Raw genomic sequence first — 144,179 nt, 5'->3', positions numbered from 1 at the left:
GTCCTTCTCCCAACCAACAGTCCGCAACCCAAACATATTCCGTTTACTGTTAGAGGAAAAAACAGAAAATATTCACATTTGAGAAGCTAGAATCAGAAATGATTTAGATGGAAAAAAAAGACTCAAAATGAATAATCAATTATCAAAATAGTTGATTTAATAGTTGGCAACTAATCGATTCATTGATTGATCGATTAATCGTTGCAGCTCCAGATAGAAGTGAGGAAGCTGATGTTAAAAATTGCTGTCAGTAACCAATATTTTGTTTTGATATTTGTACTATTAGAGCTGCAGCTAACGATTATTCTCATCATCATCATCATCATCAAAATGCCCCCCACACACACCAGAACTCAAAGTGATGTCTCCAAATTTCTTGTTTTGTCCGACCAATTGTCCAAAACCCCAAAATATTTAATTTGCAGTGATATAAAACTGAGACTAGCAGCAGAAATGATTATTTTGATAATCAAAACTGTTGCTGATTGACATTTCTGACTTATCTTGACTAATTGACTGTTCATTCAATTTTGAGTAAATTTAATGATTCTCATACCAAAATTATTTACTTTTGTCACAGTGAAGCCACTGAAATAACATTTAGAGCAGCTCGGAGCACTGAGACTCACTACTGAGATTCTTATTAGTTGGTCAGTTGCTGCTTTAAGGCAGGCTGAGGCAGGTTTTACAGAATGTTGCATAAAATTCTTTAACACCAAACCGCTGTAGGCGTCAGACCCGACATCTGATTTACAATATTTGTTATCATAATCAACATGTTGACTGACTGCAGCCGGTAAACATCCACCTACTGGCCCTGGAATGCGGAGTGTGTCTGTAAACAGAGCAATGTTCAGTCAGTAAAACAAACGTCCGCAGCAGGCTGAGTGTCTGTGGAATGAGCGGTATGTTCTCACCACAGTTACCTATAAAGGGCAGCTGAACCTGCCTCGGCCCCCAGGGGTCTTTGCAGGAGTTGTGGCGTTATTATGAAGTGCAGCAAAGCCGGGCACGTGACGAAAGACAGAATTCCTTCTGAACAAAACCATCTGTGGCAGCTGTGCTGGGAGAGGACTCACCCTGCTGGATTGAATGATAACATCGCAGATGATGAGATACATTCAGTGCTGCACGTAGCATCAATATATCATCAGTTTAATAGTGATACCCTGGTTTAATTACCGAAAACAATTGTTTTATTCCATCTGATATCACTGTTATCATTAGTGCTCCATGTCTCTTTTGTGTTTTTTTAAGTTAAAAGAAGAGACGTTTATATTTTTCTGCCATTAACAACACATGGTGGTGTAAGTGCAGCACCGTCTTGCTGTTAGGTTGTTTAAAGCTGCTCTAGCAGATCATACTTCTCTTCCAACACACGCACAATTTAAAGTATAACATTAATGTCAGTGCAGTAATATTAATGCTAGTCTTCTCAACAAAGAAGAGAAGTTTTGGGAATTTATCAAAAGGTATTTATGTTAAAATATTACATTTAGCACCTTTAAACAACAAACTTTCTCATTTGTGAAATTCACTTGAGCAGACGCCAGTGGGATAGAATATCTCCCACATTTGTTGCTTTGTTGTTTCTAAACCTATATGAAAAGAAGATCATAAATATTCTGATTTTCAAAAGTAAATCCTTACTGTTAGTGTCTTACCTGTGCCTTTGTATTTGTAACTTTTTTTTTTTTTTTTGCAAATGTCAAAGGAGAAATAATGTTCAAATAGCTGTGGCTTTCTATTAAAGACAAGCCTTGAAATGTTGGCAGGGATACACACATTCTGTGATAAATAATGTAAAAAACTTGCAGAGCGAGTTTGCCACATGCTGTCATGTACACTCTGAAATGCCCATCATACAAAGATATGAAAAGGGAAAATAAAATGTTTTTCATTTTAAAGTGATTGCTCAGATTTGTATGTGATGGTTTGTATGTGTAGGCTTGTGAATAGCTGAGGAGACAGCACATGCATGTGGAATGTTTTGTTAGGTGTGCTCACCCTGGGTGGGTCCCTGCTCCAGTCTGTGTGGAGATAAATGCAGTCTGGATCATCTTAAATTCTAACTCCACCTACCTCAACAACATAACAGCATCTCATTCTGCCATAGATACACTCTTGTTTTTACAAATCCACTGCAAAATGTCAGTGGGAGATGCACAAAATCAACACTTGTTATATATATTGGTGTATCTTGTTCCCACTGGATGAAACCTTTGTGAACAAACCCTGTGAGAGAGTTTCTAAATGTGGAGTCTGGAAAGTGTTGGTCAATTACTGAGGCATGCAGCAGTTTAATCTGAGTCTGACTAATCAGATTACTGTAACAGCAGTCGCCTCACATCCATTTACCAGGACTGGAGTGCAAGAAAAATAGAGGAGTTGGTTGGAGGGTCAGTTTATCCTCCTGGCACAAAATAGTCATCGTTATAGGTTGTGTAAACTCGCATAACTTAAAAATCACGACATCTCAACAGATTTTTGTTCATGTTGATGGTTATTTTACCCAGTGAGTACAGACTGGAAGTCATAGTTGATGCAACGTGTCATCTACTGTATCAGTCCTCTATTATCTACACCCAAATACAAGAGCTGATAGGACATGAAGTGCAAACAGCACAAACTGTGCAGAGCTGTGAAATAGTTTCACTTGTATATTCAAGTAATTAAGCTTTGTGTTGGATTTGCTGTGTGACTGACAGGAACAATGACAGTGCTTTTGTTTTATTGGGGTTTTTGTATGAATAAAAAATGTTAAAACCTCCAAGGCAAAGTTAGATTGTTCCTTTTATTTCTTCATCAAACTTCAGCACAGTGTGTAAAAAAATGCACCAATGTTTTAGCTATGCCTTCTTCAGTGTGCAACTCTCCTCTCCTTCTGTTTTGTGGTTGGATCCTTTAAACTTTACACCAACAATGAGTGTCAATCAACTTATTACCATCAGGTGCACCAAGTGGCTGCCTGTAATCATAGACCTCACAGGGCCACTTCCCAACATTAAACTCCCCCAAATGAATGCATCTAGAGAACTATACACAGATATACAATCAAACAGATACTAATGTGGGTCATATGGGCAACACCAAAACAACTTCCTACCACCATAGACCACAAAATAACCACATACTGAAAAAACACATTTGTGGTGCACTACAATGAAAGTATCAGGGCATCTGTCATGAATCATTGTAGTCTGAGATAAAACACAGTTTAAGAACATATTCTACAAGTCATACAGGAAAGGAGACAGGTCAGATTTCTCTTTTAGATTAACAGGAGACTTGGCTTCATGTTGAACAGTATTTCTAGATTACTACCTCTATGTGGTACAGAGGAACACAGTATAATAGAAATTGAACCTTGGAGATGTTTCACAGAGAAAAAGATGACTCATTTAATATTTATTGACAAAAGATCAGAAATCAGACATGAGTTTTCCATCTAAATCATTGGAAGCACAGCTTTCATGTATGTCTGTGTTATTGTGACAGACGAGCCTTTCCACAAGCCTTCGGATGCGGCAGTCTGTCGCAACCCCTCCCTTCCTGTGGAGAGAGTGATGTGCACCTTGGATTTGCTCTCTCAGTCAAGATTATGTTAATCTGCTCTAATCTCCCAACAGACGCTTAGACAGGCAGCACGAGACCGGAGTGCAGAGCAGAGAGAGAGAGAGAGAAAAGCCACATGGGCTTCAAATGATGCACACTGCACAACTGTCTGTATAGAAAGCCTCCACGCAAATGAAATATCAAAAGCCCCTTTAGAAAGCTTTTAAATGAACACTTGTTTTCTGATATATAGGGCTGGTGTTGTTCTTTCATTCGCTGCTGGCGGTTTGAGTCCGAAGCTTATTGGTTGGTGTTGCAGGGACAGAAATAAGACCAGATTTCATTTGTTTTGACTGACTTAATGTTCCTTTTTTTATACTGCCACATACTATATGTAAGGGTTGCTATGGTGACAGTGGATTACTTAGGCTGCAGTGGTGGGAGAAGTATTCAGATATTCAGATTCTTTACTTAAATAAAAGTTGCACAATATGCAAAAAATACTCTGTTTCAAGTCTTAAAAGGCATTAAACATTTACTTAAGTGAAAGTATGTAAATATTATTAGAAAAATGCACTTTTTTTCATTATGTCAGTATTATACTATTGCCATTACTGACGCATTAATATGTAAGCAGCATTTTAATGTTATAGCTGGTTGGGGTGGAGCTAATTCTACTTATTTTATGTACTATTTATATACTATACAGTAATTCGTACTAAATACTAGTACTAGTAGCACTAAACTGGAGTCAAATTCCTTGTATGTTTAGACATACTTGGCTAATAAAGATGATTCTGATTCTAATTAAGTAGCATAAAATGGAAATACTCAGTAAAGTTCCTTTAAAAATAGAGTAAATATACTTAGTTACATCACTGGTTAATTGCAACAGGATATGTAAATGCTCAGTATACAGTATCCTACTAATCACTGTTAATTAGTTCCTAATTTAACATGACACACCACCTGAAAACCTGCAACACATATGGAGTTGAAATGACCCATTTTCTTCAGTCTCTCAGGGAGGTTTGGTGAGAATTCACAGAGTCTCTGAATATGAAAATATAAACAGTGTTATCATCATCAGTAATTCATCTGAAGCTCGCAGCATGAGAAGCTGCTACATCAAAGCCGTCACATCATGCTGCATCCTAATGATTAATTAAAAGCGGAACTGCACCAGCATGGCAGCTAATTCCAGACCCAAAATGCAGATCGGTGCATTTAAATGCAGGTCAGAGTGAGATGCATTCAGGAAAAAGAAAGAAGAAGTAGGGCAACGCTGCAGAGAGAGGAGGGAGAAGAAGACTGCACTTTGGTCTGTGAGAGTTGTGTCTTGTAGAGTTTTACTGGGGCTGGTTGGGATTTTGGGGAAGATGATGGTTGATATTTTGTCTTATCATTTTTAACCACAGTAGCAGGATGGCAACAATTTTGTAGAGATATTCATGGTTCTCAGAGGATAAACCCTAATAACTTGGTGACCTCCTGCCTTTTTTCTCTAGTGTCACTTTAAGGTTCATATTTGTGGTTTTGAGTGAAATATCTCGACAACTATTGGATGGATTGCCATGAAATTTTACACAAACATTCATCTTCCCGTGAGGTTGAATTGTAATAACTTTGGTGATTGTGTAACTTTTCATCTGGTATAGAGCCATCAGGTCAAAACTTCAATTTGTCCAACACAAAACTAATATACAACATTCCCACCAGACTCAGCTGTGGTTTGTATGAAGTGTTTAGTCAAAAATCTGCAGAGAAAAGGCTCTATTTTGCAAAGTGTGTTTCATGTAGAAGAATGAAAAAAGTTGAGTCCAAACTTGAAACGTAACGGAATCACTTTATTAAATTCATATCAGTATAATAACTATGATAAGAGAGCATTGAGACTATCGTCCAAAGAAACAGTAGTATGGTCATTCACGGGTTAAACAACAGGAGGAATGGTGGACGGTAAAAACAGCTTTCACATGTTCTCTGTGAAAACTCATTTTGTCTATGCAACACAAAACACATTAAAACCTTCTTTTCACTATAATTGTGATTTAATGAATGATTATGATGAACGATATACAGTATAAATATGAAGTTAAGACATTTCACTTTTCCGGTATCTCATTAAATTAGACAGATTCAAACCAATTTAACAGCTAAAGCCAGTAATTAGAAAAGGTGGATTATAATCTGAATGTATATTCAGTAATAACTAATAACTGTCTGTAAAAACAGCTGTTCTTGACTGATTCATGTGCTAAAATCCAACTGACTAAAACGAGGTCTCGACACAGGTCAATATGTTTGTCTTAAAATGACGTTTCTATGTGTTTTTATGTAACTCCAGGCTGTTTTCAGGGAGGCAAAGATAGTTTTAGGTAGCCGAAATATGGTGTCATTTCACAGCCTGTTTCAGCATGTTAAAGGGAAAATTTCCCCACTGACCCTCCCTCATTAATAATAATCAAGTGTTATCATTTGCTATGTTGGTGCACCCATGTCCAAATCTGTCCCATATATCCCTGAATGCTTTTTAACAACCACTTGAGCATGGGCGTGAACGCTGAGGCGTGACTGTGATTGCAGCAATACCCCTCACTTTAGTCAAAACACATCAAGTCTCTGTGGTTGCAATGCAATCTGGTCTATTGAGGCCACTTCAAGTGAAAAATTGGTCTCTCTGCCGTTTCTAATGACAGATTTCTCCATGTGATTGTTCGACATTGGTGCAATGTGGCAGCTCTAGAAAGAAAGGTCTTTCATTTGAGAGACTCGCACCAAACATTTATGATTTACATCAAATTTGAATCCACTGTAGTTGCTGGAAGTATGTGGGTATAACATCATGTTATCAATGAACAAAACCATCAAATTACACATTACAGGTATAATTGTGTTCAAACGTTTTAACATCATTTCTACCCCTCAAGTTGATTATTTCTTATCAGGAGGAACCAACACAGACAACAGTTTGCCACAAGCTTCCCCTGAGGTGACATCATCACATGTCCATTAACCACATGAAAAAAGGGGAATCTTTATGTTGCAGAAATAGGAAAAACACTATGATGGTATGATTTCAGGGGAGCAATTTGCTGGTGTTTGATTTAAAGCTCCCACTTCTATTTCTCTTGTGCTGGATTCAGTTTGTTGTAGTAGGAGTGTCATAAAGACCAACTCAAAGAGGAGCAGGTAGTTGTAGTTTTTTTTTGGGGGGGGTGGGGGGATTTCACACAGAACAGCCTCAAGCAAGTGCAAAATTATAGCTGAACACTTGGAATGTTTGAACAAGTGAGGAGTGCACCATGTTGCTTTTTTTTTTTTTTGCAAATGATATGACCGATTTTAAGGCTGGTACATGTTTGGAAATTAAAGCTGCTACGTGTAGACGTACCTCACTATACTGGTCTCAAATGAATCTTGACAGTTTGTTTTGAAGAAAAACAATGTAATCACTGAGTTTTTATATGTATATTGCGTAGTTAATGTTCAATGTGTACTGTTTCTGGAGGGCATCAACCAAGAGAAAAAACGAAGAGCATGAAAAACTCAAATTCACCACTCCCAACGCCCTCGTCAAACTGCCAAAGGAGCCTTTGATAGAGGAGTAAAAAACATCAAACAAAAAAATGGCAGAACTTGAATAAGATCAGAGTGAATAAAACCATGAGGAGGAATCTTTTTACACATGTATCCAAATCTGTAACCACAGCGTCAACTAATAGGCTCTTCCTGGGACACTTCTGGATGTGTAGTTGCTGCGTTGTGGCATTGATTGAACCACTAAAGGGTTTAGAAGGTTGCTAAAGTCATAAAGTTTCTAGGTCTACTTGTAGCAGCTTTAAAAACCAAATGCATGTCAAGCAAGTCAAATGATCGACAGTTATGAGCAAATTCTCGTCCCCGTCTTGAACAGCACGCCACAGGTTTGCGACTTGAAGGTTTTACAAAAGGCACTAATTGTGAAGACATCCAATGAAAAGTTTTTTACTGGTGTGTTTTTAACGGCATTGATTAAAAATGGTTTAATCAAATGTGCTTTAAGCTTCAGATTGGTGATTGGATGCAGCCATACACCGGACATTTGTATCAAGTGAAATCAGGTCATTTAACTGGAAATACAAATATTACAGATTCAGCTTTACTGTACAGACAAATCAACTGTGGCTCATCAAAAACTGTGAGAAAAAAACCAAACATTCAACATATTTGATGATGGAGCCAATACCATCGTATTTTATCGACGTCTCTAAGTCATTTTCTGGTTCTATTTAGAGACTTGCAAATACATTACGGATATTAACGGGGTAAAGTGAGTAGGTAGTGATGAGTTTTGTTTATGAGACAGGTGTGTGAGAGGTAGAATACCTCTTGCAATTGATGAGAACTTGAATCAGAAGGAAAGGATGAATTGACCTCACATTTTGGATGGAAATGATCAAACTGTTAAAAGGGGTAGTTTGACATTTTGGGAAATATGCTCCTTCAGTTTCTTATAGCCTTGCACACAACCCTCCAAAAAACTATGTGTCGTTTATATAATTTGGTTTTTGTACAGATCACACAAACAAGATAACATTTTTTAGAGGCGATGCTGGGCCAGAAGATAGTCAGTATTTATGCCAAGCTAAGCTAACCAGTTACTGGCTGTAGCTTCATGTTTATCCTACAGACATGAGTGCTGGTTTTCCCATCCAACTCTTGAATAAGCATATTTCCCCAAAAGGTCAAACTATTCCTTTGACATTACACTGCAGAGCTCTTTGCAAACTCGCTGTGTAAATGCAGATGTGTTTTATAATAAATGAAGCATCGTTTAGACTTTCACTTGTCAGTCAGTGACATCACTTTCACAAGAACGTGATACGAAATCAAACACTGTGTGTTTTCCATCTTAAAATAACAGTTTTTTTTCAAGTGTGCTAAAGGCATATCATCAATGCAACCGTGAACTGTTACACCTTAAAAAGGACAGAACAAATATGCTTATAGTAACTGTCCGACTCAATTCATCAGCTGTAAATTGACTTGTAAAGACATTCTTCAAGACATCAGATATCATTGCATGCTGTACCTTTTAAGTAAATCATTCTAGAGAAGTTAGCAAGGACGCCGTCTCGTTCGACGCCTTAAACCAAACACATTTCACTGTTGAGTGCTGTACTTTCTTTGGTTTGTGTTTCACAAGCACAGAAATTACGGACCAAGTCAACAAACAGATGACGTCATATGATCTATACAGTCACAATAAATCAACACAATACTGAAAAAAAATGAACGGTCACCCTCTCAGAGTGACGGTGCGTGTTGGCAGAATAAAGTCTGTTATCTGTAGTTTGAATAACGGAACAGCTGCTGTGTATTCAGCAGTGGAGTTGCATGCTACAGGTTCAGCACAGACCTTTGATGTCGAGTTTAAATATTAAGGAAGACGGAGCAGACCATTCGTATATGTAGTAGGAGTTATAGTATTGCACATCCAAATGTCTTTGCCTGTCGCAGGACAACGGAGACAACCGAGAGTTTGAAGTAAGGCTGCCTTTGTGGAGCGTTTCTGTTCAAAGATTCAACTAAAAAAACACTTTTCAAAAACGGCAAGCAGATATTCATCAGGAGGGCATATTTCAGTGTACAGGAGGAGGGTTTTTTTTCTGTTTTGTTCACAGGCATACAATGAAGGCGAGTTCTCCTGAATTAAAAACGCTACAATCTTGTTAGTGACGAGTACTGACGAGTAATAAAAACTGCTCATCTATTTAGGATGAGACTCGGATAATTAAACAGCCCCTAGAAGGTATGCAGGTATAATAAAACACTGAGAGAATACCTACTACATCTCTCTGACAGGTCTCACATGTTCAGACTGGCCTTTAGCCTGTATATTAGCTACATGCAGCAGAGTATGTGTTGCTAGGAGATCGGTTAAGATCTTAATGTAAAAATACAAAGTATAAAGTACCCTGTACGTAATTAATAATTGCTAACAGGTTCAGAGCTACAGTAGTGTGTTTTCACTGTGTAGAAAAGCCACATTGACCAGACAAGACCTGGCTGATGTGTCGCTGCTCAACAAACTTGTTAAGACCAAAACTTTTTAAACTCAAAGACCGTCGTCAGCTAATCAAATGTATGCAGTTTTGTTTTTTTTAATGCGTCCTTGATAAATGAACAAACATTCGAACTAGCAAGTGCAAAATTACGTGAGTTGATCGTAGTCGATCGCTGTCGCTCAAATGTTTGCAACATTTTAAGAGTAAAAAGTCTCAAAGCTGGTAATATGGTGAATGGCTGACTCCAGCGTTGGGCTTCATAATAAGCTCTTTAGTCATTTTATCCAGTTTATTTCCTGTTTCCTATTGATGCTGGCTAGTTAGCTCTTGCTACCTATATCAAAGGATATTTCTCAGCTCTTAGAACTGCTGTCATTTCCATTGAATATGGTAATATTGCATTCAGCAAAGTAATCGCTGAGATCGACCTGACTGCTCATCTGACTTCTTTTTATCCACATTTCCAGATCTCAAAAACGTACAAGGCATGTACAACGTTATTATCAATGTGATGGCCAAAACAATTCAATTAAGATCCAAGTGTAGTAAACTAGAATGATCTTGAACTTCTCAGTAGATGTATCGTAACTAAAAGGCAGAACTAAAACGGAGACTATTCACAATTTGCAAGATCCAAACTATATAGTTTCACACCATCACATGGATGCAATCTTTCATACCGACAAGTCAGGAAACAGTGACACATCAAAGTTGCCCGTGATGTGCTGTCGCAGTAATGTTCATGGAAGTAAACTATCTGCAGCCTAGTACACCGAGCTTCCAGGTTTAAATTCTATGCAAACAGCTAAAAAACTGTCTCCAGCATTTTGAACATTTCACATTTTCAGAATAAATGTCTGCTCTCTCGAAAAAAGGCAGAAAAGTCCTCGACCTCTGCGTTCAAACATTTTTACACTGTATTCAGGTGTGAGCGCTTCACTTATCTCTCCGTACTTGAGGTCTGAGAACTTCTCTCCAGACCATCTGGATTTATGTAAATGAACGATTTCACCACTTAAAAAGAAACACAAACACCGTCTCCGTCAATATGTCTGTAAAAGTCGATCGTCTCTTTACACCGACGACGGCTCAGAAATCCCGCCCTCTTCTAAATTTCTTGGATTTCTAACCCGTAAATGCTGTACCCTTGTACCTGGGTAGGGCTGCAGTACAAAACATCCACAGAGTAAAAGGAAAGCAAATATCATGTTATTTATATTATATAATAAATAATAAAACTTTGTTCATCATATGTAGAAAAGTTCGGCCAAAAAGGGTGACTGACTAGCAAAACCACTTGATATAGAAGCAGCAGCAGAGCTGTTTATAAAAAGAACTATATATATATATTGCCTAATTTTGAGTATAGGAAGTCTTGGAGTATTTGAATACAATCCATCTTAACTCCAGAGTGTTTCACAGGGTGTTAAGAAGTCAAAACACCCCACTGCTCAGCCCCGCAGTCAAATGAAGCTCCTGATCACGCTGCAAAAAAACACAACAACAAAAAGAAAACATTCTGCAGCACAAGCAGGTATATGTTTCACCTGAGGAGGAGTTGAAGTTAAGCTGGAGCTTTAGATTTATAGTCTACTATGGTAACGAGATACCATAAGCTGCTATCTCTAACCAACCACTCCCTTCTCGGAGGCCAAAAGCTTTCCAGAGCCACTTGATTTTTCCTCCAGCCTAACTCAGTCTTTTACCCCCAAAATATGTATCTGTCTACAGAAGAAATGTTGGGAACGGAGGCCTCAGATGGTGACGTGAAAGGAGTCCCAGCTGTCGTCCTTGCCGCTGCTGCTGCTCCCATTCTTGGCCGCTGCCATTGTTGCCGTCCCGTCTCCAACCTCTCCGTCCGGCTGTTCCCCGGTGGGAGTGGCGCCAGGCTCCGGGTAATACTCATCATCCTCGTCGAAGTAGCCGTTCTCCATCATGCTGAGGCTGGAGGCTGCGCTCAGGTCCTGGCAGCTCCCCTTGTACTCCTGGATGGACTCGTGGAGCGACCACAGCTGGCACAGCAGGGACATGTCCTGCTGGCGCAAACCCACCTGGAGGGGGCGGTAATGAGATCCTGATTAATGCGCGATACATTTCTGAATATAGACTTTTCTGCATTGGTTTTAAAATATACAGTTTGCTGATTCTAAACATCCACAAGGAGAAACACAAGCTTGTCCAGAGCAGAAATCAACTGAAAGCACATCATGCTTGACTAATGACAACCAATAACACCTACGCTGAATGAGAAATCAGCATGTCCTCAATGCTTATAAAAGTGATGCAACATATTTCTTTGTGAACTGTGATTAAAGCCCAAACAACTAGAGTTGCATCTAACAATCAGCTATTTTCATTATCTATAAATCTGCCGATTATTTTCTTAATTAATTGATTGTTTTGTCATTGAAAGGTCAGAAAATATCCATTAAATTTTCAAAAGCCCAAGGAAACATCTTCAAATTGTTTGTTTTGTCTGACAAACAGTCTAAAACCCAAAGAGACTCTCAAATAAGACAAAGAAATGCAGCAAATCCTCACAATTAAGAAGCTGGAACAAGACATTTTGTATTGGCATTTTTACTTGACAATTCATAAATCATCAAAATATTGGCTGTTGAATTTTCTGTCGATCAACAATCAATTTTCGACTGATTTCAGCGTTTCAGTTTTACCGGTAACTACAAAGAAAATGACATTAACAGCCCGACATCAGTGTTCAAACAATTATTTGATTCATCAATTATATGATCAACTGAAAAATGAATGGTTAAAGTGGTTTATCAAGGAAAAACTCAAACATTCTCTAGTTCCATCATCTAAAATATGAAGATTGGCTGCTTTTTCTTTTGTCTATTGAACATCAGTGTTTTTTAAGTGTTGGTTCCACAAAGCAGGCAACACTTGATGAGCAATATTCATATATATTTCATAGACAAAATCATTAATCAATTAATTAAAAAATAACTGACAGACTGAGTCATTAATCAAAATAATTTGTCGCAGCCTTACCTGACACTATGACATCACTAACTCAAGGCCAATAAAAGACTATCAGCAAGGTTGAAAAGTGCATTTTTTGTTGCATACCACTCAGCTGACAATGCAGTGTGTATGAACTCAGGGTCACTGCTTTGTCTTCTAAACAAATCAGTGGACAAACATGCAAGTCAGTGTCAGTTCAAACAGCTGAGACTGAGCACTGTTCTCTGTAAACTGGGATGGGACACACAGCTTCTAAAATATAGGACAAGGACAACTTCTTAGACAATCTGAGCTACAAGTTCATAGTAATACATTAACAACAATAAAGCAATAAGAATCCGCTTGGAGACTTGTTGTAAGTAGAGTAAAGCACATGAAGCAGAAATAGGATTTAGCAAAGCCTGTAACAAAAATACAAACAGCAAAAGGATAGAGTTTCAGCTGCATTCTTCTTCTTAATCACTGGATATGCTTTGCAGAAACTGACTACTGTCCAGGAGCCAGAGAGGAGTGTGACTGATAATAAAAAATCTGGTCTGGTTCTGACATGAAAATCCTTGCTGCTGGCAAAGGAGTGCACTTAAACTGTGTGTAATGAGAGGAATATTCTGTTTACATCTCTATCTGTGTCGTAACTTTCATTTGATCCCTACAGGATTTTATACTAGTTCAAGTTAAAAAAAAAAATCACAATGAAGCTAAAAAGTATTACATCGAGCTGGGAATAAACATAAGCCTAATAGCTTAATTTGTCTCATCCACTGCAAAGCTGTTCCTGATCCCGTTTTTCTCTTATAGATGGTGCTCTTAATGCCAGATTGCGTTGTTAAAAAACGACTTTTATCTTCCAGTGCTGTAAAACGATATTATATTCTGATTAGATAAAGAAGTGACACACATCCTGAATCAATATGTTCTCTTGATAAAAATCGGCGACAATTAAATTCCCCAAATATCTCTGATATCGATGCTCTTTACACTACTTGTCATTTTGGGGTTTGTTCGACTCTTATTCTTCCTTCACTAAAAATATCAAAGCGGGCAGTTGCAAAGAGCGAGAAATATATCTGAAAGCTGTTTTTTTTCTATAAATAATGTGGTGTCTGGTAAATTATATATATGCCGAATTTACCAGAAGACGATAATAATGTGTAAAAGGTTTTAAATTGTGAGCTAAGAGGTGTTTAAGTTTGCCTAAAAGCCAGGCGACATCAAATTACCGGAGTTTGTTGGGGGAGTCTGGCTAAACGCGACTGGACAGAGCAATAAACCAGGGGTGAAAAACTGAGCACTTTCTTATCGATAAAATAAAATAAAGTGTAAATAACCCAATTTATGTCTTAGCTCTAAAGAAAAGATAGCCCTGTTGAACATCATTTTGTTACAATATGTTTTTTATTACATATTTGATCTGTTTCAGGTTTGTAGTGCCTTATTTCTTATTTTGATTAGAAGGGCTTTTATTTTGAAGGCGGCATTCTGGTACTCGCCCAGTTCCTGCTTCACGCAACAGTAAAGATAAACAGAAAAGATAAACAGTAAGATGAAAGAACTAAGAAGGAAAAATGCAATATTTTAGCACCCCCCGAAGAGGCACAAGGTTAGCATTTAGTGTAATATTAATGTGTGGTTAGTTCTTAAAGTAATTTACGTAACGTTATATTACTGTTTGTTTAACTAATTGAGTTAGCTTTAGCTTAATACGAGCTAATGTTAAGCTATGTAAGGTGGCTAATATATTGTTTGTTTTGTGATTTGTACCCAGCTCTTACGTTGGTTTTGGGATTGTCATTAAACCTAAAATCATCAGTTCAAGTGTCAGACCATCTTTCGGTGGGGTATGCTACAGTAAGAGCTTCGCCTGTACCTGCTACACCATGCTGCCTATGTAATCCACGATACGACGGCACGGCACACAGAGCAGCAAGTGGCAGCACTGAACGGTATGGTCAAAGGAGACGTTAAGGAATACAACTACGCTCAAAATGGATGACATAAAGGAACAGATACACAAGCTACAAACGGAAATACAGGAAAGTAGGAGCTTACTACATCAAGAGGAAAATAAAGACGTATCAAGGCAGGAATTAAAGGAGACAATTGAAAGCAGAGAAAAACGACTAGCTGAGCTTCAACACAAAATGGATGACACTGATGGGTTAGCATTACCACGTCGTTCAGAACGTCCTAGTGTGCCCACAGAGAAAATGCTAGCCTACCAAAAGGAGGAATTGAGTAAAAAGGAAAAAAGACTGCTCAGCATGTATGAACAATGGAAAATTCAAATCAGAAAATCCAAAGAAAATTTAAAGAAAGACATATCAGAAACAGAATTGGCTGCAATGGCAGACACCATTGAAAAAGGAAAAGATGGACTCATGAGAGCTTACAATGAAATAAGAGAGCGTGCCACACCATCTACTGAACTAAGACGCAAAATAGATGCATGTGAGGCTGTAACTAAAGACATTATGAAAATAGTCTATGAACGCTTATCAGCAATAGATGGCTATTTTGATGCAGAGCGTGAAAGACACCAGCTCCATCAGCTACTGGCCCATGACTATGCTTACTCCATATATGGTACTGCCTCTCTGTCAGGTGCCAGTCACCACTCTGAATCAACAAGCATAGCTGCAAAAAGGGCTGATGCAGCCGCAGAGCTAGCTGCAAGGGAGGCTCAATACAAAGTAATGCAAGAAGAAAGAAAGCAAAAGGAAAAAATAAGAATAATGGAGGAGCACCATAGGAAGGAATTAGACATGCAGAGGTCTGAATTAGAGCGTCTACAAGCAGAAAGGGACATGGAGGCAGCTCGTGCCAGACTGGATATCTATGACAGAGAAATTAAACAGAGCCCCCCTGTATACCACCAAAACCCTCACACTGTCGCACCAGCACCCCCTACAGACGTGTCCTATCTGGCCCAAGCAATTCAAGACAGCATAGCCATAAACAGACTCCCGATGCCAATGCCCACAGTGTTTAGTGGAGATCCAATCCACTACATTGAATGGAAGGCTTCATTCAAGTCACTTGTAGACAGAAAAGGTATTTCTTCAGCTGATAAACTTTATTACCTGAAGAAGCACATCAGTGGCCCCGCTCTCAAATGTCTTGAAGGCACCTTTTATCGAAACGATGATGAGGCATACAGAGATGCATGGAATAAGCTCAACCAACGCTACGGTCAGCCATTTGTCATCCAACGAGCTTTCAGGGACAAGCTGGCAAAATGGCCAAAAATACAGTCAAAGGATGCAGAAGGATTAAGAACATTCTCAGACTTCCTAAATGCCTGCCTGCAAGCCATGCCTCATGTAAAGGGTCTAGAAATATTAAGTGACTGTGAAGAAAACCAAAGGCTGATACAGAAAGTTCCTGACTGGTTAGCATCCCGTTGGAATCGTCAGGTCACAACAGCCCTCATGGGAGGTAAGGAGTTTCCCACCTTTGAGGATTTCGCTAACTTTGTCTCAGTAGAAGCAGAGATAGCATGCAATCCAGTCACTTCCCTACATGCTCTTCACTCTTCTAACTCATTCCAGGACAAAAGAAACACAAAGGAAGTAAAGGGAAGCAAAGCCAATGTCTTCAACACTCAAACTGCCATAAACAGTGTTAAATCAGTATCAAGCAGTGGAAAATCAAGAATCCCCTGCATGTGGTGCAAAGATGACAAGCATCAACTCCCAAAGTGCGCAGACTTTATGGAAAAGTCTCTGGAGGAGCGGCGAAAACATGTGAAGGACAATAAGCTGTGTTACGGATGTGTGAAACCCGGTCACACTGCCAAGGAATGTCGTCACCGCCACACTTGTGATATATGCAAGGGAAGACATCCTACCTGTCTCCATGATGAGAACTACAGAGGACGTGAAGGTAGAGAAGGACTTGTAGCTAATGTGAACACAGCTTCAAACACAGTAAACGAAACCACAGCAGCCATGGCACTCAACGTCACTAGAGGGGGTCAGTCATGCAGCACTTCCATGATCGTCCCTGTATGGGTGTCCTCTGCTACAAACCCATCTAAGGAACAGCTCGTCTATGCATTATTAGACACTCAAAGTGACAGCACCTTCATCGACAATGGAATAAGTAATGAACTACAAACAGATTCCCACCCGGTGAAACTGAAACTTACCACTATGCTCGGAGAGAGCATGATCATGAAGAGTCAAAGGGTGGCTGGACTCCGTGTGAGAGGTTACAACTCATGCTTTCACATCGACCTTCCTCCTTCATATACAAAAGACTGCATTCCTGGGAACCGTGACCATATACCCACTCATGAAACAGCAAAGAGATGGCCTCACTTAACAGCAATCACTGATAAGGTGCCACCTCTCCTTAGCTGTGATGTAGGACTCCTAATTGGATACAACTGTCCCAGAGCACTAACCCCCAGACAGGTATTAACAGGAAAGGACAACGAGCCCTATGCCATTCTTACAGATTTGGGGTGGAGCATTGTTGGCTGCTCAACACCATGCGTTGATGAAACAGACGCTAGTCTGTGTCACAGAGTCACAGTAAAGGAACTCCCTCCAGTAACACCGATGGATGTGATAAGTGTCCTGGAGTCGGACTTTAAGGACACTAAAAGAAACGACAAGACTGTCTCACAAGAGGATCTTCTTTTCCTGAGCAAACTAAATGAAGGCATAAGGAAAAATGACCAGGGACATTATGAGATGCCTCTGCCCTTTAAGCAACGGCCACACTTACCTGACAACAGGAAACTCGCTGAAATCAGGCTCAGTCATCTACGACGGAAGTTCTACAGGGATGAGAAATATAAAAGAGACTACACAACATACATGAAAGAAATCATTGAGAGAGGTGATGTCGAGGAGGTATGCGAAGATGGAACTCCCGGTGAACGATGGTACATTCCCCATCATGGCATCTACCACCCTAAAAAGCCTGAAAAACTGCGTGTCGTGTTCGACTGTTCTGCAAAGCACGCCGGCACAAGCCTCAACGATCACCTTCTTCCAGGGCCAGACATGATAAACAACCTAACGGGCGTCCTCATACGGTTCAGACAGCATCCCATAGCTCTCATGTGTGACATAGAGAAAATGTTTCACCAGTTCCATGTCCAAGAGGATGACCGCAACTACCTGCGTTTCCTGTGGTGGAAAGATGGAGATACAAACACACAACCTCAGGAATACCGAATGAAGGTACATCTTTTCGGTGCTGTGTCATCCCCTGGCTGTGCGAACTATGGCCTGAAATATCTAGCCAAGGAAAACAGTCTTTCACATCCAATAGGATCCCAGTTCATCACCAGAGACTTTTATGTGGATGATGGAGTCACAAGTACAGACACGGTGGAAAAGGCCATTCGGTTGGCACACGAGGCAAGAGAGATATGTGCCAAAGGTGGTCTCCGCCTTCATAAATTTGTGTCAAACAACCATGCTGTTCTACAGAGTATACCCTCGTCAGAATGTGCGATAGATGCTAAGACAAAGGATTTGACCTTCAACGTTATACCGCTGGAGCGAGCACTAGGGATTCACTGGAGCATAGAGGGGGATAGTTTCAGATTCAACAACACCTTGAAAGACCAACCAGCGACACGTAGAGGCATACTGTCTACTGTTGCCTCCATATATGACCCCCTCGGCTTCCTTGCGCCTTATGTTCTCAAAGGAAAGAGGATCTTACAGGAAATGTGTCACCAAGGTATTGGTTGGGATGACCCCCTACCAGAGATGCTGAAGCCACGGTGGGAGAGCTGGCGTCACGACTTTGCCAACCTGCAGAAAGTAAACATAGCTCGATGTTATGTACCTGCCAATTTTGGAGAGGTCATAGATACAGAGTTGCATCACTTTTCAGATGCGAGCGCCAGTGGATACGGACAATGCTCTTATCTGAGAGTCAGAAACCAAAGAGGAGAGATTCACTGTTCTCTTGTGATAGGAAAGGCCCGTGTTTCTCCCACAAAATTGACTACAATACCAAGGCTTGAATTAACTGCAGCAGTGGTTTCAGTCACCATCAGCAATATGCTCAGAGAGGAACTTGGTTATGCTGATGGGAAAGAGTACTTCTGGACAGACTCAAAGGTAGTCTTAGGCTACATAAATAATGATGCACGGCGCTTTCACACCTTTGTCGCCAACCGGGTCCAGAAGATCCGCCATAGCACAAGTCCCCAGCAATGGCTTTATGTCCCCACAGATAAGAATCCAGCAGATGGCGCATCCCGGGGAAAAACTGTAAATGAACTGCTCACATCCAACTGGTTTACTGGTCCCATGTTCCTCTGGGAAAAGGAAATACCTGCACCTAGGGATGTAATACCGGACCTAAGCGTAGGAGATCCAGAAATCAAAAGGTCACAAACACTGCAAACAAAAACCACAGAACCAGTGAGTCTTGCCGACCGTCTGTCCAAGTTCTCATCATGGTCCCGAGCCACCAAGGCTGTGGCCCGCCTTCTGCGACGGGCTAAGAAAATCAAATCATGTGTTCATTCTACAGTGAGTGAACAGGAAAGTGCTGAACGTGTCATAATCCAAGACCTGCAAAGTCAAGCATATGAGAAGGAAATCCAGCTGTTAAACAAAGGAAGTCAACTACCACATTGCAACAAACTGCACCGCCTTGATGTTTTTCTAGACACGGACGGTATCCTCAAGGTTGGGGGAAGACTCCGCCACTCATCCCTTGCTGACTCATTCAAACACCCGATTGTCATCCCCAAAGAGCATCATGTGACAAAACTAATAATAGCTCACAACCACGAAAAGACAAAACATCAGGGAAAAGGCTTCACCACAAATGAAATCAGATCCAATGGCTATTGGATCCCTGGTATGAGCCGAGCAGTTGCTTCATACATTCGTCAGTGTGTGACTTGCCGTAAGCTCAGGAGACCTCCAGAGGGCCAAAGAATGAGTGACCTACCTACAGAACGTGTAGAGCCCTCCCCACCATTCACATATTGTGGTATGGACTGTTTTGGTCCTTTTGTCACTACAGAGGGAAGAAAACAGCATAAGCGATATGGCCTGCTCTTTACCTGCTTTTGCTCACGGGCCGTCCACATCGAGATGCTAGACGACATGTCCACCGATGCTTTCATCAACGGCCTGCGATGCTTCATTGCTGTTCGAGGTGCAGTCCGTCAAATCCAGTGCGACCAAGGCACTAACTTTGTTGGCGCAAAGAATGAATTCAAGGCAGCTCTACAGGAGCTCGACACACAGAGACTCTGTACATTTCTGTCACAAAAGCAGTGTGACTTTGTCATGAACGCACCCCACTCCAGTCATGCAGGCGGCGTGTGGGAGCGCCAGATAAAGACCGTCAGGATTGTCCTGAACTCTACTCTATCACTTTCTCATGGCAGACTCAACGATGCCTCATTACGGACTCTACTTTATGAAGCCATGGCTATAGTCAACAGCCGACCCCTCACCGTGGATAACTTAAATAGCCCTGACAGCCTGGAGCCACTCACCCCCAATCATCTGATCAATATGAAATCCAGCATAGCACTGCCTCCCCCTGGCACATTCCCCAGAGAGGACTTGTACGGAGCGAAAAGATGGCGGCGTGTACAATATCTGGCAGAGCAGTTTTGGAGCCGCTGGAAACGGGAGTATCTTCACAACATCACCACAAGGCAACGATGGCACATGCCGATGAGAAATATACAAGTGGGTGATGTAGTGATGGACATTGATGAACTGTTACCCAGAAGTGAATGGAGACTCGCAAGAGTCTTAGAGACTGTCAGTGGTAAAGATGGACTTGTAAGGAGAGTGAAAATCTCAGTAGGAGATAAAAGACTGAACAAGAAGGGTGAACGCCTTGGTACACGTTCCATATTAGAGCGACCAGTGCAGAAGTTAGTTCTGTTGTTAGAGGCTTCTTAAGCCCATGACTGTAAGCAAACATTATCATTCCTAATGTGAAAATTATTCATAGTTCATATCATTTATTATGAAACATTCATAATTTTGGTGGGAGTGTAAATAACCCAATTTATGTCTTAGCTCTAAAGAAAAGATAGCCCTGTTGAACATCATTTTGTTACAATATGTTTTTTATTACATATTTGATCTGTTTCAGGTTTGTAGTGCCTTATTTCTTATTTTGATTAGAAGGGCTTTTATTTTGAAGGCGGCATTCTGGTACTCGCCCAGTTCCTGCTTCACGCAACAGTAAAGATAAACAGAAAAGATAAACAGTAAGATGAAAGAACTAAGAAGGAAAAATGCAATATTTTAGCACCCCCCGAAGAGGCACAAGGTTAGCATTTAGTGTAATATTAATGTGTGGTTAGTTCTTAAAGTAATTTACGTAACGTTATATTACTGTTTGTTTAACTAATTGAGTTAGCTTTAGCTTAATACGAGCTAATGTTAAGCTATGTAAGGTGGCTAATATATTGTTTGTTTTGTGATTTGTACCCAGCTCTTACGTTGGTTTTGGGATTGTCATTAAACCTAAAATCATCAGTTCAAGTGTCAGACCATCTTTCGGTGGGGTATGCTACATAAAGACTGTCTAAAATGTTACCATCTCTTTCCGCAGAAGAGCCAGAGCAGCGTCGAGGTTGGCCGGCTTGTTTGCCAGGAGGTTGTCGGCGTTGTTCCTGCCTCTGCTCAGGTCGTCCTGGATCATGGTCTTCTTTACGTACATCCTCTCCATTTCTCTCCAGGAGCCGCCGCTGGAGTTCAGCAAGCCGCTCAGGCTCTTCGGCAGCGGGGGAAGACCCTCGATACAGGCCATTCCTCCCGCCGTACCGTTCGCTGACTTACCATTCATCGCCCTGTGTGCTGCTAAGCGGAATAATGTTAGTATTTACACTGATATCGACTGTTTAGTCCTGAGAGAGTACACAACCGTGTCCCGTACCAAACACAACGCGCAACAGCCGTGCTTTTCTCTGCCGAGGCGGTCAGCGACGCTACGTCAATTGAGCCGGAATGAGGTGATGTGATTTCCGGTACGATAATCAAAATTAAAGCATGATTGATAAACATGGCACATGACGTGGTAAATGTTCAAGGTTCACTAAGTGTTAAATGAGATTATTATATGCACATCACGTGGGTGTGAAGCTATTAGATAACAGCATCAATGAATAAATGTACTTTATTAAATAATTAATTGCTTTGGGATGCTTCTCACCTGTCAGCCTGCTGCATGATGTGCTGTACAGCAAATATTAATTTATCCTAAATTACTTTGTAACTATAATAAAACAAAATGCATGCTATTTCTAGAAAACTGACCAACAGTTCCACTGAAGTCAATATTATTACTCTTAACAGGACAGCAATTGAAAGAGTATCCCCTTATAAATATCTTGGTTTCTGGCTGAAAAATCTGGGAGGTGGACCTTGAGTTGAGATGTTTTGTTAAAAAAAGGATATGAGACCTGATAAACTTTTTATTTTTACCTATTATAATTAATTTGGTGTTTTATAAGTACATGTGGGATGTGCAGCTGAGTGCATTACACTGTAAATAATATAACTAACTAACTAATGAACTCTGCTGGTTGTAGTAGTTGTTGCACTTTGCTGTGATATTAACTCTAGATTGGTAGGAACACCAGTATACCATTCTGTTTAACTGCACTAACTGGATTATTCTGACACTCATATATTTCAACATTGTACAGGGCCAGAAAGATGGTATTTTACAGGCTATCATGTGGAAACAAGATTCATAACAGTACAATCTGTTGTTCCCCACAATATGAATCTTATGAACCTAACCTGGTAAATCAGTTTTATTTTGAAGTTTACCGTCTGGTCTTGTTATGGTTGATTGTTGTGAACTTGACTGCTGGACTGTGGCTGAGTACTAAAATCTGCTTCCTGTCCTTTTAACACAGTGGCTGCTGGGCGTCTCCCTGCTAACACTTTACAGGCAGGAAAACTGTTTCTTTTCTTTTTTTTTTTTTTTTTAAATTTCCAGCATTCAGGTTTATTCATATAATATTAAAGAAATACGATATATATTAGGTGCATATCGACTGTTTTTATTTTTGGTGTCCAAGATATTGATTAATAGATACAGCCTACACCTTGTCTTAAGTAAAAATAATTTATTATTTGAAGAAACGTGACACATAAAATTCTAAGTAAAATAAATAAATAAATAAATATAATATTGTGTTAATGGAAAATAGTCTGTTTTCTATTAACATGAAATATAATACAAATGTCATCAACACAAAGGCAAAAAGTTCTATATATTTAAGTTTGCTGATGAAGTGAGTGAATTTATCATCTTTTCAGTATATTAATATTTGTTGTCTGATACTTGTACTACAATGTTCTGTCTTTGTTACTGGATTATAAGTTCTCATCTTAAATTATCACCTGCTCAAATGCACAGTCAATAACCTACATGTCTGCCAAGTGCTAAATGTCTGCTTGTGTTATTTTGAGTCCCTACAATAAAACAAAATGACAGATTTCCCCTGATGATGGCAGAGTGTAGACAGAGGGTTTGAGAGGTCATGGCAGGAGTGTGTGTGTGTGTGTGTGGTGCGTGTGGTGCGTCTGTGGGACAATAGTGTGACTACAAAGGACAGATGGTGGGCTTCACTTCCCGCCCCCCAGCCTGCAGTGCCGTCACAACAATAACATAACAATAACATAGAAACCAGCACACTAAAGCATCACACACACACGCTCCTCAACAAGAGAGACGCATGTGTTGTACCACACACACACACACACAGACACACACACCACACACCACACACAGAAAGTCGGGCAGATGAATGGAGCCTGCAGCGTGCTATTCCTAATCACTCTGCTGAAATAAATTACATCAACTGACTTTCCTCTTACAGTTGAGACATAAAATTTGATCATTTTTGTCATGTGCTCGTTATACTCAACACTAAACGTGAAAAAGACCCTGCAACAGCCATGTGGGGTCTCAAACATCAAAAAAGACACTTTGCCTTGTTATTTAAAGATGCTATATACATTTTACCAGTTATTTTGTTAATAAGGAAATAATCATATGATGATATATTGCCTTCATAAAAAAATTATTGCTTGAAAAAGATAACACAGAAAGACTTCAGAACAATGTCAAAAATTTTAAATAGTTTATTGAGCTGTAAGATATTATAGATCCTTTAAAGGATTAGTTCAACATGTGGGGAAGGTTGCATAATCGTTTTTACAGAGAATTTGATGAGCAGATTAATGACAATCTCATGTCTGTGGTTTATAAATTTCAGCAAACACAATGGTAATGGTGTCTTTTCACTCTTACATAAATATTTCAAAAATCAGTGATGCTATTTATGGAGCCCTGAAACTGACAAAATGTAGACTAGTAAAAGGTTATCAGATAAGACAAAATGTAACTGAATGCATCAATAGTTAGTTAAATGATTAAAATGGAGTGTAAAAAGAAATATAAAGTGTTCTACATTTCCTTTAACCTCTAATCAGTTAGGGGAAAAACAATCAAAAGCTAGCTAATGCTACTTTGAAACAAATGCTAACAGGGCTAGCTAACTCTTGCTCTTGTTCAGTTTGTTGGATATTATGAAAAAATATATTAAATCACACATATCTGCAAAAGACAAGACAGGCACTTGAAGACTTAGATAATGTTATCTACCAAGTAGTGTTAGCTAGTTAGCCTATTAGCGAAAGTGCTTTAGCTACTGTTACAGTTATCATAGGTTAAAATTTATATTTAAATTCAATACTTAATGAATTAACCACTGAATGCTGAGTGTTGATTTAACATTTAAAGCTTCTGCATTTATAGCTAAATAGTGTTCTGAACCAACAAGATTACCTTTTTATGTCTCAAACTGTTACTTGCTCTTGACTTATCGCCATGCTATCAGTCAACACGGTATCATATATTATATTTGCCCTTGAAAAGCATCACATCTCTTCTGCACAGCCTAATCCTGTGCTTAAAACAATTAGCCATCAGCTGACAATCCACAGATGCACAGTTTAAAGAGCCTGACCAAGGACAATCTGTTTTGTCCGTGGGTTTTATAAGCAGAAAGACCCCTCTATAAGCTTTCATCACCACCACCACAATCACCATCACTGTCCCCTGAGATCAAAGGATTAGGCATATGATGGCACCCCCTGGGGATGCATGTAACCGTAGCAGGCTCGTGTTAATCTGCCTTGATAAAAAGCACAAAGAGTTTGCATCACTTAGTGTATAAATCGGCTAATAGTCTAAAGATATCCGCTTATGTCTCTGCTGGAAAGCACTGTCTCGCTAAAGGCCAAAAAATTACAGTAGAAGGCAAAGACCTTCTCCCATCACACACTTTGATCACTTCTCTTTTATTTTGTCAGTCTCTATATTATTTTACTATTTTCTTTTTTTTCTCCAAATTTCCTTTTTGTCTTTTTTATGTTGTTTTATGCCTTATCTTAAGAACTTTAAATGTCAAATGTGTTTAAAAGATGCAATTAAAAAGTGCTAAAATGATAAACCAATCAACAGATACTTTATTGACAACAATTTTGATTCTAGATTAATCATTTAAGTAATTTATCAAGCAAAAATTGCCAATCCTATATGAGAATTTGTGTTTTTTTTGCTTAGTATCTTTGTAAATTGAATATTTTTGGATGTTGGTCAAACAAAACAAACAATTTACTGAATGTGACAACAATCATTCAGTAGTCTACATCAGTGTTGTATGTTTTATCTAAATTGCTATATTTATAAGAAAGGGGAAAAGGAAAAAACATGTAATGCCATTGAATATTATATATTCTCTCTTGAGAGCCACACACACAATATAAATACATGTTAACAATAACATGGATTTACATTTACACTATGGTAGTGTTATGACTGACACTTTTAACATCACACAAATTAAAGTATATATTAAACAAAACTAAGAGTCTAAACCGTGCTAATGGTTCTGTGAGTCTGTACAGATATAATAAGACTGAGATTCATTGGTCATAAACCAGTGTTGGGCAACTTAAAATTCAGAATTGATGATGTATAGGGGATCAAAGTTTTTACACTTCATCCTTTGGGGACCGGGAATGTCTGTATCAAATTTCATATCAAACCATTCGAAAAATTTTGAGATATCACAATAAAAAACAAAAATGTCAACCTTATGATGGCACTACAGGAAAGGTCCAGAGACCACAGTGAATAGATTTGATCGTCTGGGGAACATGGATGCAATATTTCATGGCTGAATGAGTGAAAACTTTGACCTGCTGGTGGGGTAGGTAAAAAGTTAGACAATCACCGAGTTCATTAGCATTGATCCTCAAGGGAAGTGGAATATCTCAAATATCATGGCAATCCATCCAATAGTTGTTGAGATAGTTCACTCTGGACCACAAATGTCAACCCCATGGTGGTGCAAGTCAGGGGATCATCAAAGTCATTGAATTCATCCTCTGGGGACAATGAATGTCTGCACAAACTTTAATGGAAATCCACTTGACAGCTGTCAAGATATTTCAGTCTGGACCAAAGTGGTGGACCAACCTACTGCCGCTGGACTGGCTAGAAACATATTTGAAGTAGAAAAGGCAACATTTTCTGAAGAAAATTAACATGCTGGCTGCTGTTATAATGTTCAAACTTAAAGATGTCAGATGGTTGGTGTTTGCTGAAATGTAAGATTGAAAGGAGTTGTTTTGTTGTTATTCACAGGTGAAGATCTGAGACCGGGTTTGAAGTGGGTTTGAAGTGCAAGTCCAGTACTGAAAGGAGCTGAAATTTCAGTGGAAGAGAAAGAAATTAATGCAGTTGAAAAGTCAGTTAGCATATAAATGGTGAAAACAGCAAAATATGACTACTATATATATTAAATCACATTTTGATGATCTTAGCAGACAAAGAACTGGAACCTCAACCAGACAGTTTGCTTTCAGTCTCATTTAGCTGCTGCAACAACCAACAGAACAACAGTGCATTGAACTTGGAGCTTTTCTGGGACACATCACTGTCAGAGAGAGACAATAGGTCCTGAAAGGAAGGAGGGAGGGTGTGCATATGTGTGTGTTTGGAGGAGGTCAGCTTCCTAAAACGTGCAGCAGGTCAGGGAAGAGGAATAGTTACTAAGAACAGCTGCTGTAAATGGCATGAGTTTCCTTCTGCTCAGGGGCCTCGGAAGGGGATGAGGATGACGAATTCCTGAGTCAAACATAGGACAGGAATTACACTGAGGTATGTAACTGTAAGGTAACTGAAGACTGAAAATCAATGTGGGTATGTGGAAGCCATTTCTACATTAAAAATACAATAAAAACACATCGATGGTGCTTTCAGGTCCCATGTTGACAGTTTAAGGACCTACATTTACCTTACATTTTCCCTTTTCTGGAGCCAGTGTGTGAGTAAAACAGTTTCTTCTCTGCGACAGGAAACAACAAGTAATTCCTGTGAGACTTCAAGTGTCCCTCATTTCTGAGCTATTTCCGAGCGTATAACCTTCAACTTCAAAACAGTTTTCACACACCATTTAGTCTTACAAACAGGTGTATAAGGTCATAAACTCTTGACTGAGAGAGAAGATCTCGCACTGGCAGTCACTTGTACTCACTTTTTTACCAACTTTTGGGTTGCATCAGGTGAAAATGAACTTCACCTGATGGGTCATTTTAAACAAATTTTACCTGATTTGTGAAGAAGTAGGAAATATGATTTGTTGTGCCTTCTAGTGCTTCTTGTAAACTGTTACTCCCGAATGCAGAAGTCAGAAATACGACTCATTCAAGCAATCAATAACAAAATAACAGAACTGAACCTTCTTTTCTTTTTCTTTAACCATCAAATTTCATTACCTGAAGCATCAGAGAAAATCCATGCTTTCTTTCCCTGATCTATTTTTCACTTCAAAGGGTGATGCGTGTGCAGCTATATGGTAATCAAAGATGTGTGTGACAGCAGCAGCAGCAGCAGCAGCAGCAGACTTCGGTCATTAAAATGAAATGTGTGTATGCTGATATGCTTTATCACTGCCTCTGGCTTTGCTCCAACCTATCCTGCAGCGACAGGAGGGCGTAGTCCTGATCGGCAGCTGGCTTTGCGTTGTATGACCTCTGCCCTCACCCTCGTCGCCCTCCTTCTGCTCCCCCACCAGCTCTGTCACGCCTACTATCAGTCGGCTTTCCCTTCCCTGTCTGCAGTACGTCTCCATTCACTATTAACAGTTGGAACTTTTAGGTCCCTCACAGTGGTCTCGTTTTTTACCTTGTGATGAGAGCAGGTGGTTAAAGCTGCTTGAAGTAACGAACCACCACATTGATGAATGAATACTGCTTTTCATATTAAAAGCCCCCAAGAAATACTGATTCTTACTGATACTGATAATTTGTGTGGAAGTTCTCTTTTGGACTTTATGTTATTACTGGTTATTATTCTCCCTGTGCATTCATTATTTGACAGTTAATCTTTGATGATTTGACTTGTCTATTTATAATTTTTTAATTACCTGCACTATTTGTTATTGGATGTTTAGCTTCTTTATTTGTTGTGGTCATTTATTATTTCAGCAGTTTGAGTTTCTCTCATTAGTTGATGATTAATTGTTAGATACCAACATGAATTACACTCCAAACAAAAAATCCAGGAAAATACAACAGTCCATCTGTTTATTTGTTAATAAAACCTAAACATATTTAGCAATTTCCTTCAGAACAAAAACACATACAAATGGAAGATACACATACAAAGTTCTTTTAGCAGTAAAATCAACATTTCACCCCCTCCACCTCCAGACGTCCTCCATTTTTGTCTTCTGTAGATCTGACTGATGAAATTCATTAGTAGTACCAGCATATTTACTGAATTACTTAGCTTAAAGAACAATCAGATACTCCTGCACTGCCTGACCCTGTATTTGGGTGCAGTGTAAATGTGAAGACGTGCAGAAATAAATAGCTGGCAAGCCTGAAACCTGACTCCCGCAGATCAGCAGAGGTCAGCCAGTGTCTCCTGCTGTCTGAAGGACGGTAAATGCAGATCTGAAGCGGAGGATACATCTGACTGCAGGAACTGCACAACCCATCCGCCCCCCAGCGGAGGCTAAAGTAACTTTTCTACACACATAACACAGCAGCTTCTAAATTTAAACCACAATTGGTGGTAAAACAGTTGAGGAGGTTTTGAACAGAACTGATCTGTTATCTTACATTATCAGTAAAGCCTGGCTGTTCGCTGGTATACTAAGGCACAAACAGGCAAACAGGCACCAGTGACAAAAGAGTCTTCATTATTACAAGAGGACAACCTCCAAGAAAACAAATCAATCTGGCAGTAAAACTTTTCTTTTCAAACCCACAGTGATTGAAAAATTTAAGCGAGAGACTAAAAAGGAGATTTAGTGCAAAGTCAGATCAAAATACTAAAACTCAACACAGCAAACTCCCTGAAACTTGTCCTGACCTTTTGGAAATTGTTTTTTATTGCAACATCCCTTTTATCAACTGTCCTCGCAATCTGCTCCTCCTCATTCAGGAGAGGCAGGAATCAAGATGCTCGTTGATCTTTGACTCCTGCACCTTTGCTTGGCACACAGGACAGCTGACCATCATCACCACAGAGGAGGATGAGGAGGATGAGGAGGAGGAGGAGGTAACACTGTGGAGGGAGGAGGTGGAGGTGGCAGCAGCAGTGGCAGTTCTTTGCTGCATTGCAGGTGATTTTGTCTTAACTGACTCCCTTGAGGCCACTGAATCGCTGCCTAATGTCTTCTGGAAGAAGTCGAAGATGCTGGCTGAGCTGTTGCGCTCGTCCCACGGCCTCTTCCTCGATGCTTGACCCCCACCGGCAGCTCCTGGTGTACTGTCACTGTTAGAATCATGGAAATACTTGGACTGTGTTGGTTTAGCAGGGCTGCCTTTGGTTAGAATGACAGATGGATGTTTGGAATGGTTGGATTTGCTAGGACTAGGCTTGGATGTGCTGGGAGAGGAAGACTGTTTGGGGAAGAAGGAAGAGGTAGAGGTAGCACCCATAGTAGTCTTTGGTGATGTCAGTAAATCTCTTTTAGTCTCTGTGGTTGAGATGGAGGATTGACTTATGGACTTCCTGAGGCCTGCACTGCTGAAAAGGTCATCAATGGACTTCTGTTTGGTTTTATCTGCTCCTTGGCTGCTACTTCTACTGCTGCTGCTGCCGTGGGGTTTTGGGATTTTCACCGGTGAGCCGTTGATGTTGACAAACACCTTCGTGTTACTGACAGACCTCTTTATGGGTGGCTTCTGCCCCATGGAGGCTGCTGGTCTGATGGAGGGAAAGGTGCTGGAGATCCCTTTAGTTGGGTTGTCAGAGCGAACAGGAGAACTGAGACTTTTAGCTGGGGATGAAGGGGTGAAGAGTTTTGTGGGAGAGGAGATGGAGCTGGATGAGGATGTTTTCACAGCAGGCACTGGAGGTTTGTTGGACGTGGAGGACTTTCCTCCTAGTAGGAAGCCTTTGCCACTAAATGGGATAATGTTTCTTATATCCTGTAATCCAGAGCCTGTGAGAGGAAAAGGTAGAAATTAGATTTTCTTTGAGATGTCTGTGCAGAAAAATGACTGTAATAGGCTGTGAAAGGATTTTCCTAAACAGTCTTTAAAGCATGAAGTGAAACTTCATTCAATCTGCTTTAAGTTATAATCCTTAAGATGTTCATGAAATCAAATCCCACTTTTGTTAGTATTTACACTCTACATTTTTTCTTCAATAGCCATTCAATGTGTTTATTTCTAGTGATTCAGATTCACTTGAGATCTTTTTTGTCCCACAAGAGGAAATTATTTTAGCACCAAAAACATAAACACATGATAAGACAAATGAGGACATAAAAGTTCTGGTACTATACACACAATACAGAATATAATACAGTAATCAACCCCCTGTTGTTTTCATTGTTAGTGGCGGGGTCAGCCACTCCCAAACGGGATTCAAATTACCATCACCTGCACGAGGGATTCAGAGGAAATGATACAAGCTTGTAATCCAGCCTTACTATTTTGTCCCACTGTTTACTGTTCATTCTGCAGCAGAATCAGAGCTGTATTAAGTCGCCGCTAATGCGAACATTTCCTTCTGCTGCTAGTTTACATTAAAAGCAGTCTAGCGAAACATGGGGCGGCTTTTATTGTGAAGCATTTACAGGAAACGCAATGTATTTGTCACCAAGGGAAGGAAAAAATTCCTACCAATGTGAGTAGCACATTGCTGACAATATTCGGAAAACAGACAAGCTATTACAACTGAATACACAGAGGAGCTTCAGGTTATTACCTGTAGTTGTACTTGAAGGCTTTCCAGTTGCAGAGGGCTTCTTCTCTGAGGTTTTTCCATCTTTTTTTCCATCCTTCTTTCCTTTTTTTCCATATCCTTCAGGCTCCTTGACCTTGGTGTAGGTCCCACCACACGTCCTCCGGTGGTCCTCCCACCAGGGATCCAGAGAAGACGGCGCCCGATTCATGGCTCTCTTCACATAGCCAAAATAGGGTTTGCGGTTCTGACAGGGCCCATTGCATCGCCACCAGTGCTGTCGGTACACATCGACCTCGTCGTGGAAGCTGTGGTAGACCTGACAAGAGGATAGAGGGAAGACAGAAGGTTGAGAGGGTTGTTTTATTGTTAAGATCGCTGTAAGTTGCTGTGATATTAGCTAAATGCTTAAAACTGTAACAGAAGATACACTTACAGAAATACTAGTACCACTGCTCTTGTTGATCCGATTCATGTGTTTGCAGAACTCGGGTCCATGACCGTCGCGGTCTCGGTTGTTCTGGGTCACAAACAGGAGCGCGTGAATCATTTCATGGAGAAGAGTCTGCAGAAACAAAGAAATGATAATCAATTTCGGAAAATCTTTCTGGGCACGTGTTTGTTTATAGTATTTTCAGATCCAATCTCATATACTGATACACAGCTGGGAGATGAAGGACAAATAAATGTCTCCTGACATGCAGGAATGCTGAAACATTTCTCTGAAATTCAAAGTAAGAATAGCTATTGTGTATAAGTAGAATTTTTAATATATTTTATCTAACCTACAACTTTTCTTTACCAGTACATGTATTATGAAATGCTATGCATTTACACCTCTAATCCCACTATATTTGAACAGCTTGTATAAAATGTAAGCCTTATTATGAGCTGCTTGACCAATGTAGACAGAATCTTGATATAATCATTACTGAGCCTATTTTAAATGTTTTTGTGATCATTCACTTTGATATGTTTGTTGTACACTGTGATTTTGGCACAAGTGATTCACTCATTGTGTTTGGTGCATACTTTTGTACTTGGATAAATAGTTATAAGAGAGTACATTTGATAAAATACTCAGTTCTGAAAAATCAAGATCAGTGTCACAATCAAGCTCACCTCCACCAAGTCTTTTCTAGGTCTGAGCTTCAGCAGAGGCTCACTGAGTCTAATCGAACACAGTCCACCTCGGCCCTCATATGAACACACACCAGCACACCTACAAGATGAGAAATAAGAGACATTAGAGACAGCACATACTACAACCCTTTCTGAAATCTAGGGCTGCAACTAACAATTATTTTCCATTATCGATTAATCTTTACAGCTCCACATGAATCCAAATGGAAAGACAATTTACAGCAGCAGTGATTTACTGGATAGTTCAGACTAACACATTTCACAATACTGAAGGTAGCTTCTGATTCGGGTTTAAGGGGAAAGTTAAGGGAAACATCAATAATGATATTTAGCATATAATTAGCGGCTGATTCTCCAATTTTGCTCCACTTACGCGTGTGAAACATCGTTTAAACCCACTTTCAGATTTGTGAAACCTTTCTTTTCCTTTTAAAAACAGAAAAAAGGGTAATTTCACTGCTTTCCCCCCATCAAGACCACATTATACCACATCCAGGTCAAAAACCACTATACTTAGACTTTTCAAATCTGGACTTAGCAAAGAGACTCATTAAAACAGCTTCATATTAAGTAGTTCATATTGGTAAGGGCATTCCTGTAGACAGAATTCAGTGACATTTTAGACTAACAACAATGACAACAAAAGATATTACAAGAAGTGACTTACAGTGTCATTCTGGGGCTCCACTTCACCTCCACTCCGCTGAGTTTCCCCCAGAAGAACATGTCGTTGAACTCCAGAAACATGGCTCTGACATCGGGGTTGGGGTCCAGCATCTCCCAGGACTCGTCTACGATGGACAGCGGCCTCTCAGGCTGCACAGTCGGCTTCCAGTAGGGAACAACATCGCTGCTGCCTCCAGCTACCTCCACTTTCCGTTTCTTACTGCTTTGCCCGAAGCCGTTATCCTCAGAGCCGACTGATGAAAATATTGACTTCTCGTATTCATCGTCAAACTGCTCCTGTAGCTGAATGGCGAGCAGAAAATCCTCATCCATTACAAAAGAAGATAAAAGGTGACGTGAGCTAACGTTACGTAGCCTTGGTTAACGTTTATGTTAGCTGCTAAAACCAGCTAACAAACTCACTAACGTTAACTAACGTAGCTTGTGCAGGGCTCTAAAACCACAAGTGACAACATCACCAAAGTCAGAACACAGTCTGACAAATAAACTAAATAAAATCTGTAAAAACATTCACATCTTCATGTTGGATGATGGTGTTTGCTAGCTGTCAGTCCAAAGCTAGCGCCAACAGTTCTTATGTTAAGTTTATCACAATGCAGCAAAAGAATTTCCGTTAAGGACTTCAAAATAAAACTACGAAAAAAATAACAGCAGAAATCTGTGTTTAGAAGAGCTAAAGATTATTTAAAACAAACAAACAAACAAACAAAAAAATCAGAGGAGATATTGTTGATATCAGCTGTACATTGTGTTGTAGTTCCCCTGAGACTGCTGTTATTTTGATACTGTCATTTTGTGAGACTCTTTTGGAAAAACATGTTTCTTTATCAACTATTCTGATGAGCATTTTATATTATTTTGGAAACAAAACGATAATAATAATAATAATAATACAGTGCTACAGGCTATATTTTACAAATCTTTTAATTTTATTGGCTAAATTTTATATTTATAAAAGCAAATTATGGGTAAAAAGCCTAAGATCTTGGTTTTCACAAAGGTTAAACAGCACATTGATTCAATTAAACTGTCCTCTAATCCAAAGGCTGTGAAAAATATTGACACCTGTTTTCTGTTTAAAATCTTTGTATGTGCTGTAACTCCCTTTGGCTCAGTTTGTTTGTTTTTGTTTTTTAACTTTTCTTCTGTAAACTGTAAGATTGATATTTTGATCATTTTTGTGGAATTTGTAATTGTTTTTATATGTCAACAAAGGGGGAAAATCAGTGTTCAGAAGAGAACTGTGTGGTTCAGATTATCTGTTGTTCTGTTGCTTCATACTGATGCTTATTAAACCGTTGCAATATTTGGCTCTTGTTGCGACACACTTGAGCGCCTAGTTTCCGCTTTATGTGAGTAACTCACGCAAACTTGATGATACTTGCCCTGGTTCGAAATCATCGGAATGAATTCTGGGATGTGTAGTCGCTTCCCTGCAGGCTGTTGGCCAACCAAAAATGCTCTCGTGGGTTTTTCTCGTTGTAGTTTGGTGATTAAAGCAATGTAAATTAGTAATATTATTACTTATTATAATTATTTTATATACGATTTATATTTCAAGTGCTGTAAAAATTGAAAATCTCGACATAACTCCAATTAATAAACAAATTTAATCTAAAAATGTTTGTTGTTGGCCATCCGTTTTTCCTGCATCCCGTGACGTTTTAGGGTGTCAACTTCCTGTTTGGGTTGCAAGAGACGACTCCTTTATGAAGTCTTCCTCTGTGTATCTACATATTAACGCTAGCGTCTTATTTTCTCTAAACAAGTCAAATAAACACGACAGAAGATGTCGGAAACGGGGAACCGGCTACGCAAACTGCTCGAATCGCCCAATTTCGACCCGCAAAACCACGTCAAGCAGCTGTCACAGCAGTCTGACGGCGACAGAGACCTGCAGGAGCATCGTCAGAAAATCCAAACCTTGGCCGACGAGACGGCTCAAAACCTGAAGAAAAATGTCTACAAGAACTACAGACAGTTTATCGAAACGGCCAAAGAGATTTCCTACCTAGAGAGTGAAATGTACCAGCTGAGTCACATCCTGACGGAACAGAAGAGCATCATGGAGAGCATCACGCAGGCCTTGCTGTCCACGGACAAAGACGAGACCTCCAAGGAGATGCAGGCTGCTTTCCCCAAAGAAACAGAGGAGCTGAAGCAGAGGACGCTGACCTCACTGCTGGAGAAGGTGGAGGGGGGCAAAAACATCATGGACACCCCGGGGAGGCACTTGGTTTATAATGGGGACCTTGTTGAGTTTGATGTAGACAACATGTCCCCCATCCAGAAGGTGCACGCTTTCCTGATGAATGACTGCCTGTTGATTGCCACCTGGCTGCCAAACCGCCGGGGCACTGTGAAGTACAAATACAACGCCCTGTACGACCTGGAGAGCTTTGCCGTGGTCAACGTCAAAGACAACCCTCCCATGAAGGACATGTTCAAGATCCTCATGTTCCCAGACAGCCGCATCTTCCAGGCGGAGAACAGCAAAATCAAAAAGGAGTGGCTGGAGATCTTAGACGAAACCAAGAAGAGCAAAGTCACCAAGGACACTCACAAGAAAGAGGAGGAGGTCCCCACTTCTCCCGTGAGGGCCGAGGTGTCCACCAACCCCTTCGAGATGGATGAGGACGAGCCGGAGGAAGCTGAAGAAAACGTGGATCTCAGCCTGGAGTGGATCCAGGAGCTGCCCGAGGATCTGGACGTGTGCATCGCTCAGAGAGACTTTGAGGGCGCAGTGGACCTGCTGGACAAGCTCAACGAGTATCTCAAAGACCAGCCTGTCACCCAGAGAGTCAAAGAGCTGAGGTCCAAGGTGGATGAGCGTGTGAGGCAGCTGACAGAGGTCCTGGTGTTCGAGTTGTCTCCAGATCGGTCACTCCGCGGTGGACCGAAAGCAACCAGGCGTGCCGTGTCCCAGCTGATCAGACTAGGTCCTTTTTTTTCTCTTTATGATGAATTGCCAAATTTAATGAAATTGCGGAATTTGATAATATGGTTTGGTGGAGACAATAATTACAGCAAAATTGATATTAATACAAATATTTGCAGTGACATCAGACTCAACACACAGTTTCAGTATTGGACCATGTTAGCTGACGTACATGAAAACTTTACAGCATGAAGATGAGATAAAAAAATAACCAAGATGAAAAGATTCAACATAACAGCTTGAAAAGGTCAATTTAGTGCATAACTACTGTGCAAAATCTGCACTGTCTCTCTATATTAGATCATATATTTGCACTGAAGTTGATTTGTTTTACTGTCTGTGTTTCAGGCCAGAGCACCAAGGCCTGTGAGCTGTTTCTGAAGAACCGGGCCGCTGCAGTCCAGACGGCCATACGGCAGCTTCGCATCGAAGGAGCCACGCTACTCTACATCCACAAACTCTGCAACATCTTCTTCACCAGCTTGCTGGAGACGGCTAAGGAGTTCGAGATGGACTTTGCGGGGAACACAGGCTGCTACTCCGCCTTCGTGGTCTGGTCCAGATCAGCCATGAGGATGTTTGTGGATGCCTTCAGCAAGCAGGTAGGCAGAGGATCAGACAGACAAGTCAGAGTCTGTCTACTACTTGATTTTGAAGGTCAGGAAAGATGGTTTAGCTGTGATGAATGTGATGAAACACAAGTTACACAATGAATATATAAAAAAAGAGACAAAGCTTTCAATATTCATTCATCATCATTGTGAAAGTCGAGGTGAAATTCTCACATATGGCAGCATGAGGTGCCAACATGTATTTATTTCTGTGAAATTGCAAATATATCCTAATAAAGTGAGTTTTTATCTTCATCAGGTGTTCGACAGTAAGGAGAGCCTGTCGACAGCAGCAGAGTGTGTGAAAGTGGCTAAAGAGCACTGCCAGCAGCTGACTGAGATCGGCCTGGACCTGACCTTCACCCTGCAGTCCCTGCTGGTCAAAGACATCAAGGCAGGACTGCTGAGCTACAAGGACATTATCATCGAAGCCACCAAGCACAGAAACTCTGAGGAGATGTGGAGGAGGATGAACCTCATGACGCCTGAGGCTCTGACTAAACTCAAGGTTTGTTTATCTGCCCTTTGCCTTCTTTTATTCTGTCTCTGAAGGTTTCTCTTGCTGATTGAATGTAAGTCTAACAGCATTTTCAGCGAGGTGAATGTGCTACCTTCAATTTTCTGTTTTAGTTTATGTACTTAGTGGTTTCTACCCATGTGCAGAGGTTTTTCTACAAACGAACTAGCAGACATTGGGTTTTGTTCAAGCTTTCATTAATAAACTTTAACAGTGTATTTTTGTTTCTCTCTGCAGGACGAGATGCGCAGCTGTGGCATGGGCAGCTTCGAGCAGTACACGGGCGACGACTGCTGGGTGAACCTGAGCTACACCATCGTGGCTTTCACCAAGCAGATGATGAGCTTCTTGGAGGAAGGCCTGAAGCTCTACTTCCCCGAGCTGCACATGGTGCTGCTGGAGAGCTTGAGGGAGATCATCCTGGTGGCCGTGCAGCACGTGGACTACAGCCTTCGCTGCGAGCAGGACCCCGAGAAGAAATCCTTCATCATGCAGAACGCCACCTTCCTCCACGACACCGTGCTGCCCGTGGTGGAGCGGAGGTTTGAGGAGGGCGTTGGGAAGCCGGCCAAACAGCTACAGGACCTGAGGAAAAGCACCAGGCCGGTCCGAATCAACCCAGAGAGCACCACGTCTGTGGTCTGAGACTGATGGGAACTACTTTAAGTCATGCGAGACTGCAAAACGGCCAAACACAAACGTAAACATTGTTTTACTGACTTTTGTGGCAATCTCAACCCCCATTTTAGGAAGAACTGCCAGATATCAGTTGTTTTGAGATTGCAAAACAGGAAATGACACTATGCACGATGGAGTAGAGATGCACTTCATAAATAAACATCATCAGTGGTCTAATATTATTAGTTGTCTGCCTCAGTTTGCTGATTGTGGATTCAGGTCACATATTATAACTGAGAGCAGCAGAATAAGATACCTTAAGATAGGTATATATTAAAAGCACCTGAATTTGTGGGTGAAAAATTAGTATTGCTTTCAAAAATCCATATTACTGCATCAAATATGTATTTTTGAACAATGAACTCCCACATTGGCTATTTAGTCACATTGAACTGTGTTTTTTCATGTCAGGGTGTAGTGATCGCCAAGAAGTGCACTGTTCCTTATGTGTAAGACGTGTGATGAATCCATGTTCCTTCAGGACACATTTCAAACTGGACAAACAGCCTATAAATGTATGTGAAGATTCTAACCAGACTAGTAATATTATGTACAGATTTGCGCACGTTTGACCTTGTTTTCTCTGAAATATCATGACACACTTGATTAGACGTTGGCCAAAATCTGATCTTATTGGAATATGTTTGTATTCTCAATGAAAAGCTGATCTTTATGCTGTTTGGAAGTAATCTACTATGATGTTTGATTCAGACTCACTCAGCTCTTATTGTCAGGCCACAGGACCGTTATTGTACACTAAATATTAGCTAGAGGGACTGATTTAAAAGGGATGACTGAAAAGCTAATGCACTGTCAAATGTTTGTGTTTTAACACATGAAAATGAATAAAGATCATCTTGCACAAGCACAGTCTTTGTTTCTTTATTTGTTGAAAGGTGTAACTGTGGAGCAGATTTCCCCACATGATTCTTATGTCCCAAAGTCTGTGTTGCTACTGTGTAAAAGAATGTGTTTGAAAGAGTAAAATTTCCAAAATAAAAGTTCAGCAGTTCCCAAACTTGTTAGTCACATCCTCCTTTGGAAGAAGAAAACGTTTTACATCCGTTTTTGATGCACATGATGACAGCATTTTTATTAACCTGTAAGTTGAGACTACAGGTAACTTTAGGAGCAAAGTATTTAATTACTGAAAAAAAGTATTAAAGATGACCTGCATGTTTATTTTCAGGCATCAATTATTTCATAATTTATGTTGTTTATGGAGTGAAAATACAAGTTAAACATTGTTCAAACTACCAAAATGAATGATTAGGTGTGAAAAATGTGATGCTTCCTCACTATCACTATCACTATCACTCGCATCACCGAGTTTTCTTCTCTTCCCTTTTAAAATAAATCTTTCTGACCTGCATCAGAACACTTTATTATCATCCCCTAATGAATCAGATTCATTGACCTTTTTCACAGCTGACACACTAACGCACAGGTGCAACTAATTAAATGAACTAATTACATTAACGATGGCTCCCTTCCAGCAATCACTGTAATTAAACACAGCAATTAATGATTATTTGTAGTGAATAGTTATTAGTTACACCTGTGTGACAAGTCAAAATGTTTGCTTTGATTCCTCATTTTTCATGTGCACCTAACAGCTCTGCAACCCCCACAGTAATAGTGAAGAAAGCATACGGCAAGAGACGCTAAATGTCTGTTCTGATGATTAAAAAAAATCCAGTTTGCAGAGGATTTGATGAGTGTAATTTGTCAGACTGATCCTGGGTGAGTTAGTGGATAAACCCAACCCTGCTTAATTGATACACTTAGGTCAAAAAAGAAAAAAGTAGGCTATCAAATTGAAATGATTTTCTTAAAAATCAAACTAAAATCATCTTCAAACCCTTTTATGGATACAGAGAAGGGTTGAAGCATCTGCTGCACCTCTACAACAGTACAGCACATGGTAAAAAAAACATGTTTCCACCTGAAAAAAATGAAATCCTGCAGTCCAGACATCAAATCAATAGTTCACTTCTTGATCCTAGTTTTATGGCAACGTTGCCCTCTTGTGGCGGCTTAGAATCTGAAAATATGGAATAAAAAGCTGCCCAGTCTGCAGATGTTAAGGTTTTACTCTTAAGGCAAATGAAACTATTAAGAAATCTAGTAGATCCTGTGTATACAATTCATTTTGGTTGATTTCTAGTTTTATAATTGTTTTTCATTATTTCTAGTGGTGTGTCATATCCTGGAAAGCATTCATAAAATGTTGTTATTTATCTTCCATAAAGTATGTGTAAAGGAAAACATCCTTTTTCTGAAGGGAACAGCATGATCAAATGTCTAAATTCAATCCAGTCTGCCCTGCAGTTGTTCCTGCAGCAAAACCCAGTTTAAAACCAGTTTGGATTGTATGATTGTGACATGAAAACAGTTGCTCCTCTCTTTGTGTAAACTATTTCCCGGCAGCGTCGGGCCTGACGTGCCACGATGGCAGACGCTGATATTTTTAGACGCTCTTCATGATTCAACACATGATTGTTCTCTCTGCTTCACAGCTCATCTCGTTATAATCACTGATGTGATCGAGGACCGGAGGAAAGCCTTTGGGTGAAGTTATCAGCTTAACCTCAGAGTAGAAGGATCAGGCTGGTGGGATTATTGGAGAGGAATTCATTCAGGAAGCACAGTAAAGATTTCACGTGATGAATAGATGGTAGTTTTCATTCTGCATCAGCAGATGTTGAGACTCTGGTAAAGGTGATGTCCTTAGAAACTTCGTCTCTGAGATTCTTCGTTCACAACAGAACAAAAACAAGTGAAGTGTTATAATATTTCTTAAAAACACATTTCTACCCTCATCTTCACGTTCATACAGCTTCACACAGTTGGGGCCTGCATGGAGAGGAGATATCTATTATTTTAGCAAAAAATGGCACATGTGCACTCTTCAATTAATGGTTTTATGAATGTGAAACTCATTACTGACATTTATTTAACAAGGAAGAAAAATATCATCTCTTTTTAATGTCTTTAATCATCTCATTTTACTTTTTGTTATAAAATTTCCAACCCTTTTTACTGCATCCTTTAAACATATACAGTGTGTAGGTGCAGCAGCATGATATAGTGCAATCACATACATATTTAATATCAACATATATACAGTATGTGTCACCACACTGAACAGTGTGTCCTGCCAAATTTTTCCAGCCCCATTCCTAACATCATCATCATCACCATCACTGCCGCTCTATAAGCTCAAAATAAAATAAAAACCGTATAGAAGATACAGAGAAAGTTGGAAATTACATATAAATAGATGAATATATAAATTAAAGTCACTGTTAACCCATTTCCTTATAGAGATTCATACATACAGAGCGGCTAAATTGAGAAAAGAAAAGTAGAGCAGGGTAGAACATCCACTTACATATACAGTAGCATAGTGAGATAGGATGAAAGGCACAAAAGCTATTTTTAACATGAATGTGGAGCTTGAATGTCTGATGTGAGGGCAGTGTTTCTACATGAAGTTTATCATTCCACAGTCAGGTTGTTAGGTATGAATAATACAGTTTTCAAGTTCAGAATAGACTCTGGAGTCACTGAAGACGTTCCATCGATGATGTGAGAGTGAGTGTGATTTACTTATATACTATAGAGTGCGATTTAAAGGATGCATTAATTTCTATTACTTCTATTTATTTTTCAGATATTAAATAATATGAAACTACTACTCCTGGGTATCACTGCTGACAATTTTACCCAGCAGAGTCAGCCAGTTTGCTATCTCACTTGGACTAGTGGCTGCACTTTAGTTGTGAAATGGAAGAAGAACAGAACATATCACACCAATTTTCTTCAAGAGTAAGTAAGTAACTCTTCTTTTAGAGGCATTTGGAAGAAGATAATTCTGTTGGGCATTTGCAGAACTTAAAGCAACCCACAAAGATGCACTTTCAATGTCATTTATGCATCACCGTCAAAGTGACGATTCCACACAAGCTTTCATCTCCAGCTATGACACTATGCTGCCTTACAGTCATTTTCAGTCCTATCATTAAATATTTTATGAGACAATAATGGAAACTTCTAAAAGAGGTTAGGACAGATAATGAATGTAAAAATCCACATGTGAGTATTTGGTACATTTGCATGTGTATCCATCAGCATTTGCATCTGTGCTTCAGGTGTGTATGTGTTCATACTCATTACACCAAAGAGCTGATATCAGTTGCAGGTAATGGGATGCTAACAGGGCCTATAAATGGAAAGCTGTCCCAGTGGGTGGGATTAATGCTGCTCCCTCAGGGACTTCAGTCACGGCTGCTGTCTGGTCAATTAAATGTTAAGCCAACACAGAGGACTAATGTCAAACAACATAAAGGTTACTGGATCGAACTGACTTCAATTGGTCCCTGTTCCTTAAGAGGAATCCGTCCTTTAGGATCCTCAACATCTGAAACTTTATCACATTTTTATGTGGTGTCGTCTAATTTTGCCACTGTGATCACGTCCCATCTGTCTCAGACTGACAGGCAGAACAAATGCACAGTATTAGGAGGTCATAATGAAGGATCATCATTACCAACATTATCACCACCATTACTGTTGACATCATGATTGACAGTCCTGGCCTTTCTGTTCTCTGTAGCTACAGTCAGGAGGGCTGATGGTAAAAAAGTTTTGCTCTCACATTTAAGAAATTAACAGTTTTCTTCCTTTTTATTTTATTGCTGAACAGCTGGCCAGAAAGTTAGTTAATGATTGTAAGTCTGTAAGATTAGTAAGCAGCCTGATTTAACTGATGGCCAAGATATTGCAATTATTCTATTAAAGTAATTAATTATTTTATTTTTAAGTGGTTAATAGTACATAAATGTACTAAAATAGTGTACTTTAGTACATTTTTGAGATTGTAGGCCTACTTCACTCGAGTATTTCCATTTTATGTTATGTTATACTTCTTCATTTCAGAGGGAAATACTGCATTTTCTATTTCACTACATTTATTACACTACACTGTAGTGTAAGTCCAGCCTTACATACTGTACAATACACATGACCAGCTTACCCATAAAATGTGATACGTTGATATAGGCCTATGTCAATTAAAATTACACAATACATATAGGCTACATATGATATCAAGTTGTTCAAATGAGCTCTTCCTCGACCAGCTTACACATTAAAATGCTGCTTACATGTTAGTGCATCAATGATAATAATCAAATAATATAACACAATGAAAAGGGGGCCTCTTTGCTGCCAGTGCTTCTGTACTTTATATTGTAGTTTTACTACTTTCAGCCTACCTAAAGGATAATAATAATACATTTGATTTATACAGCACTTTTAAAGACACTCAAAGATGTTTTACAAAGATAAACAAATTGGCAAATTGTATTTGTCTTAAAAAGACAAATACATCTGATTGACAAGAGCCGTGACACTGTTTACATAAAAGTTGGTAAACTCTTCAAGCAAAAATATTATATTATATTATATTATATTATATCATATTATATTATATTATATTATGTATTAACAATTATACAGCAGTAGTGTTTTTTGCACCACCCTCTCTGTAAAAATGAACTGTTAAATACCTGCAAATTACTTCCAGGAAATTGGTATGAAATGAAGGGACCTGTAAAATAAAGCATTACTCACTGTTCGACTAGCTTGTATATCCAAGTTTATTTATTTATTTTTATTTATTTATTTATTTGGATCCCCGTTAACTGCTCTTTTTGGGGTCCACACAAGGAAACATTACATCATAATGGAAAACAATAGTGTAATAAAATCAAAGGCAAAAGAGAGCAAACAAACAAACAAACAAACAAACATTTATGACTCATGACAATAAAGGGGGTCCGTGGTATTTCAGAGCCTGTAGCTTAAATTAACCCGATCAATCAACTCGAACCACAAGCCCCACAATCCCCGCCCCCCTTTGCGCCTGCGCAGAGCAGCGTAGGGAGCTGTCCGTGTCAGTCGGTGCTGGATTGTTTTCATTGAAGCTGCTTCTCTCCCCGGTGCACCGAAACCGAAGGGAGCGATGGAGGAAGAGTTAAAATGTCCCGTTTGCGGTTCTCTCTTCAAGGACCCCATCCTGCTGCCGTGCTCCCACAATGTCTGCCTGGCGTGCGCTCGGAACATCACCGTGCAGACCCCGGAGGGGGAGACCCCGGTGCAGAGCCGAGCTTCGGGCAGCTCTGACTACGACTACCTGGACATGGACAAGATGAGCCTGTACAGCGAGACGGACAGCGGATACGGCTCCTACACGCCGTGCCAACTCAAGTCTCCAAACGGGGTGCGGGTGTTTCCTCCGGCCATCGCCCACCGACACTGCTCCCTCACCTGTCCGCTGTGCCACCGGAGCGTCTCCTTGGATGAGCGGGGTCTCCGGGGTTTCCCTCGGAACCGGCTGCTGGAGGCCATCGTGGCGCGGTACCAGCAGAACCGCGCCACCTCCGCCTCCTCCTCTTCATCTTCCTCCACCGCGGTGAAGTGCCAGCTGTGCGACCGCAACCCGGTGGACGCGGCGGTGATGTGCGAGCAGTGCGACGTCTTCTACTGTAACGCCTGCCAGCAGCGGTGCCACCCGTCCCGCGGTCCGCTGGCCAAGCACCGCCTGGTGCCGCCGCCGAACCAAGCGGCAGGAGGGGCGGCTGGCGGAGGAGGGAGCGGCGGCGGTCAGCAGCCGCCCGCTACCGCGCGGAAACCCGCGACCTGCGTGGATCACGAAGCGGAAAACTTCAACATGTACTGCTGCAGCTGCAAGGCTCCGGTATGCATGAAGTGTCTGGAGGAGGGAAAACACGCAAAGCACGATGTCAAACCGCTGGCTGTGATGTGGAAACAACACAAAGTGAGTGATGAAGGGATACAAACACACACACACACGCACGCACGCACGCACACACGCACACACACACACACACACACACACACACACACACACACACACACACACACACACACACACACACACACACAGAGTCACTTAAGTACCTGTCCTGTAAAGCCATACTGATACAATAATAATTAGGCTACTACTACTACTTGTTGAATACTAATGAGCTGTATGGTTTACAGACACTATTGCATACAGTCTCTCTCTCTCTCTCTCTCTCTCTCTCTCTCTCTCTCTCTCTCTCTCTGTCTCTTACACACACACACACACACACACACACACACACACACACACACACACACACACAGGCAGGGATTCATAAATCCCCCCCAAAGGCTCCAATCCATTTATACACTTGCATTTTGTTGTGAGCGGAAATAAACACCCACACAGTTTACTACCTACCAACCACTGTCTTCATGTTTAAGTGTTTTTATGGCATTATATTAATGTGTATTAGTTGTTAGCTATCAGTCTACATGTTTTCAAACCAAATCCTTCACAATCTGCTTGTTGTTGAAAATTTAGCAGACTGCATTGTCAGGATTGCTTCAAGCGAATGTAAAGCGTGAGGATGCAGTAAATGTTAGTCACACAGAAGGGAAACACCTTTGCTCTCCTGTGTTGAGCTTAGGGTTTGTAGGGCAAATTGTAAATTAGAGAACTCACTTGTAAAATAATTACTGTAGGGGTAAAACCCCCAGTGTAATGTGTTTGTGTGTGTGTGTGTGTGCCTGCAACTGTGAGTCATCACGTGAATAGGTCACACAGTGTTGTCCTGGCGTTTTCATATGTTACTGGCCCACATCTGTATGTGTGTGTGATGTGAATAGTGACTGAAGTGTAGGAGGAGGACGTTGGTGGAGTTCCTCAGGCTGGATCAGGATGTAAGCTTAAGTCATTATTACAACCCTTTTCCTGGTGTCTGGTCACAAACTGCGCAGACAATTAACTGTGTAAATGTCTCCTTTTCTGAATCATTAATCCATTAAAAGTAAGCTTTTAAAGAAAAATGGTTTGAAAAAACACGTCACAACCAAAATTTAGGACATATGTATATGCATATTAAACAAGGTTGAGGTTGGCAGATTCAAATATATTCAGGTGGAAAAAAGATTGTTTGTGATTTGGGAGAAATATTTTTGTCCCTTATTACAGGGCTGCAACTGATGATTATTTTCATTAGTGATTAATCTCACGAATATTTTCTTGATTAATTGATCAGTTGTTTTGTCTGAAATTAGTGAATTGCTGTTCTAATTTCTTAGAGCTCATGGTGGCATCTTCAGATGTCTTGTTTTGTCAGGTCAACAGTCCAAAATCAAAATTCAGTTTATTGTCATGTATACCTCTACTTTCTCTATTACTGATCCTACTGTAGCACTGGAAAACCTTTTACAGTCTTTTAATGTGATTACTGACAGACATGCCCCTTAAAAAAAAAAAAAGAATTAAAAACAAATACAGTCCTTGGTTCTCCCTAGAAGTCTCTAATGCCATCCACAACAGAGACAAAGCCTGGTCCAAGACTAGATCCAGTGGCACCCCTGAGGACTGGTTAACCTTCAGGCAACAAAGAAACATCTGCACCAGCACAATTAGGAAGGCTAAATCAAATTATTATCAGTCAGCACTCTCTGCCTGTGATAGTTCAACTAAATTTTGGAACACTATAGCATCTTTTAAGAATTCATCACGGTCACATCTCCCACCACAGAACAAAGAAGTATCTGGTCGTATTTCCCATAGATCATCCTACATTGAAGCTTTTAATCACCATTTCCTGTCCTCTGGTCTTTTATTTAATAATATGTCTGTAGATTCACCTGTAGACAATTATCATATCTGTCCAACCGAGGGAGTCCCCAGTGCCTCAGCTTCCGCTGACTGCAAATTTTCTTTTAGTTTGGTAAGCAGTACAGATGTTCACAAAGCTCTGCTTAGGTTAAAAGCATGCAAAAATACTGGTGCAGATAATCTTGACCAATATCTCCTTCATCCAAGTGCCCCCTTAATCTGTCCACATTTAGCACATATTTTAACCTTTTCCAGCTTTATGGAAAAGCGCCTTAGTGGTACCCTTATACAAAAGTGGTGATGTCCGCAATCTCAACAACTGCCGTCCAATATCTACGTTTCCTTTCTAAGCAAAATACTAGAATCATTGGTCAATTTACATCTACGCACTTTTATTGATTCACTAAACTTATTACAGCCACAACAGTCTGGTTTTCGCCCGGGTCACAGCACAATAACAGATGCAGTTTCAGTCATTGATAACATTGTCTCCCCCCTGGATAAAAAACAATTTTGTGCCGCTCTCTTCTTTGACCTCTCAAAAGCATATGATACTGTCAATCATAAAATCCTACTCCACAAGCCATAGTCTATAGAGTTAGATGAAGGCACGCTTAATTGGTTCCACTCTCACCTTACAGAGAGAACTCAGACTTTTGTTGCTGATGGTGCTCAGTCAAGCCGTCTTACTATCAGAAATGGGGTGCCACAGGGGTCTATCCTTGGTCTGTTAATCTTTACCATTATACATAAATAACATAATTTTTCCTAATCAATACTTCAATGAACATCTTTTTGCAGATGATACCATTTTATTTTCCCCAGACTCCACCCTAGCTCAGGCTTCAGTCTGCCTTCGATGCTTTCCAATTATCACTCCTTAATCACAGACTAGTTTTAAATGTAAAAAAGACCAAGTACATGGTACTCTCCACCTCCACCAGTGACTCTGACTATCATGCCATTAATACTTTAAATTGCAACCATATTACTCTTACTGAGTCATACAAATACTTAGGACTTTGTCTTGACAGCAGACTGTCATTCAACTAGGCTTTCTTGTATAGAATCAAAGGTTGTCTGTCTTCTTCTAACCATAAGACTATTGTGCAGTCAACCTTCATGTCTGTCCTTGACTATGGAGATATTCTGTACTGTCATGCTGCCCCATCAACACTTCAGCAGTTAAAGCCTATATATCATAGTGCATTACGCTTTATCGCAAATGACAAATTTTGTATAAATCTTTGTTCTCTGTATCACAAGGTTAGTTGGACTTCTTTACAGTCAAGAAGAAATAACTACCTCATATTATTCATCTATAAAGCTCTACTGCTGAAGCTTCTAAACTACCTCACATCTCTTATTACATGTAATTCTAGTAACTACAGTAAACAATCCAATAACTACTTAACCTTAGATATCCCTCATGTTCACACTAATGTTGGCTGAAATGGTTTCCCGCAATATGCACCTTTTAAATGGAATGAACTGCAAACTGCCCTCAAACTCGAGTCTTAAATTTCTCTTGGAGATTTTAAAGCTTTATTATCTCATGTTTTTTATGACTCTTGTAACTGTTTTTATTAATTCCTTGTTAATTGTGTAGTTGTGTTGTTTCTGTTTACTGATTTTGTTCTTGTCTTATGAATGTTTCTTGTTCTCAGGTCTCTCTTGGAAAAGAGATCTTAATCTCAATGAGACTGCCTGACTAATTAAAGATTAAAAATATGTATGACAAAAAAAAAAAACATCAAATACTCACATTTGAGAGGCTGAAACCAACAAAACTTTCTGCATTTTTCTAAAAAAAAAAAAAGACTAAAATGATTATTCAATTAAAAATAATTGCTGATTAATTTTCTGTCAGTTGACAAATCATTGCAGCTCTTGAAACATGAGGGTTTAATGGAGGTTTATGATATGTCATGGAGCAAATTTTGGGCATTTTTGCCTACAAAACTTACATTAATAACTTATTCAAATGCATTTTATTCATCCAACAGTCCAAAAGCCAAATATATTTAGTTTACTATCATATATGACAAAGAAAAGCATAAAATCCTCACATGTAAGAAGCCTGAACTGATTAATTTTCTGTTGATCGATTAATCGACTAATCGATAACTAATCGATTAATCAACTAATTGTTGCAGGTCAAGAATTGTTCATAATAGGATAATTTAATAGTACATTTTTCAAGAAGTGGCTGGAAAAAAACCCTGAAATATTCTGGTGTGTGGAAGATCAAAAAATGGGAATGGTTGTCTAGTTTCGACGTGTTTATATTTGCTAACTTTGTCTCAAAAGACATAGTTAGACATTAGTTTTTATTCTGATATTTACTCTGTGTAAGTTTTGTCAGTTGTTAATTTTGTTGCAGAAGGTCTGAAAATCTGATTGTGACAATTTTTAAAAATGGCTTTCCTTATTTCTGGACAAGTAGCCTGGTTTGAAAATGTATATGGAGCACTTTGTATCTGGCTTGGAGTGCATACTGTCATGCATTATATGCATTATATGCATGACAGTAATAAAATTTTAATTCATTCATTTAACACTCAAGTGGAGAACATTTTGAGTAAAACCCAGTGATAGCATCGTGTTTTGCCGTCCAACTTCATCCCTCTGCCACTCTAACTCTACACGCCTAAAATCACCAGCCTATTTCATTAAAGGCTGATTAAAGTGATTTATGATTTAATTCATTTTTTAATAACTGTTTCATTAATTTAAAAGAGGAGTCTGCTCCAGAGTTGGGGTCACTTTGAGTTCACTCTTCTCGGGTTTCAGTATGACCCAACTTTGCTGTTAATATTCAAAAGATAGCGATGAAAATAGAAGATTGTGCTTGTTTTTCTGTCTTCTTTTCTCTCACCTGTCATTTTTACTCTGGATAAACTCCTGATTTGATTGCATAAGTTGTGAAATGTGCAGGATTTTACAATATTTTAACCTTTTCACAGTCATTACCATCTTTATTATGACATTATGGTAAAAAAGGAAGCAAAAGGGTACAGGACCAGTGTCTGATTTTTGACAACCAGACTACTTTCTGTGTTTAATACAGCATTTCATAAGGCCTTCATCATCCTGATCATCACACCCACACTTCCTAAGTGCAAATTAAAAGACATTTTTGTCTATCTCCTGCTAAATGGGTCATTGGGACTAATCTCTCTGTCTCTCTGTTTTTTTGTGTGATTGGAAGCCTCCAGTCATCCATTCATCATTTAGCAGTCACACGTTTTTGTCTCTTTTGCCTTCTTTCTGGCTTTTGCTCATCATTCACCTTCTCTTCAGCCTCTCTCCCTTCACTTCTCCATCTCCATCTCTTATTTACACTGTCCCCTCCCCCTAATTTAACCCCCTTCCTCCTGCCCTTCCTCCATCATTCTTTCTCTCTATCGTCCTGTCCCATAAATGGACCGTGAAAATCCCATCAGAGTACAGGAGTGAGAGGGCGTTGATAAGTAATGAGCAGTGTATGAATAAGAGATGGCCAGCCAACTTAGTTAATATGGTGTCCTTCATGTTGAGGGGGATCGATGATTGGCTGTCTTCTCCTCTCTCAAGCCTGCACTTGAGTCAGGCAGCAAACATCATGTGAATCTTTGTTGCAGAGCAGAAATGGCTGTAGAGTTTTTGAAGTGTCATTCAGTGAGATCAAAACTGCAGGGCTGTATTTTGTTTTGGTGGGTAGCACTCTTTTCCTTTGTTGTCTACTCAGGTTTAGTGGGTGTTGCAGCATTCTGCTATCGTCATTCGACTTCCTATGCTTCTGCTTCTGTGCACCAGAATGATTTTTCTCAGAGTACTGGTTGCTTAAAAAGCTTTCATGACCTAACAACAGGCTGAATCATGATTTGGTTGTAGGCTGATTGATTGATTTATCAGTTTCCTGCACCACATGGTGCCCAGCCCATATGGGATTATACTACCCCACTAAACTGTTCTCCTAAAGGCGTTGTGTTGGCAAAAGTAATCGTTGCCTGGATTATACTCACATGCAATGATTTTTCGAATGAATGAAGTGCTACATTAATATATCACTCTGAAGTAGACCATGATCTTTCCCTAGCCTTAACCAAGTGCTGCCAGTGCCTAAATATAACCATAAAAGTTTAATGATGCTGTCGTTTCTACTAGCAGATAGTGTACTGTAAGATCTCTAATTCTGGACAGAACCTTTGAAGGTTCTTAAGGTTTTGAAGAACTCCAAACCATTAGGGAATTAAGACCCTACTGGGCCACTGTAGCTCAAGGGGAAACTCATGGACTGATTATGTGTTTGCTTAGTATTTGTTTTGTTGGTGAGTTGGCTGCCATGTCTGTAACAAACTGTCATAGACGTAAACAGTATTAAGATATCTGACTTTTGACTGCAGGCTGAACATCTGGTATGCTGTACCTCCGAATCATACTCAAGGATGGTTTGCATGATTCAGTGAAGGATGGCTGTTGTAATGTGTGTATGTGTTACCTGGGGTGGTAGACAGTGAGTAATGGTATGTCTCATGTGGATTAAACAGACCTCCAGTTGTCAATCGAATTCCCTCAGGGAGTGAACATGAAGCAGCTGCATGAGTTTGTTCCTGTGTGTTTATTTGTGTCTTTGCATGCGCGTAAATGTGTGTGTGTTGCCATATTTGATGCCGTTTTGAGGCGTATGTGTGTGTGTTTCATGCTTTACAAATCCTGTATTTGAGAATTCACTAATGTGAGATGTCAAGGAAAGACAGTTGGATCATTATTGTATTTGTTGTAAACCTAGTATATCATGGAGCAGCCTCAGGGGTGACTATTCCACTGCTACACACACTCAAATACACACTCACTCACACACACATTTGGGAGGGCATAAATATGCATAAGTGAAGCGGATGAACTTTCACAGAGGAAATGCAGAGGAAGACACACTGATCCAATTTCCTCTGATCAGTCAAGCAGAAGACACACTGTCTATTTAAAGCATGCACACATACACATACAGTACCAGTCAAAAGTTTGGACACACTTTCTCATTCAAGTGAATGGGAATGCGTGTCCAAACTTTTGACTGGTACTGTATGTGTGCCCACGCATGTATTTATGTGTGTGTGTGTGTGTGTGTGTGTGTGTATGTGTGACCTAGCTCAGTCCAGTAAAGAGCAGCGAGCTCTGGCAGTGCTCTGAGTTAAATATTAAAAACCACAAATGCAAAGCTGCTGATTCTCCTTTGCTGCCGTGTGTGCTTCAGTTTTTTGCAGTGTCATCTTAAAATCATTTTAGATTTTTAATGGCTGAGAAGATCTTTAAGCTTTTGTTGTATGCAGTTAGCATGTGAAAAAATATTTACTCTTTCTTGAAACTGCATTTGGACAAGACACTAAAAGCTCTCTGCTGCCGACTGTTAGGTCTAATCATGAAGTATGCAACACATATTTAAAGGGGACCTATCGTGCTTTTTGTGATCCACTGTTATTTTTATACTGTTATGATGTTAAAATGTTCCCTGCAAGTCAAAAGCCAGGGTTTCAGCCTGAGCTGGAACGCTTCGTTTGCAAAGTTACCTCTACTCTACCTCCTTGTGATAATGTCAAGATTGTTCACAAATGCCCACAAACAGCCGTCTGTTCTGTAGTCTTTGTTGCTAAGGTTGTTGTTGCTAAGGTTGCTCTTTGGGTTTTTTGCACTGTCCACTCGCATATTTAGCTCGAACATGTACATATGTATTTGAAAAGTTTCCATTTTGAGTAAAGACTAAGAAAAATAAGTGAAATTCTACTACAAATGTTTGTTTATGTAGCCTGCTGAGGGGCAGCTTCTGGAAACTGGCCAATCAGAATATAGTGGGCTCATCAGAAGGGGAGCCTTAAAGAGACAGTAGCCAAAACGAGCTGTTTCTGACAAAGGCTGAACTGAGGGACTGCATGAAGAGTTGGTAAGATAAATATGCATGTTATGTCGCCTTTAACAGATACACTTAGAAGCAATAGACAACATTGGCAGGTAGACAACATTTAACAGTTCTGTTGCTAGGTAACCAACCATATCCTGTGAGCTTGCAAATTCAAGCATATGACTGTACCAAAAAATAAATGAAAATCCATCAAAAAATGATTGACTTCTGATCCATGTTGATTTATGCTGCATTCTACAGAAGGTTTAGATATCAATACACATTAATACAAGTTTTTGCAGCCTGCTTACGTACAGCCTGCTGTATGTTTGGGAAACACTGTCATTTTTAAAAGACAGGGTTGGAAAATGTCACCTTCAAACCTCAGATTTAGGTGAGTCATTTTGCATCCTTGGTAACACTTTGAGTTCATTGATCTTCCCCTCCATTAGCTGCAGTATGTACAGGTGTACAGAGACCCTTTATTGCCTTCTTTTGGGAACCACAGATTTTGGTCCCAAATACCCTTAACTCAGCGTTGAAAATGTGTTTTGATGTACCTGCCTCTGCTGTAATCGCTTTCTTTTTGGCAAGTGTACGCTTGTGCCTTTATGTTAGCAGATAAGTCCTGATCAAAATAAATCCCCTTTCCCAAGATGATAACCTATCCTCTCCATTGCCCAGGCAGCTTTTTAGAATTTTTTGCGTGGTACCTCAAAAATGGTACCATTACTGACTTTGAAATGCCATGGGATCTGTATGCAGCACCAAAATTTAATTGCTCCCTCGGTATTTTGAGCTGCTTCGAAAATCGTATCGTCTCTCCTGACTCTTCCTTCTGTCACTTGATTTTATCTTTGTGTTGTTCTGCTGCTTGTTATCAAGCTTCTGAACCTTTTTAAGTCAACTCCTGCTGCTGCTGTTGTTGTTGTTGTTGTTGTTCGCTGTGTTAGATGGTGAAACAGAGCTGCTGTTGATGATGTAGTCAGTTCTCTCTTTTCCAAAATGTGTTTCAGCTTCTCATATGTCCCTCCACATGTTTTAAGTCTGTTTGCACCTGCAGAAAACATGTATTTCATGTCCTGTGAGTGCTACGGATCCTCAGTTGATTACCATCATCCTCCCTCATATTTGGAATCATTGTCCAGCCCAGACTGTAATTTGCCAGTGAGGGTGATATGTCTTCCTTACTGGTCAGTCCACAAGCTGGTGATCTAGAAAGGGTAAAAAAGGGAGTTTTTTTTTTGGGTTAGATGCATCATTGCATGTGTGATAAAGACTCAGAGCTCAAGCGTTCCAACTTTTTGAACAACTCCTGTCTTCTTTCATCTGGATTTTGGCAGCTAGACAGTCGTTGGACAAAATTCAGAGAGATTTTGTTAAGAAAATCATCCTGAAACTAAATCTCACTGTGACAGTTGAGCTCACAAGATTTTGTTTGGCTTTTATTTAGGCTAGTATGCTAATGTTCAAGAATATAATTTCATGCACACTCAAATTGTTTCATAACCTTTTTGTACAGTGAGATGTTAAGTAAAGCGTGTTAGTAGGATTTGTCAATGAAATATCAGCTTATGTGGGTTCAAGACAGATGTCAGTGGCTTTTATTAACAAAGATGGAGAAAAATAAGTGTTAGATTAGCACTAAATCTTAATCAAACTCAAATTTGAATGTGGTATTATCAAGTGTGTGGTAGTGAGAAGGAGAGAAAAACAGATGGTCAGTGGGTGTAAATGGCAAATGGGCTGCAATTATATAGCGCTTTTCTAGTCTACCAACCACTCAAAGTGCTCTACAACACATGCCAACATTCACCCCTTCACACACACATTCATACACTGATGGCAGACGCTGCCATGCAAGGTGCCAACCTGCTCAACAGGAGCAATATAGCGCTTTTTATCCAAAGCTTTACAGTGTTTCTAATGCTCACTCACCCATTCACACACTGATGGCGCAGCCACCAGGAGCAATTTGGAGCTTAGTATCTTACCCAAGGACACTATGACATGCTGCTGACCTACTGATTGGTGGATGACCCGCTCTACATCCTGAGCCGCAGCTATCCCTGTGTGTGTGTATGTGTCTGTGTCTGATGTTAAGATTGCAGATGATGTAGATTTATTCTGGTGTAGACTGCTATCAACACAGTCGGAGTGGCAGGATGGCTGGTTTATACCAACCTTTGTTTATTCTGGGAAACACGCACACTCCTCCTCAGCAACATCTGCAGTAAATTGTATTACATTACAGGCCTGAAGCTTATCTCTGACGGCAGAAAATCAGAACATCCTTCTGAAAATATAATTATTTTGTGTTTATAGTGGTGGTTGTTTGTCATATGATGACAAGGGTGATGTTGTTGGCCTGCTTTTTTATTTACCACGTTACTCCCTGCTGTTTATTGGCAGAAATCAGACTCACTGACTCGAGATTTGTGACACATGAGGACATATGATGAATAATGAAGTCAATTATCATACCGAATCTTTCCACAGTAGCATGTGTCATGTTTTTGGAATATTTCTAGATATACCAAAAAAAAAAAAATCATTTACTGGATGAATCTCGAGCATATAGAATAAAATTAGATCTCTTTCCCTCTCCAGAATTGTCAGTTCCTCTAATATTATGTCATTTAATATTGACAGTAAACATTTTGTCTTGCTTGTTTCTTGTCTGCAGGGATGCTGACAAAACATTTTGACAAGTGTGTTACTATCTGAGCTGCCAGCAGGCTGTTTTTTGTGATCTCTTATATCTCTTCATGCAGCTTTTATGTGGATAGGGAACTCTTTGAATTCACAACAATACTGAAATATTGAACATTTCCCAGATATTAAATATGTCTTGATTGTACCGTATGTATTTGATTTCTTTTTGATCATCCAGAATCTTTTGGTTAGCACAATAGTTGTAAATCATGCTTCCCCTCCCCCCTTTTTAATAAATAGCACAAATAATATTGTTATATAACAGCTGTGTAGCAGCTTTTGATCTCATTTAGACAACAGGAGGTGATAAAGAAAGGTCAGAGAGTATGAAAGCCAACTATATCACCAGATGGTCAAAAAATCATCGAGTTATACAGTAATAAACATCCCTTTCAGCTCATATCTCCCACAGATACAGTAAGGAGCAGTTTTAATGATTACAGGTACATTAGAATAACCAGGCAACTTCATGTCATGTCTTAGTAAGACTACATGACTGGAACACTGTACTGATTTTCTCAGTGTAATATATATCTTCTAATATCTAATATACCTTTTGAAATTGTATTCAGTGCCTCAGGCCACATTACAACAAGTTACTACAGTTTTATCAGCAGACATATGTGCTTTCATCTCTTGGAGATGCTGTTTCTGAGGTAATTTAGAGCGAGTGAAGAACTGTGCCAACTTGCCAGGCCTGACTAACCCCATTTCAGATGGTACTGGCCATGACAGGTCAGCCCTACTCGCCTCTTACCTTCAGGCCCAGCAACACACACACAAACACTCACTAATCTGTAATACTGTGCTTATGAGGACATTCTATTGAGTGACATGAATTCCCGGGAGGCCTACCCTAACCTGAAAGGAGACCTATTATGTTCATTTCCAGCTCTTCAGTATATTTTTATTCTGGGACTCCACCAGATAAGCTTCGCATGAGTCACAGTTCAGTTCAAAAAACGCCTTATTTATCTTGTACTGGCCCTTTATGCAGCCTTCATAATGCACTTTAAGTGCTGTGCTTTTAATGTTCAGTATGAACAGGAGGAATGATTACAACAAGAAAAACCTATGTCAGTGTTCATTTGGGCTCCTGACTGTTGTTTTAAGACAGACTTGAAAAATTGTGAACCTGTCCTTTAATCTCAATGAGACTTTTTACCTGGTCAATAAAGATTTAATAAAATACTAAAAACATAATTTTGTATATGTTTTCTATGCATTTTCTAACTTTGTCTCAAAGGCCTGGAAAAGATGGACAAATTGACTATTTAATCAGTATTTATTCTGATTTCTCCAGTATTATAATTATACACTGCATGTTTTGTCAGTGATTTAAGAATTTTGTTTTTGATATGAAGATCATGACAATTTAAATTGCTTTTCTTTATTGTAGGATATTTTATAGTATTGCTTGAAAATGTATATGTGGCTATGGATCTGGCTGGTGTTAATTTGTGGAGCCTTTTAAGCCCATGCAGGCATGACACCATTCATTCATTCTTTAATTCATTCATTCATTTCAGGAAATGCATGTAGCTTTAAGAAAATGGTCCTAATTCTAAACTTAACCATAAAACCAAGTCTTAACCCTAAAAGAAATGGTTGACTTTATGGGGACTGGATTTCTGTCACCACATGGGAAGTGAGTCCCAAAATGTGACTTTGAGAAAACCTGTCCCCGCAATGTCAGGAGAACATAGCACACACACACACACACACACACACACACACACACACACACACACACACACACACACACACACACACACTCACATCGTGGCACGGTAACTCAAGGCTGTGCTGCCAGACTTGTGTGCTGAATGTAGGTTAATGCACACTTTATTGCACTTCCTCTCCTCTGGCCATAACATAGCGGACATGCTCTGTAGAAAAGACCCAATATAGTACAATGTGTGTTCGTGTGTGTGTGTGTGTGTGTGTTCGTGTGTGTGTGTGTGACAGAGAGAGTATTTGTGATCTATTTTTGGTAACAAAATGATGCCAGACCTCTGAGGAGAGTGTGGACATCCTATAGAGGAACAATGAGCATTGTTACATTTAGTGTAACGGTATAATATGTACCTCGGTTTTGGGGTCACAATTTCAGTACAGCAGACAAAAAGAAAGGTAGAAAATAATATTTTGGTTTCTTATTTTGAAAAATGTAAATATCCAACAATAGGTCATTGGTCAAAACTATTACTGACACAGTTTAGTTGTGCAGCAGTGGGAAAGGAAAACTTGTAAGAGTCAGGACACCTGCTGACACCTGCTGATTTATGGTCTAACTGTATATAAAGTAGTTCAAACCAGCTCCACCTCCAGTAGCTACAACAGCAACATGCTGCTTACACACTGATGCTTCAGTATTAATAAACTAATGATGTCATATATAATGATATATATAATATATGGAAAAATTTAAAGCCATGTTAAAAGTCCATGTAATTGAGAATTGTGTTATTAGAGCTGGATTTAGTTTCTTCCTTGTGTGTTTGATGTATGTATTCCCTATCTGTTGTATTTTTTTCTACTTAACCTGTACCTCTTGTGCTGTCTTGGCAAGGTCTCCCTCAGAAAACAGATTTAAATCTCAAGGGACTTCCTGGTCAAATAAAGGTTAAATAAAAGAATATATCAGAGGAACCAAACCACTACTTTAATACTTTTTAACTACATTTTTCTCTCAGAACTGGTTCTTATGACAAGGTATCTGACTACATCAGAAATCATGTTTGTATCGTTTTTCGGCTGAACGGCTTCACTCAAAGACGACTTTCACAGAGAGGGGAGGGACGGGGAGACGCGTTATCGTTTCACAAGGAGCATATTTTAATAATAGTGTTGCACTTGGTAAGTGTTATGGCTCATTGGTCATTCTGATGGCAGCGACACTACAGGGTAACCAGAGTAACTAGGCTACCTTGGACAAGCTGGCTAGCATACACCCATGAGTATACTAAAGTTAAGTGGTGCACTGCCAGGTGGAATTTGCACTCTAGAATAATTGTTCCGCATGTAGGAGTAAGTGCATTATTAAACTATTTTGACAGCAATTGTTTGGGTCACGGAGCGCATTCTTTGTACGACTGCATGTACTGAACCGTAACGTCTGTACTGTTATGGTTCAGCACGAATACATGTACCGTTAAACCCCTATGGATACAAGCAGCTGATCATTCTATTCTATAAGGAAGTCCAATAAATTAAAAGAGCAGATTACATGCTTATACTGTAGATGAGTTGTATGTGTGTATGCCAGCATGTATGTAAGCTTCTGAAACATTAACAGTGAAGAAACTGGTCACAGTTTGAAATCTCAACACTGAAAAATGTACAGTACGTCCCATGATAGTCCATAATAGATTTATCATCCCCTGCAAACCTAATTTGCACTTGTTTTATGACAACTACGCCCATGGCGATCTACCTACCCTCTGCATTTATTAATATGGAAGATGCCCTGATCAATTATTGATTAGAGAGGCCGTTCTTCTTTGCTCTGCAGCACTTTTGTTGCCTCAGCGCTCTCTGCTTAGAAACAAACCCCCACACAGAAGACTCGTGGTGATAAAACAATGCTTCCTTTTCCCTCCTGGAGCTCCTTCAGGCAGTTCTGGCTGTAACCACTGATCCCTGCTACGGTTTATCTAAGACGACTGGGGAGGAATCCGTTTCTCTGGGGATGATGTGACAGTGTTGTGCTGTGTTGGGTGGCAAACTAAGAAAGGTCTCATCATAGCAAGCAGCAGTGGAGACATCTAAAGAAACTTTTTTTATTTTTTTACTGTGCAGAGACATCTGAGACTTTGTGATTTCTTGATAAAGAAACAAACTTAAAGTTGAACTTGAACTCCACATTTTAATGTAATATATTAGTAATATGGTTAATTAAGGACATGCACGCTCAATTAAGATATTTATGAATATGTAATGTGTGCTGACTCATAGATATAAAGTAGGCTTTGCAAAATAATACCTGCACTAGGAGAAGTGTAAATTAACTCTTCCTTTTTGCACAGCTGCACTGGACATGTGTGAGCACTGAACCTTATGCCATAAATATTGATGTTTTACATATAAATGGCTAAAAGGCTTCGTAGAGCAGGTTTGATGCATCAGTGCCTTTTGCTCTGAAGAATTTCTCCTCTTCATATTGGTTTTCTGGAGTCACAGTAGTGGTGTGGCTCAAGGATGGCCAAGTTGATAGATACTGCTTTGATTCAGACTGAAATATCCCAACAACTATTGGATGGATTGTCCTGACATGTTATACAGACATTCATGGTCCACAGAAGATGAATCTCAATAATTGTGGCTGACTTTTTGTCTAGCGCCACCAGCAGGTCAAATCTTCACTTATTCAGTGAAATATCTCAATCTCTGTATCAACTACATGGATTGGCACATCATTTGTACAAACATTCATAGTTCCTAGAGGATGACTTTTATTTCACCTCTGAGGTTGGCATTGGCATGGTTTGGGTTTTAGTGAATTATTGGATGTATTGCCATGAAATTTGGTACAGACATTCATGTTCATGGTTTTTTATCCAGTACTATCATCAGGTCAAAATTACTACTAGGTATTTATTCATCCTGGTTTATGATAAAATACCTGTCATCAGCCTCAGCTGTACTTTGTGTTTAGTGCTTATTAGCAAATGATAGTTTGATAACAAACTAAACTATGGCAAACACGGTAAACATTATTGGATGCCTGCTAAACATCAGCATGTTAACATTACCATTGTGAATTAGACATTAGCATTAAGCTCAAAGCACTGTTCATAAGTACACCCTCATAGAGCTGCTGGCATTGACTCTTTGTCTTGTTGCTCTTTTGATGGTGCTAGACTAGCAGTTTCTCCCTGCTTCCAGTCTTTGTGCAGATAAAGTAGTTGTGTTGTTTATTTGAGCTGTAGAACAGTTGCAGCATTAGATATTGTGCAGCGTTGTCTTTTGCTCAAAGATACATACTGTAGAAATGAACACATACACCTTCTGTTACTCCCATAAATTAGCCTTGCCTCTGACCATTTACATTATATTATGTACCAGCAAGCACATTTCTTTGCTTTTGTTCAATTATTAAAACAGTGAATAGTGGCTATAACCAAATGTGACCAATACTGATAAATTTTTGATAGAATGTTTTTCTCTGGATTTTTTTTCCTGCTTTTTTATTTACTTAAACTTTGCTGGATAGATTTGTTCCGTTGTGGCTAAAGCTAAATGTAGCATTTATTTATTGGTTCATGCTTGAACTGCTCAGGTACATCTAGTGTAACCACTGTAGTTGCTGTGTAGTAGTTCACTGTGGTGCATTTAGCCTTCAAGTGGCTGTATAGCAGAGCAGCAGAGGATTGGGAGGCTGGGTGCCGGTGGATGAGAGGATGAAGAGGAGGAAGGGGAAAGGAGATTGCTTTTGACCTCAGATGTGAGCCACTAATACTGTAACACAGCTGGCTGACTAGACGGAGGAAGGTAGAGACTGATTGTTATGGTGGAGTACAGCATATCTTGTGACTAAAGTTATATTTTAAAAGCATATATATAAATTTTAATAGAAAAACATACATTTGCAACACAAGCGCATGTGGTTGTGTGGTGAGGAGTAGATCAGAGCATACCACCTGTTTAATGGATAATGATGTTATTTAGATTTTTTACATAGGAAAACATGAAAAAATAAAAAAAAATGTTTACATGTTGATATGGTGTACATGAACTGTGAGTATACCAAGTGATGTACAGAGTGGAGATTGTGGAGGCAGCTGCAGATTCTCTTTGGCTCTTCATATGGTTTCATTAAACATTTTCTTACACTAGACAATGGATCGAACGACCAGGGTAGCATGTAACAATGTAAACCTTAAGATTTCAGCCTTGGTTGATTTTGTGACACTGGTGGTTACCATGGTAACAACAATTGCAGTATAAAGCCATGTTTCCACTACATGGTACCAGCTTGACTCAACTCTACTTGACCTTAATTGCTTTACTTTTCTGGATTTCGTTTCTCACTGCAGACTGTAGCTCCTCAATGGGACGAGGTTTGCAGGGATGACTGCTTGCTGATTGGTCAAACACACACAGTGCAGCTGCTTTGTGTGTCTGTGTGTCTGTGCACCGCTTCATTCATAAAACAAGGAAGTACTCTGGTATTGATTTAAGACCAGTTTAGCACGAGGGGAGGACGTTTCTCTTCGTTTGATAACGTTAAAAGTAAAGTTAGACTTCGTTGTCGGCTTCCCAACTCGTTAGGGAGAGAAAAAGAGAGAGAGTGATGGTTCTCTCTGCAATCAGTGGTCTGCAGTGTTTTCACATCACCTTTTAGTATCGACTCAGCTCAGTTGGAACCTCGACGGAGGTGATACCAAAAGGTACCAGGTACTATCCACAACTTTTGCCCAATGGAAAACCAAAAAAGGTGAGTAGAGTGGAGTTGAGCTGGTACCATCCGGTGGAATAGGGGCTTAATACTACATCTGTTTGTCAGTAATCATCAGAAATAAAAGAGCAACTGGTGTGTCTGTCTGCAGCGCAACCAAACAAACTCATGTTGTTTTCATAAAGAAGTGTCGCAAAAATGATCGCAACAGTAATCTGATTTCATACTGCACATGGCGTGACTAGTTTTCCACATAACACCACTATATAGAGAATATATAGAGATAATTACTGGATGTAAATACATTTAATGACTATTGCAGAAAAAAATCTTGCCATAAATGGTATCAAAAACAGGGTTTGATTTCACCAAAATCTTAAGGATTAAGTGTGATTCTGCACCTGTGCACAAGGAAAAAAGTATCTGTATTGCTTTACCCATCATAAAAGTGCCATTGTGCAGGACTTTTAAAGGATAAAGTAGATCCCTATTTACATATTTAGGAGATTTTTATTTGCCATTAGAATTTAAACATACTCAGAACCAAGTCAAAACCAGTACTGAGAAAGAGAGAGGTAGAAGGGTAGAGGGGTTTAGGGGAAATGAAAAAGATCGAAGAGGACGTAAAGGCTTATAAATGCAAATGAGAAGAAATAAAATTGGAGGCAGGGAGGTAAAGGAATGGGTATGCCCCTCCTCCTTCTCCTTTGGATGTCCCTTGGGCATCATTTTGACAAGGTCAACACCACCATCAACCATCTGTAGGCTGACAGCCAAACACATAAGCTGGCCTTTTGTTCTCCTGTGGTTCACAGTAACCCCCATCTTCTCTCTGTGATTACTCACCACCACTGTCGCTCCACAACACTGACAAAGTTTCCAAAAGGCCAAGAAACTGAAGACTTCTGAACATTTAATTCCTATGTCTTCGTCTTGCAGTTAGTGGCTGATCACCTCCTGAATCTGTTTCCCTGCCTCCTCGCGGGCATTCTGCTATTTGTTGAGCTGAAACGCATCAGTGAACCAACACAGTTTTGCCTCCATGAATGTCACTGGTCTCCCTGAATGTCACAGACTGAATAAATGCTCCTCCATTGCTCCCATAATAAGATAATGAGATAATAGCACTTGTCTCTGAAGGGTGCTGACAGTGGGGAAAAAGAAAAATGACACTCCCGTTTGGAGGAGTAATAAAGAATGAAAAAGGTCAAGGAGAGGAGGACAAAAGAAACAAAGGAGTGAAGAAATTGGATTTCTGAATGTACATTTCTGCTCTGCAGGTGCGTTGAACGTGACTGAGATGTATTGTATTTCTTATCATCTCTTGATTCTTCGCTTTCAGTTGCCTGTTTCTCTTGTTTTTTTCATGTTTCCGTGCTTCTCTGTTGTTCCAAATCTCTTCAGTGGCTCAGTGACCACCGTTCCTTTTCCTTTAGGGCAGACTTGTCACATTTCAACACTGTTACACGCAGTTTTTCTGGGCTCTACTACAGGTTGACACGTTATGACTGTGGCCAAATTTAGGCATGGATATTGTGCTGGCAGTGCATTCAGGCTTGGTATGAATTTTATAAACTGGCATCTTAACTTGAGCATAATTTTGTTTCAATACAAGTAAATAGAAAACCATCCAAAACAAGTTATGTTGAATTTGCTCCATGACTCCTTAACTGGCCTGAACAACAGAAAAACCAATGACTTAAATAAAAATGTAATTTCATAGCACTGCTTTGTCGGTCAAGTGAAAACCTATTGAGCGGCAAATAGATTTTTCTGCAAACAGAAGAGCTGTTACACTTTAAGGTTAACAAATAAACAAATAAAAAGCTTCAGTCTGTTGATGGATGTCTGCAACATACTGATCAGTGCTGTAATCTATTTAAACAGCTGCTCACTTAGAGTTCATTAATTAGACCACAAGACTTAATGAGTTTGGTGCCTTGGTGAAGACACATGGCTGTTTTGGCTACAGGACAGTCTACTCCTATCATGTTTCTCATGCCAAAATACAGCAGTTGTAAAGGAATCTGCCAAACGAATTTTTGTAATATACACATTTAGATCTCCTTGGAGTTAAATCTGTCATTGCAGAAGCAGGATGCAGCTAGAAAGAAGGCAAATGTTGAATATGAAACACTCAACACAACAATATGTTACATGTTTGCAAGTCTGGTATGAAAGCTACCACAGACTACTGCAGTATTGAGGGTCAGAATGAATATATTGCAGTTCAGCAGTATTTGCATGTATAGTACATCCATGTTAAATGGAGTCCCTAAAATGTCCAGAGGTATAAATGTGAGTGTTTGAGTGGCAGCAACAGATGTATTTAGAAAGTTGGATACTGTGATCTAAGTTGGCATCCAATGAATGCCACTGAAAGTTGGTCATTGAGCAAATATGCTGAAAAAAGTTGTTCAGTCTTCTGCAATTATGGGCAATAAGAAAATGTGTTTGAGAGTAATTGTCTGGCAGAGCCGGCTGACTCTCCACACACATGAATGGCACAAAAATAATTGACTGACATGGCTCTTCAAGACTTTAAAGAGTCTAAATGTGTGTGATGTACATACTTATTTTCATTGTTTCTTTTGTAATAATTGTGTATAAGAAAAAGTCCTTCTGGGCCAAAAACTAAAACTACATGACATAATATGACCTTCGCTGTCATGATTTTCTTAAGATGTTGGGTCTTCAAGTAAGGGTGGAGTTGGACAAAAAAAGCTTTTACAGTAAACGCTCTGCTTCCTCCACTTAAATTTATTTACAGAAGGACTTGAAATTGTCAGAGCTGATTAGTCTTTTTGAATTCAAGTCAATTTTAAAGGATTAAAAATAAATAGCACTCTTGTTTCCATTGTGTGGCTTGTTTGTATATTATTTAATGTTGTAACTAAAAGCTAAATGCTTGGCCAAGTCTCTCATGGAGCAGATATTTTAATCTCAATGAGACTTTTCCTTGGTTAAATAAAGGAAAAAGAAAATAACCTGTAATTTTGTTCACTGCACCAAAACCACCACACAGCCTGATGCTGTTCCTGGAAGCTAAGTGGTGACCTCTTCTTTGTGTCTTTGTGCCTTCCGCCCAATGCATGCTGGGACACACTCCAGCCCTACAGCTACTCTGAAAAGGAACTAGTGGGTCAAAACAATCAGTGAGTGAATGAAGGAGGTGTAAATGAAGGAGCAGACAGGCAGGTGGGTGGATGTAGCTCAGAACTTTGACCTGATGAGCAGCGGCAGAGTTAAATGAATCACTAAGTACAATTAAGAGAGGAGGGGATGTGTTAGGACAACCCTCGTATGGCACATCCCTCATCCCCTTGTTAGCATCTTGGCATGAACACACACACACACACACACACACACACACTCACAGACACACACAGGCCAGACAGCTTGCTGGGCCAGATGGCCTCTTGGTGAGGAACAGTGAGAAGCTCCACAGAAGGGTTGGCTTGATTTGTGAACCATGACCTCCACACATCCCTCCTCCTGACTCTGGGCAGCACGTGCACCAAGAGAGGGATGGACAGGGATAAGATCAGTATGTGTGAGTGTGTGTTTGTGTGGAATGGGGAGGGGGGGGGGGGGTTATTGTCGAGAGGATTATCTATACAGTGCAGTGACTGTGTGCAGTGGCAGATTTGATTTAAATACAACCACAGGACTTGAGATGAAGGAAAGAATTTTATAATGATCAAATTGATTAATTGATTGTCACTTCAGGTTTATTGATTATGATTGAATGTAAATTCTCATTTTACTGATTAATACATTTCCTACAATGTATATGCTGTCATTCACAGAATCCTAATTTCTTAATAGTTGTATACTTGGAAACAGAAAAAATGTGTTATTTGTATATGAGATTCTATAAATTATATCAAGTCCCACTAATCAATAAAAGATTTGATGATATTTCATGATTTCTTAGATTTGCTGAGTGCTACTCATCCATTCATTAATCATTGTTATGTGATTACATAATGATATTTGCTCATCTGTTACTCTGTATCTACATGTTCAGCACTTTCTTGTAGACAGAAGACAGAAGCTTGTTGTTGTTGGCTTCTCAGATGTATCCTGCATTGCTTGAGCTGATACTTTTAAGCATCACATTTTAACTTTCAAAAACAGTTTATTATTAGGTTTTAATCAGAATCAGAAACAGGTTTATTGCCAAGTAAGTTTGCACATGCAAGGAATTTGCCTTGGTGTTGTTGTGCATAACAGCAAGACAGAAGAAGGGAAATTCCACAGAAGTCAGGTGATCATAAATAATATAAATGAAATTTTACAATTAAAAAAGTAAAGATATACTCTTTGTGGAAATATCTGTTAGAGTTTAAAAAATATTGTACAAGATATTGAGCGGGAATGTGCAAATGTTCACAGTATAAACAGTCCATGTAATGTACAAATGTAACAATGCAGAGACTTGGAGTTTTCAGACAACAGGATGATCGTGCCATGAGTCTGACCTTTGCTCCATGCAGCAAATACAGCTGTTATTCGTGATTTATAATAACAAAAAAGGAGGCGACACTTTCGCTTGTCCCCCTTCAAACTGCCTTCTGGATCTGTCTGTGTGTGTGTGTGTGTGTGTGTGTGTGTGTGTGTGTGTGTGTGTGTGTATTCAGAGGAGGGGGAGCAGGTGGGACATGTGGGTGTGGCGATAGTGGAGCAGATTCATCACAGCTTGGCATGTGTGTAACAGTGTGTGCTTCCTTTGTCCTGTCTTTTCTTATTTACCAGTGACTGATGGGCACTCACGCACACATGCACACACACATGCACGCACACACACACACACACACACACACACACACACACGTGCACACACACGGACATACAAACCTTCGTCCTAAGCTTTGAGTTATATATTCAAAAGCTGAAGACCATCTGGACCACCCCATTGCCTTCAATGTGTGTCTGGATTTTTTTTTTTTGGCTTAGTTCATGCAGTTTCCCCATACGTTATCCTGTCTGATATGACTTTAGTTTAAAATATTCAGCTTATATGTTAAATGTATGTTCTTTACTGCAATCATTTTCTTTTAAATCTCAGGCAGGGCTATCAGTTCAATCAAACTGAGCATATTGCAAAGACTTTGGATTTAAAATCATCTGCCATCAGAACTTTTCATCCTCCTTACTTAGATTATGTTGCAAAAGTTACATTCAGGGTGCCACTGTAGGTACCCTGTGATACTTGTACATCTTGGTGTATCTAGATTTACAGTGGCTTTGCAGTGGCTGTAGCACAGCAACACAGAATTAAACATCATGTCTGCCATGAGGAAATAAAAATACAGTATGTCGCCAAAAACATCTACAATAAGTTTTAAAATATGAGGACCATTACTCAAATTACTGGCAGATTTGAGCGGGTATAAGCGCAAGTTGCATCTTTTATTTTTGTTTAATGTCTTTTATTCTGTATATGGAGTGCTTAATGTTTGCGTGGCCTTTCAGATATGCAGAGGAAGAGCAGGACTGCAGAGGTTAAACATATAAATTAACCCATGTTTATAGTTGGCACAGCAATAACTGGTGGCATCAGTGTTAGCAGCTGCAGGACCAAGATATGCCAGTCATTCTCTCCTCACCTTTCAAGATGCAAATTAACTTAACAGTATAGAAACATTTTTTTCATATTCTAAAAATATTTTGCAAATACCAAATACAAAGTGTCTGCACTGCTTCCATTTAATTTCTGGAAACAAACTTGTGACCAGCAAGATGAGATTATTAAATTAACCAAATGAAACGTTGGTCATTAAACTAATCTTTGGTTATTTGTGCTCACTGACTTCAATTTCGTGAAGTATCAAATCAGTAGCAGATAGAAGATGGAAACTAGGCTACAGTTGTTGATACAGAGAATATTAAACATTATAAATATGCATCCCCAATGGCTATTGTATGGAAATTAGATAGAAAATTGGGAGAGTGCTTCATTTAGGAGAGAATATATAGAGACTATTTAGTGAGGATCAAACACCGTTAGACCCAATTTATCTCAGTACTCAGCGCTTACTGGCAAAATATTTGCTGCTCTGAAAGCCAAACCCACTGACTCATACTGAAGTGACATGTTTTTGTCAAATATAACACTTGTATTTTTACATTATGTAATCACTTAAAGATATTTTTCTAATGCAGGTCATTAACTGTATCAGTGCATTAAGACGACCACATGTCTAAGATTGTCTGTGTGTTAAGTTCCGCTGCGTTTTTTTTTTTAGCATTGAAGTGTTGGTGCTGTACAGGAAGAGAAAACTAACAAGTGACAGTGTGTCTAAACTCAGCATGGCTTTTCTAGATTTTAAAGACAATCCCTAGTATTACGACAATACAGGGTCTCAGCCTATGAGAAGGGGTAACAGGGACTTTGCTCTAGGCTAGGATCAGGCGTGATCTGAGCATCCATGGAGAATGGTCCGTTGGGTTAAATGATTACATAACTGATATCTAAAGAAAGCCCCAAACCCTCAGTGGTTGAACTGGTTGAACAGTTCGCCATTCAACCTTATCAGTAGCTTTGTCAGTGTTGATGTGTAAATTATTGTTTATAAGTGATGTCAGTACTTGCTTTTTGTAGTCTGTAATTTCAGCTTTTGCTTTTGGAAGGTGGTTGTCTTTTCTTCTTTTGGATATGTAATTGCTATCTTCTTGGGTCAAGAAAAATGGAGGCAGTAGTGGCAAGATTTCAATGGATTATTTCTCTCAACTAAGTGTTGAAAAATGTCTTAGACTTTCAGAAATGCTTCTGCGACACAATCATATGAGTGATTTCGACGCTTATACTGCTCTGTATAAACTTGACCGGACTAAAAATGTTGTTTAAAAGCAAATATATAACTCGCCAAAGTAATTAAGATGACTGGTGTGGCCTGTAAGTCAAAGTCTTTTTGGATATTTCTGAATTGTTATATATATTCCTTCTGTGTTCCTGCAGTGCCAGATCTCTCAGGCCCTCAACGGTGTCTCTGACAAAGCTAAAGATGCCAAGGAGTTCCTGGTTCAACTCAAGAACATGCTTCAGCAGATACAGGTAAGCTTCTAACACTCAAACCTGTCAAATGAATCCTGTATAAAACACAACATTTATATACTTCTCTTAGTCCATTTGATAATTATCCAACTTTCCAGCTGTAGATTACAAGATGTCATGTGGGTGTTGGTGTCAGGAGTCTGGAGACAGGCTTTGACTGAAGATACTGAAGCAGAAAAGTGTTGTTGCTGTAACTCAGCTCAATGAAATTACAACATGTCTTCAAATATGTCACTGGTCCATCCATAATCAGCAGAAAAAGCTCTAAAAACCACTACCTGCTCTGCACCAAACAGCAAACAGACACAGTTAGCTGTAGACTAACCGGTGAACATAATGGAGCATTTAGCAGCTAAAGAGCCAGATATTTCCCTCAGGAGTTGGTAGAGAGCAAAAAACAGAGATAAAAGAGAGCGAATATTGGACTTAAATTCATCAGGTTGACAGAAGCACGACTGTAAATGAATGATAATGTTGCTCTGTAACTGCTGGATGTGTAAGTAAGTTAATCATGGATAATCATATCAATCGTTTTGGGATGCAATGACAAATTACCTAATGATTTAGGGAGCGCTTCATCCAGAGCGATGGTCTCTCAAGAGGCAAACGTTTCACAACTCACAGCCAATCAAGCAGCTGCCTCAGCATTTCCTATGTCTCAGGGTTCCCTTTTTTTGTATCTGGACTTTCTCTTGAAGCTCCCCAGAAGCTAGAGAGGTTTGGCTAAGCAAGAATCAATAGAGACCACAATCAATAGCCATGTCCAATCAGTTACCTCCATAGGTAAAATTCTTCATGTAATTTCCATACTACGGATGTTTTTAGATGAAATAAGACCCTGACGTTATCAAATGGACAATACGCTCCAAATAAATCTGAATCCCAACTTTACTTTTAGTTTGGCACCAAAACTGAAACAAACCATATCAGCCAGAGGTGAAGTGTGTGTGTGGATGTGTGTGTGTGTGTGTGTTTTCCCTGTGGACAGCATAGCTGTGCAGCTGATCTCTCCCGCAGCATCTGCCAGTCATGCAGACACTCGCACATAAACACACACATATACACACACTGTCTATGCTGTCATATCTTGTCAGCCACAGTGCTACGAGCAGGCATTAAGAGTCTTATTGCATACATGAAGAGGATTGCATTTAAGTTTAAAAAAAAAACCTCCCAGAACTACTTTGCACCGTCTCGGGGGGAGAGATGGACGGATAAAGAGAAAGAAAAGTGAGGAATAAAGAGAGAGAATCTCCAGTACTCATCCTCTTACAGATCTGAACTCAGCAGAGGACGCTTGATTGGAAATCACTACTATCTAAGACCTCATCTCCTCATCATGTAAGCTCTGTGCTCAGATCAAATGCCCCTGTGGATCCTTCTCATTAAGCAGCAACAGCACGCAGACCTACAGCACAGAGGGGTTTCCCTCTGCTGTTGCAGAGAGAGGCTTGTAAGTAGCTGCAGTGTTGTGGCTAAACGGAGGTGGAGACAGAATAACCCTGAATGCAGCTGAGACCACAAATCAAAGCTTCAGCCTTTATTGATGCCTGTGGAAAAAATGTGATTTAAAACTCATGTGCAGAGCCAAACCAACAATGAACTGATCTACTTACAAGTATTGTGTGTGTGTCCAAAGCCTGATATATCTTAGTCCTCTGTGCTGTAGACCTCTATTGTTGTCCAAAAACTATTAAAAACACATCAGTGAGTCACACCGCTGCATTTGGTGACATGTTCCTTCACCATGAAGAGTTTCGGCATGTTAGTTTGTTTAGAAACTGCACCAAAGACTAATAACAGGGATCACATTTTCAGTCTCAGGAGAGTGGTTCTGTGTAAACATAACAGTGCTGCAAATCTGGTTAAATAAAGGTCAAACAACAGCATGTTATTTTTGAAGTAATTTCAAGTAAAGTTCAGTAACACTACACTACATTCATGCTCTGACCAAAAGAAAAGCCTGGTCAGTGTCAGGGAATGTTGGTTAATTATAGCACATATGGAAACTTACTCCAAAGCCACAATTTTAATTTTAATTCAAAAGGACAATGTTTTGATCCAAGGTGGATCCTCTCCAGGTCAAAATGGATAAAAAGTGGATCCTACACCCGTGTTAGACACACACACACACACACACACACACACACACACATACACACACACATTGGCAGGCTCTATGGTGGCAGGTGGGGTTAATCAGTCAGTCTGCCCAGGGTCATAAACATCTCAAATTAATCAACCGTTATTAAAAAAGGTATCTAATCTCAAAGAGTGGAAATACAGAAATGATATATCAACATAGTAGTATATCAAACATATATCAAATATATCTTTGCGTGTGCAGGCATTACTCTTTTTCCATTGCTGCTGTATTTTAATAGCCCTGCCTGCCCCTGTGTGATGTGAATATAATTGCAGCCCTTCTATATAATCACAGCACATAACCACAACTATAACAGTTATATGTGTGTAAACATTATTTTAGAGATTTTTATGTGTGCATCTCTATTTTTGGTTGAACATGGCAGTTGTATAAACAGATGGTAAATGGGATGTATGCTATGTTGTGGTCTGCAGTCTGTTGAAATAATTAAAACTGTATTCTAATGTTTGCGCGGATGAAACAAAAATAGATCCAGCTGAAAAATTAACATATCAGTAACAAACACAAAGCTGCTCTGTGCTACTGGATTTCTAAAATGAAGAAAAATACGCCAACAGATCTATTTTAGACACCATAAAGTAGCTTTATTTGGCACAAGTGCCACATAAAACAGTGTCAGGAACACAGTAGTTATAATTCTTGTTCGCTTTCTTTTTTTTTAAAGTGTATAATGTTTTTTTTGTCCCTGCTGTGTGTGTGTGTGTTTGTGCTGCTTCAGGAGAACGGTGTGGAGTTCGAAGCTTGCCTCGTGGCTCAGTGTGACTCTCTGATTGAGGCGCTGACCAGACAGAAAGCCAAACTGCTCACCAAAGTCACCAAGGAGAAGGAGTACAAACTAAAGGTGAGACTGCTGGATTCAAATCTGATTCAGCTGTGGTTCTGTTAGTTGGCTTGAAGCTGAGAAATCAGCAGCACCATCCATGAGAAGAGGAGAAAAAGCCTTTGAATAATGTATCGTAGGCATAATCTGATCTAGGAAGACATTTACTCATTGATTTTTTGAAGTACTTTTAACATCTGACCTTTCTGTGAAGTGACCTGTGAAGTGATACTTTGCAGGAGACCTTTCAACATATCCAAAGGCACATTTTTCATACTTTAAATACCTTTCAAGCTCTCTCTATCACTTAATTTCTCTGAATAAGAGTAAAGTCATTAACTTTCTTTCCTGCCTGAAGCAAGCAGGATATTTGGGGTTATTTAATTCATAGCAAATTGGAATTTAAATATGGTTCCCTGCCTGTTTTCTGGTCTGCCTCTCCTTTATCTATCTGTCTGTCTTCTCCCACCAAACACTACCTGCAGCAGCTGTTTCTAGGTTCATATGCAAGCATTTCTTATTAAATATCTCAGTCTACAGTATCAGCAAAAGCTTGAGTAGATTTTGTAAAGCGTCTGAAAACGAGGTTTTAAATGTTTAAGATCCCCTCCACACTTGTTTTATATAAATATAAAAAATACTTCATTCTTCATCATACATTATTCTGCACAGTGAATCTCAAACATCCAACTGAAGGAACAAGAAGAAAAACACAGTTTTGTGTGAAGGGGGACTTTAAGTATTTTTCATGTATTTCTCAATATTTGTGACTAAATAAGCAATGACCATCGTTACAATAAGGAAAAACAGCTTTATCAAGACTATGTGGATTTGGTTTGAGCAGATTTGATTTCTGGGTTTTAGACTGTTAAAAGGACCAAAAAAATCAGGTTTTGTGAATTTTGCCTGATGAAGATCTGATTATTTAGTCCTTTCACAGTCAGAGTTTATGATCCAACGCGGTGCAGGAACTTTGTAGTACTTGTTACCTGCTGGATTTTGAGACTGGAAATCCCTGCATGAGTCTTCTCCATCACAGCTACACTGACTTTAAATAAGAGCACAGACTAAACACAAACACAGATATCTGTCATGTAAAAGAACCAGTAGCGCTCTTAGCATAGTAATGTGGGCATGTAGGACCTAATTAACTGATAAGGAAAATACATTTTCAGAGCCTTTAATACCTCTATAGATTCACTTTTAATTTCTCAACTCAAATGATTTCTGTCTATCTGGCAGTTCAGTTTCTATTCTGTAAATCCGCTGTTGGGGGTTTCCTAAGTCCCAGTGTATCACATGGACTCTTGCCCAGTCTCAACGTGCTCACCGACCGACTGACCGTCTGGCTGATGGCAGGGGAGGGAGGGGGGTGAGGGGGGGGAGGCTGTTTGGACGGAAGCCCCAAGGACAGCTGTTGTCATTATCTGCAGGCTGAGATTTAGCTAGAGGGCAAAGAGCTGGAAGCCGGGACGAAGCTGGGACGAGAGAATAATAGCTGCTTGTAGATGGCTGATAAGCAAAACAACATTTTTTACATGAATAAATATTAATTTGGATGCTGTGTATCGCTAACTGATTTAATGATTTAACTGCAGGCTCACATTCATGTGGAGATAAAAGAAAAGAAAAGAGCAGCGACTTGAAGGCTTTGCGTCAAAAGGAGAATTTGCAAGCCAACTTACAGCAACTGAAGGTGCTTCAGTATGTTGTATAAGGCTGATGACTGCCATTTTCAAGAAATTAAATAATTGACAGAAGTACACATACAGCAAGGAAGTGTTAGATGTTTACAATAACGGAGATCTTGTAGACGCTGCTCCTAGATGTTTAGGTGACAGGATGTGTGTATTTACTGTTGCTCTGTATTAGGGATGTGCTGGTATCAAACTTCCATGCTGTAAACAGTATTATCAGTATTATCACGATAATCATCAAAGTTTCCTGGAATCCTATTAGTGCTAATACAGTGAAATGACTTCACACTATGATTGCCTTGGATTTTATTCACTGAGCAGTGGTCTGTATATTGCAGCTTTGTTGGACTCTGCATAAGAAATAACAGTTTAAACTCTGTAAACAAAAGTAGGTTGAAAGTTTAAGACAGTTGATTGGAAATCACTTTAAATGCTGCTCAGTGTCTCTTAGATTCTACACATACATTCATATTTTGGAAATTCATGATTTTTTCCTGATGAAATTGGTCGATTGATAAATAATAATAATAATAATAAATAATAACAGTTATTCTGAGCTCTTACAGGCAGCTTACGGCTAAATGAAATGAAACGGCTGATGAAGGCAGGAGCTGCTCTGTGTTTACAGTGCTGAGGTGGAAACATTCACAAATTTATACATTCATACATAAAAATTTGTTTAACTAATTTCTGGAAAACAGGACATCATACTGTGCAACTTTTTTTTACTGAGCTGTTAAGTTCATATACAGATAACGATGAGTCAGTTGTTGCTCAGCAACAGTTATAAAGCCAATGGATGTGTTTTCCATGTATCTACTTGACATGCAAGCAGTACATAATAAAACTGACTAAATGAAAAAAAAAATTGAACAGTAATAGCAGCAAAATAAACTGAGAAGGAAACAAGGGGGAAAAAAGATGTAAAGGCAACAAAGAGTCTAGATAATCCCACTCTGTTACCCTAACCCACCACAACTACTTGTGTATTTTCACTCATTCACATTCTTTCACATTTGTGTGATACTGTGAAATATTAAAGATGGAAAATAAAGTTGTTTTTTTTTATTTTAAGCTGTAAGGTTCTTAATAAGGGGTCAAAACAATGGACACTTGGATGACACAAACAACACATGGAGAAACCTTAGCAACAACCTTAGCAACCAAGGCTATGGAATGGACGACTATTTATGGGCGTGAATGACGATCTGATGTCAACTCATCAGCAAGACAGAAAAAAACGTCACAAACGAAGCATTCAGAGCAGCCTGGCCTTGACTTGCAGGCAGCATTTCTACATAAGTTAACCTCAGGTTTTGGAACTCTGACCATGTTTAACATAGATATCTGACATCATACCAATATATAAATAACAGAAACCAGAAAAAGCATATATGTCCCCTTTAAGTCATTCAGCCACATCTTAATGGTTGAGACATCAGTTTATTCCAATGTGTAAGGTTTTTTTAAATTTTTGTTGCTTTTTTTTGCCGTTTTTCAGATGAGCTGAAGATGATAATTGAAGGATCTGGTTCTAGATTAGAGGCGACAACTTTAGAGATAATATCAAAAATGCCAGATAAAAAGGATTGAATTTCAGAACGTGAAAAAACTACAGCTTAAGGTTGCTCCAGCAAACTAGCATCTGTCACATATGGGAGAAACATCTGGATAGATTTTGTGTAATTTTATTCTAGTACAGTGGAGTCTGTGCAGTATCTTGAATTGAATTAAAGAGTGTCTAGCAGAGAGTGATGAAGCCCCTGCTCCTATATATCATGAGGAATAGTGGCACAGATTTCTTTCCCCCATTTCAGTCTAAAGCTACGTCTGTTAGCAGGAGGTTGTCATGGAAGTGTCTGTAAAAAAAAGTGGATTTCACAAAGAGAGAGACTGTCTGTCAGAGTTTATTCTGGAATCAGACACGTATGCATGCGGACTCAGTGTCTGTGTTAGACAAACAGCCTCGAACGCAGCCAAACAGTCATACTTACAGTGGTAGCCACGCCTGTCACACAGTGCTCTGAATATTCTGTGATCTGTCAGTTACAATCTCTCCAGCTGCATCCTCAGTCATCGCATTCTCGCAGCATCCTGCTGATACTTGTCAGCAAACGTCAAACAACAAGATTAAATGTCCGGCTGACATCCTCTTATCCTAAGCACATTCGAATACAGAACATCAACAGATATGAGAGTGCACAATCATCTTTCAAGAGAATTGTCCACTACACATGTATAACAGAGTATTACCAGATAAAGAGCTCGTTTTCCATTACAAGGTCATAAGTAGTCAAGGTCTCAAGTAGGTGTTAAGTGTTTTTGTACATAATCTCTTAATTGGAGGTATCTGAAAGGAGAAGAAGAATAATTTTTACTTTTTAGTCTTGCAAAGGTGCTAAAGCTCCTTCATTGTTTCTAATTTTCATTTTAATCTTTACACCTTACCAACAAATGTTCACACTAGTGCCACAAGTCACAAAAAAACAATACAGCCTTTCCATAAATGCATCATGGGACTGAACACAGCTTGTGTTTGTTTTTGGACTGCTAAGAGCACAATTTAAGTTGTGTAACTGCCAAGACAACTCTTTTTCATTCACATGAGCAAGACTCAGGCAGTAAAGGATGATCTATTTCAGTGGATTGTTATATTTTCTGACTATGAAGTCACCCTTTGCCCTTTCCATTTTTGTCAGACGCATTTACAAGCCTTTTAATCTGCTTTTGTAGATACAGCTCTGACTAGACACAAAACCAAAGGAAAAAACAAAAATCTAAAGACTGTGCCTACATCAAGAAAGGCAGATGTTTCTAAAATTTACCAAAGCTAGAGCTTAATCCCTTAAAAGCAACATATTTTGGTTTCCTCTTTCAAAGAACAGCCAGAAATATTCACTGTGTCTGTCTGTGTTGGGAGTGAATGGGCTTAGTTTGTCAATTTTTGTGCAATTGTACAATGGCAGACATTGTGTATTGCAATTTTTAGTGTTACAATAACACAATAAAAATCTGAAACTGAAACATTTCCATTGATTCAGAAATTTTGCTAAAATTAAAATTTTAGAGCTCATTTGGTAATTAAATTAGAGTTGCAACGATTAGTCGACAGAAAATTAATCAGCAACTATTTTGATAGTTGAATAATTAATAATTTAAAAAAATGACATTCTGACGTTTTAATTGAGAAAATAATCAGCAGATGAATCTATAATGAAAATAATGCTTAGTTGCAGCCCTAATTAAATGTTGATTAATTACTTCTGACACAGTGTCACATTATTTTTAAACAGTTATTGATGAATATTGATGATGATTGATGATAGAGTATACCTCCTTCTGCACCATCACATACTATATAATCATAGCAAGATACTGTTTTTATTTGTGCAGTTTATATGGTAGCATTCATCACTGTAACATAATAGGCATCTGTGTGTCTGTTCTTGAGTTTTGTAGTTGATCACATCTGAGTCAGATATTAACCAGTACAAGGCTCACATGTTTGTACTTGTAATAATGGGCTCCCCATCTCACTTTCCAAAAAAGTCCTCACTCTATGGGTTCATAACTTTGTCCTCAAAAAGATAGACATTCAAGAGCACACACACATAGTCTTAGCTGTAATCCAGCCGCTGATGATGGATTAATATTCACTTCTGCCTAACTCGTACAGATGAGTGTGTCTGAGTCCCTCTTCGAATGAGATTAGGGGTCATCTGATCTCGGTTATTGAAGTCAGAAGCCAACACAGTTTTTTTTTTTTCTTTTAATGAAATTTAATAGTGTTGTGCTGTTGTTCAGTATCTTTTAAGGGGACATTTCATGCTTTTTGTGATTTTCTGTTACCTGTATACTGTTATGATGTCGGATGTCTGTGTTAAACATGGTCAAAGTTCCAAAACTTGAGGTGAACCTGTGTAAAAATGCTCCCTGCAAGTCAAAAGCCTGCGCTTCAGTTCTTAAAGAGACAGAAACTAAAACGGCCTGTTTCAGACAGAGGCTGAACTGAGGGGCTGCATAAAGAGCCAGTATAAGTTAAATAAGGAGTTTTCTGAACTTTAAAATCATGCAAAGATATTCCAGTAAAGCCACAGAAAAAATATAGACCTGAAAATGTGCATGACACATCCCCTTTAAATTTGACCATTGTTTATAAAGTGTAAACTGAGAGGTTTGATTAAATAGTTTATGTACAGATAACTCAATATCTCAGACATAAATTGTATCTTAAACCGCATGTTTTAAAGCAATATTTCACATATCAAGTTAAATTTCTTGAAAGGTTGATAAATGTAATATTTTGATGTTATTACTTCCCTACCCCACTAAATAAATAAACTCGTGGATAGTGGCTTTGTCCATTGTAGCACACAAATGTAAAACTGACATTTTCAGCCCAAAATGGTAGTAGACCTTGAACTGAAATGTGGTTCAGAGTGTGATGAGGAGGCTGTGAGTCACGTTGCCTCACACATACATGTCAAAACTCAAATCTTGGTTTGCATTAACATGTTCCAATATGTGCACCCTCAAACTCATTTCAGATGCATGTGGAACATATTGAAAAATCCCTTCAACCAGGCCCGCAGGAGCGTGTGGGAGGGAGCTGATGGCACATCTCAGCACAGATAGGACAGAAGGAAATTGAAATAAATCTCAGATTTACTCAAGCTTCATGCCTCATACTCCATGTTGTTTACACAGGAGATAAGAGCTGGGTTTGTCAAGTGGAATTGAAAAAGCACATTTTCTCCTGGTAAATTATTTGAGTGTGTGTGTGTATACTATGTGTGTATTTTGCTGTATAGGTGAATTCCAGCTGTGTGATGGCATAGCTACAAAATCATGATCAAAATCAATCATCACATGATTCTTTTAATTATTTCCTTTTATTGGCCTTTCACTGACCTTTGATTCATTTCTTCTAAACCTAAATCCTTTTAAAAAAACTGAACCTAGCTTTGATGTTTTCAGTCACATAGAAACACAAAAAGACACAGATTTTAACTTATTAAATGCACAAGTAAGTGTAAGTGATTAAAGCTAAATACCAAATAAATAAAAAAGAAAATGAACAAACACACACACACTCAGACTCTACATCTAAAGCTCAGATTGTGGATTATTTTGATCCTCTTTCAGTTGACTCTTCATGGTCTTCATATTTTAGTTTAGACGGCAGTTGACAGGTGAATAATTAACTGTGATCTCATTAACCATAAAATAAACGAGGGGGACTAATTACCAAGACTCCATCTAATTAACTTCCTGATGAAATTTGGCGGCCATCGGTTAACGGTATAATTAATTGTCCCGGATTCACCAACATCATAGGACTTTTTCTGTTTAATCTCTTGCTTAACATCTACAAAGTTGATGTATTTGTCTTGTACATATACGTGAACAGTACATATTATATATATGTATCAGTTGTAGTTTGAGCAGATAATTAGAGATCACTGATCAGTTGAAGTGTACAGTATTGCAACTGTTATTAAACATAAACAAAAGGCTAATGAGATGGTGACAGTTTGCTGACTTTCAATTAGCCCTGAACAACTGGCTCTGACACCCGTCCAAATCTCACTTCCTCCTGCTCGGAGTTCAGCCAGCACATAGCATGTGATGTGTGTGTGTGTGTGTGTCTGTGTGTGTGTGTGTGTGTGAGTAAAAAGGAAGAGAGACACTGAAACAGTTAGAGAGTGGAAAAACGTTTACACTGGTTTATTTAATTTTTCTGGTTAAGGCAGATTTTTCTGTAAAATACTCACCTCAATCTTTCTCTTTTTTCTTCTGCTCTTTCCATTGCATCATATACTGGTGATAGCGTGCCAAGAATATTATGGGATTCTTAGAGATGTCTTCTAGCTGTGAAATTACGATGTCACGGTGTCAGCCGGTTCTTAATTTTGCACCTTTTTCATTGTCTTATTTTGCCTGGCAGTGCTTATCTCACCTGTCGTTCCCGTCGTTCTCCAGCCGACCAGCAGTTGCCCACAGTCTTTTCCTGCCAGTTCCAGTCACCTGATCCCCACACTCACCTACGCACCTGTTCCCCATTTCCTAATTACCTCTTATAACAATAGCCAAGCTCCAGTCTGAGCCAGTCTAAGCTGTTTTGTATTCTCCATGTCATTAATATATTTGTCATAATTTAAAATGTTCTCTTGTCTGCACTCAGTGGCTTCTCTCTGCCTTTTTTTAACTGATTTTGTGGCCTGCATGTATATAGTTTATATATCAGCCCATTTCCACCTGTACCTTGTTCATCTATGGTGAATATGAGTTGTTACCATCAGGATGAAGGTACAGGATACCTCCTTTGTGGACTACCCGTGCTCAGAGATCCTTCATACCTTCCAGTGTAGTTATGTTAAACTATTTTGATATGAAAGTTGTGTGTAGTAATAGTTAATTTTGAGTGTAGGTGATGTTGTGGTGGAGTATTATATTGCATGATATTATGGAGAACTATAATGTCTGATGTCTGTCTTTAACTGTACTGTCCTTTGTTGTTGTTTTGTTTGTCTGACAGTTGCCATGGACACACAAGGAATTTCTGAAAAGATAAACTAAAGTGAAGTAAAGTAAAGTAAAGTAAAGTAAAGTAAATGGCAGTTACATTTAGGAAATTAAGTCAGGGAATAGCAGGGAAATTCACACTTTACACAAAGTTTGCACAACAATATTAAAACAGCTTGTTTGACAGGTGTTGTGACTTATTAAGATGAAATAAATAGGATTTAAAAACAATTCATATTATCTAGAAGTTTAAGTACATGGTCTAATGAGCAAAGGCTTAAAAAAACCATAGAGAAGCCCTGCTCTGTACCACTACTTTTAATAACGACTACTGTATTTTGTTGTCTGTGTGTCTGCCAGGTGGTGCGCGACCAGATCACCCACTGCACCATGAAGCTACGTCAGACCACCGGCATGATGGAGTACTGTCTGGAGGTCCTCAAGGAGAACGATCCCAGCGGCTTCCTCCAGGTAACGGACCCTCAGTGTGTGTTTGTGTGATTGTGTGAGTGTAAAGGGTTCAGTATGCTTAAAATGACCTAATTCTTTAATTTTTTTTTTGTTATTATTATTTTGACAGGGGTATTTTAGTCCATTTTATTTCATGACATTTTAATTGTCTGATTTTACCGCCAAATTGTAGTACTTAAACATTTTAACCATGCAAAGCACTTTGTAACTTTGTTTTGAAAAGTGCTGTATAAATAAAGTTTATTATGATGATGATGATGATGATGATGATGATTATTATTATTATTATTATTATTAGTAGTAGTAGTAGTACTAGTAGTATTTGTGTGAAGAATTAGACAAAATAGAGTGTAAGAGAACCTCTCAACACCTGGCCTGCTTGTTGGATTGTTGGTTTTGCTAAGTTAAAAAATAGTTGGACACAGCTGTATCTGCTCACATATTCTGACATCAGAGAGGTGTCGGGGAGTTTCAGACGCTGCTCGACAATCCCACACGCACTTAGTTTGAAGCATGCTGACCCTTTAAGAGCTGCTTCATTGCACATATTCCTGCTAGTGTAGGTCTTGATAACTGGATAAAGGAACAATCCTGAGGTCGTCAGAGGTGTTCATGTGTGAGTTTCTTCCTTTGCTCGCAGGTATGAAAAGCTGCACAGTCTCATATCTTAAATAGCAAAGTACAAAGGTATTAAAGGATAAGGGTGGCATTGTTATATCTTTTTTATGATGAACAACGTCCCAGTAGAGACTAAATGGTTTAATTAATTTATCCTGTTATCAAGTAGATCTTCATTATTATCTAAAAATGATTAACTAATAAAAGCAATATCAGCCTGTGGCCATACAGACGATACTTGTTGGTAGAATCATGTCATTTGTGAGTTTTGTCTGTTCATGAAAACATAAAATAACACCAGCATCCTTAAAAACTGTCAAAGTTATGACTTAAGTTTCTGAGATCATACACAAGGCAAACACAGTATGGGGTCCACATTTAAAAAATCAACTTGAATCAAATTTTTTTTTGAAGTATTTGCAACCAAAAAGGTAAATGTGAAAGTTGAAAGGAAGAGGGAAGTCTGGAACTTTGTTCCTTTGAGCTGCTTAAGGGGATAAATCAGCTTTTCAAGGAGCCTCTGATGTCTCTGAAGGTAAAAACACTGCACAGTCTGAAGAGGAAGACTTCACTACTGATGTGAGAATATAAAAACATACTGCAGATATATATCCAGTACGCCTGCCATGTGCTCATGCTCCTCACACATAACAGGATGAGACTGATTTGCTTTAGTAATACTGCAGCTGATCTATTTTTAATTGACCTAACAAGTTGAGTTATCAGCAGGCTCAGATGTTCGATAGCTGATCAATAGTCATTGATCCGGGCATGTTAGGGTCAAGCTGAGAAAGGTCAAATGTGACATGTACACCTGCTTAGAAGGTTTATTCTTTATATTCTGACCCAGGCTCTATTTAATAGCTCAGAAAACATACTTAGCATTGTGACATGACCTCAAAATTCTGAGAATTGCTTACAAAACTGATTTTGAACTGGTCCCATATTTTGGTACCGAAAATAACACATTCTGTATCTGTTTGGGGTCTCAGGGACCCCAGCTGTAAAACATGATTTAATACAAAAGACTTTCTGTGATTAGTTTTGACAGTACTTTTTATGCAGCACTGCCCCTCCCAAAATTGCATTTTCATACGTCTCTGGGGTCTAATTGACCCTAAACATGAGTTGAGTCAATTTAAGTCAATTTAAAGCCTCTATCAGAAATTTGCCTCAGGGGGCTTTACAATCTCTACAGTAATACAACCCCCCCCCCCCCAGTTTGTGGCAAAGTGAAGGGTTACCACTTAATAACTTTTCTACATTTGGGGTTTTAATGAGGTCAGAAGAAGAGAAAAAAATAAAGAAAATAATGTTGATTTTGCATTATTATTATTATTTTTACACATACAACACTAGGGTCTGTGAAACAGCCAATGTAAACAAAACACAAAGGTTAAATGGCAAAGACAAAGACATATTTCCTGCAGAAAGCAAAAACATAAGGGAACATGTTTAAACTTTACGACCCCTTATAGTTGTTACATTTATGACTGTTAGTTTCACTCAACTCAACTTTCTGTTGAAAGATGTGAGATGAAATTCTCGTGTCTCCGCTTCTGGTTATGAAGGATTTCTCTTCCTAGAGAGAGATACAGTAGGAAGAGAGAAATGAAGTAAGGTGAAAGGGAAAGATGAAATAGAGATCAAAGACACTCCTGTGGGACACACACACACACACGCACACACACATCCTCTCGCTTCCATTTGATCTGAATATTTTATGATGTATTGATTATATGGTTCTTTATGGTTGCCAACACCTTAACGCTAACTAGAGGAATTATAGGTGGATATTAGAGCTATATGTAAGTTCAGGAGCATTTATAAATTTGAAACTATTTAAAGTGGGGGGCAAAAAGCTAAATGAAAAGATCTACATTTTAATGCTAGAGGATGAATTTCCATGTCTGCAGCTCATGCTTTGCCTCGGCAGAAGATCATATTTTTTTGTGTAATTTAGTGTAGTTTAATGTAATGTGTTCGCTTAGGTTTTTCTTTTTTCTCGAGGCAGTGTAGCTCTTACCAGCAGTTGAAGGAGGGGTCTAATTCGTATCCTTAAATATTTGAACTGCACTAATGTGTGCCTCATTTCACTTGTCAGACACAATATAATGAAGCCAGGCTAATGGAATGGATCCCAGAACAGAGAAGCTGCTCTGTATTCAGGGAGGGTATCAGAGCATGCAAGCATATTTGATTGTAGATATTAAATGCAAATGCTCTCATTTCCTGTGTGTGTCTTGCACTTATCTTTCCTCGCTGTGTACACATGTGCTTTAAAGTGTTCTACATGTGTATATCTTTGCCTTTGTGTGTGTGTGTGTGTGTGTGTGTGTGTGTGTGTGTGTGTGTGTAGATCTCAGATGCTCTGATCAAGCGGGTGACGTCATCTCAGGACCAGTGGGTAAAAGGGGCCCTGGAGCCAAAGGTTGGCCCTGAGTTCGACCTCACCCTCAACACCGACTCACTGCTCCAGACCATCCTGCAGCTGGATTTCTGCCAGGGCAAAGGTAAACACACAAAAACACACACTTCCCTTTCTATTAATATTGTAAAATCCCATTATAAGACCCATTTTACAACTACATTTGAAAATGAATGAAGATTATTTCATGTTTTTCTGTGCGATATGCCTCTTACACTAATTTCTACTCAATTTTTTTCGTTATCTCATTGTATTTTTAACCCCTCTGTGTTAGCACTGTGGTCAACATTTGTTGTTTTAAAGGAGGACTACATAGATGTAGTATTGCACTTTCATAAAGATGGAGACTCAGAAGAAAGAAGAAAAAAAGAGGAAAAAAGAAGCAACAGAGGCTGAGATATCCTGACTTTTAGTCTCTACTATTGGTCAAACTCCAAAAACATGGGATTCTATATTTCCCATAGGTCATCTCAAGTGTCATTATGCCACGTTCATGTCATAAATTTATGACCGTTAATATGAACTACCAAGTCAAGAAAACCAGGTCGTCATAAGTGTCAATGAACAGTTTTCAAAATGGCTGCAAAGCCACCATTGCTGGCACATTTAAATAACATCCTAAATGAACACAATTGATTTAGTTACATTTTAAGTAGCTTGTTATCTGGTTTCACTTCACAAATACATAACAGTGCAAAAGTAGCTAACTTTGAATAAATTATGTGACTACAAGACTAGCATCAGGAGGAGCCATCTTGGAATAATCTTCCCACTCTGCCAACATTGCGTAAATGCAGCATTTGCACCCTCCCTGGTTGGTAATTGCACATGCCTTTCAAACTCCATGCCCAAGTCTCAAAGCCAAATCTGACATCATCAGGGTTATTTTTTCAAAGGTTATCGCAGGCTGTGTAGTAGAGCTTATGACCAGTAAACTGAACTTCATGGGCAAAATATGTGGAGTGCCCCTTTAAATGGGCTCTATAAATAAATCATTTTAACATGCACAAACATACACAAACACATTTTTCTTCAAGATGCACAACAATATACACAGCTAGTTAGCTATTCATTGGCTGATGCTAATTAGCATCCAGTTGGTGTGCATGAATAAGTTTCCTTTATTTTCATTCCAGTGCAGTCACACAGATTACCCACATGTATTGTTAACGTACATTAAAAATGTAAACAGCAGTGTGCATATTTTATTTCCATACTGCTCCACTGAGGCAGTAAAGATGAAGCTCTTTCCTTTGCAGGTATAGATTCAACACAGCCCCTTGGCTAAAATGTTAAATAAATGCTTATTCATTTCTATTATTGAAATTACAGTGTAATCCATTACAATTATTACAAAGCTGCTAAAAGCTTATGCAATATAATAATCAGATAATGAGAAAATTACAGTCAGTATAGTGCTGTGTAACTAGTAATTATCATATTATGGTGTAATTATAGTAATTAAGCACTCTTAATGGGTTTATAATACGCTTATAATTCCTTACGGTGTCGTATTGGGGCCAGTTCATATAAGTTGTTGAAATAAAGACATTTTTAACTGCAACTGCAGATTCCTCAAAAGTGAGACAAATTCAAGGTAGTTAATAAAGAATATGACCCAGATCTGCTGGTAATGTCCCAGGTTGAGTTGCACTTGAATGAGGCTTTCTCTAATTTGAGCTCCAGTCAAGCAGAGCAGAGGCTTTGATCGTCCCTCTTTGTTCTTTAAGGCCAGTGACATGAAACCCATCTGTACGTTTCCCCTCCTTCACATCTCACTGATAAGCCAGAACAAAGCGATAGAGTTTAAAGATACACCAGTTTCTTTGAATTTAAGCTCTGACATCTTGAGCAACGGCACAGTGCAGGAGTTGTTTTTGGTTCAGAAATAGCCTGAAATTATTCTCCATCTTTATAAGTTCTCTTTTGCCATCTGAGCCGAATATGCTGCTCTGGAATAGATGTTTTAAGTGAGCACTAACTGTAATTAATTACTTACTCCCTGCATTACGTGAAACCTCAGGAACAATACAACACAGATAAAAACTATTTTATTCCAGCAGTGAAGAACAAGATTTTGGATGTTTTTTGCATCTGATACATGTTCACTTAATTGCATAAAGGAACTTATTTACATTATTGATGCTATTCCATTGCCATTCCATGCCATCTCATACTTAAAACGAGCACTAAGCACACCTACACCTTTGTGCTCTGAAGTCCCAATGCAGTTGAAGGGTTTTCTGATCTTATTTCAATATCTGGAAAAAAACCTAACCTAAAACCTCCTAATATGCTGATGATGCTGTATTTTACATTGATGAAACTTTGTAAAATGTTTATATCATCTTTCAAAAGAACGTGGGGAGTGGGGAGTGGGGAGCGGGGACTGGGGAGTTTCTGTTATGAAGTGTTATGAATTATAATGGCCTCACCTACAAATAAATATATGGTGAAAATCATGAAATATACATATTATATGCATAAGAATGACCATGAAGATTTATCTTTTCACAAATACTTTTCATTTATTATGTTTGGTCATTACATAGCATGACTTTCTGTCATTACCAGCTGCTTTATGTGCCGTCTTCTGTCCATGTGCGCTTGTATTAAAACTCCCGAACCGACGTCGTATTTCCAGATGTGCAGGAGAATCCGTTATTGAAACAAATGCAGGCAGCAGGCAGTGGTGAGACTGAGATGGAGACAGAGAGACCAGGAGGTATTTAAGAGACATTACTTTCCACAGTAAACCTCTGTTTTCCTCCCTTGAATTTATTTTGTCACTCCTTCCTCCTCCTCCCTCAGTCCTGGTAGCCTTCACGGCCAATCTGGTTGGAAACCCACTGGTCTTTTTGTCCCACGGTGTCTATCTGGTCTCTTTCCTCTGCATGGTTTCAGAATAGTGCCTCTACAGAATAGTGTGGCCTTCACTGGTACACAAAGTTACCAATGAAGTAGTTGCATGAAGTAGTTTTCTGTTTCCTAATCTAGTATTTTGACTTTTCAAATTAGTTTTATGTAAATATTAATTTTGCTACTCAATCACTAGTAATAAAGGCTATATCTAAATGAATAAATAATCTTTACTTGACAACAAATAATCCACATTGTCTAGTGGTTGCCCATGATTCAAAAAACTACTTCGGCTATAAATGCTGTAAATAATGAATATAAATATTGGTATTGATACTGAGTCATAAATTCTTCCACATGGTTCCCTGTGTCCTGACTGTTGCCTTTCCCCTGTGTCTTCACTTCCCTTGTTTTAGAAAGATCAGATAAGTGCCAGCATATAAAGACATGATATGACTTCAATACCCTGAGATCTGTGTTACACAAAATCTCCACTTCTGTGTTCAGTGGTTATTTTTACCCTGTTGTGTGGTTTGTGTGTCTGTCTCAGCTCCTTTTGGAATGCAATTTGTTAGCACGTGTTTTACCACCACAAGGGTTAGTGAGATATACAGGTTTTTATTTTGTCTTTGATAAAGTCTTTGATATGATGCTGGTTCCTGCCTTTCTTGACTTTCATGTCCCCAGGGAGTTATGCTCTCCCTAAAGGCCTTGTCACTGTGTGATTTAGACTGTCTGAGATGATTTACAATCATGAGAGAAATGTGGCAAAATCTTTGGTTGTCAATCCAAAACGATGGTCCTAGATCACACTGTGAGACTCGTCCACCGACAACAGATTTGGAGCTTTGGTGACCAAAGACAGCCTGAGGAAAAATTCTGGCAGTGTCAGAAATTTAAGACCAAATTCTTACAATGTAACTGATGCTATGACCCACGTCTACAAACAAACTAATCAGAATAAGACTTGAAATGACACAGAATACACTGGCTGGCGTGACATTTTGTGAGTGCAGTCCATGGCACACACAAACTAAAACAATGGAGGCGAAACAAAAGTTTGTGTGACTTTGCAGTATTTTTAAAACATCAGAGTGGCGCAGATGGATGACCTGAGCTGATGACATGCCTCTGATTTCATATACTTTTTTCTAATTTACATCCTAGTGCTATGATTCACCACTCATTCAGCGCACAATCTGACAGCTTCATATTGATATCAGTACAATCTGACACAGACTGTGACCAAGATTTTATTACAGGCATCTGGCACAGTGTGACATGCAATAAACTTACACAACTATTGTTGTTGCACAGTCTAAATATGCCTTTAAGCTATTAACTCATTTAAAAAATATCATCAGCCTGGTGTTTGGTGGAGAGTTAGTATCTCATGATGGTCTACACGATGTCTGAGAGGTTTTTCCAGGAACATAATCTGATTGGACTGTAATAATACAACAAATTAGTCAGATAGTGCTCAAATAATGGTTTCCAGAAGCTTCAGTTAAAAAGTATCCACATCAACCTTTAAAGCTCCAGGATATAATGTCCTCACGTGGCCTTGTTTAAGCCTCCACTGATTCCCAGCTGTTGCCCTGTACTGTAAATGAACCCGGAGCTCATTCACCTTAAGGCTCTTTTACTTTTATCTCCCACTAGATCCACATTAAAGCTCCTGTTTCTCTCCCTTTAGTTTGTTTAAAGGCATCCAGCCAGCTGACAACATCACCCTGTCTGTCTTCCTTTTTGCTCCTGCCCTGCATATTTCCCTCTTTCTATATTTCTTCTTCATCCTGGTATCCCCATTGGACCATCCTCCAGTAAAAAATCTTAATATCAAATTGATTCATCTCTCCCCACAGTGGAGTCTGGACCCTCTGTGCCTGCGGCTCCGCTCCTGCAGTTGGAGAAATGTTGCACCAGGAACAACAGCGCCACCCTGGCTTGGAGGGTTGTTGCGCCCCAAATCAACCCCATCGAGGGATACATCCTGGAGCTGGACGATGGCAACGGAGGACAGTACAGGGTTGGTGTGACACACACACACACACACACACACACACACACACACACACACACACACACACACACACACACACACACATAGTGAAAATACATACTGTGTGTAAAACAGAGAACAAGGCTTAACACTAATGTGACTGTAATCTGATCCAAAATGCAGTAAATTATGTCATACAAGCTTTTCTGTGGCTCTCTTTTCATTATTAATAATCCATATGCTGCTCAACTCTGAAAAAAGCCAGATGGTAGTTTGTATGTGTGTGTGTGTGTAGTAATATGTAATATGTGTGTTATCAGTAAAACTTTAGTACTTGTACTTGTACTCTATATTTATCTTGATGTTACTAAAGTGTGTGTGTGTGTGTGTGTTGCCAGGAAGTTTATGTGGGGAAGGAGACAGTGTGTACGGTGGACGGCCTCCATTTTAACAGCTCTTATAATGCCAGAGTGAAAGCCTACAATGCCATCGGTGTTGGGCCGTACAGCAAGACGGTAGTGCTCAAGACCTCTGATGGTAGGTGGTGTGTGTGTGTGTGTGAGAGAGAGAGAGAGGGAGAGAGAAAGGTTGGCCCTCAGTGGCTTCAACACAAAGGGACAATGTCTGTCTCGTTTTATATTCAACTCCTTTGATTGTCTCGTTCTGTTTGTGATGATTTTCGTTAAACAGGTTTCATTTTTACATTACTGAAGTTCAAATTATTTTCACTTTGTAACATTGAGTTTAGAAGTTTCTTAGAAGATGAGACTGGAGGTTTTCTTAAAGGCAAGAGAAGAAGAAGCATTTAGTAACTTTATATTCCAGAATAAAGACATGGAAGAGAGAAGGGGAAGTGGATGAAAGGAAATCTGCGGAAGGAAAAGGAAAGGAAGGAAGAGGAAGGACAAGGAGGACAAGGACAAGGAAAGGGAAAGGAAGAATGCTAAGGGAAAGGAGTGAATAAGAAACAAAAGGAGAGGTAAGGATGAAAAGGAAAGAAAAAAAGGAAGGAGAAAGAAAAGGAAAGGAAAAGGAAATAAGAAAAATTAGAAGAGGGCACAAGAAAGAAAGGACAGGCAAGGAAATGGAAGGAAAGTAGGACAGGTGAAGAGTGGAGCAGAAAAGAAGGAAAGAAAAGGGTTAGAAGAACCATCAGAAAAGTGCAGTAAAAAATGTACAGTAACAAATCCTCCATATCTGCAGTGGGATGACCACTCAACACACACACACACACACACACACACACACACACACACAGTCTGTCTCTGCCAGCCACAGTAACAATGAAAGTCTGTTTTGTGACTCATAACCGTTCATCCCTCCCACCCTCTTTCTCTGTTTCTGTCATCTTTCTAAGTGCCTACTCCCCCTCTTTTCCTTTCTCTCTTTTATGTCTCACCCCTCACCCATCCTCCTTTTCCTCCTCCCTCTCTCCTTGAGGAATGAGAGGCTTCTTGCAGCTACACTGAAAAAGGGAAATTATGGGATGTGACTTTTGTTGGCTTGGCTTAACCAGAAAAAAGAGCTGGCGACAAAGACTGTGGCTGCAAAACAAACAGATTATGATGTCCAATTTGTGTGTGTGTGTGTTTGCACCCTGCAGTAAAAGTCACTCACACATTTATGAATGGCCAGACTTACCAATTGATCATAATATTCTCAGACACTGATTTCCATACAGAAGTCTGTCTGGCAGAAACAAACTGTTAATACATATGATTTATTATATACTATATCATGTGTATAACTTATTTTTCAACTATTAAATAACTAAAATGTCTAAATATAAAATATGAATTAGATGTAGGGCTGCAACTAACAATTATTTTCATTGCCAATGAAGTTGCTGATTTACTCGATTCATTGTTTTGTCTATGAAATGTCAGAGAACAGTGAAAAATGCCTGTTATAATGTCATATTAACAAGAACGTATATTTAGTATAACATGAAAATGAGAAAGAGATGTTGTTATAATACAAACTTTTGATGGTACAATGAGAAAGTGAACAAATCCAATGTCAATTTCAGGAAAAGTTCCACAGTGCAGCACCCAGCAAATAAAGCTCCACTAGTCCAATCAGTTTCTTATTCTGCATTTTATAATAGCTTTCTGTCTGAAAATTGAATCGTAGCACATGGATGTAGCATCATGACTGACTGTTGTGTCCTTCCTACAGTGGCTTGGTTCACCTTTGACCCCACCTCAGCTCACCGGGACATTGTTCTGACCAATGAAAACCAGACAGTCTCCTGTAACAGCTATGATGACCGTGTGGTGCTGGGAACCGCTGCTTTCTCTAAGGTGACATTCACGCCATATCACTAGTGATTAGCATTTTGTAGTAGGACCAGGTCTCTACTAATTGGCTCTCCTATAGTGACTTATATTGAAGATTAATCAGATGTGCTCTATATTCCTTTGCATCTCAGGGCATCCACTACTGGGAGGTCAGCATCGATCGCTATGACAACCACCCGGACCCTGCGTTTGGCATAGCGAGGATCAACACCATGAAAGACATGATGTTGGGGAAAGATGACAAGGCCTGGGCCATGTATGTAGACAACAACCGCTCCTGGTTCATGCACAACAACTCCCACACCAACAGGTATGTGTACACTGTATGTGCCAGAGGGCCAATAGTGTCATGACAAAAAGTATCTGTTGTTTAAAGTGGCTATAATAACAAAGTATATGAAATGACAATGTGTTATGTCATTAGTTAATAAAGTCTTGTTACTTAAATCATGTATAAACCATTAATTAGGTCAATCAGTTAAAACTTATAAAGTTTAAATAAAGTATGCCTCATTAGAGAGTGGCAACTATCATTTGAACTAATTAACACCATCCGTTCGTCAACAAGAACAGCAGGAGGCATTCTCTTCATCAATTCATCATCATGTGTTCTGTTCGTTAAATCTCACCCAGCAACGCGCACAAACACACACAAACACACACACACACACAGGATAATGATACATGCACAGGATGACAGAGGGAACCCCGGGGTTCATACAATATCCACTAACAAACACACCAGGGAGCAGCAGAAGAAGACTGCAGGCTGCAGAAGACATCAAAACATCTCTCTGCACCATTTCTCTCAGTGTCACAAGGAAGCTATCAAACTCTCATTAAACATTTATTCTCAAGAAAATGTCTATTCTTCACAAGAGAAAAGACGACCTGTCACATGAATATGTAAAACCGCACACTTTCCCTCTTTCTTTCTTTCTTTCTTTTCGCAGTTCACCCAGACTACAGGTGCATTCACTGTGCCATTTGCTTTCATGTCATTAATCATCTCATGCCTGCGTTTCTTGTTATGTGCCATGTATTGATTTCCTCATCTCTCTCTCTCAGAGTGCTGACTTTCACTCAGCCCAGGCCTGAGGCAGGTGTAATGTGTTTAGAGCTCAGAGAAACGTGGCTATTTGCACATCTAAAAGTGGTTTCACACCTTAGCTTCTAAGAGAAAACAGGTTTTACAGTTAAAACACGTTTTCAGTAGCATATCTCATTTTTACATTTAGAGACATTCATTTCTCTCACCCTCTAGTGCATAGACTGGACTGAACAGATGGTAGAAGACAGTCTGTCCTGAATGTGCTTGTAAAAAGACTTGTTGAACAAAATTATATAAAAATCTATATCACTGAAAATGAGATTTTAATGTCTCTCAAGCACTTTGTGGTCAGATGTAGAATAAAACAACAATCTTTTAAACATCTGGAGTGGATAGGTCTTTAGGTCCACTTGTGAATGCAAGCTGCCTTTATATTGATTGTGTTTAGATTTTGGGCATTTTTACACAGTCAGTGACAGGCATTTTAACTGAGTCAAAAATGTCAATCAATGTGAGGGTCAACAAATTGTTTTCATCTACTTTACTGACAAATCAGTTCCACTGGAAATTTATCACTTATCAAAGATGAAACGTTTTAAATTCTTAATTAAAACAGTCTTTGTTTTAATTTCACATTTGGGTAGATCCTCCAGTTACACTTTTTCTCTCACTTTCACTTCACGTATCCCCCAAATTTATCCTTTTTTATCTATCTGTATGTGTGTGTGTAGGGCGGAGGGAGGCATCAGTAAAGGCTCAACTGTGGGCGTCCTGCTGGATCTGACCAAACACACACTGACTTTCTTCATCAACAAGGAACAGCATGGACCAACTGCCTTTGAGAACCTGGACGGGGTCTTCATGCCCGCAGTCAGCCTCAATAGAAACGTACAGGTCAGTGTGTGTTGGTGGGACTTTACATTGACATCAGAGCTGCCACGTGTCGCAGCAAAAAACGGTGCAGCCAGTGTTGTATTTTCTTGTAGTGCTCAGATTTTTACCTTCATTCGTGTTCATCAGCAGGCTGCAGCAGCACAAAACAAATATCTCCTGATTTGTAAAACACAATAATAGCAACCAGTCTTGTTGAAAACTGAAAACTCTTGAATGAAGCCATGAGCTGTATTGGCGACTTCTGAACTTGAAAGTGTGATCAATTTTCAATGTGTTCAGTTGCCCAATCCCAAGTGTCCACTGAGTATGTGTCAACCTAGCTGGTAGTTCAGAAGTTCCTTAAATCCAACTAAAACTGTGATCTCAGTTAATGGTCAAATGTGCCTTAAATGTATGTTCTCCAGATCCAGCTGGACTGTTCTCAGCCTCAGTAGTGATGATCTCATTGTTGTGTTTTTGTCTTTTTGTCCTCTTCAGGTGACCTTACTGACGGGCCTGGAGGTGCCAAAGAATATCAAACAGTAGGAGCTCCTTCCTCCGTCTGAGCGTGCCCTGGATACAAACCAACAACGTCATATGCAGCATCACTTCACTCCCACATGGATCTTTTTAAATCCTGCCAGATGGGATTTAGCCCTCTCCCACCCTTCTCAAGGTGCCCTTTGTCTTGGATACACTTCAGGGTGAAATCCTGCTCCATAATTTGTGATGAAGGATTAAATCTGAGTTATTATTGGCTATAAATACATTGATTGAAGCTTGTGGATGTCACTACAGAGTTACTGTGGATCGCCATACTTTTTTCATATCCCGGTCTTTGCCCTGTGAACTCCAGAATAATAACAGCACTCATGTTATTATTCCAGCTTGTGCCATTCCAAAAAAAAAAAAAAAGTCACTGAAAGAACAATATGGCCTGAAATGTCTCCTAGAGGCCTGTGATCAAACGAATCAATCCTCACACTTTGACAGAATCAACAGTGAAGACTCTCACACTGTGCAGTGAAATAATATTGTGCTAGCAGTTATTTTTGCTTTTTATTGTGCTAACTGGTATCTGATCTGTTTACTGATTTACTGATATACAATCAGAAAACAACACCATAGTCATCATTAGTTATCAATAGCAGTTCATAGCAGCAAGGTGCTTTCAGAAGGCGGGAAAAAAAAACGAGGGAGAAATGATTCAGTGATGCTCATTGTTGCTCTGCTTCTCTCTCAGGTGTGTTTACAGATTAAACCAGATGAAAACAGTTTTTTTTAGGAGTTCAAATGGCACCACGGGTTGTTTCACTCATGAAATATTCAAAAGCTAAACTTTTATCTCAGTTGCAGCTCCGACAACACCGCCGCCTTCTCTGTTTTCTGTTTTTCCCCTCTCAGTTCGTATTTAATGGAGAACTGACTTCCTGTCTGTGGGTAGGAATATCTGAGATCTCTGTGTCATGCAAAGTGGCGTAAAGATTGTTTGGTGCTGTTGTCAAAGAGGTTTACACACTGAGGTCAAGCTGGGAGAGTTCCATTTCATTGTTCAGTGATGTGATAGATCTACAGAGCCTGGAAGAGAAGGGGGGGATGTTTTATCCTGCAACACAAAGTGCTGAATTCATTTAGTTGCAGCTGCTTAGCTTAGCTTAGCATAAAGACTTGAAACGGGGAAAAATCTTTGTTTTTGTACTGATTAAAGAGACGAGACATAACTTGATAATCAGTTAACTTTGGAGGTGCTGGTTGGTGGATTTTGTTACTTTTACTCAGAGCCAGGCTAGCTGTTTCCCCCTGCTTCCAGTCTTTATGCTAAGCTAAGCTAATCTGCTGCTGGATGTAGCATTACATTTGATGGACAAATAAATGAGTGGTATCAATCTTCTCATCAAACTCTTGGCAGAAAGCGGAGAACACATTTTCCAAGATATCAAACTACTTTTGAAAGCATTGAAACATGCTGCTACATTTCCTTACAACTGTAAACATAGTGTTTTGCTTTGGATTATTATCATTCAGTGTTATTTAAAGCTGCATAGAAGTAGGCCGTAAAATAAGCCCAGGAAATAACTTCATATGAAGTTGCAGACAGTGGACTTAACTATTAACTGATACAAATCCAATTTCTAGTCTTTAGCGCCACTCCAGGCTTGTTGGGTCCTTTAGCTTGTATTATTGTAACTTTTACTACCACCAATAATAATATGCCGTACATGCAAGCAACTAACATCTTAATAGAAGTGATTGAAATCAGTTTGAGACATCCTGCAGGAGTTAAATTGACATTTAACCCTTAATATTCAGGTTTCCCCTTTAAATAGCTGTAGGGTCATTTAAAGCCTCTTATCCCACATTTACTGAGAGATTTATATTCTGCTTCATCTTATTACAGCTCTTCAGCTTTATTCAAACTCAAGAATCCTGTCATTAAATCAAATAGATATATTCTAGATGTCTTGTGCATCGTTTTATACATATTTCCTCATTTCAACTTATCAGACATATTTGGCATCTTCGCTAACTTTTGGATCTTCACTAGAATTTTAAAAACTATTCTGTGGGTTTGAATAATGTTTTGCAGCACAGCAGGAGTTTGTAATGAGTGACCAACCGGTGTTTCAATGAGGTTTAAGAGGTTTAAATGTGTGTATTAATCAAGGTGAGGTAACAAGTTGAATCAGCCTCTCCCATGCTCTGTACACATCAGGATGAACGTCAAAACATGCTAAAATGAAATGGAACTGAGCCTAACCTTGCTTTAAAAAAAAGAAGTGTGGTTTTCTCTTAGTAATTTTATCGTGTGCTCATCTTTCAGTCTCTCTGTAGAATCTCACACGACCAGGTACCTTTAATGATCTTGAAAAGTCACATCAGGTAAAGCTACATTTGCAGACGTCTCGTCAGGCGGCTGGATACGGCAGCCTGTAGAGGACAGTAGCTTCAAAATTCAACCAGACCACTGTGACACAGGATATAAGATAATATCGTTTAAACATGCGTCACCCGTGTATATTTTATCATGTCACTCAGCTCGATGCAGCAGAGAATGCAGAAGTTTGTTTTTAAATGAATTTAAACTTATTTAATCTTTATTACGATATTGAAATATTTCTATTATCTATAACGTTCTGAGTGTGAGAGAGAAGTAATTAGAAGTGTAGACAGCAGACCTGCCATACAGATGTTGGGGTCATATGTGTGTGTGTATGGGAATCCACAAACTGTAAATACTGATATGTGATTATGACGTGTGATATTAAGCATGGATTACGCATCAAACAAGTTTACAAAATATCTGAAGCTGTATTGTAAATAGTGAACTGTATTATTGTTATTGCAAAGAGTGATGTTAAAGCCAACCGCTACGACAGCTCGCCCTCTGCTGTTGGATGGAGGTACAACAGGATTGATGCATTTCTAAACTAATCCTGTTGTTACATATGGGTCAACTGTGTGTTCATACCTTTAACTGCTGACTTTAAAAAAAAAAAAATGTCAGCAAGCATTTTGTCTCATCTATCGCATGATATTCCAACATTCAATCAGGGACATAAAACAGTCATTTCTTTTCTGTTTTACATGTTTTTATATATGTTGACAAATTCTTATGATCGCAGGAAGCACTTATATCCTCCTTACCACACCCTTATTATTCTCATTTTCAGTTCAACACAAACTTTAAATATACCAGGTGAAGCAGGTATTTCTTACTAAAATTAGAAAGCTCTATTTTCAATAATATAACAGAAATATTATACATTCATTTGTACTTATTTTAAAATTATTTACTTAACTGTAGAGGACTAGAGTAGTATAATATCTTTTAATTATGTTTTGTTCTGCTTCCTGAATTTGGGTTCTTTCTTTACTGAATGAAGAAATTCTACTGGAGAATGATGATTGAACCTTTCTGGGAGCTGGAGACGGGATTATATATTTATTTTTGAATCAAAGCTGTTATCAAGAATGTCAAATCCATGACATTTAAGTCCTAGGATAGCAAAACAGATGGTGTTTTACGCTACAGTGCAAGTCTGCAACAAGCCTGACCAGTTTAACTGGCTCTCTGCAATGAATGCTGCATTCAGATTATGTGGGGAAGCTTGTCTGAAGTCATGAAGAAGCTGAGGTTTTCTGCAGAGTTTGGTTTAGACATTTTTCACATAAGATATTTTGACATTTCACAGTAGGAAAAGGATGCTGTCATTAATTACTGAGACACCTGAATAGAACAGGAGTCATTGCTAATGTTAATAGTAACACCTGTGCTTTTCCTACTATGACAAGTCAAAATGTCTGCTGGGAAAAATTGACACCAATGAAAGTATTTCATTACTGTGCAAACTTAAGATCAAGAAAATAAAACCCATAATAAATAATTTTATTAAAGTTGAAATCTTAATTTGAAATTTAATTGGCATGCAGCCATATATGGTCTACCAGCTGTGTAACATCCTCTATGCTTGACTACAGGCAGGAGGTTGAACTACTGAAGACAAACAGTATATTCTAGTGGTATATATGAACCCGTTGACCTAAGCAGTGCTTTCCAGTAGTATATTTACAACCTTTCCCCTTGTGACATGAATGCAGCATTAGTGTAAACGTCAGGATTTGAACCAGTCCTTCCCCTCCAACCCCCGACCCAGAAACCAAACATCTAACTATCTGCCACAGGGGACTTTGTGACGTGCCCCAGACTGCCAGCTACTACCTAAGGGCTACGTTGCATCATGTGAAGCTTTACTTGCTGCTCGGTCTCTTCTAACCTCCCACACCAGAGGAGAAACGTGCCCCAAGGTAGACTTTGTTGTAACCCGGGAATAGATTTAGCGCCCACGAGCAACGTGAGACATCTATCACGTTCTTCTGAAAGTCTGGATGATTTGGGGGGGTGAGAGGGGGGGGGTTGCATGTCTCTGGGCAGTTCTGATATCAAAGTGGCACAGAGGAAATCTTGACTGGAGGGAATATAAGCTACTACCAAAAAGCTTAGGATTCAAAGTGTTTCAGAGGTTTGGGAAGCCAGAGAGTATATCAGGTAAAATGGGGTCAGTCCATTTCCTTCAAACCAATACTTTATGTGGCAGATTCAGACCATAATATCACATATTTAGAATGATTCACATTGTAGTCACTCCTGTCTAGATGTGGTATTGTAAGAGTGCTTGTATGGCATGTCCCTTTACCCCACACTTACCCACCCATGAATGTGAGATATTTTACTAATTTAACTTCAAGATATGGTGCTGGGAAAAAAGCATGTCAATGCAGTTAGTTATCTTAAAAAAACAGCACAGGAAAAAAGTCATTTATTTACTGTATTAAGTATGTAAATATATTTAATTATATATTTATTTTCTTTTGTCTATCACCCTCTTTGTTTTGTTCCGTATAAAAGTTGAATGGCTACTGATTATATATACCGTCTATGGTTGATTGAAAGAGGTTAAAAAAAAAGGCTTGCCGGCTACAAAGTCTCAACGTGACACGGATGTGCTTACAGCTTGAAACATGTGCGATGTGCTGCAGATATTTCCTCATGCTCTTTCTTTTTTTTTTTTTAAAACATATATAAATAATACAAAAAGCTGCTTCAAGAAAATGGTGTGAGAATTTGTGACCTCACCCAGCCGCACACTGCCAGATCACAAGCTTTTGTTTCGCCATCGTCATTATTTTTTATGTTTTTCCTTTAATGAAATGGAACGAACTGGTTTCTGTGAAGACTTGCAACGTTGACATCTAGAAGACAGCTTCTTGAGGCTCCCAAGAGGTGATGTAAATAACGGTTTTTAGGGGCAAGACCGATTCTGCTTTCTCGTGGTCCATTCAGTGTGTTTATGTGTGTTTCTTCATGAAAACGTCGACATTTTTTTAAATTACATGTGTCTTGTTGAGATCCCTTTGACCCCCCCCCTCCCTTCCTGCCAAGTTGTAAATGTTTTGTACGACTACATGGTTTGTATATGAGAAATGCATTGTAACTGCGTAATTTTAAAAGCCTTTACAGTGTAAAACACGAGAAATGAAAATGTCTTCTTTTTTCGGTCATTTATAAAACAAAAATAAATTAACTGTGATGGAATATGATTCGACAGAGACTCCAGTTTTGTGCATTTAACTTCCTGCCATGGCGCACATTCAGGGTCCGTTTTGAAGACTGATAAATTGGATCCTGACTCAGCGGTCTTTCACCAGGAACACCGTCACCTCATATTTTACAGCAGACCTGAGACATGTCCTCAGGAAATCTGCTTCTCAACATCAGGTTTTGTCCATTTCCTCCTTCATGTTTGGCTGCAAAGTCACTGATGGAGGTTTGGATACCGGTTCTTCCTCTGGTCTGCTGATATTTTCCCATCCTGAAGATTTAATTGGTCACCTGCAAACACAAACATATGAACACACATTTGCACTCCCCTTAATCCTCATCACTAGATGTTTAACCTTGGCCTTCACACTTGACAGGAGTTTAATATTAACCCTAAATTCCCTAATAACCACAAGTCCTCATCTTTTAATTCCTCTTAAGTGATTTATAGAAGTGTAAGAACACACACCTATTTGCTTCCCCTTTTGCCTTTGATTTTCTGGATCTCCTTGGAGCTGAGGATCAGCATGCCGTTCTTGAAGCGCCCGACCTGACCTGAGGGAGCCGAGGCCGAACCAGAGGACGCGTTCTTCTTCTTGTCCCTGCTGGAGATGGCGGCATATGGAAATGCAGGTTTCAACCACTGACATGTAGCTAGGCAGCCTGTGTGAACATCTGTTAATGTGGGATTTTCTCTCCAAAGCTCAAATGATGCCAAATATACTGAAGAAAGATATTATGCAAATTACCGGTGCTGTGTTTCTATCCACAGGTTATGATGAATTCTTGTTAATCAAGGAGACATTCTTGTGTTTTAGACTTACGTATTTAAGATAATTATATACTATACAGCTTCAAGGACACTTAAGGAGAGAAAATGTTTGCCAGCATGTAAGTCTTTCACTTTACACCGCCCTGCTGCTGCTTCGTGATCCATGAAGATCTGTAATGAGGGAAATGTTTACAGTCCACCCACCTTTGATTATTCTGCTTCTTCTTTTTCTTCAGGTCCTACAGAGCAAGGACACATAGTTAGAATTGTTATTTATTCATTTATTATTATTATCATCCCCATAACCTTCTAACTAACAACCTAGCAATATATATGTTCACTTATATGTAAAATTAGGGCAACCCATTTCATGCATAACACCTCAGACTAACTGAAGGCGCAGGTCTTACCGGTTGAACCTCCTCCTTTGCTTTCTGCTTCTTCTCTTTGATCTGCTGCTGTAGCACCTTGTAGTTGCAATACTCCTTCTTAGGAGGCTGATCAGGAGAGAAGAATTACTGTACGTCAACAAGTTGGTCACTTAGCTGTTGGAACTTTGGAAAAACACTAAAAGAAATCAAATCATGAGTATTTCCAACTTTGGAGGAACGGGAGGAAAGTTTTCCTTACCCTGGCTCCCAGCATGACTGCTCTGTCCTGTTCAAAAACACGCTGCTGCTCCTTCTTATAGCCAGTGATTCCAAACCGATGCACCTCCAGACGAGCCTACATACAGTACATACACACAAATAAAAGGAATGTAATTTTATAACATGTAGAAATCATAAAATAACAATATTCACATCACCTGTCACTAAATCTGTAATTAAAGCAGATGTTTTAATTTAGTAAATCAGCTTTGGAGCAACATCAATATAAATGCCACAGGAAATGTCTTAAAGAAGATATAAAGTGTGATAAAATTGTCACCTTTTCCAAATTGAGTTCTTCTAGCTGGTCGCTTTGCTTCTTCTCTTTTATCTGAAGGGGCTGGACGTGAAGACATCACACATCCAAAGGCAACAAAGACAAAAGGAGAAAGAAAATGAAGTGAATGGATGGTGACAGGAAGAGTATAAACAGAGAAGGTTAACTATGGGTCACATGGTGGCAGGTTTTCAATTCAAAACAAGTTTCTAGGAGGAAAGACTTTTTATAAGAAGGTGCTGCATTTGTACACATAGCTGACTTGATTCAGTTCTTTGGTAAAGCTGCTGTAAAAAGTAATTGATCCTAGAGGAGATGATTTTTAGTTCATACCACTGTAATGTCAAAACTACCTTCCCCTTCAGCCCTGTTGCTTCAGGTGACCGAAAGGATGTTGTCACATTTCCTGTGAGAGAATATAAACTTCACTTCACCCCTCCTATGTTCCATTTCTACTCCATTATGCTGTGAGGAAGTGTAGTACCTCTTTGTGCAATAAAACTATTTTTCCTTTGTGCTGTATAGAGTTTCAGATTCATTACTAAGTCTGACTGGCGACACTCTACGTAAAATGCAGCACATAAGATGGTAAAAGATGAAGATTTCACAGAGCAGATCATCTGTTTTCATTTTTTCCTTTTCAAACTTATATTGGCTGCATGGAAATGTAAATTCAATATGTCTGTTTGACCTAAAAAAAAATCTGTATCTGTCTATCTGCTGAAATATTAAAATATATGAGTTACCTCATCTGTCACACTGGTTACACACACTAATATCACAATAATTAGATTTATATTAAAATGCAATCCAATAAAGACATCTCAAACAAGCAAAACTGAGCTCTGAGTGTCCAGACAGTTTTTGAGTTGTTTTTTATAACACAAGTTGCATAAAATGATCCAACCTTGGACTTATGATATCATGAAAGTCCTGCACAACGGTGTGCATCAGTTAAGCTTCTGACTATATTGTTTCAAGACGACGGAAAGCAGAATGCAGCTCTATAAGCCTCTCAGCCTCAGTACAGTATGAGTATTGATGACAATACCAAGACTAAAAAAACTTTATTACAGTGTTATGAAGGATAGCTTGTGTCCTGAACTAGCATTATGAAATTGATAAAGTTGCTTTCTTTCATTTTTCACAAGCTGAATGATCAAGAGATAATGTGGAAAAAGCAAGAAAACAGGAAAAATAAAATGAAATGGTGTGTTCAACAAGCAGAAGCTGAAGAGGAAATAATCATACCTGTACATAATGTTTCAACAAGCACAAAGAGCAGCAGGGGAATACAGACAGATATAGTCTAGATGATACAGCATCCTAGAACACAGCAATTTATAATGGGTCCGTAATTTTCTACCAGTTTCTACTTTGCTATTCTTAGATTAAAAGGCTAACAAATGTAATACAGAACTAAGGGTGGCACCAGAGGAAAACAAGTGTGTTCTGGACCTTGTAAGCCTCAGCTGTGTTCTGATATATATGGAATAAGCTAAAAACAATCATAGACTTACAGGTATTTTGTCAGGTGCTGGCGTCGGCTTGGTCTTCTGTTTCTTAGTGGGGTCCTGGAAGGTCACTACCTCCACCTGACTCACCTGCTGCATGGTAGGACCTGAGTAAGACATGATACCTTTAACAAGTGAGAAAAGGAGACATACAGAAAACTGTGCTGGAATATGGGAAGGTATAGGTGGGAGGCAGAGTTACAAAACATATTTTAGTGGCAGCCTACCTGTTTGCTGAGGAGTAGTGTTGTCAGCCTTTGATTGTTGCTGCTGGTGAGCAACACCAAAATGCTCCGCTCTGTTGTCTTCATTGTCAGCTGAAGGAGCGTCTTCTTCTTCCTCCTCTTCCTCACATCTCTTCCGTTTTCCCTTCTTCCGATACTTCTTTTTGGTTGCTGGTTTATTACCTGCACCATCAAGTCAACAACACAGGTACCAAAAGTGTGAAATATCTGATTCCAGTCCCTGTAACCTTAGCTAAACATCATCATCATTTTACAGGGTTTATGTCCCCTTGTGGTGTTTATGTGAGGGGCTCATGAGGAATTTAATAAGATCGGCATTACAGACTTTAGTTTTGCTATGATTTCCAAGTATACATAACTGCTGGCTGTTAGATTCAATTCAATTAAACTTTATCACTACAAGAGTATGCAAATGCAAAGCAACTCACCATCAACAGATGCACATGCAATAAACAAAGGAGAAAAAAACTATTGATAACAAAGCTAAAAACAATAAAAGGCTATTAGATTGAAAATCAATATGTGGAATTAGCATAAATACCTTAATACAAAAAATTCAATATCAAAAAATCTGAAAATAAAACACAAATTTATGAAGCCATAAAACAGCACACAAAATTGACATAAGAGTAGAGACAGTGGGCAGTAGAGTTCAACATCTGTCTCTGTAATTACACATCAGCTTGCTAACTGATTATTTGAGTTAACAATATTTACCAATGATCACCTCTGTGATTGTAAATAAAAATATATTGATCCTCGACTTCCATGGAGTGATTAGTATAGGCCACTAATATACAAACTTTAAACTTGCACAGGTCCTTTACTACTTGATATAAATATAATGTATTAAGAACTATATCTTTCTAAACAGGTGGATAAAAGCCTGCAACTGAAACAAGGGTAAACATGCCTGTATGTCACTGTTAGACCATCATGATCACTGATGGTTAATAAGACTGTAGAGCAGACGTTTATTCATTCATCCTACATTACTAAAGCACATGGAAATACATCCCTTTAATAGGTTTTTACTTCTGTTGCACCGATTTAACTTTCCATTGTGTATTTACATGCTAAAACAAGTAAGAAAGGAGTAGTAAGTTAGTAGGTTTCTGACGGCCTATGAGCTAGCCGCCTAGCTTGTTCACTACACTTACCAAAGTCATACAGTTTGTCCAAAACTTGTTCAAGAAACAGACAATCTTCGTCTTCTTCTCCGTTAGCTTTGGAGTTCATTTTAAGTTAATGGTACAGGCAGGTTAACAAAAAAGAGAGCAAAACAGATGCTAACTCGCTGAGGCTCAACGATAGCAGCCGGACAGCATGAATGAAAACAAACTGTGGAAGCACGTGGGGGCGGTCCTTGCGGGCCACCGTAGATTTGCGTGAAAATATACGGAAAAGTCGGCTGGTAGTAACACGCCCATGTGAAGTTGTTCAAGTGCCGACATCAACCAGGAGCATTCTTTACTAAGAAGCAGGACCACAGAAATCCTTCATGCACATATAACATCCCTGGAAGCAGCGTGTATGTGTTTGTAAAGAGTGACGCAGTATGACATCCAACGCTGTTTGTTCGGTATGTAACTGTTATGCTTTGCTAGCCAGAAGGCTAAGCTAACTTAGCTTTCACTGTTTGGCATTTGACGTTTCATTCAAACAAGTGAATAACACATTCATATGTGTGTGTATATAACAACACAGCTTCGAAACATACTGTTCTGTACTGTAGGTGATAATGTTACGGACATTAACAAGGCAGTTTATTGATTTACTTCGCGGTAGTTTTATACTACATGCCACTGTTATGCAATATGATATGCAGCGACGGTTTGAATCACTGTGGCAGAACTAAGTTAATCAGTTGATTTCTTGCCTTTAAACTGTGTAACCTTAGCAGTGCCTTAACGGATAAGTTCACATTTTTTCAAGTCTGTCTTAAAATAACAGTCAGGTGGCCATATGAACATTTAAAACAGGTTTTGCTTGTCATAGTCATTCCTCCTGTTCATATTGACAATTAGAAGATCCCTTCGTGATGCACTTAAGCGATGGGGAACAAAATCCACAGTTCTCCTTCTGTGCAAAAATGTATTTAAAAGTTTATCTGAAGCTACTATTAAGCTTCAGTCGTCCAAATGAGTCAAATCAAGTAGATATCTTTCAACATTACAGTCTTTTTTGTGCCAAAGTCCCTCTTTTTGTTACTATTCTTCCACCGCAGCTCAACAGGGAAACACTGTCTGAGGAAACTTGAAGAGGGAAATTGATGCTAAAAAGACTGTAAATGTGTCAGATATCTACTTGATATGACTAACTCAGACTGCTGCAGCCTCATATAAGCTTCACATCAACTTTGAAATGCATTTTTACACAAAATGACTGTGTGTGAACACACTTGGGATTTTGGCCCCCAGCACTTACATTGAAAGCACAAGGGGGGAAAGGGATCTTTTAATAGTCAGTATGAATAGGAGGCAAGGCAAGTTTATTTGTATAGCACATTTTAACAACAAGGCAATTCAAAGTGCTTTACATAGAGCATAAAAGGCATCAAGACAGATTATAAAAGCAACACAAGGCAATGTAAAAAGACATTTAAATACAATTAAAAGTTTTAAATTTGGAAATGAAAATAAGTTAAAATAGAATAAGACAGATAAAACTGGACAATAAAAAATACAGTGCAGTGTATGATATTAACCCTCAAATTTGGTTTAATAAAAGGCAAAGTCTTCAGCTGTGATTTAAAAGAACTGAGAGTTGCAGCAGACCTGCAGTTTTCTGGGATTTTGTTCCAGATATGTGGAGCATAAAAACTGAATGCTGCTTCTCCATGTTTAGTTTTGACTCTAGGGACAGAAAGCAGACCTGTCCCAGATGACCTGAGAGGTCTAAATGATTCATAATGTAGCAGCAGATCAGAAATGTATTTTGGCCCTAAACCATTCAGTGCTTTATAAATCAATGGCAGTATTTTAAGATGAATACTTTGACAGACAGGAAGTCAGTGTAAAGATCTGAGAACTGGAGTGATATGATCCACTTTCTTAGTGTTAGTGAGGACTTGAGCAGCAGTGTTCTGAATTAGCTGCAGCTGTCTGATTGATTTTTTTTTTAGGGAGACCTGTGAAGACACCATTACAGTAGTCAAGTCTACTGAAGATAAATGCATGGACAAGTTTTTCCAAATCCTGCTGAGACATAAGTCCTTTAATTCTTGATATATTCTTTAGGTGATAGTAGGCTGACTGTGTAATTGTCTTAATGTAGTTGTTGGAAGTCAGGTCTGAGTCCATGACTACACCAAAATTTCTGGCTTGGTTTGTGGTTTTTAACATTATTGATTGAAGCTGAGTGCTGACTTTTAATTGTTCTTCCTGGCTTCAAAAACGATTACTTCAGTTTTATCTTTGTTTAACTGAAGAAAATTCTGGCACATCCAGTCATTGATTTGTTCAGTGCACTTACTCAGTGCTCGTATTGGACAATAGTCCCCTGGTGATACGGTTATGTTAATTTGTGTGTCATCTGCATAACTGTGGTAACATATTTTGTTATTTTCCAAAATCTGAGCCAGTGGGAGCATGTAGATGTTGAACAGAAGAGGCCCCAGAATGGAGCCTTGGGGAACTCCACATGTCATTTTTGTCTGCTCAGATGTGTAATTACCAATAGACACAAAGTAGACCCTGTAGAAACAATACCTGCTTCTAACATAGTGCGATGTTTTGCTTTTATCTAGCATAGAGATCCTATGCTGAAGAAAAGAGATGATTTTGAAGACATGTTGGAAGAGAGGAGGAACTCCAGCGACCTCAGATACGCCCTCAGATGTTACACTCCTGTTCTTTACAAAGGAGTAGCTCCCTGCAAAGCCAACCAGCTGAAGAACATGGTGCTTCAGTCTGAGCAGATACACTATGTCATCAATCAGGTAAGTCATAGCTCATCTGAACTTGAAATAAGCCAGGCCAATATATCGGCTGATATTAGTTGTCGTAGATATATTGCAATTGGCGTGATTTTAGCCGATAAATGACATCAAATTCAAGTATGGTTATACAGGATGGATGTTCTTTCAAGGAAAACTGGTCAGTGTGTGAAATGATATTAAGATTACGTTCCATAGAGGGCATATTTTTATGCTTATGCTTTAATGCTTATGCTATAGTGTAAACTCTGTTATTCTCTCTAATTATGTTTTCATGTCTTAATTAATAAATATGTAGTATTTGTGGTAATTAATGCCAGTGGTTTCCTAACTTATAGGAAAATATTACCATAGTTCCTAAAAAGTACATGCGTGTGCTTTGGCAAATACACAGCTGACAGATGCTGAATACATTTACCACATTATGCTGTTCTGGGAAATATTTTATTTTGAATGTCCAAGGTTTCCAAAGAGATGGGCAGGGCTGTTGATGATGTCCAGGAGGAGGCATCAGCCATCTTGGAGGAGATGGCTCACCGCCTGCAGCTCAGCACTGTTCGCTTCTTCGCCTTCACACTCAGCAAGGTTTTTAAAACCTTGTTCAGGAGCATCTGTGTCAATGAAGAGGGCATCCAGAGAGTGAGTATAAACACAGACACTAATGATTAAGTGTCAGTGAAAAGTTAAAAACACTTTAGAAGACTGACAGACACATACACACCTAATATGTGTTTGTATTGTTGTTAGCTCCAGCAGGCCATTCAGGAGCACCCGGTAGTTCTGCTACCTAGTCACCGTAGTTACATGGACTTCCTGCTTATGTCATACATCCTGTACACCTACGACCTGGCTCTGCCTGTCATCGCTGCCGGCATGGGTAAGCATGGGAAAGAACAAGTGTGTGTGCTTAGGTACCAGCTTATTAGATACACATGTACAAGCTGTCCAGGTTTTGTTGACTTTGTGTCAGAGAGGTGTTGATTCTACTTTATCGTGTTTTTGGAGGACGTACTCTGCTGTGTTTTAGAATGATTTATATTCATATTGTCCACATTCAGATTACCTCTCAACATAATTCAGTCCTGTACTGCACCATCACTATTTGCGTATAAACTTACAGTCAGTATTTCCCTGCAGACTTCATGGGGATGAAATTTGTTGGGGAGATGCTGCGCATGTCTGGAGCTTTCTTTATTCGGCGGTCATTTGGTGGAGACAAACTGTACTGGGCTGTTTTCTCAGAGTACGTTAAGACCATGCTCAAGGTGAGGATACTGTTATTTCCTCAGAGACTTTTTTGTTTAAAGTTTTAAAGGACATTTGTTGTGCCCGTTTTAATAATTTAAAGGCCTGATCACAATTGGTACACAGAGCCCACCAGAAAGAGTGAACACAGTCCATACAACTTACAACTGTGATATTATTTCTGTATTGAATGCACAACTTTGGGAGAGAGTAAATACAATCAAGTGTTTGTAAATGTTTTTTTTTTATTCCAGAATGGATTTGCACCAGTTGAATTTTTCCTAGAGGGGACCAGAAGCCGAACGTGCAAGTCTTTGACTCCAAAGTTAGGTAAGTCACATGAAAAAGCAACCACAAGCTCTCCCAGCTTTCTATGGAAAAACAAAATTCATAATCTACAAGTAATCTGTAAAACATTTCCCACTGGATGTTTGAACAGATACTGTGTTTTGGTTTTTCTGTAGTTTCTTCTGCCAGTACAGCTTCTTAAAACATACTGAATATTTGACAAAAAAACAAAACAAAAAGCCCGGATCATACATTATATTTTCAACATGTTTCAACATCATTTTGCGAATTTTTATTTGTGGTACAATCCATTTTCACCTGATGTAACCTTTTTTGTTCAATAATCAATATTTTTCTGAGTGTCCTATCTTTGTGTCTTCATCCAGGTCTGTTGAACATAGTGATGGATCCATTCCTCAAAGGGGAGGTATATGATGTCAGCTTGGTCCCAGTCAGTATCAGCTATGAGAGGATCTTGGAGGAGTCGCTCTATGCCAGAGAACTACTGGGTGTACCTAAACCCAAGGAGTCAACTTCAGTGAGTCACCTAAACACTTGATTTGGAAAAATCCCAAATCAGTGTAAAAATTCAACAGCTGCACCCTTTTTTCTCAAAATCTGAAACAATCTTTTAATCAAAAGTCATTTTGCAGCCTGAAAGAAAATTGATACATACATGAGAATTAGTTTTGGCATTTTAAATTGGCTCACATGACTAGTTGAAATAAATGTTTATCACCAGGTATTGTCAATTTTTTCCACCACGGTAAAATTGGGAAACTGACTTCTGGTTTTTGGTTGTCCATGTCAGAGATGAAACATTTTAACATTATGCTAATTTACCAAAAGGGGTAAATGAACGAACAGAGTGCTGGAAAGTGAGTTTTATGGTACAGACATAGAAATATGTTAGTGGTGTAGGAAGTCTGTATGAGGTTTGTTTATCACTACATCATCTCTCTCTTACAGGGTCTGTTTAAAGCCAGAAAGGTCCTCAGTGAAGACTATGGCAGTATCCATGTGTACTTTGGTCAGCCTGTGTCTGTCAGAAGTATATCCCAGGGCAGGGTTAACCGCTGCCAGTTCAACCTGAAACCAAGGTATGATGTACAAGCATTAAACTATCAGTGTAAAAACTAAAGGAACGCCCAGGCATCCAGTGCTGTTACTGCTATTTGATTGTTTTTACAACATGATTAGTTCTTGAATTAACTTCCTCCACATGTCATGTTGTGCATCAGTAAAGCTATTGTCTCTTTTCAGGAGTATAACAAGGCTAATAGGCCTTCTATCTAGATTTTATCTAATCAAGATTGCGCTATCTTCAGTATACACCCTAAAAACGTGGCAAAATTTGACATTTACATACTTGAGACCTGTCAGTAAATCCCTCATCATGCTTGTTCTGAACCCACTGATATCTGATTTTGATTTTTAAAAAGCTTGTTACTGTTTCACCTGGCAGCCACCTCTTGTAAAGGTTTGTATCATGTTCCTGGTTGTATGTATCCTATATTTTGTAGTAGCTTTTCCACCCCTCATCATTCTTGTTTAATGTAATTCAGTTGATCTTGTCTTTAGTCTTTTAGCTTATAGATTCCTCCCCCTCTTGCACAAGTGTTTGTTCACTTTTTAATTCATGTATAGTTGAGGATATGTAGATAAAAGATGTTTTTATAATATGTGGCTGTCCTTGTATACAAATCTAAAAAAAATCAATACAAAATCTTTTTTTTTTCTAAAATAAAAATATATTTCTTTTAATGTGCAAAAATAATTCCATATACTGGTTATACCATATTTTCTGCAATTATAAAAACATGGCCTGACTGTAAGCTTTCGCTGTCCAGACACATTCCCAGGAGGCCCAGCGAGGAGATCCACAGCTTCGTGAATAACTCTGCCTACAGGTTGGTAAGGGCACAGGAGGAGAACATGGTCCTGAAGCCGTGGGTCCTTCTGGCCTCCCTGCTGCTCCAGAACCACCACCAGAACCAGGCGGCGGGGCAGAAACAGGGGATGGTGCTGGACGAGTTGACTGAAAAAGCTGTGTGGCTCAGGGACCTCTCCCGGCAGTATGGAGCCTTCCTACACTGGCCTGGTACAGTATGATCCCAGTCCTCCCTCTCAGGCACATTCACTGTTGTCACAATGATACTATTGACTTTGTGCTCAAGTGAACTGATGAACAAGATGCCTTTGTTGATTTTCAGATGTAGTGGTTGAAAAGAGCTTATTAGTGGGAGCTGAAGTGATATTAAGTAATCTAGATATAACTAATGATGATACTGTTGTGGCGTTATTTGAGACCAGAAAAAGATTTATCCTTGAAACCGTAAGTACTCCTTATGGAGTAGATTATCTGATTAGATTCAGATTAAGACCATCTTGCTAGATACATTTGCATATTGGATAGCTTTAATGCAATATGTAAGTTTTAATCACAAGTGCTCACGTCCCCTTATTCCTTTCTCTCTGTCCTGCCTTTTCGATTTTGTCGATAAGATTTTTTAATTCTCTCCCTCAGACCACATGCCTCCATCAGAGGTAGTTTCCTCCAGTCTCTCCCTGCATCGAGGTCTAGTGAGGATCTCTGAGGGAAGAGTCCAGCTGGCAGTGGAACAAGGTTTATATTTATTCATTTGTTTGTTTCCTCTTTCCTTGATTTTTGTATTTCCTTGTTATTTTTTGTTCCTTGTTATATCAAGAAAAGTCCTACAAAGTTAAGTTACAGTGTATATTTTAGGCTTCTAGCTTTCACTTAAAGTATGTTAAACATGCTTGAAAAAAGTAATGTACTTCAGATGTGATGAGAAAACTTTCTTAGTTACTTTCTTAAGTACAAATCTAGCTTTTAAAAACTTGACATTAACACAATTACAGTCCAACAATGGTGCTTTTTTTGGCTAAAATGGTCTTAAGAACTCTTGAGACGTCTAATTGAAGCAGAAAAAACGATCCTATATGTGGATGAAAGGCCAACCATTTTGGTTTGCACATTTGCATCCAAACCCTTATATCAGGCCACTTTTTGAAAGACATTTTGCTCGCTACGCTGTGGCTATTTTATGTAGCTGCGTTCAGTAAAATTGAGAGACCAGACATCCACCAGACAATATGTAATGTTAAACAACAAGCTAGCTTTTACACATTTACAGTTTCTGAAAAAAATATACAATATCTGGAAAATAAACCATCTTTCCCTTATGTGTTGCCTTCATCTGACATTAAACATGATCTTGAAGCAGGAGGACAAGTGAAGCCAGAGGAACCTCACAGCACCATCACTCCAGAAGAGGATCTCTTGAGCCAGGCAGTCGTCGTACTCTCCTGCGCCTCCTACAGGAACCAGGCGCTGCACGTCTTCATCCGACCGGCGCTGCTGGCCTCAGCCATACACACTGCCACCTCCAACAAAAAACGTAAGTGTGACACATTGTGAAATGTGATAGAACAACACAGCCCAGGCAAGTAAAGGGAATAATCCTACAAACTCAGTTATTTTGTCGCTATAGTTTCACATCACTTTCAGGGATTTCTCTGTTTGCTGGAACATTTACTTGAATAAAGATATTTTCAACTGTGTTTGTGACAGAAAATAGGATGAGTACCTTTCATAGTCACTCAATAACAGCTGGCTTTCAATGCATAAATTTGTGTAAAAAGGGTGTCAGTTTTGCCTCAGGAGACAAAGGCATACAAATCCTTCAGAAGGGAAGAGAAATTCCACAAAATGCAATAGATTTAAATCCCTTTCAAGGAATTTTGTGCTGGCTGAGCACACCAGTTTCCACTCTTAATAGTTCAACATATTTATACCAGAAAGCCACATGGTATAGATGGATATTTAGAATACAAGTATGCTGCTTCTCCTGCATGTAAATCATTGTGTGTTTTCCAGAGGAGGTCTATAACAGTTTCAGCTTCCTGAGAAACATGTTCTCCAATGAGTTCATCCTCTGTCCTGGGGCTACAGTGCAGGTGAAGAACATTTGTATTCTGTTGTGCTTGAAATAAATGGCCCTGCAGTAAATTACGGTAAGGCCCATTAGACATGTGGTTTTCATTTTTCACTCTTGTCATGTGTCCTGTAGGATTTTGAGGAGGCCTGTTACCTGCTGGTGAAGACTGGAGCTCTGCAGGTTACTCAGCAGGAAGTTCTTGTAACAGAGAGAGGACAAAGAACCCTGACCTTCCTCACCAGTATGCTGGACCCTTTTCTACAAGGATACCAGGTGACGGGGACACACACACTGTAGTTTTGTGAATGTTGGTTGTGTTGGTTTTGTATACAGGAGGCTAGTTGTGTGCATATCTAATCCTGTATTTAGTCCAGGTGCAGGATAATAGATTCAGATGAGGAAAAAGAGTATTTGCAGACTTTAATTAAGTTTCTGAAATTATCAGGCATTGTTTGAACGTTTTTGGAGACTTGATAGAGTTGAAAGTCATATAAAGTTCCTTGTTGTGTTCCAGTCAATTTAGATTTTTAAGTCAGATTTTTTTTTTACAATGTAGCGACAAGGTTCTTTTGTCCACTCTTTCATTAATGCAGAAAACATTATATATCATGCATCTGCAGCACTAAACAGTATTTTCCAGTTTTACAGATTTATTTATATTTAATTATTTTTAAATTGGTCTCTAAATGTAATGTCAAGTCCCATTTAACATATCTTAGGACACATTCATGCATATGCACATGTTCTAAACAGGAGAAAACTGCATGCAAACATCAAGACTTTTTTTCATTAAGAAATTGATGTTTAAGCAACAGAACTCTTAATATCAGATGTCCTTTAGAGGGTGTTGTCAACACATTTTTGACCTTAATATCTGCGGTGTGTGTGTGTGTTTGTGTGTTGGGTCCAGGTGGTGTGTCGGTTCCTGTGTGAAGAGGCCACTGAGGCTCTGACAGAAAAACAGTTCATCCCCGCTGTCCGCAAGTTCATCATCAAACACCTGCTAGCAGGTTTCTCCCTCTTTGCCAATTTTTTCAAACTGTTTCTTCCTGTGTTTTTATCTCAACCTTCAACAAAATATACTGATTTTGAGTGGTGTCTGTTTGTTATCCAGGTAGACTAAGATACACTGAGGTATTGTCATCTGACCTTCAGAAGAACTCTCTGGCAGCTTTGCTGAGGCTGGGCGCTGTACGGAAAATCAAAGGGTATGTTGGTTTTGATCATCCTTGTGTCCCTGGTTGGTTGGATAGCCTAAAGCAACAGCTGACTAAAATGAAAACACAAGCTGAAAATACAACAGTCCAATAATAGCTAGACAGCATATCAATGAGAAAATGAATTCTCTGGAAACTACCAGGACCTTGAATAATATTACACACATATTATATGTGAAGTGGGTCGACAGATATTTTTTATTTATATTAGCTTAATTAATGAATCTAATCAGTATGGTTATATAGTGGTCATATTCAGTTCATCATGTTGCTGATCACCGGACTTTTTTAAAGCTGAGGTGCTTGTTTCGTTTTCCATTTCTGAGTGACACGGCGCTTTGAGCTCCTTTTTGTTCTGTTCTTTTCCTTTTACTTGAGAAATCGGTTTATTGGTCATGAAAAGTGAGTTACAGCCTTATGGTACGTTTGTATCCAGTCAAGTCAGTTTTATTTATTTTGTTTTATTTATGTAGCCAAAATTCAAAAATCACAAATTTGCCTCAAAAGGATTTACAGTCTGTACATAATACAATAACCTTTATAATTAAACCCTCAATTTGGATAAAGACTCCCAAAAAATCCTTCAGTTGTGTTGTTATTGCAAAACAAAAAATGAATCATTTGGTTTCACCCAAATAACAAAATCCAATATTATCTCACTTGACCTCTAGTGGTATCCAGCCATTCAGTGTGTTTCTTTTTTGTTGGGTTTGGTTTTTGAGATTTCTGCTTGCACCCCAGTACATCTGAGGTGAAAGGAATTGCGTTTGTGATGTTCACAGCATTGAAAAACGACTTAAAAAAAAATCAGCAGCGCCATATTTCAAGAAACGGTGTCCATTTTACTCTGGATTATGTTGGAAATGCTTTCAAACAGTGAAATAGTGCCTACATAAGCTATGATTCAGCAGCGAGTGTGAACACAGACTTGTTTTGCTCTGAAAATAACCTTTCCTTTCAATGGTTTTACTTCAGAGCGGAGCAAGGGACTTTAAAGGTCAACAAGGTGATGGTGAACTCATTGGAAGACACTCTAGGTAAGAAACAAGCTGTCAATTGGAGCTTAAACATTTAGTTGGCTTCAAATACAAAAATGAAGGAAAAAATAGTGTTTTCTTTCCAGGCTTTTCAAAAAATCTAATTTGTCTCTTTGTCTAGGAGGAAAACTCCCGACTCAGAAAGCTGCTGTCGCTCGACTTTAATTCACCGACCTCGTTAGCCAAAAAAAGGGACTGAGAAGGGTCGAATCTTTGTACCTGCATATGCAAAACGCAGCGTTTTCTCAGCTCATCTCAGCGCGGTACAGTACAAGTCGACCCACAAAGGCAGTCCAACCTACCTGCTTTCTATAAGAGACGGAACAGAAGAGGTGCCATCCGCAGACCTCTTTTATTTTCTTTTTTTCTTTCATTTCTTTCTCTTCTCTGCACCTCTCCTCTCAAAATGCCTTTTTTTCTCTTTTTGAGACTCTTCTATTAAAACTTTTTTCTATACCTACATGAAACCAGATGATGAGTAAGGCCTTTGAAGGTGTTTTGCTTAGCTCTTTGTCTCATTCTGCATAACTGACCTTTTTGTTACGAGCAGCCTTGTGAAAGCCTCTGAATGTGCCAACTCCACTCAGGATAGTGGCCATTCTCCATGACTGCATTTGATATGTATCCTTCTATTCTCAGTGTGGCTTTTCTTTGTGTTATTTTCAGTCTCCTCTTTCATATCAACTTCGGTCTGTCTCTGTTTGTTGTTTGCTGTTAGTTTCTTTTAGTCTTGTCTGCTTTTTTTGAGCACTTTAATGAATTCCCTCATGCACTGTGGTGTGGACCTATATCCTAACTCTCTTTTGACACTCTTTTTTTTCAGTATTCGTGTTTTTTGTGGAACAAAAGTTGCTTAATTAGGTGGATGAAAAATTTGGGAAGTTGCATATTTTAGCTTTTGGTAAAAATGATTTTCTATTGTTCTGTATGAACTTAAATATATTTGAGTTGAACTTGCCACAAACCCAGGGCCTACTTCAAAAGTAGTTGTGCCAGGTTGCATGTTTGGATTTAAGCCACCTTGGTTTAAGTTTGCAGCCCATCTTCAGGCCCTTTGCCAACACTCCAAGTTACACCAACAAGCAGTGCATTCATCTTTGTTTACACAGTGGAGATAATACTACAGGTCAGATGCCACATTATTGCCAAACACCAGATAAAATTGCCGTTAGTTTTACTGAAGCACTACCAGCTACACCAAAGGAATCCAATGCATATTCTTTGTCAAGGTTGAAGAAAATTTGCATTCTCTCACATTCTCAAGTCTAAAAATAGTTGCCGAAGTCACATCATAGTTACTGATTTTTACTGACTGACTCGACTGATTGAAGTCGGGATGTTATAAAGTTGTTTAATATGCAGTCTTTATTTATTTCCAAAGAAACACACACATTTGATATCATTTTGTTACAAGGGAATAAAAGAAAACAAGAGCATTAACTTGAGCACAGAAGCTCAGCTCATGAAAGGTCACTAACACAGAGGAATAACAGGCCAACGGGTGATTTGAAGACTCAGGATTACCCACTTAGCTGACACATTGTTCAGAAGTGTGTATTTTTTATCAAAGTTTCCGAACTAAAACTAGAGTAGTTTAAAAAAAAATCCTTATATTGAAGCTATTTATTTGGTAGTTAACTAGCAGTCCCAGTGTCAACATCAGATTGTGGTTTTTACAAATACAGGCAGAGCTGCGATGGAGGCAGAAACGTCATTGGTTGAGTTACAGCTGGTGGTAAAACCAAACACCTGCAGAGTAACTTTAGACTGAAAGTTCTGTTCTACACTGAACCTTTATTTTCACTGCAGGAACATATCGTAGCTCCAATTTAGGTCACAAGGCAGCGTTCACATGGGATTAGCTGGCACATCCATTGACAAGTTTGAATTGGAGCATTATGGGATGCATTATTTGTGTGCAGGCCTCGAAAGTGGCTACACTTACGTTGAAATGTTCAACTACTTTGAGCTTTTAAACGTCTCCATCAGTGCACAAGTCTCACTGGAATAATGAGACATCATCTGTTTTGTTTTTTTTGTTCGTTTTTTCTAATTGATCCCAAATGCTCATATGAAACATCACCAAATTATCCGAGTAATATAAACAACACCACTGTCTTGAAACATTAAACACTAGTTCTTCAGGTTTCACTCACTGACGTTAATTCAACCAATAAGAAAGCAGCTCTGCATCCTAGAGGTGTTTGTACAACTACGATCTGCATGTCAACACACACTTCATCCAAAGTGCAAGTTAGTCAGTGTGAGTGCTTTTGTGGTTGAATTGTTTTTTTTCCCCAAAAGTAACAGCTTTTATAGTATGCCTAATGTGTCTTTGTATGTGTGTGTGTGTGCATTCATAATTATAACTATGTGTTAAGTGTGTATGTTGGGTGAGGCCTTTTAGTACTGAATGTACAGGCTGATGAAGAACAAGAGCATGTTAATAAAGTGTTTTGAAATACAAACTGCAGCCTAGATGGTGTCTCTTTTTGGGTCAAGATGTGCAGATGGATTAAAATTCACTCCATCATCCTCTGATATCAAATGCTTGATAGTCAGCTGATAGAAAGTCTTTGATCTTTTTTGATTAACAACTAAAAATGGTCAGTTTTAATGGTATTGTGTTTACTCAGAGACAGAAAAATAAAGATTTCAAAGTTTTAACCTGACAGCTCGCCTCTTCAGGTTCAGACTTGTTAGTATTTACCCGTGCTGGTGTTGGAACTGATCACCTGTGGTACCAATTCACATACTTCTCACTGATCCTGGAAGTCATGGAATCTCATTGAATTTTAAGAGTTCAATATTTAGATGCTTCAGTGTGAAGAAGGTTCTTAATACATTGAAATATAGTCATTGAAATTCAGTTGAAACAATGGTTTTATGGAATCTAGACCTCTAAAAAACATTTTTCATAATGGGTACAATATGGTTGTCTCTACATCAGTGGTTTTCAAATGTTTTGACCATGACCCTGTAAAATAAAGCAATATCTACTTGTGACCCTTTGTCACATGTTGCATGTCTTTGAGTTATGAGCAGTTCAGCCAAAGAGGGATTTTTCTTGCACAGTTTCATTTAAAGGTCTGAAGGTCTGAAGAGGTGAAAGTTTCCAGTAATACCGAAAAAAGCAAAAAAACAAACCCAAGAAAAAAGTCAGAAAATATACACACATGTATCAGAAATATGTTTTTTCTTTTTATTAAATCTTTTTAATCAGCTTGTGGCTCTCTAAAATTTATATTTCGAATCTCTTGTAGGATCTGGACCACAGGTTAGGAACTAATGTTGTGCGTCATCTGTTTGCCTGTTCCCAAACTGAAATTACTGACAAATAATCAATCTTTGGGATTGCAGCTGAAGCCCCCTCTACACTACACACACATAAAAATGTAATAAATATTCAATTATTTTAAATGAGAATAGAATCAAACAGTAACATTGGAAATAAAGTAGAACAAAGTATATAAAAGTAGCACTAAAAGAAGAATTTAAAAAACAGCTATATTACACTTACAAGGAATATGCAGTTACATATATACATATAAATAATATATATACAGTACTGTGTAGTACTGTCAAAAGTCAAAGATCTCTGTGCACAGTCATGTTCAGGTACATTACTATTAGCTATAGAAACTGGCAGGTTTACTGCTCTTCCTAAAGAGAAATGACTTTGTTTGCTATGTGATTTAAGTGAGACTGAAGATGATTCCATCTTATGTTTTATTGATCATTATGTGATGTTCTAAAGGCTACACTATTTGGTAAAATGTCCATAATTCCTGATGAATTTTTCTGGATGAATGTCTATTAAAAAAATCTTGAGCTGTGTTTCAGGAAGGGAACCTTTTGTGTGGCTGATTTTATTTTTAAAGCCTGGTAAGACAAAGTTCTTTGTTTGCAATGTAATGTAAGACTGTTTGTTCTTGTCTATGTTTGACAAATGTTTCACCACTGCAACTGTGTTTTGGTGTCATGTAAGTCTATGTGGGCTGGACACTTGTAAGTGCATGACACAATAACTAACTAACTAACTACACAGAGCCCCCACAGAGCCCTGATCTCAACATCATGGAGTCAGTCTGGGATTACGTGAAGACACAGAGGCAGCTGAGTCGCCTAAATCCATAGAAGAGGCAACTTCTCAAAGATGCAGGAACAACCGACCCGCCAAGTACCTGAAAAACTGTGTGCAGATGTATTGAGGAGAACTGCTGCTGTTTCAAAAGCCAGGCGTGCTCACGCCAAATATTGATTTTATTTAGGTTTCTTCTGTTTACTGAGGTTTGTATGAAATTAATTGATAAATAAAAACTATATATCATTATTTTAGAAAGCATCCTCACTTTACTCAGTGCCTTAAACCTTTGCACAGTACTGTATTTATGTATGTGTATATATTCAATACCAATCAAAAGTTTGGACACACCTTCCCATTCACTTGAATGAGAAAGTTTGTTAATGTAATATGCAAGTTGTAGTACAAGAAAAATTTAGGTATCAGTGGGAGTGAGGTAATGGTATGATAATGTGCATAACAAGACCAAAAATAACAGAATAGTTCAATGTAATGGTGCAACATACAGAAGTAGACATACAGTATATAGTACATAGAACTGAGGTTGTGAGGAGAGATAAGGTATGGAAGACATTATATTGCATCAAACTGTCACATACAGTACTGCATTTTTCTCTCGGTGCAGTTAGAGAACAGCAAATATAACCAACCTCTAGGTGTCAGACTTGCCTCGCTGTTAGCCTCTCAGTTCATGGCAGATTGTTTATGTACACACACACACACACACACACACACACACACACACACCCTATCACAGCAGCATTCTTCATCATGTTTTGTGGCTCATGCTGCTGAGTAAGAGACTGCTGCCACCAAATCTACCACTTTCCATCCATATTGCCCTTTCTCTCGCACTCACTCAGTCTCTGACAAATTAGAGGTTCATCCAAAGTTGCCATTCCAAATTGCTTATACACTCTAGTCCATCCATCCATCCATCCATCCATCCATCCATCCATCCATCCATCCATTCCCTCCTCCTGCTTTCTCTTTCTCTCCATCCATATCCGTCTCCTTGGTGGTGGTGTATAATAGTGTCAGCCACAGCCATATCAGCACTTTATCTGCTACATTATGACAAGCTCTATTGAAGGGGCACAAATGCACACGCACACGCGCACACACATACACACAATTTAAAGGAGAACAACACCCTCATCAACTGCCTCCTGACCTGTGGCAGCTGCTGGGAAACAAAAGCAGCAGACGGCTAGTGTTTTATGGCCAGAGGTGCAGTAGCCTATGTTTAGTTTTGTTCTTTAAAGTCTGGTCAGTGTTGTTCTTTTACTTTCTGTCTGTGTGTGGACGCATAGGTGTGACTGAGTGCACACTGCCCTGGTGTTGTGCCCACAGGGGTTTGTGGAGGTCTATATGTAGGGAATTGATTGAAAGAAAAGGCACCCTGGTGTATAATGTTTCAGCAGTTAACCTTAGGTAATGGTAGGTTGATGGATTCAGCTCATTTGCTCCGGCAGATCCCGTTTATCAGCGCTGAGCTGGAGGCTGAGGCATTTACATACAGTAGGGGGAGCAGCACTCAAAGTCAAACTTGGGACTGCCAAGGATCCCTGAGGAGAGTCTAGGAGATCCCAATTACTATACATTTAAAGGATTTCTCAACCAAACCACATATAGATAGAAAGGCTAAAGGCTGAACTATGGCATTTCAGGATTCTTATCGCACAAAACATCTTTGCTTTAAGTGCTCTTGCCCTGAAAGCACTCATCTCATTCTTTATTAACAAGTTAGGGAGGAAAAGTGCTCAGAGAGCCCATCTTGATAGGTAAAAACTTCTGAAACCTCGGGAACTAGAATCAAATATCATCCATAAGTCACATAATAATTCAACACCTAGTTCCTGCAGTTTGAAACAAATTGCACATTACAGCCTAAAATACCTTTAAGAGGTCCGGAAGGAGCACAGCTGAAAGAGAAAGTGGCTCAAAACACTCAGCTTTAGTTTCTTCTCACATATAATATATATATTTTTTCCTGTTATTTTCCTCAGGTGTACTTTAGTTTTGGCCACTGAAGTCCTGGCATCATTAAGTGTTTCAGCCCCCAGTGTAACATCACCTGTTATTTAATCTTGAGAAATGGTAGGGCGACGGGGACAATTCGCTGACACAAAGTAGGATCAAAATGTTTCATGAGACGACTGTGATTTCATATAATGCTTATTTTTGTACGGAGTGAGCAGCAATTATCATATCTGTACATTGTTCTCTGTCTACTGGTGAAGTGGGAGGTTATGTCGCAGCATGAAGGGAGACAGTTATCTTTAACAACAAGGCAAATTCCTTGTATGTGCAAACCTACTTGGCCTGTTTCTGATTCTGATTCTGATTTAAACTTAATCTTCAAATAGGAAATAATATATATTTCCACATCAAACACACAGGTATTTTTTTTTTTTTTGGCAGATTCTGTGTTTTGGATCAGGAAGGTGTTTTATATAGTGACTCTGGGGAATTGGCATAACTAATATAAATTAGCTTTTCACAGTTTTTACCTCACCTCAAAGTATTGAAATTACCAGGAATATTAACATATATTCTGTCAGCAACATCTGGGGTGTCATATGGTTATTTGCATATTTAACATATTCAAAAAGATCAACTGCAAAAGCTAGCCACAAATGAGACATTTAGAGCAAACGTTAAGTGATACAATTACAGTATTGGCTTTCACCAATTAATGTCAATGTATTCCTCTTTTTATTTTCTATTTCTTTCTGTCTATTCTATTCCTATAAGATAAGCTCCTATAAGATCAGTGACTAGTGCTGAATGAAAACATTTACATTTGTAACTATATTATAGACATGCATGGATCTAATATGCTCTGCTAATGTCTGCAATTAACCAGAATCTGATTTCCCATTCTTTCAACGTTAACACCAGAGAGTTCACACACCCACAAACATACACACACAAACACACACATATATACCTCTGCACACAGGAGTGCTTCTATATACATACACACAAGTCTTCCTCTATGTCTCTGTGGGATTCTACGTGCTGCCAGTTCTTGACAGCAAGATAAATAATAATCCTCTGATGGATGCTGCCATGAAGTGAAAGCTCAAGGAAGATTTAATAAAATCCAATAGAATCTAATTGAAGTAGTGCGAGTGTGTGTGCTTGTGTGTGAGTGAGTGAGTGAGCGAGGAAGCAAGGAAAATGTGTGTGTCTGAATGTGTTTGTAGTGGAACGGCCTTTGTAGATAAAGGTTTGTTATTTAAATCAAGATTTTTGGAATATAATGTTTTTTTATTAACAGAAAGGAGAACAGGTCCAGGTAAACATATGTCTGTTTACTATTGCTTTTTATGTTTCAGTGTTTTTATGCTATTAGTGTTTGTAGGAAGACTACAGAATATGCTGAATATCCACACTTATAATAAACTTAACATTCCAATACATCTTTGTTACTGGATGATGAGAAATGGAAAGGAAAAGTTTGGCTAGCTGGTTTCCAGTGATGGAAAGCACATTTACTCAAGTACTGTACTGTACTTACTACAATTTTGAGGTACTTGTACTTAGGAACAGCATTGGTGAACAACTGTGCGGTTATTTTGGTGTAGTGGTCACAGTTTGAATTGCAGGTTACCTGAATATTTTCAGTTTCACCTGAGATATTCCCTGAGTGTTGTATCACATTATCTGAAAGCTATTCTTTGACTTCTAGACTCAGCGGTCAACTGTTCTCCTCTCTTTGACCAATTAAAAATGTTCATTTGACGGGAAAATAAATCATGACTAATTCCGGCTGGGGCATTTGGGGAAAAGAGCAGCAGCTGGGGAGTTTCGATGTAGATGATTATGTTTTTGTGTAATCTTTCTATTTCAAGGATATTTTATTTATTTAAGGGTTGTGAGGCACAGAGAGGAAATTGCTTCCCCTGATCTTTGTAAATCAGCAAAAACAGTTCTGCTGACAGCGACAATAAGCTGACATTATTGACCTTTTTTGGCCTATTATGTTCTCTATTAACATGACATTTTAATATACAACTAAAAAAAGTAATAGTACAAACATCTCCTACCTTCTGAAGAATGCAAACACGTTAATATCACGTGTGTTTGGAGTTTAAATCCACAATGGCATCTGGAAGGTTACAGGCATAAGGTGATAGAGGCAGTATGAAACCTCAGGTTTGAGCTGCGTTTCCCAGCCAAGATCCTGTCTGTTAGCAGATTGTGGTGAAGGCTCAGAAACAGAACACAAAGCCAAATGAACTTCTGCAGTCCTCCATGGGGCCTTTTAAGATTGTGAAAGGTAAATCTGGATCTAATTAAAATGACAGGATGGGTAAACTTCCTCTCTCTCCCCACATTGTTAGTGCTCTCTAGGGCCAAAATAACTTCCATAATTATGACTGAATTGATTGTTGACTTTGCCTCCATCAGGAGAGCCTGTGAGGAAGACAGTGCAGAACAGCTTGTGAATGTATTGTACAGTTTAGTGTGTTCATTAGACTATTTCAGCAGTGCAATGTAGACAGGGAGGGAAAGTGAAGGGAAATTTACTTTAGAGGTCACTTTTTTACCTCATAAGTCACCAGATAAGGTGAAAAATTGTGTTTTTTGTTGGATTTGCCAGTTTTGCTATATCTTATTTCATATGACAGTTTTCTAAAAGCGGCGTGGCTCTATGGGACTGTTGGTCGGTTGATCAACTGGTCCATTGCTCTGGTCCAGATTGAAACACCTTGGCAACTGGCAACCTCAGGATATATAGTAATCACTCTGGTGATCCCTTAACTTTTCATCTAGCACCACAATTTTATTTTTGTCCATTACTTTGATTTCAATAAGTCCTCCGAATTAAATGACCAAATATGTTGTTTGACCATGCACTCCAGAATGACACAGAATGACTGGTTAGGTTTAGGCACAAAAACCACTTGGTTAGGTTTAAGGAAAGATGGTTTGGGTTAAAATGACCACTTTGTTAAGGTTAGAGAAACATGCGGCATGGGTTAAAGTTACAACTTCCTTAAAGTTTGGCAACCTTCGTCGTCATGGCAACAATAATAACCACAGGGTTAAGGTTAGAGGACAATCGTAGTTATGATTTTTAAACAACTGTCCTGATTTGGACTTGGAAACAGGAAACAAACAGTGGTCTCCTGTGGCATAATCCACTGTTGTATCATCGTCATTTTTGGTAGGAGGACAGTCTCATTGGTTTATGTCAAGATACCTGCAAAACTAATGACCCTCCCATCAGCCTCAGCTGTACTTATTATCAAATATTAGCATGCTAACAAGCATGGTGATCATGGTAAACATTACTCCTGCTAAACATCAGCATGTTAGTATTGCCTATAGACTCTTAGTTTTGTTATATAGACTAAACCAACAAAACAAACCACAAATTAATAATATTACTGAAAAAAGCTGATTTTAAAAGGTTTCTGTTTGTCAGAAAGGTAACACTGAGTTGACAAAACAATCTCACTACAAGATCTCCTCAATAGCTGTTCTGGAGCTTTCAATCATCTAACATGATCTTCCTCAGCATATGGAGTTTGCCCGGTTGTCATGGAATTGTAAATGTTCAAATTTCCATTTTTCTAAGCTCTTTAAGTAATTCTAGTCTAATGTTGAGATTGAAATAACTCTTGACCTTGTAAACAACAGTAGACAAAAGCTTTTACAAAACATGTTTTAAATAATTGCTTTTTACCTATCCAATTAAAACAAAAGTGACAGAAATTTAACAAATGGCTGCACCAACAGCATTTACACTTGACAGCTCAAAACAGCAGGAATGCACTATGACTCAAGAGAAGGCTTTCATTTGCACAGTCCTCATGAAATCTTACCTGAATATGTTATTAACAACATAGACAAGATGGCGCTTAGTAGAGCGCACACCTCTGGCAGCGCTATGCACATGTCAAAATATGCTGTCAAGATATCCCAGTAGCACACATTGGATGTTCAACAAATTTTAATGATTTTTTCCTTAACCAGCTTGTTTCACAACAGGAGGTTCACATGCTGTCATGATGGCTGCTGAAGGGGACACTTTTAATCATTTAAGCCAATCAGTCTTGTACATATCTATTCCAATTAGTCCTACACACACTCTTTCAATTACTCCATAGTGTTAGATTACCCCAATAATTGACAGTTTGCCTCCTCTGATGGCAATGGGTGATAGAAAGTTTGATGGTGTTATGAGAAATGGTTAATGAAAAGCCAATCATGAGTTTGTTTTGCTTGTTGTATGATTCTTCTGTTTTTGTCTTTGTCTGCTAGTTTGATTGTTTGTGTTTAAATGGTCTTGCCTGAGTTGAATATGTGCCATCCTACCCCCCCTTAGATGACCACCATGGAAATAAGCTTTTAGCTTTATTGTGTTTTTATCCTAAATAATTTAATTGTACGTCAGGACTGAGTGACTATAGTCCTGCATGTACTTTTATTGTTGTCAAATAAATCTATCTCTGTACTGTACCTAAGTTAGATTCTGAGGCACTTGTACTTTACTTGAGCATTTCCATTTGATGCTACTTTATACTTCTACTCTACAAGCTACAAGCTTTTAAAATACAACACATTGTTAAAGATGAAACCAGTGGTTTCCAACCTTTTTGGCTTTTGACGTCTGACAAAAAGCAGTGTGTAGTCGGGGTCACATTTCAGATGTCTATGAGTTGTTAACAGTTCCACCAAATATATATAGTAGTGATTTAGTGATATAGTGATTTTTCCCTCTAAACTTCTCACATGGTTTCATTTCAATAAATGTTCAAATGATCCAATATTTCACCAAAAATCAAAGATTAGAGAAAAAGTCCAAAACCGAAAACAGATTTGTGTATCAGAACCTTGTTTTTTCCTCTTTCCTCTCCCATTAACATGTCACGACCCCTCAGATTTATCTATTTATCTGGTGACCCTTTGGAAGGACCCGACCCTTAGGTTGGGAACCACTGGAATAAACTTGCTGCTTACACACTGATGCTTCAGTATGAATAATCTAATGTCACATATAATAATATATCAGTCAGAAGGACCAAACCACTACTTTTACTGCAATACTTTAACTACATTTTGCTTCTAATACTTATGTACTTTTACTTAAGTAGGATTTTTCATGCAGTACTTTTACTTGTAATGGAGTATTATTACACTGCTGTATTGGTACTTTTACTGAAGTAAAGGATCTGCTTCTTCCAGCGCTACTACCACATTCACCTTTTGGCCAATTTGTATGAAATCATGTCTTTCCAAAATGTCATTTTTAACCAGTCATAGATGAGAATATATCCTCCCAAAGATTGCATAGATTTAATCAAGACAGCTGTCTAACCACATCAGTGCTGGATGTGCTTGTATCAAAATCCAATATGAGAAATTTTATGAAAAAATCATTCATTGTTCTCTAGTGTCCTTTTTACTGGGAATTAAAAAATACCTTGTTTGGAAGATGAAAAATATATACTGATTTTGTAAGTATTGTATGGATGATGCACGAAAAGTTGGCTGTTCACATATGAAACATATAAATTAGTTACTTGGAGAAAGCCTGGGAGAAGAGAAAAATGAGCTGTAGAAATGTAACATTTCTTTTCTTTAAACAATTCATTTGGAATCTTTTGTTATTTCTTTCTTTTGTTTTTCCATATGTTCTTGCATATGTATTACCAGAAAATTGTGTAAGATACCAGTGTCTTATAATCACATGTTGGGTGGGCCACATGATGGCACACAGGAATAAAAATAAAGATAAAAAACTAAACTATAAAATTTCAATGAAACTGGATCAAGGTATAATTAAGTATAAATTTGGTACAGAGTTGGAGGCTAATAGCTTAGCTTAGCATACAGAAAGGATGCAGGGGGAGCCTAGTCATTGTCCAAAATTCAAAAATATGTGTTCCAGCACACATATTAAATCTCATTAGTTTAATCGCTACAAGAAGAGAAAAAAAAAACAAAAAACAATTTGTGTTTTTTAGGTGTAATTTTTTTTGAGAAACAGTTGCACTTTGACTTCCCAGAGTCTTGTTGTAACAGTTTGCTTGTATACGGATTAAACAAAACAAGATATGTATTAAAGGACAGGCTTTAATTCTTTATGCTTTTCTAATCACCTCTAAAGTCTAGCTCCATACTTAAAGGACCAATGTGTAGAATTTAGTGGCATCTAGTGGTGAGGATGCAGAGTGCAACCAACTGAATACCCCTCCCCTCACCCTCCTCTTCCCAGCATGTAGGAGAACTGACGGTGGCCATGAAACTCGTGAAAAACACAAAAGGCCCTTTCTTTCATATTTTCATGGAATTATACAATAATGAATACATACTTATGAATATTATATTCCATTTCTGCCAAGCCACAGACATGACATGAATGACATCGATCTTTTCATCCAATTCTCAGAAAGAAAGCAAAAAAAAACAAAAAAAAAACAACAACATATTTGCTAAAACTATTTCTTTAATGTAATTTCATCACTTATATTTTGTGTTCTTTTTGGTCTCTTAAAACAAATAGGCTATACGCAGATGAAGAAGAAGAGAGGCTATGATTTGTTTCCCCTGACAACTTACAGCACAACTAATTCAACAAATATTTTTGGGGTGGGCTGAAGATGAGCTGGATAACATTTGTATAAGACTGTATAAAATATTTAGATTAATTTTCTAGTTTTCTTTCTTGGTTCAATATCAGAGTACAACACGTTACCACCAAGGGAGTAAAGCGATGGAGTGGCATCTCATCAATAGCACCACATGATCTCTCTGAGGGCTATGTGACTCTCAGTCACACCAGCTTTCATCTGGCTGCTGTCAGGCTCCTGCAGTGATGCTATTGCCAGGACCAGATAGTTGAGAGATGATGAGTTTGCTTTATTCCTGTGGACTTAATCAGGTTTTTTTCTCCATCAAAGTTATCATTATAAAAGCATGGATAAAAAACAGAGCTATGTCCATTTTGAGGCTATCTCTAATTTCTATTCTGGGAATAAATCCTCTGGCACACATGTAGCTTAGCATCTTACATGTTTTTAGCCATGGTAGCCATGTGATGGTGGAGGTGGCAATGTAATTTTCTCTGTACACTATAACCAAGAGTGAAATATCTTGAAAACTATTGGATGGATTGTTATGAAATTTGGTACAGATATCCATGGTTCCCAGACCATGTATTCTACTGATTTTGGCAATCCTCCAATTTTTATTCTAATGCCAACAGATATTTTTGGTTGAGAGTGAAATGTCTCAACTACTATTTAATTGTCATTAAATACGGTACATTAATTTCCCCACAGGATGAATTGTAATAAGTTCAGTGACGATATCATAAAATCTTACAAGTGCCATAACAATATTAACCTTTCTATCATTCTCATAAAAAACAACAATTATTCTAACTCTGGCTAATTTTTTACATTTAATACACAAAAGAACAACGACTAGGCAGTTAGCATAGCCAACCTGTTGAAATAGACGAAGGAAAGAGCATCACCCAACCAACAGAAAATCCAAGGAACAGAAAGCAATGAACACTAAGCAACAAAGATGGCAACAAAATAGATAATAAAGTTTGAGATCTTGCTCCTTTGTCACTTTTTTCAATGCTGCATTGAACAGTTTTGATCTGATTCTTGTCCTTGTTGCAGCCTCACTGTGTGATTTTAGGTCAATGTAAGTCCTGTTCAGGTTCCTCACAACTTACTCTAGCAATTAGCTTCAAGGTCTCTTGGATGTTTGATGTAATTTAATAGCTCTTTTCTTTTTGCATGTAGCAGCAGGTCTGCAAGGTAGACAGTTGGGAGAATAATCACGGAATAAATTGGTACAATCAAGAGCAAAAATGATGACTGAGCCTGTTTTTGCTTCATTGCCCCGGCATGAAGTGTAGAGGTAGTTTATTTGAAAAAAGGCTTGCTCCATGAAACATAACTCACACACATACCCAAAGCCAGACACAGGCAAACACACACCCTCACCTCAGCAGCAGCCTGTCTGAACAAATCCGCTGTATGTGGAAGAACGGGACTTTGTGAGAACAGAGAAGTGGCGTGCAAAGAGAGGCATGATGGACAAGAGGAGTCGCTAATGCGTTCCTGTGATCTGTGGCCTGAGAGCTGACAAGTGGCACCACAGAGAAAGAAAGAAAGTAAGGGGGAAAAAAAAGGAGAGATGCTAATACACAGAAAGGATGAAAGAGACAGAAAGCAATCAGTGTGAAAACGAAAGAGAAAGAGTGAGGGAGCGCACTGTGAGGCTGACACTTTGTCAGAGCCAGAGCTAGTTGTCAGATGGGCTAATGCCGCCTCGGTTCAAGTCCCTCTTAAAGACGTCAGATCACACAGGCAGATTGCCCATGGAGGATTTGAGGCAGGCACCCGCCGGGGGAGTTGGGAAATTGCATTTGCTGCCTGCTACAAGATCCTGATAAGAGCAGATTTGTTCTAAGAATGCAATGACAGGGCAAGGTTATCACAAAGCTGCCTGCCCTCCCTGCTGCAGAGGAGAGGAGAGGAGAGGCTTCTTCACCCTGCTGAAACCCTTAAAGACAAGGAGAAACTCACAAGAAAAACATTATAATGGTGGAAACAACAGGATGCTTGTTCATAAAGATGTCCCCCATCAGGATAAGGGTGTGTTAAGTTGTAAAGTAAAAGCTAGTGGTTAGAGAAGTATTTTTCCCACTGTAAATTAGAAATTGAAAGTTTTATTTTAAAGATAATCACAGTTTCTCATCATAGCAACATTGGAGTGTTCTGGATAATTAAATTAGCCTGTACTAAAGGTTTATGTTATAGCCACCCTATTCCAACTTTCTAGGAAATCACTTTTTTTTCTGTCAGTTTGGTATTGTGAACGGCTCTAAATATTGAGGTACCCATAAGCCTCAGCAGCTGTTGCTATGGTGACTCTACCAGAGGTGAAAATTAGAGCCTTGATAAATTCAGAACGCTTCATTGTTGCAATTTGGAACCAAACACTGTTCAATAGTTACTTACAGGAAATAGCTAGTAATTTTTTATTTTTCTTATTGTCAACAAATCTCATGTGCAGAGCCAAACCAACAATGAATTGATCTACTTACAAGCATTGTGTGTGTGTCCAAAGCCTGATACACATCATTCCTCTGTGCCGTAGACCTCTGTTGTTGTCCAAAAACTATTAAAAACATGTCAGTGAGCCACACCGTTGCGACATATTCCTTTATCTCTATAAGAGTTTGGTCATGTAAATTTGTTTAGAAATGGCTCCAAAGACTAATAACAGTGATCACGTTTTCAGTCTCTGGAGAGTAGTTCTGTGTAAGGCAGACGCCACAGAGTTTCACACATCATAACCTCTTGACTTTGTACTGAAGTTCTTTGAGAAATTTACAGTGTAGTACCAGTCAAGAGGTTGTGATATGTAGAACAACAAGCTATCAAAGTCTAGTCTTTGGAGTCGTTTCTATGAAAACTAATGTGACCATATTCTTTGTAGTGAAGGAACATGTCACCCAGTGCAACAATGCGGCTCACTGACAAGTTTTTAATAGTTTTTGGATCACAACAGAGGTCTACAGCACAGAGGAATGATGTGTATCAGGCTTTGGACACACACACAATGCTTGTAAGTAGATCAGTTCATTGTTGGTTTGGCTCTGCACATGAGATTTGTTGACAACAAGAAAAATATAGAAAATCACCAGATCACTCACAAACAGATATTTTCTAACAAAGTTGCTCAACTTTTGTGCTTGTGATTAAACTGGTAGAGTTTCACCTCCATCAAAGCCCGAAAATACTCCAAGTGCCAGTAATTTGACACTGACAATTTGTGAGACTTGGAACCCTGGATGACTGACATATCCCCTCCCACTTTGTTAACCTATACAGTAGATGCAGAGGAAAACAACAACAAAATAAAACTATTTTAGGACAATAATGCAAAAAAGAAAAAAATTGTCAAATTATTGAATGGAATCACAAGTTTTAACCAATATAAGCACCAGCATGATTGGGAACATGAGTGTGTGTACATACTGTACATGTAGAAGTAGTTTTGAATAATTATTTTGGATAATTAAGATCTGAATCATGTCACTGACAGAAAACCTCCAAAGGGAGAACATTTTCCTTATCATTTTCCATAAAAGAGCACATGAGGGTTAGGGGCTGTGTCATATGTGTCAGTCATGATAAGTGGTGATTGTTTCGTCATGGGTTTAATTGGATTGGCAAGGAACAAAGATGTGGTTCTGACCTTGGGAGCTCTCAGGATGTTTTAAGCTGGTGTACTTATGGAATGACACAAATGTAATTAAAGGGGACATAAAATTTTTGTGATTTTCTGTTATATTTATACTGTTATGATGTCTGTGTTAAACATGGTCAAATTTCCAAAACTTGAAGTGAACATATGTAAAAATGCTCTCTGCAAGTCAAAAGCCGGGGCTTCGTTTGCAAAGTTACCTCTACTTCCTCCTCATGATGACATCAGATTGCTTGTGCATGCTCACAGACAGCTGTTCGTTCCATAGCCGTTGTTGCTAAAGTTGTTGCTAAGGCATTTCCATGTATTGTTCGTGTTGTCCACTTGCATATTTTGGATCGGATTCAGACTCAAACATGTACGGATGTATTTGAGAAGTTTCCATTTCAAGAAAAAATGAGAAAAATAAGTTAAATCCTATTACTACTGTTTATGTAGCCTCTCAAACCACCAGCCAATCAGAACAGAGTGCTCATTGGGAGGTGGGCCTTAAAGCGACAGGAGCTAAAACAGAAGCAACTCCTCTTATCCAGAAACTTCTCAGTCCACTTCTTCACTGTCTGTCCACAGGCTCAGGATGGTCCAAATATTCATATTTTTGCCAGGATATGGTGCAATACCAGCCTAAGCAAACATATTTATGTGACAAAGATGCTTATCTACAAACAACAAACAGAAGCTGTGTCATATTTTGGTGAGCAAATGAGTGGTTTGAATGCATATGAAGGCATAGAGGAGAAAATGATTTTGCTACAGGAGTGGTTTCAGAAGTTTCTATGGACTTTTTGCAACTTTTTCTCACTTTGGAAAAAAAAATCTATAAGTGACACTACTGACTCCAATTTTAAGTATCAATTGAATACTGCAAGAAAAATGAGCTAGGAATAAGAATGTAGACATTAAAAAACAAGACAAATACACATTTTTCTATTTATACTGAAATCCAAAATTCTGATCAGGTCAGCCAAGTTAGTTATACGTCCAGTAGCTTGCTGTGTGTGTAACCAGCTAAGAAATGTTAGTGACAAACATACCAGCAACTTCTAATCAGTGATCAGCTTCAGAATAGCCTGGCGGTATCTCCATAGTGGTTTTTGGCACTTATAATGCTTACATGTCAAATCGCTTTTATCATTGCCATCAGGTTGTGGTAGATGTAGCTGCCTTTACATTTTTTATGCAGGAGAAACACTTAGATGATCACATGAAAATTGTACACATAGTGGCTTTAATTGTCACCAACCCTGACTATAAATGTTTATTTTTAGTCCAATGGGTATTTATTTATAGTGTATTTAGCAGTACAAATACTCCACTACTCTACACTTGTAGTTCATGATGCTGAAAAATAGAAATAGCTTTAATCCCATCGGTTACATTGTTAAAGTCTATAAATGCATAGCAAAGCTGTATATTGTATACTGCCATAATTGTAGGTCTTACAGTACAGTAGAACAACATGCATTAGTGCTTTATATAAACTAAAGACATGATTCTGGCATTTCTATTGAAAAACCAAATCATTACTATTCTGATACAGGCCATAAACACGAGTAAACATCAGTAGGAATCATTTTTAATTGGTTGCCTCAGTCCTCTGTGTCTGTGTGGAAAGACAGACGGGCAGGGAAGGTTAGTTTAGAAAAAAAAAAAAGCTCAGTGTCTGTCTGACAGTCAGTCTGTTGTGACGAACAGGTCTGTCATTCTCAGCGAGAGAGCGAGCACCGGTCAAGAGAGAGAGCAGCAAAGTAAAAGTTCAAAGAAGAATGTGTCGAGGCATGAGCTTTGAAGGCTTAAGGCTGTCAAAATCTTAATCTATCTGTCACGAGGTGTGTGGACGCTGGGCTTAAAGTTGGCGGGATGTTGGACTGATGTCATTTGGATAGCCGATGCCCATCACAAGACATTTCAAGCTGACACTTTATTCTCCTACCCAGGACCTTCTCCTCAGCTCCCTCTATACACTGTCAGGGAGCAGATAAGTGCCTGTTTATGTGTTTGGGGGGAGGTGTACATACAGTTGTAACAAAAAAAATGTATGCCAATAAAGCATCAAATATCAAATATAAATGAGCTAGGAATAAGAATGTAGACATTAAAAAACAAGATAAATACACATTTTTTTTATTTATACTGAAATCCAAAATTCTGAAAAGTCAGACATGTCAGTTAATTAAACGTATGTATTCAATGGGTAAACCTTTAGTTTTCAGATCCATAATTTCTTGAACATTTCCCAGAAAGCGTTATGTAATTTGGTAATAATAACTACTTATTATTTTTATGTGAGAAATAGAGACAATTTTCATGAACTGTTTTTACAGAATTTAGTATGTTGTATTGAGTTTAACAGTAGTTAATTATTGCCATAGGAATTTCCTCAAAAGCAGTGCTTAAAGGACAGGTTCACAATTTTTCAAGTCAGTTGTCAGTTGCCCAGATGAACATTGAAACAGGTTTCTCTTGTCATAATCATTCCTCCTGTTCATACTGACTGTTAGAAGATCCCTTCATAATGTGGTTACAATATAAGTGATGGGGCCAAAATCCACAGTCCTCCTTCTGCGCAAAAATGTATGTAAAAGTTTATCTGAAGCTAACATGAAGCTTCAGCGTCCAAATGAGTCAAATCAAGTAGATATCTTTCAACATTACAGTCTTTTTAGTGCCAAAGTTTCTCTTTTTGTTACTATACTTCCACTGCAGTTCAACAGGGAAACACTGTCTGAGGCAACACAAAGAGAGAATTTGATGCTAAAAAGACTGTAAATGTGTCAGATATCCACTTGATTTGACTAACTCAGACTGCTGGAACCTCATATAAGCTTCAGATAGACTTTTAAATGTATTTTTGCACAAAATGACACACTGTGGATTTTGGCCTCCATCACTTACATTGAAAGCACATTTGAAGCCTCTTTCACCGTTCACATGGACACCTGACTGTTGTTATAAGACACACTTGAAAAACTGTGAACCTATGCTTCAATTAAAACTTAAAAATATTAATTGTTAATTATTGGAAACTTAATTCTTCACATATGTTTCTTTTAGAAACATTTCACATTTTTGCATGACCTATTGTGTACTGACTTACAGTCTCAAATTACATGGTTCATTCCAAGACACTTTCTAGGAAATTATTAAAAAATGATTTGGAATTGACAGATCTGTAAACTAAAGACAGCTCCTTTCAAGTGAGCATTGCTGTTTAAAAGGTATGTCTGAAGAAATGTGATCAGCTGAGCATTAATTATATTCCACTTTACCCAACACTTTTGCAAATTGCATGCATGAATGTGCCTATACTTCTCACAGCTGTGTCACATAATGCAGTGCTCATGCTGTGTTCACCTCATCTAAGACAGATGGCACAGCTTGGATAGATTCCAATATATACGACTTTTGAGAATTCATGTAACTGAACAACTGAAGACGGTTGTATGACTGCAGAGTTGGTAGTTTGAGCAAGACAGCACTACACCCATGACATTTGGGTTTAATTTGACAGATCTCCTCTCTTTATAGTGACACGCTCACTGCTCATGTGATCAACTGCGGTGTTTCAGAGTCAACGTAAACAACCTGAATGGGCTTGTGACCTATTACAGTGGGGTATTGTTGGTACACCCTGGTAAGAGTTTCACAACGTTGCCCATGTACAATTTAGAGGAGAAAACAGCTGACTTTTAACAGCTCATTGTCATTGTCAGCTGTCAGCTGATGAGGTTGTCGGAAGCTAGCTAGGCTGGTTGTATTATGACTGTCATACAGAGGATTTTTAGGTTAAGGAACCATAAAATGGCGAATCAGAGTAGAACCCAAAATAAAGCACAAACTACTGGAGAAGAGTCTGATTTTGTGACAACACACACACTCATGAAATGACGGCCCAACAGAAAACTTCTCAACAGACAAGAGACAGCATTTCAGAGTTTTGCACAAATGATCCTCCACTAGAGGAACAAGACAAATTCACACACTCATGAATGATGCACAGGATATCGGAGTGTAAGGATATCTGAACACAAGTGTTGGAAACAAAATCTACTTGGAAAATCAGAGCAGGACTTTTATTGTGATTGAAGGTATCGGACCAGATAGGAACCTTAAAGTAACTCTGATAGGACATGAACACACCGATTTGGTCATTGACATATTTGTGCCAAATAGCATCCCCAAATTTACCAGCACTCTTTGAAACTGTGAACAACTGTGAACTATACTGACTTCGACAACATCAACAGTGAGCTGGGAGGAAATATGAGGATTCGGGGGGAGGTGTTGGGTGCTATTATCAAAGAGTGCTGTCTCTTGAATCACAAGCTGCAGCATCATATTTGTGTTATGAGAACACTCTTGTGCAGCTTGATGGTGTCACTTGATGAGTATAACTGGTAGAAATGTGATGTGAGAGAGAAAACGAGAGGTGTGAATTTTCCAAATCAGCAGTACAGCAGAGTGGACAGGCTCATGGTTTGATGCACTGCCTTGACAATATGTGTGTGTGCATGTTTATGTCTGTTTGCCATCAGGGATACTTGATTGTGTGTGTATGTTTGTGTTTAAGTGCACTTGTGTGTGTGCCTATCTGGAAATGTGTATTGGTGTGTGTGTGTGTGTGTGTGTGTGTGTGTGTATTTGTGAAGTAGATGTTCTTACTGGGTGTGATTTAGTGCCTGTTGGGGTAAATTAAATCATTTCTCAAGGCCTCTCCAGTCAAGTCTTTCACACAGAAAGATAACGCTGTCGATGCAGCCTCATCTTCACACAAAATGCTATCGGAGCAGACCAGGGAGGAACTACAGTAACAAGTTTGGGACAAAATTGAACAATTAAACATAATGTGTAAATGATTTATTATGACCTCAATCAGCTTTCATCTTTTTCTAAATTTCTGTCACCCCAAAACAAAGAGAATTCTCTGGTGAATGTTTATATTAAAAAATGCTGTTTGCTCTGTTCTCAGTCAAATAGCCTCAATAAAATATTCAGAGGCTGTTTTTTTTAATGTTTTGAAGTAACACCTAAATCAGTAGTTGAATAAGAATTGAATGACCTGAAAAGTTGTTGATATTCAAGTGTAGTGAGCATAAACTGGGGCTTTTTAAAGTTAAAGTGTTGTTTTGTTTCCTTGAACTCACTCTCACTTTTTTGTTGTCAGAGTGTAATGACAAAAACAGTGTACCAGTATTTTCTGGCAGTTTGCTGTTTGTCTCATTTCAAGTGTTTATAGTTTTTTTATGACATTTTTGGGGTCATGCTGTTTTAAATATGCATGAATTGAGATGCAAACGCAGCATTGATACTAATCCACGGTGAGTATTAGGATGACTCTTGGGGTGGAGGGAAAAGAGATTTCAAGAATAAAGTTGTTATATTTAGAGAAAATGACAAAATGCTATGAGAATAAAGACAAGAAAGATGTAATTGTTCTAATTGCATCAAACCACTTTATTCTCATGATATCATGGCTTTTACTTCAAAAATTACAATTTGTTCCTTCTTACAATGACTAGTGGTGTAACAGAACATAGTTGACCCAACGGTTTGGCACGCATGTGAACTGCAGATTACCTGCAAAATTTAATGAGTCTCCATGGAGACAAAGTAAACACGGTACGGTAGCTACAAGTCATGGACAAACAGCGTGTCGCTAACAGGGATTTTGAAGAGCAACAACCAAACCAGCATCTAGCGGGTCTGAAGTGACATCTGCAGGTATGTTTACAAGCTGTTTAATGTGCTGCAGCTGAGCAGCTAATTAGCTATCTAGCTGCTAACTGATGGTGGTAGTGCACTTTGACTGTGAATGTTTGTTTGGTGGCTCGTTCAACAAGCTGCAGGACAAGACGATGTGTTCATGTTTGTAAGTTATCATCGAGTTTTGATGATGTGGACACAGGCTGTTGTTTCATTCACTACCATGTTTAAACAAAGAAGGTATCAGGCCTCATATTGCACTCCAATTTAACAATTGAGAATTGAATATCTTATATATTTTAAGATTCTATTTAAACATTGGACATCTTGAGTGTTGTTTCATTTAAGACCATGAGCAAAAGCTCCTTGCTTTAAATGTTTTACAGAATGGAAAGCAAAATTATATTTGTCTCCCCTTTTTTTTGCTGATATGAAAAATGATATATGATGAACCGTGATACAATCCGAATTGTGAGTTTTGTGATCTGTTGCACCCCTAATAATGACTATGACTTTTGCTCAAAATCTCACGTTTTACCTCAACAGTGGCCATAATACTCTGTTGTACTAATCAAATTGACATCTCTGCACATGCACATAAAGATTATATCCTGGTTACAGTAGTCCAGGTTGACCTTTACCTGAATGAACTAACTGGGCTCAAAACAGGATAATGTGGCATGTAATAATAATAATAATAATAATAATAATAATAATAATAACAAAGTGATTTACAAGACAGACATAAAATGACCAAAGAACATGATATAAACATCAAGTCTGCACAAAACAACAAACAATATTGACAAATTACAGGTGTTAGGAGTTCAGTACCACAGAGTGATGATGATGGATTTTAAATTATTAATTGTCACTAGAACTCTCGGATGATCATTATATATGATATATGACATGATTCAATATTTTTTAGGTGTCTAGATAATATAACACACATCCTCCTTTGAAAAAATGTAACCCCCCCTATCAGCATTCACTAAACGTCCTGCTATCATAAGCAGAAACATTATGAGTGAATGAATTCACTGATTATTTGGTTGACTGACTTGATGATGAGCGATAAACTCATCTGCATTGCCATTCATTGCATGAACAAGTTCCCAAAAACAGCACAACCAGTACATCTTTTTACTTGAGATGCTGCTGAAGTGTTTAGCATTTAGTGGAGAACTGCAAATCCGAGCGGTGACACAAGCTGTGGTTAGATAGATGGAACCTTGTCTTGCTATAAATCATACTCTTATTAACCCGAGTGAATGGAAAGTCATCGGAGTCTCGGGGGAGCGTGTAAACAAAAGGCTGTTTTCACTTGGTGTTTCTTTTGGCCTTCAGTCTGTAGTTATGGTCAAATTATGCACTGAATTCACAGCTAAGTGATAAAAAACACAGTTTATTTATATGTGCATATGTGTGAGCAATTCTCTGACTTCTGTTTCTTTTTTTGTTCTAATATGGAGATGTTAGCAGGTTTGTCTTTCTGTCATTTGGTTTGTTAGTTTTTTTAAACACTGGTCCAGAGCAAGATATCTTAAAAACAACTGGTTACTTTATATTTATGGTCTACAAACTGACCCAGCTCCATTCCACACTTTTATTCAAATTAAATAAAGTTGTGGATTGAAATCGTGTGCAGTGATGTGACCCCACAGATGAACTTTAATGACATTTGAACATGATACATTATCTTGAATTGTGACATTTGTTAGAACTTCATTTATTGGCCTTCTGATTCCATAAAATTAACTGAATTTGACTGATGCAGAGAGATACAAGATTTAGTTATGTTATTAAAGTGAAACTTTGGAATCATTTTTTTGAATGTGAGGGGAACAGCACAACTACAACAGAAACAACAAACAAAACAAGTCCAAACTAATGTTTCAGGTTCAGTCTCAGTTCAGTCTCATCCATGTAAATCTCGAAGCCAAGACTCCAAGTTTCATTGTGAAGTAATTATGATGATTTATCTACAAAACTATGTTTATATGCTCCTAGTTTTGCCAAATTCATCTGCGAGGAAATCAAATTGTTGCCTGGATTTTGTTGACAATTGTTTTTCCTGTCCACAAAATGTTACATGAAAACAAAAATCAAACATTCCAAGGGTGGATATTGTAGGTTAGAATATATTATCAGTGAACATTTTGCAGATACATTCAGCACAGATGTTTTGTGACTTTGCAGATATGTTCCTTAAAAATGTTTTCTCATCATGTTTTTCTTTGAAAACATATTTGCTGGAGCAAATTAGTAGACATAAAAATTAGAAAGTCAAAACCAAACAAACTCTTCTCCCTCCTGACTTTTCAGAGGTGGAATGCATTCTGATGGTCAGTAGCTACTCATGTTTGTATGAACAGAGTTAAAACAAATTTCAAGATTAATTTCTTTTAAATGTTTTTTAAAACTGAAAATTTCAAGATTAGGCTGTTCCAAAATTGCCGTTGTTGTCTCTGGTCCACTAAATAGCCACCAGCTTACATTTGAACTAATTCTTCAAAGCAGGTTTGTGTACCAGAGGAATGGGTTTAGCTTACCTCTTTAATTCACACACACACACACACACACACACACACACACACACACACACACACACACACTCCTTTCTACCTGCCAATATATCACAGCCCCTAGGTAGGAAGATTGATGGTATTAAATTGCTTCTATCCAGGTTTTTTATCAGGATTTACAGGCGTCGCTGTACCTAGAGCTTTCCAGCACCACTCCCTTCCATAAATCATGCTTTTACGCCTTACCACCACTCTCTCTCCACACACACACACACACATGCACTTCTGCACCCAAGCACACACAGGCGCCACACACATGCACAAACACCACGGCACATATACGCACATAATGTACACACACATAGACTTTGGGATATGGCTGTAACAAGATGGATGACCTCCTTGCCGTCTGCTGCCAAAACCAACCTTAAACCACACACACACACACACACACACACACACACACACACACAAACACAGCAACTCAGATGGAGCAACACATGTACATTTTGACTCTGTAATGGAAAATGTCAATCTCTGTCGATGGCGGGCCCTGGAAACGCAGTGATTCCTTGCCTTCCACCCATCGCTCTCATTATAGGAAAATGTCACCTCATTTCCCAAGTACACGTCGCCTGATTAATTTCCGAAAAGGGGAACAAGAGAGACAGAGATGGTGCGACGAGGAGAGGTGGCATCTGTCCCAGAGACTGTCGATGGTGTTGTTTCCATGGGCATGTACGTTTGTGTGGCATAAAGTGACTGTGTGTGTCCTTAGGATGCAGTAAAGTGGCTGAGCTTGACCCTTTTTGGTCTGCAGAGGCATAATCTCAGTGGTGGCAGCAGGCTAAGCAGAGTCACCCTGACATCCTTCTACCCTGTCATTCTTCAGCACTCCCTGGAGAATACAGAAGTGTTCCCAGATTCCAGATGGGATACATAATTCTTCCAGTGTGCTCTGGGTCTGCCCCGGTGTCTCCTCCTTGTTGGATGTGACTGGAATACTTCAAAAGAGCTGGGGTAGCAAAATATTAGGAACACTTTTCAATATACAGTAATGCACTCCAGTACACCACCACTGCCCACTATGACCTCAGTAATAAACATAAAGTAGAATTATCACCTTTCTGACAGTGTCAACAAAAACTGAAAATGTATAAGCTTCGTAAATGTAGAATTTATGGCAGAGCCGTCATATTGGATTGCATTAAATCTGCACAGCTGTTCCTAATTAAGTGCTCGGTGAGTGTATGTGAAAATACAAACTCTGTCAAAAATTGCTACAGAGCTGTTAAAGCCGACTGACAGGTGATCCAGCTGTGTCACTGTCATCAGAAATAGATGTCGCTTCACCTAATGATTCAGAGGAAAGGATATCTCATTTCTCTAAAATCTAAAAAACTGAGGTCCTAATTTTTGGCCCTTCAGACTTTTGCAAAACCACAGTAAATACTCTTGTACCTCTAAAATTGAATGTTAATTCCCATGCAAGTCCGCATTATCTTTGATTCTGGTTTACAATTTGATAAACAAATCAACTCACCAGCTTCTTCAATCTCAGATCACTTACAAAACTAAAATAATACTTGTTTGTTAAGGATTTGGAGACCATAGTACACGCTTTTATCTTCTCCTGCATTAACTATTGTAATTTTCTGCATATAGAAATTAGTCAGTCACCTTTATCTTGCCTGCAGCTGGTTCAAAATGCTTTGGATGCAATTAAAGGAATTTTCATGTACCCAGAAGTGTGGTTTATTGCAACTGTAGCCACACTCAGCAGTGATGTCATGGTGTACTGACACACCCTGGAGTACACTTCTACATCACTGCAGCAGGGTTAGAAGCAAAACCAATGCTGTTAACTGCTTTAAAGACTAATTCATGCTTTTCATGTTCCATGTCCACTTGCATGTGGATGGCAGCCTCATATTTTGGGCTGATGGGCAGATGACAAAATTTACATCATGCAGACCCTCGCAGCCACATGGATATAGAAAGCGTGAATTGGCCTTTAAGTTGCTATAAAAGCTAAGCTGGGCTAAATATGTTACGGAGCTGCCTCATTTTTGCGCACCTAGCTCACTGATCTTCTCACCTAATTCTTGGTAAGACTGGAAAATGTCTGGAGTATTCCTTTAGAAGGCACTGCTAGCGGTAACTACAGGTGACATAAAAAAAGGCACGAGGAGGCGGGGAGGAGGGAAGCCAGAAAAAAAAAAAGACGATAGCAGACAAATGAGTTGGAGGCAAACAGGAGAGGCAGCGACAAGTGTTTTACAGCTGCTAAATAATTAGAATCCGATACAACAGTGGCATTCTCCCTCCCCGCCTGTCATAAACTGGATAATGCAAACAAATGACCCTCAAATTGAAAACTGTGGGACAACACTGGAGAGGACCCTGTCTCATCAGAGTCAGACACACACACACATAAACACACACACACATCCATAAACACACACACCTCAGTCACTGAAAAGACACAGTTTACAGTCCAAATTATACTGTGATGACAGTCCAATTCTTTTCAATTTAAAAACTGATTAAATTCCCCTGTTGCTTTTAGTTGTCACCCACCATGTATCTCGCGCGTGCATATGTGTGTGTACTCAGCACTCACAGCACTTCAATCAAAACTAAAGTTGCGGGTGCCTCCTTTTGAATACCAATATTTTATCAGTTTTTCCAAACAGGAGGTATTGTGAGCAAGACTGAATATCACCTTCATAATCATTACCATCCTAATGCTCCTTTACTGATGTTAATGAGCATCATTTGGAGCTTCAATTGACCATATCACAGAATAAAAAGAATTTCACATCCTCCAGAAGTATGTATGAATGCATGAAAGGCGACTGGAATAATTGCTTGCCTGCTATCGTGCTGTAAATCTGAGATAGTTTCCTATTCAGTTGTCCAGGGATCACAGATGAAAAATTAAATTGAGGAAAAATACAAATGAAAATAAATGAACAATGGATGTGCGGAGGAGAGTGGAGAGAAAGCAGGAGAGAGTTCAGTTCAGTTCAGTTCACTAAAGGCAAAGTTTCTGGATTCTGGAATCTTCATCTTGTCAGACTCTCAGTTATACGCTTGCGTCCAGACCATTAGCGGTTTGGACCAATCAGCATCCTATAAGGATTCTTGTGTGATCTTGTGATCTTACATATCTAACTGCCTTGCAAGGTAAGACATTGATAGACCTTGAGAGACAGATGGTTCATCCAACCACCTGCCAAGTATTTTTTTGAAACTGCCTTTTTCCAAGGATGACTTCTCAAATGGTTCTTTCTAACAAACCATCTTGCACGTCATGTGACTGTAATACAATTTCATAGCTAAATTTTAAGTTCTGGAGATAAAATGTTGCAGTGTTTGGATTATTGCTCAGAAAACTAATCAATTACCAAGTGGTTTCTTTACAATACATTTCTGGGAAAATGTTGGTAATTTGATTTACATTCTATAGCCCATAAAATGTAGATCAAAACAAAATGTGTATGAGAGTGGAAAAGTGCAAATACAGACACAAAATAACCCTCGTAGAGCTTTTGTGTGGTAGAGCAGTGGAGTAGGCCAGATCCCCAGCTCCATGTATCCAAGTGTCAATGAACAAGACATTGAACCCCAAATTACTCCCAATGGCCTTGCATGGCAGCCAGTGGTTTGTGAATGTGTGTGTAAATGAGGCAAATTGTAAAGCGCTATGTTTGCTAAAGAGGAAAAGAACTAATAAGTGCAGTCCATTTATCATTTCCCATCCAAGCAGCAGATGGTTGGCGTAAAAAGAACAACCCTGTCTCCTAGAAATTACATTTATATACAACTAAATTGTGACAGCATATATGTTTTGCTGGCTGAATCATGTTTTCTCTCAACATAATGTTGTTAATTAATGTATTTGGCAAGTTGCAAAAATGTTGATACTAAATGTATGAGTGAATTGTTCAGAGACATCATAGTTCTTTTTACCCACTAAAATATCTGATCTTGCAGTACAATATCTGCTAGCAGTAAATGCAGCAATATGAAACTTTCTATGGTTGTATTTAGACACTGGCAGCACTTGGTTAAGGTTAGGGAAAGATCATGGTCTTGGTTTAATACAGAAAAAAGTCCAAAATGACTTGAAGCACAACATGTTTATTAAAATTTAAGCAAAACCACGATCTTTCACTAACCTTAACCAAAGCACTTTTGTTGCCTAAACCTTACCACACGTTGGACTCAGCATGCGGACCCGAGTCCTGCGTCCACCCTGACCTCCTCCCTCCAACCTCAGAGAGATTTACAAACATAGCGCTGAATTCATTCAATAAAACATTGCCTGTGAACATAATCCAGGCAGCAAATACATCCGCCAATGCAACATAATAGGGAAAACAATTTAGCAGTCTATAAAAGTAATTTCAAGGAGACAGGGTTGTTCTGACCTGTATGGAACTCAGATCTGATCAGCATGTTGTCATTTACACTCATAGAGCATCATTTTTCCACAGGTTGCTGCTGGTTGGTGCATTATAGTAAGACTGTCCTCAAAAGAAAACATTTTTTCTTTGTTCAAATGCTTAAAATGCCATAATTCACATTTCCCTCTGTGAAATGTGAATTATGACTCTTGTCTGTCAGGAACAAAGGCAGACGTAGTGTGACATTGTTATTAGCACTTAAGTAGGAGACTGGATTGGATAGATGGGTCAACAAAATGTGTGACTTTGATTCGGGAAACAATTGTTGACATCCTATTTTCTACTGAGTAGTTCCTACTGGATAAGACAAGTAGTTTTATCCACAATTATTTCCTAACCTTAACCAAGTAGTGATATGGTAATCTATGACTCTGATGGACCAGATTAAGAAGTTGTATTCACTTCCATGAAGCTGTAGTATTGTTTGAAAGCAGTAAGCCCCTCACACCTTTAAGAATAAGTTACCTGAGACAGACGGCTCTCACAGCAGGTAAAAAGAAATTTGGAAGAACTCTATTCAATTTGGTAGGTTTCAGCTGATCTAACAGTGCCACTTGTCTTTGTTCTGTCATTCCTCTGCAGACCTCTCCCTTTTCTTTCTTCTGCTCAGCAGTGCAGGAGGTGTACAGTGAAATTGAAACTGACAAAAGATGGGGAGATTTAAGATGAGTTTCCTGCATGTGTGTGTTGGTTTGTGAGTGTGTCAGAGGTGAAGAGTGTTTCTTATTTGGCACCCCTGTGTGACAGATGAGATTGTTACCTGCAATAGATATATATATTTATATATGTTTTCTTCTATTTAGCAGGAAATATGCCAAAATAGAGTTTTTATCATGGGAATGCTTTCTTTTATAGAGCTCAACTGCTTTACACACACATGCACACACAGACATACTTTATATAGTCCTAGAACAAGAGACATGCACATAAATGAAGTACATTAAGATATTTTCAGTTAGAGAATTTTAGTTTAGAATATTGTTTAAAGCAACTTTCTAGGTTTCTATCCTCAATCCTGAATTTTTTTATGATTATTGTGAAATTGATGTCAACCACTGCCTGGCTATTCTTTAAGGCAAGGCAAACTTTATTTATATAGTGCATTTCATTCCAGGGGAGATTCAGTGTGCTTCACATTAAAAAACTCAAAACAAAACACAAACATGTATATACAGAATATACATATACACATTCAAAACATACACATAAATGTAGACAACCAAGTAAAACAATCCAATATTTTAAACACAATAAAACTAATCAAACACTGTTAATGTTGGAGCACATCTAATACAATCTGGAAAGATATTCCAGCAGCTGGGACCGAAAGCTGCTTCACTAACTTTTGTTTTAAGTCTCAAAACAACTTGGAAGGTCTAAGCCAGAAAACCTAAGAGTTCATACTGAATGATTAGGTCCGAGAGAGGTATAGTGGAGCAAGGCCTTTAGGGCTTTATACACAAGGAGTGAAATTTTGTCGTCAATTCTGAAACTAGTTTATTATTAGCCATCTAAATCAGAAAACACTAACCAAATAAAACCAAACCTAGCATAACCAAAACTAAACAAACCTTAAAGGTGCAAACCAGGGAAAAGAAAAATAGGTGCTGGCTGTGTCCAAAATGACTCCCTTGTTCACTCATTCACTTCTCCCAAAATATAATAGACACTCAGTAGTTGAGTGCACCTAACAGTGAGCAGTAATTGGAGATTTCAGACACTTATGAATCATTGCCATTTTGCATCATCACTGAAAGGTGTAGAGTCATACAGTTGTAGAGTTGTACATGCCATGGACTATTATTCAAATAAAAAAGAGGAGGGCAGGCCAGGTGAGCTGAATTTCCCGGACCACCTGACCCCACCCCCCACCCAGGGTTGTTACAACATGTAATCAAACAGACTGGACCCACAGTATCAAGTAGTTAGAACA

General features: G+C 38.8%; 6 protein-coding genes across 9 annotated transcripts; 3 read left to right on the top strand and 3 right to left on the bottom strand.

Moving 5' to 3' along the window:
- Positions 1 to 5,381: 5,381 nt before the first annotated feature.
- fam89a (family with sequence similarity 89 member A) lies at positions 5,382 to 21,681 on the bottom strand. The gene is made up of 2 exons (XM_042390528.1): positions 21,141 to 21,681; positions 5,382 to 11,656 (listed from the first exon to the last, which is right to left on the bottom strand). The coding sequence occupies exons 1-2, from the start codon at positions 21,387 to 21,389 to the stop codon at positions 11,360 to 11,362; spliced, it is 546 nt and encodes a 181-aa protein (XP_042246462.1). The 5' UTR covers positions 21,390 to 21,681; the 3' UTR covers positions 5,382 to 11,359.
- Positions 21,682 to 28,199: 6,518 nt separating this feature from the next.
- On the bottom strand, positions 28,200 to 33,259 carry sprtn (SprT-like N-terminal domain). The gene is made up of 5 exons (XM_042390555.1): positions 32,644 to 33,259; positions 31,956 to 32,055; positions 31,270 to 31,398; positions 30,858 to 31,152; positions 28,200 to 30,087 (listed from the first exon to the last, which is right to left on the bottom strand). The coding sequence occupies exons 1-5, from the start codon at positions 32,973 to 32,975 to the stop codon at positions 29,078 to 29,080; spliced, it is 1,866 nt and encodes a 621-aa protein (XP_042246489.1). The 5' UTR covers positions 32,976 to 33,259; the 3' UTR covers positions 28,200 to 29,077.
- A 1,065-nt stretch (positions 33,260 to 34,324) lies between these two features.
- Positions 34,325 to 38,273, top strand: exoc8 (exocyst complex component 8). The gene is made up of 4 exons (XM_042390558.1): positions 34,325 to 35,602; positions 35,950 to 36,203; positions 36,472 to 36,720; positions 36,967 to 38,273. Exons 1-4 carry the CDS (start codon positions 34,453 to 34,455, stop codon positions 37,372 to 37,374), a joined length of 2,061 nt encoding a protein of 686 aa, XP_042246492.1. The 5' UTR covers positions 34,325 to 34,452; the 3' UTR covers positions 37,375 to 38,273.
- Positions 38,274 to 43,116: 4,843 nt separating this feature from the next.
- Positions 43,117 to 97,530, top strand: LOC121882103 (E3 ubiquitin-protein ligase TRIM9). Of its 2 annotated transcripts, XM_042390105.1 has the most exons (12): positions 43,117 to 44,251; positions 68,054 to 68,149; positions 71,035 to 71,157; positions 79,719 to 79,829; positions 82,807 to 82,960; positions 85,520 to 85,600; positions 87,600 to 87,763; positions 88,135 to 88,273; positions 89,915 to 90,039; positions 90,168 to 90,346; positions 91,819 to 91,981; positions 92,459 to 97,530. In XM_042390105.1, the coding sequence occupies exons 1-12, from the start codon at positions 43,436 to 43,438 to the stop codon at positions 92,504 to 92,506; spliced, it is 2,199 nt and encodes a 732-aa protein (XP_042246039.1). In that variant the 5' UTR covers positions 43,117 to 43,435; the 3' UTR covers positions 92,507 to 97,530. The 2 variants fall into 2 exon arrangements, with proteins under 2 accessions (XP_042246039.1, XP_042246040.1); XM_042390106.1 differs by lacking the exon at positions 85,520 to 85,600.
- A 475-nt stretch (positions 97,531 to 98,005) lies between these two features.
- On the bottom strand, positions 98,006 to 102,868 carry c17h1orf131 (chromosome 17 C1orf131 homolog). Of its 2 annotated transcripts, none has more exons than XM_042390110.1 (9): positions 102,679 to 102,868; positions 101,501 to 101,680; positions 101,280 to 101,398; positions 99,763 to 99,822; positions 99,463 to 99,558; positions 99,243 to 99,329; positions 99,037 to 99,071; positions 98,530 to 98,665; positions 98,006 to 98,351 (listed from the first exon to the last, which is right to left on the bottom strand). In XM_042390110.1, exons 1-8 carry the CDS (start codon positions 102,755 to 102,757, stop codon positions 98,530 to 98,532), a joined length of 792 nt encoding a protein of 263 aa, XP_042246044.1. In that variant the 5' UTR covers positions 102,758 to 102,868; the 3' UTR covers positions 98,006 to 98,351. The 2 variants fall into 2 exon arrangements, with proteins under 2 accessions (XP_042246044.1, XP_042246045.1); XM_042390111.1 differs by having other exon boundaries at positions 101,280 to 101,380; positions 102,679 to 102,865.
- A 53-nt stretch (positions 102,869 to 102,921) lies between these two features.
- On the top strand, positions 102,922 to 113,386 carry gnpat (glyceronephosphate O-acyltransferase). Of its 2 annotated transcripts, none has more exons than XM_042390109.1 (17): positions 102,922 to 103,100; positions 105,267 to 105,458; positions 105,918 to 106,094; positions 106,203 to 106,332; positions 106,593 to 106,720; positions 106,955 to 107,030; positions 107,375 to 107,526; positions 107,958 to 108,088; positions 108,839 to 109,089; positions 109,516 to 109,614; positions 110,237 to 110,410; positions 110,890 to 110,969; positions 111,083 to 111,223; positions 111,861 to 111,960; positions 112,065 to 112,158; positions 113,143 to 113,204; positions 113,326 to 113,386. In XM_042390109.1, exons 1-17 carry the CDS (start codon positions 103,077 to 103,079, stop codon positions 113,367 to 113,369), a joined length of 2,055 nt encoding a protein of 684 aa, XP_042246043.1. In that variant the 5' UTR covers positions 102,922 to 103,076; the 3' UTR covers positions 113,370 to 113,386. The 2 variants fall into 2 exon arrangements, with proteins under 2 accessions (XP_042246043.1, XP_042246042.1); XM_042390108.1 differs by having other exon boundaries at positions 110,234 to 110,410.
- The last annotated feature ends 30,793 nt before the right edge of the window (positions 113,387 to 144,179 follow it).

This window comes from Thunnus maccoyii, chromosome 17 (genome assembly GCF_910596095.1).
Source record: "Thunnus maccoyii chromosome 17, fThuMac1.1, whole genome shotgun sequence".
Taxonomy (NCBI): Eukaryota; Metazoa; Chordata; class Actinopteri; order Scombriformes; family Scombridae; genus Thunnus; species Thunnus maccoyii.
This window is presented reverse-complemented; position numbering and strand designations above follow the sequence as displayed.

What these genes read in the sequence shown, in the direction of transcription:
- sprtn (XM_042390555.1), bottom strand. Translation starts at nt 32,975, where the DNA reads ATGGATGAGGATTTTCTGCTCGCCATTCAGCTACAGGAGCAGTTTGAC. An exon ending in TGGAGCCCCAGAATGACACT is followed by an intron (nt 32,056 to 32,643) that starts GTAAGTCACTTC and finishes CTCATCTTGTAG; the next exon opens with GTGTGCTGGTGTGTGTTCAT. An exon ending in CTAGAAAAGACTTGGTGGAG is followed by an intron (nt 31,399 to 31,955) that starts GTGAGCTTGATT and finishes TTGTTTCTGCAG; the next exon opens with ACTCTTCTCCATGAAATGAT.
- gnpat (XM_042390108.1), top strand. Translation starts at nt 103,077, where the DNA reads ATGACATCCAACGCTGTTTGTTCG. An exon ending in AGCCTTCCTACACTGGCCTG is followed by an intron (nt 109,090 to 109,515) that starts GTACAGTATGAT and finishes TCTCTCCCTCAG; the next exon opens with ACCACATGCCTCCATCAGAG. An exon ending in CATCAAACACCTGCTAGCAG is followed by an intron (nt 111,961 to 112,064) that starts GTTTCTCCCTCT and finishes TTTGTTATCCAG; the next exon opens with GTAGACTAAGATACACTGAG.
- exoc8 (XM_042390558.1), top strand. Translation starts at nt 34,453, where the DNA reads ATGTCGGAAACGGGGAACCGGCTACGCAAACTGCTCGAATCGCCCAAT. An exon ending in TGGATGCCTTCAGCAAGCAG is followed by an intron (nt 36,204 to 36,471) that starts GTAGGCAGAGGA and finishes TATCTTCATCAG; the next exon opens with GTGTTCGACAGTAAGGAGAG. An exon ending in AGGCTCTGACTAAACTCAAG is followed by an intron (nt 36,721 to 36,966) that starts GTTTGTTTATCT and finishes TTCTCTCTGCAG; the next exon opens with GACGAGATGCGCAGCTGTGG.
- fam89a (XM_042390528.1), bottom strand. Translation starts at nt 21,389, where the DNA reads ATGAATGGTAAGTCAGCGAACGGTACGGCGGGAGGAATGGCCTGTATC. An exon ending in CTCTTCTGCGGAAAGAGATG is followed by an intron (nt 11,657 to 21,140) that starts GTAACATTTTAG and finishes CGCCCCCTCCAG; the next exon opens with GTGGGTTTGCGCCAGCAGGA.
- LOC121882103 (XM_042390105.1), top strand. Translation starts at nt 43,436, where the DNA reads ATGGAGGAAGAGTTAAAATGTCCCGTTTGCGGTTCTCTCTTCAAGGAC. An exon ending in ACATGCTTCAGCAGATACAG is followed by an intron (nt 68,150 to 71,034) that starts GTAAGCTTCTAA and finishes GTGCTGCTTCAG; the next exon opens with GAGAACGGTGTGGAGTTCGA. An exon ending in AACAACTCCCACACCAACAG is followed by an intron (nt 90,347 to 91,818) that starts GTATGTGTACAC and finishes GTGTGTGTGTAG; the next exon opens with GGCGGAGGGAGGCATCAGTA.
- c17h1orf131 (XM_042390110.1), bottom strand. Translation starts at nt 102,757, where the DNA reads ATGAACTCCAAAGCTAACGGAGAAGAAGACGAAGATTGTCTGTTTCTT. An exon ending in GGACAAACTGTATGACTTTG is followed by an intron (nt 101,681 to 102,678) that starts GTAAGTGTAGTG and finishes TTGATGGTGCAG; the next exon opens with GTAATAAACCAGCAACCAAA. An exon ending in CACTACTCCTCAGCAAACAG is followed by an intron (nt 101,399 to 101,500) that starts GTAGGCTGCCAC and finishes CACTTGTTAAAG; the next exon opens with GTATCATGTCTTACTCAGGT.